This window comes from Microcaecilia unicolor, chromosome 4 (assembly GCF_901765095.1).
Source record: "Microcaecilia unicolor chromosome 4, aMicUni1.1, whole genome shotgun sequence".
Classification (NCBI taxonomy): Eukaryota; Metazoa; Chordata; class Amphibia; order Gymnophiona; family Siphonopidae; genus Microcaecilia; species Microcaecilia unicolor.
The window spans coordinates 334,206,200-334,309,335 of NC_044034.1; the positions used below are offsets into that span (position 1 = coordinate 334,206,200).

At 45.3% G+C, this 103,136-nt stretch overlaps 1 protein-coding gene across 5 annotated transcripts; it reads left to right on the forward strand.

Annotated features, from left to right (window-relative positions):
* Window positions 1-9,503: 9,503 nt before the first annotated feature.
* RHOBTB2 (Rho related BTB domain containing 2) lies at window positions 9,504-75,385 on the forward strand. Of its 5 annotated transcripts, XM_030202041.1 has the most exons (11): window positions 9,505-9,604; window positions 29,143-29,216; window positions 50,045-50,246; window positions 60,143-60,246; window positions 62,677-62,862; window positions 64,243-65,228; window positions 66,669-66,787; window positions 68,028-68,178; window positions 68,346-68,434; window positions 69,748-69,853; window positions 74,989-75,385. In XM_030202041.1, exons 2-11 carry the CDS (start codon window positions 29,164-29,166, stop codon window positions 75,171-75,173), a joined length of 2,181 nt encoding a protein of 726 aa, XP_030057901.1. In that variant the 5' UTR covers window positions 9,505-9,604; window positions 29,143-29,163; the 3' UTR covers window positions 75,174-75,385. The 5 variants fall into 5 exon arrangements, with proteins under 5 accessions (XP_030057905.1, XP_030057901.1, XP_030057902.1 ...); XM_030202045.1 differs by lacking the exon at window positions 69,748-69,853 and having other exon boundaries at window positions 9,504-9,604; window positions 74,989-75,131; XM_030202042.1 differs by lacking the exons at window positions 9,505-9,604; window positions 29,143-29,216 and adding an exon at window positions 47,468-47,642.
* Window positions 75,386-103,136: the final 27,751 nt, after the last annotated feature.

Below are 103,136 nucleotides of genomic sequence, written 5' to 3' on the forward strand. Positions count from 1 at the left end.
TGATATATTTACATACACTTTTGATAGTTTGTACCCCTGACGCAGCCTGAGGGCGAAACGTGGCCACGTCGGGTATTGTTCCAATAAATGCATTTGATTCCACTGCTTTGTTGCTTCATTGCTTGCCCTCTAGTCCTAGTATTTTTGGAAAGAGTAAACAATTGGTTCACATCTACCCGTTCCATTCCACTCATTTTATAGACCTCTATCATATCTCCCCTCTGACATCTTTTCTCCAAGCTGAAGAGCCCTAGCCGCTTTAGCCTTTCTTCATAGGAAAGTCGTCCCATCCCCTTTATCATTTTCATCGCCCTTCTCTTGTAGTTCCCTGAAATAGGCTCTTTCAGAGCGCATGTCCAGCTTCCTGTGTCTTATGGGGCTCTTTCTATTGGCTTGCCTTGCTCTCTAAGCATGCTGGGCAAGTAGCCCCTCTTCTTTCTCCACTGGGTCTGTAAAATGTTAGTGTGCAGCATGTTTTCTCTGTAAACTGAAACTGCTTATGCTGTATTTTTGTTGCATGATCCTTTCAAGCTATTGTGATTCCATCAAGTTTTCACCAGTATAGAAGTCAGAGGCATAGCTAGATGGGTCGCCAGGGGAGCAGCCAGGGCCGCCGAGAGCCGGGGCCGGGCACGGGGTCAAGGCCACCCCTGGGCCCCCCCACCCGAGTTCGCCGCCCACCTGAAGTCGCCGGGCCCCCCCCCCCTCCACCCGCTACCGGGCCCGGAACTAACCTTAAGCCTCCTTCTTTCACTTCGTGGAAGCAGCAGCAGCAGGGCAGACCTCTCCTCCTTCCTTCTGTGCCCCGCCCTCGCGGACGTTATGTCATGCGAAGGCGGGACACGGAAGGAAGGAGTGGCCTGCCCTGCTGCTGCTTGCGCGAAGTGAAAGAAGGAGACAAGGTTAATTCCGGAGCGAGGAGAGGAGGAGCGAGGAGAGGAGGCGCGAGGAGGGCAGGCCACACTGTAGCGGCAGCACTGGGCCCCGCCAGAGGCCCGGGCCCGGGGACTTTTGTCCCCCCTGTCCCCCCCTCTCGGCGGCCCTGGGAGCAGCTGCTCCCTCAAATGGACTTCCGATGATGCTGGTGCCTTTTTTGATGCAAATCTGTCATGTTTAAAATACGTGCCGGCGCCAGTCTGCTCTCCGCTCTCCCCCGCACCCTCAACCTGGCTACGCTTCTGATAAAAGTATAAACAACATTGCTGCTCCGCGTGTTGCTGAAACTCTCTTTTGCATGGAGAGAGAGCTGGTTGAGAACAGACTCCTAGTTTGCAAGGCAAAAACTCCTGTCCAGTACACCTGAACTGTAAGTTATTTTTCCTTGTTTAATTACTGCATTAATGAAGATTTTGGTTCAAGGGTTCTGAGTCTTCTCATAGTGATGTTTTATACTCTGGTTTAAACTGACTGTCAAGCCCTAGTACAAGTAATACTTTGCAAGGACAGAACAGCAGAAGATCTGGGCTACCCTGGTAAGGTAAGCAAACATACTCCCAACAAGCCCCCACACTCTTAGCCATGAAGGCTAACCAGGGGCGTAGCCAGACCGAGGTGGGGGGGCACTGGTTAGCCGCCTCTCCCCACCGCCCACCGCCACCTTGGACCCCCTGCCGCCGCAACCGCAAACCCCCTGCCACCGCCGCCCGCCCCGCCGCCGTGTCAGGTACCTTGTTTGCTGGCAGGGGTCCCCAACCCCCGCCAGCTGAAGAGTCTTCTTCAGTGCCGGTCAACTCCGGTGCCTTCGTTGTGTGATAATCTATTTCTGACGCCTTACGTCCTGCATGGGGCTACATGCACGATGCAGGATGTAAGATGTCAGAAACAGATTATCACACAACGAAGGCGCCGGAGTCGACCAGTGCTGAAGAAGACTCTTCGGCTGGCGGGGTTTGGGGACCCCCCCCCCGACCAGCAAACAAGGTACCTGATGCGGTGGCGGGCGGGCGGCGGTGGGGGGGTCGGCAGCTGGGGAGGGGTCAAATGTAGAGGGGGCCAGGGCTCAATCTGTGTGGGCCCATGGCCCCACGTAGCTACACCCCTGAGGCTAACACACAAGCCTGTGCAAACTAGCCAGGTGATCCTTACCATCAGCTGCCACTATGCAGCTCACCCATAATAGTAGCCAACAGCTCCACATCAGTGGGAGAGAAGGACAAACAATAATGTTTTCAGATTTAAAAGTTACATTTATTTGTACATTGTTGTCACATATGTCAGCATTTGACAGTTCACAATAGATAAAGACATCATAGTAACATAGTAACATAGTAGATGACGGCAGAAAAAGACCTGCACGGTCCATCCAGTCTGCCCAAGAAGATAAATTCATATATGCTACTTTTTTTTATTTGTACTGGCCTCTTCAGTGCACAGACCGTATAAGTCTGGCCAGCCCTATCCCCGCCTCCCAACCACCAACCCCGCCTCCCAACCACCAGCTCTGGCACAGACCGTATAAGTCTGCCCAGCACTATCCCTGCCACCCACCACCGGCTCTGGCACAGACCGTATAAGTCTGCCCAGCACTATCCCCGCCTCCCAACCACCAACCCCGCCTCCCAACCACCAGCTCTGGCACAGACCGTATAAGTCTGCCCAGCACTATCTCCGCCGCCCAACCACCAGCCCCGGCACAGACCGTATATGTCTGCCCACACTAGCCCCGCCTCCCAACCACCATCGTATGTTATAATGTAACAATATGAAAATACATGTTATTTAACATTTTTCAATAACACATTGTGGAAGTTCCCTCATTTCTATCCCAGAGTACCTAGAATGAACCCCAGCAGCCAGGCCACAGGATACCTGCACACATGCTGTAGGTGCACCCTCATCAGGCAGCCACACATACGAAACTCGTGGATTTTTGCACAAGCATTGTGCATTTAAAAAATCGTTCAGGCTCCTCCAACAGCATTAAGTTTCTGATGACATCACTAGTAGCCAGGGCAGTGTTTATTTGGCTGATCCCAAAAGAACCTGCCTATTATATAGGGGAAATGGGAGTGTCCTAAATTCCACTGGTAAGGCCTCCAAAATAGGAGTACACTTTAGGAAGGAAATTCAGAAAATATAAAAGGAAGAGCCCAGTTTTAAAATTAAGGTCTGTTGGCTTTAGCCAAGTTCCAAGCCCTGTCCACATTAAGCTAGGGAGAGCATTCCAACCGTAGGTCCAGATGAAATAATTACTACATAGTCATTTAGGTAGCAGTACGTGCTAGACCAGCAGCACAGACAAGCTACAGAAGAAATCTGAGAGCTGTACAGCAAGCAGAAGTGTCACCCAGACCTCTGCTCTTAACTTCTGCCCCTGTGGAAATCAGAAGTTGCATCAGAGGAGGGGAGACAGGTCAGAGGGAAGGCTCCAGTATAGGCCATAGGCAGTGTATGTCAATTGCTGCTGTTGCCAGCAACATCTAAAAGACAAAGAGAGACAAATTTGAAGGTAGATGGGGGGTTGAGGAGGGGGAGATGCTGAACTATGCAAGAGGGGGAGAAGCAGAGAGAGAGAGATACCTTGGACGGAAGAGAATAGCAGCAGTGGCTAAGAAATCCAGGGGAAATGCCCCCTCTTTCCCCCTTCCTATGCCTATGGGGGCCCCTAGGAGGGCAGGGCCCTGGGCAACCATCCCTGCTTAAAGCAAGCCAGCCCTGGGTGCGGGATGTGATGAAATACCAGGAACATCTGTTTGGTGTGACAGGATAACAGCTCAGTGCTTACACCAAACCTAAGGCATGGGGTGGGATCTGCCACTGCCTGAATGCCATTTTTCACAACAGGTCCGCAAAGGACCTTAAGCATAAGTGGCAGGAATGCCACAGAAATGTGAAAGCAAAGGCTGGTGGCAGCTCCGAATCCAGCAGTGAAGCACTGAGTTTCCTAGAACAATGGGTCCTTTGGACCCTGGATAGGGAGAAAGTGTGGAACATTGGGGACCTGGATACTTCACGGCAGCCAAGGGCTAGCAGCAAGTGTCAGGTAACATACCCTGCTGCACAGGCATCCAGATATGTGTTGCTTCAGCTCTGTCCATAACAGAACCGAAGGTATCATGCAAATGGAAACATTTCTGTGCATCCCAGGAATTCTGTGGGAAGGGGACGATGATGTGGGCTGACGGTATTATCCAAAAGGTAGAAGTGCCACCATCAACCTATAGAGTTTGTGGCAGTGCCCTCATGCCAACACCCAATGTACTCTCCCAACGCCCCTTCACCAACATCCAGTGTGCTCCCCACCACCAAACCCAAGAATGTGACAATGTGACACAGCAGACATCACACACAAAAGGACAGAGACACCACCTCACTTGCCCACACACGCACAGACTTCACGTGTAGCTAGGGAGTGAGAGGCAACTGGCCAGACACTGACAGAGAAGGGCTCAGATGGGGTGGGGTAAGAAAGGGGTGTGGAGGTGTCTCACAGGTGGGTATGGGACACTGTGGGGGGGGGGGGGGTTGTGGGGGCAGGCAAAGCAGCAAGGTGTTAGCTGGGCAGCGGAGAGCAGGTGGTACATGTGGAAAGGGAAGATTTGGAGATGACAGATCTGGGTGAACAGAGATGGCAATCAGGCTCACAGATTCTCTCTCAGCTCTCCAGCAGTCAGCAGCAACACGAACAGGGACAGGCTGCAGTGACACTTATTATCCTTTATAGGTGGTCTTAAGTCCCAATATCCATCTTGCATTGCCTGTGTGTCAATATGCTATCTGGAATCAGGTTAAATGTTTAGGACTCTGCACCACCTATGACACATCCCCATACTGCCCTCGACACACCTTTGGCCATTCTAAACGTTTTCACAGCTTAAACGTTTTCTCTGCCTTTTCTAAAAAGCCACGTTAGATGTTTTGGAGGCTTAAAATGTCAATGTGCTGGGATATCCATTTTTAAAAAACATAAATAGTGCTTCTAAAATGACTGCCAGCCTGATTAAAAAGACTTACCAAGCATATCCAGATATGTTGTCTTTTGCATATTTCACCTTAAGGACTCCAATAGGAGGCTCTCTTTGGAACAACGCAAGTGTTAAGACAACCATTAGCAGCAAATCCGAGAGAGATTCCCTCCTTAGCATAGGAGCAAGGTTAATTTCTGCCATAGTATGTACACAATTAACCCATTTGGAGACACTACCCAACAGAGTTCAGGAAAGATTTGACAAATTAGAAAATGTCAGCCAGAGTTACTCAAGTGCATTACAGCTTTAGCACATAATTAACACTGTAAACTCATATTCTTAATAATTAGGACCCATTGCATAAAATGGGGCCTGTGGTAAAATAATGTGCATTAATGATGATAGAGCATGCTAGATGTTTACCATTAAAATCTGGGTTTCTTTCTCATTCTTCTCAATTCAGCAAGGGTTGCTACCTTTGCTAAAGAAATATTTAATCATAGTAAATGTGTAAATGGCTTTTAATTAATGAACACACATCAAACAGTGTCTGATTACAGGATAGCAGCAGAAAATTATCTACTTTTCAAAAATTTCTGGATTTGAGTTTGACTGAGTATGAGTCCAAGTGTATTTATCAGAAGAACGAGTATCCCTCAACAGCTTTGGCTAGCTTCTAAGATACATGTGTAACTCCCCTTTGCCAGGGCGTTTCTGGGTCTGGGGTTCGAGTGAGCTGGAGCCCCAGTGAAGGGCAGGCTCTGTCGGACCATCACTCACTCACTTGGTGTGTGGTGCCTCCACCTGGGGAAAGAAGTGTTAGCGGGTGGGTTGACTCTCTTCTCCCCCAGGAAACTCAAAATCAAGTCGAATTTTCTGTGGGAAAACATGGCTGGCAGTTAAGATAGGCTGCCTGTGAGGAGACAGCTGTACACCTTTTAATCCAAATGACCACTCTACAGTCAACACTTTACAACTCAAAGTTTATTCTTCAACTTCAAACTACAGGAACATCCAACTATTTGAACTCTTCATCAAATAGTACAATCCTTAATTAAATCTTCCTTCAGTGTTCCCCCCAGTGGAACTCCTGTACTCTCCTCCTGATGGGATATACGTTACAAGACACTCTTGAACAGGGTCATTTACACTTTGTATAGCTCCGGTCCGTGCCCTATCCCCAAAGGTAGTGTTCCAAAGGCTGTGCTTCTCTCTTCATTTTAGGTTCAGACCCTCCTATCCCACGCTTTTGGGCTGGGTCTCTCTACAGCCCACCCAGAGCTCTCCTTCACAGTTACTATTTTTCCTAGCAGCAACTCTCCTTTCTTTTAGCAAATGGATTCGCTTCTTTTATATGGGATCCCCCTTCTCCTTCTTCAGGTCACTCGGCAGGGGCTTGCAGGCAACCAAAGACCCACAACTATAAGCAGAACTCACATTCACATATTTTCTCCCCTTCTGTCCCTAGTATTACCCCCCCCCCCCCCGCATTTTATTCCAAAGCTACTCCCCTTGAGCTGAGCCTCCTCCCACCCAGGAACCTCCCACTTACTCCCCCCAGTGACTCTCTACAAGGATTTACTCTTCTAGTAATCCCAATCTAATAGGGGATTACACATGTGAAAGTCTTTGTATAATATTTGCTTAAAGCTGTGCTACACAAACAAAATTCCTTTGACAGATTCAACCAGCAGGAAAACAGAACATATTCAACCAGCAATGCCTTTCTCTCTCTTTAGCACCCCCATCTGTCCAGACTGGCTAATAGGCCAGAGATGGTTTCTCTCATTATGTGGATAGGTGTGTTGGTTGGTCATAGGCACACAAAAAAAAAACCAAGAGAATATTTCCTAAAAATTAAAAAATCTGGAGAGCAAATCTGAAGAAGTCCAAAAGGAGGACATATCCTCTTAAAAGAGGACATATAGTAACCCTAAACTGGTGTAATGTGTGTGTGTAAGCACTGTTGATGCAGAGGAGCGGCCTAGTGGTTACAGCACCCATCTTGACATCCAGAGGTGGCTGGTTCAAATCCCACTGCTGCTCAATAGTGATCTTGGGCAAGTCACTTAACCCTCCATTGCCTCAGATTATGAACCTCCAGGGACACAGAAATACCCAGTGTACTTGAATGTAATTTTGTTGCATTTATACCCCAGGCCGCACTTTCCCACTCATGGCAGGCTCAATGCGGCAATGGAGGGTTAAGTGACTTGCCCAGAGTCACAAGGAGTTGCCTGTGCCTGAAGTGGGAATTGAACTCAGCTCCTCAGTTCCCCAGGACCAAAATCCACCACCCTAACCACTAGGCCACTCCTCCCTCCACTGGTGCTACTATTTGAGATTCTACATGGAATGTTGCTATTCCACTAGCAACATTCCATGTAGAAGTCGGCCCTTGCAGATCACCAATGTGGCCGCGCAGGCTTCTGTGAGTCTGACGTCCTGCACGTACATGCAGGACGTCAGACTCACAGAAACAGAAGCCTGCGCAGCCTTCTACATGGAATGTTGCTAGTGGAATAGCAACATTCCATGTAGAATCTCCAATAGTATCTATTTTATTTTTGTTAAATTTGTACCCCGCACTTTCCCACTCATGGCAGGCTCAATGCGGCTTACATGGGGCAATGGAGGGTTAAGTGACTTGCCCAGAGTCACAAGGAGCTGCCTGTGCCTGAATTGAGAATCGAACTCAGTTCCCCAGGACCACAGTCCACCACCCTAACCGTAACTCACCGCGAGCTACTACAAAAAAGGTGTGAGCAAATCTAAATAAAATAAATATAAATTAGAGTATTCTATAAGTTATATGTATAAATGTTCACCCCTCCCAGAGTCCACCCATGTGCATGGTCACCTGTAAAATATGCTCTGTTGCAGATATATGTATATTTACAAAATAAAACAAAAAGGAGGAGGAAACCCTCACATGCAACAAAGGAAATAGAACAAAAAAGTGAGGACAGCACTCAAAAAAGATATAGCAGAATTGGAAAAGGTGCAGCGAAGGGCGACGAAAATGATAGCAGGGGTGGGACGACTTCCCTATGAAGAAAGACTAAGGAGGCTAGGGCTTTTCAGCTTGGAGAAGAGACGGCTGAGGGGGGAAATGATAGAGGTATATAAAATAATGAGTGGAGTGGAGCAGGTGGATGTGAAGCGCCTGTTCACGCTTTCCAAAAATACTAGGACTAGGGGGCATGCGATAAAACTACAGTGTAGTAAATTTAAAACAAATCGGAGAAAATATTTCTTCACCCAACACTTAATTAAACTCTGGAATTCATTGCCGGAGAACGTAGTGAAGGCGGTTAGCTTGGCAGAGTTTAAAAAGGGGTTAGACGGTTTCCTAAAGGACAAGTCCATAAACTACTACCAAATGGACTTGGGAAAAATCCACAATTCCGGGAATAACGTATAGAATGTTTGTACGTTTGGGAAGCTTGCCAGGTGCCCTTGGCCTGGATTGGCCGCTGTCGTGGACAGGATGCTGGGCTCGATGGACCCTTGGTCTTTTCCCAGTGTGGCATTACTTATGTACTTACAGCTGAAGGAGGAAGTAAAAAAGTCTTTAATATAACCGCTAAAAAAAAAACGGTCGTTTTTTTAGCTGTTATATTGAAGACTTTTTTACTTTCTCCTTCAGGTGTCCTCACGTTTTTGTTCTATTTACAAAATAACACATATGCACAAATGTGCTAGTATTCGGAACACTAACATGTGTAACTGCCACATAAATACTAGCACTACTGTAAAGAAATACCCCCCATATGTCATATGCTCTTCTGCTGTTATTATTATTATTAGCATTTGTATAGCGCTACCAGACGCAGGCAGCGCTGAACACCTGACACAAAGAGACAGTCCCTGCTCAAAAGAGCTTACAATCTAAAATAATACAGACAGACAAGACAGTTACGGGTGAGGGAAGTACTGGGTGAGAAGGAAGGAGCATGGGGAGGGCAAATGAGTAGAGGCTAGGAGCCAAAAACAGCAGTGAAAAGGTGGGTTGTCAACATGGATTTGAAAACAGGTAGAGATGGAGCTAGACGTATAGGTCCAGGAAGACGATTCCAGGCATAAGGTGCCACGAGAGAAAAGGAACGAAGCCTGGAAGTTAGCAGTGGAGGAGAATGCTGTTCATTGATGCAGAATGAAAGGCCTCTTCTATGCCCATCCAAAGTGCTATTGAATTGACGTCATAGCACACTGGCCCCTTCAAAAAAGATTTTTCCCTGTGAAACATTATCAATGTTTCAGCAGCTGCTTCCAGGCTGCAGATGAACAATGAATTCCTGCTGGCATCTGGCTGGGCTGTGGTCTTCTTTTCCCATCTCATGACAGGAGCTTGCACACAGAGATGTAATCACAGCAGCTAGGCCCGTGACTGGGGTCTCACTTTCTATCCTGCTAGCTCATGCAGTTCAGATTAGGATAGAGCAGGTTTTCTTCTGAAAGAGAGAGAGACAAAGAGAGAGAGAGAGTGTGTGTGTATTGCTACAAAAACTTGCCTCTCGGGCTTCCGCTTGCATAACCAGTAGGTGTATAAAAATGCTGCATACCTGCTCCTTCCAGTCACTACTTAAAGAAGTCACAGGTTGAATAACCTGCTGTGCATTGGAGAAAGAGAAACAGGGAGAGAGAGAGAGAGAGAGAAGAAAGAGAGAAGGCCAGCTAGTTAACTTCCCATACAGGTGAGTTCACCGTACAAGGTAACTCGCATTCTTCGTATTTTTATAATGTTTTATACCTTGCTACATATGTTTAGTCATACAGGAGTTTTAGTTATGTAACCTCCAAACAGTCCTGGGAGGAGCCTAGGCTTGGGGGGGGGGGGGGGGATCGAGCACCTGGACAGGGATGCACAAAACACAATTGTCTCTGCTGAGCTGGTCAGAGGGCTGGATTAAATCCCTGTAGGCTGTGGGGTTTCAAGCCACTTTTTGGTTATCTCTGTATCTTAGTCCCAGAGCAAAAGAATAACACTCTCACTCCAGTGGTGGTTTTTTTTTTTTCAGTTGATTTTTACTGGAAAACTGCAAACGACAAACAACAACTTGTAGTGAACTATTTACAATGTCCATTCAGTCCTTTAGCCTCCTTCACCCATCCCATCCAGCAAGGCAATCTGAGGCTGTGGCATATCTGCTCACTTTCCAGGCAAGTGTCCCGCTGGGCTTTTCCCCAGCCACTGGACCACCTCGAGACCAAACCTCACTGTCTGTCTTTCTCCTCTCAAAAGTGCACTTCCAATTAGCCACCTCTGATTCCGAACAGGCCTTCCCCTGTTCCACTCCTGGGGGGGAACTCTCTCTCTTCCGCTCCCAAAGCTCACCTCTCAGTCGCTGCTTTGATAGCAGTGACTTTCAATCATTGTTAGCCTCGGGTTATCAGGCCAACACAGGATACCCCCCTCTCCTCACGGGTCCTGGTGGGGCTGCGGGCGACCAAAGACCATGTGCTCAGCTAAGCAACAATTTTTTATTACATCTTAACTCCACCCCTCCATATGACATCCCCTTTCATAATCTTTCCCACAGCATATTTCCCGCATATCGCGCTCCCCCTTGACTGGGTTATCCACCCCCACCAGACAGTAACCACTCTCCCCAGTTTCTCTGAGTAAGAACTACATGGATTTTAGTAATCCCCTGGAGGAACCCACTCAATCTCGGTCTGCACAGATTCTCCAAGGGATTACAGTTAATTAATCTGACATTATTTTTGTTGTAAATATTTATTTTCATGGCAGGTCTGTGGGGGGGCGAAGTAGAAAAGGAAATGGGCCACCATCTAAAGTGATATGAATCTTGGCCGTGCACTACTGTGAAAGAGGCACAATTCTTGCTTCCAAGACTAAAATGAGAAATACTGAGGACCCAGCTGAGTGCTGCTGGGTGTAGCAAGAATGTGAAATATTCACTCGAATCATGTGACCTAGAAGAATATTTCCAAGGGGAGGAGAGCTGGTCTGGCTCTTGTAGAAAAGGTCATCATAGATTCCTCCATTCTGGCTATATAATGAAACGATACCACCTTGCTTAACATCAGCCTAGTTTACCTGTGTTAAACTCCTTTTCTTCTGCACCACCCATACCAACAGGTTGCTGCCTGGTACACCTGCCTACTTCTTACATAAGCCATGCATGTACAGGCTGCACTTGAATTTATGAGGGCAGGGAAGACTGCAGCCCTTCTGATGCCAGCATCTACAGTAAACTGCTGTTTCAAGGACTCTTACAAGAGATTCGGGTAACTGATAGAAGAGAAACGTGATTTATTTTCTGCAATTGCAGCATGGTTCAATGGCACCTAATTAATTTCCAGACCCTGGCCATGTAGAAAAGGTTGGAAAATGAACAAAGGACTGGAAATCGGCAGCCCTCTAGGCAGCTGTGCACTGACAGTGATCTGGGCCCATGAGCATAATGGTCATGATGAGCCCCTAACCACCTATCAAAAATGATTAAACTAGATGGAAGCTAGGGAAGAGAGGGCCCCCTACTGTCCTAATGGTCACTCCACCTCTGCCACTAGGTTTCCTCAGTGTGGATGACACACAAGATAGAACCCATGTGACCCTCAAAGACCTCAGATCTCTAGATAGATTTTCCCCTTCAGAGGCCAGAGGAAGTAGTCTGGTGATTTGCACCAAGCTGCAAACCACGATAAGCCGGGATTGAAATCCTACTTCTGCTGCTGATACACCTTCTAACCTTGGGCAAGTCACTTTATCGGCTACTGCTTCAGGTGCCCACTTACACAGTAAGCTCTTTAGGACAGGGACATGTTGTAGCTGGATACTTGTCAGCATTGCATCTATCCAGTAGCACTATAAACATGATAAACCAATGGGCCATCTAGCCCAGTATCCTGATTCCAACAGCAGCCAATTCAGGTTGCAAGTACCTGACAGTAGAGGAGTGTGGTAGCCGTGTTAGTCCACTCTTAAGGTTATCAATATTCATCAAACAAAATAAAACATGGAAAAGAAAATAAGATGATACCTTTTTTTATTGGACATAACTTTATACATTTCTTCATTTTGCTTATTTCCGATCTGAGGAAGAAGGGCAACCTTCGAAAGCTAATCAACAAATGTATTAAGTTATGTCCAATAAAAAGGTATCATCTTATTTTCTTTTCCATGTTTTATTTTGTTTGATTTCTATTGAAGTACCTGACAGAAACCCCAAATCCCCCCAGTGTCTAAATGCACTTAAACACAATTTACCATATTGAAATAATTTTACATTTTTCAATATTTATTAAATATGTGCTCATATATAGGGGAGACCATCATGGATCAAAGTAATGACCCCATTGGAAAATCCCTCTTCTGCCACTTTTGGTTCTTTGTGAAATGATGTTAAAAGATTGCTGCAATGAGAATCTGAATCTGACACAATATGCCTTGATTCAATCTTGGGTTTCCTGACGCAGCCCTAGGCAAAACATGGTCCATGTTGGAACCCGGCATCTGTGTGGTCTTTCAGGCAATTTTTCAGAAAAGTGTTTTATGTGATTCATGAATTTTTCAAAGTTATTATATTTGTATATGTGCTCTGATTACAACTGAGAAGAGGGATTTTTCAATGGGGTCATTACTTTGATCCATGATGGTCTCCCCTATTTATGAGCACATATTCAATAAATATTTTAAATATTTTAAAATGTAAAAATATTTCAATATGGTGAATTTTGTTTAAGTGCATTTAGACACTGGGGGATTTTGTGGGGACATTTCAGCAATTTCCTCCAGTGCCTTTTGAATTGTGTACCCCATTTTCAATTTCTGGAGAATCCCAAATAGTAGCAAGATTCATGCTACCGATCCCAGAGACAAGCAGTGGGTTTCCCCACTGATACCACATTCTCTGGCAACAAGTTTCAGAGCTTAACTATTTGTTGAGTGAAACAATATTCCTCCTGTTCATTGTATAAGTAGCACCATGTAACTTCCTTGAGTGTCCCCTAGTCTTTGTACTTTTTGAAAGAGTAAAAAAGCTCGATTTACATTTACCCGTTTCTACACCACTCAGTATTTTGTAGACCTCTATCATATCCCCCCTCAGCCATCTCTTTTCCAAGCTGAAGAGCCCTAATCTCTTAAGCCTTTCCTCATATGAAAGGAGTTCTATTCCTTTAATGAATCATTTTCTTCATCCTTCTTTGAACCTTTTTTAATTCTGCTATATCTTTTTTTAAGATATGGTGACCAGAACTGCACACAATACTCAAGTTGTGGTCACACCATGAAGCGATACAGAGGCATTATAATATTCTTCTTATTTTTTATCCCTTCCCTTGTTTGCTTTTTTGGCAACTGCCACACACTATGTATAAGATTTCAGCATATTGTCCATGATGACACCTAGATCTTTCTCTTGGGTGTTGATTACAAGGGTGGAACCTAGCATAAAATAACTATCCCAAGTTTATCTAAGGCTTCTACCTCACCCATCAAACGCAATATCTGGGCGGCTTACATCTTAATACTAATAGAAAGAGAGAGAGGATAAGGAGCACAAATCTAATAGAGGAAACAGGTGGTGAGAGGAAGGAGGACTACAATAATTGACGGGAAAACACACCGGACAGGGAATGTGCAGTTCAGGCTAGCCATCGGCAGGACAGGAATCAGCTATATACGTCAGAAAAAAAAAGGAGGTTTTGCGTTCAGCTTTGAAACTGCTGAAGGAAGGGGCATCCAACAGAATACGAAATCAAAGTATATATCCTTATCACTGGTAATATCCAATACTGCTATTATAAGAACCAGGACTTAAGCTACTAAAAAGACATATAGTACAAATATTTTATTGTGTCCACGTTTGCAAGTATATATTTTTTAAATATTTTTTTGAGTACCCTCGGATATATAACCCACTGTAAGTGCAGACAATAAAGCCGCCAATCAGTGGTATAGCACTTCTTTCATCGGGTTACTCATATAACTTTTTTGGGGGAGGGTATATTAAAAAATATATACTTGCAAACGTGGACACAATAAAATATTTGTACTATATGTCTTTTTAGAAGGAAGGGGCATAGCATGAGGTACTGGGGCAGTTTGTTCCAAAGTCCAGGGCCTTGGACCAAAAAATGGAGCACCGTGTGGCGTCATGAGTGTACAGTGGGAGGGAATGACAAGTAGATTTTGTTGTGATGATCTGCATGATCTGGGAGGACAAGTAGGAATCAGATGACAAGAGAGGGATAGAAGTTCTCCAGAGTTACGGATCTTGTAACATAGTAACATAGTAGATGATGGCAGAGAAAGACCTGTACGGTCCATTCAGTGTGCCCAACAATATAAACTCATATGTGCTACTTTATGTGTATACCTGACTTTGATTGGTATCTGCCATTTTCAGGGCACAGACCGAAGAGGTCTGCCCAGCACTTGCCCCGCCTCCCAACCACTAGCCCCACCTCCCACCACCAGCTCTGCCACCCACTCTCCGCTAAGCTTCTGAGGATCCATTTCTTCTGAACAGGATTCCTTTATGTTTATCCCACGCATTTCTGAATTCCGTTACTGTTTTCATCTCCACCACCTCCCACTGGAGGGAATTCCAAGTATCTACCACTTTCTCCGTGAAAAAATACTTCCTGACATTTTTCTTGAGTCTGTCCCCCTTCAATCTCATTTCATGTCCTCTAGTTCTACCCCCTTCCCATCTACGGAAAAGGTTCGTTTGCGGATTAATACCTTTCAAATATTTGAACGTCTGTTTTATATCACCACTGTTTCTCCTTTTCTCCAGGGTATACATGTTCAGGTCAGCAAGTCTCTCCTCATACGTCTTGTAACGCAAATCCCATACCATTCTCATAGCTTTTCTTTGCACCGCTTCAATTCTTTTTACATCCTTAGCAAGATACGGCCTCCAAAACTGAACACAATACTCCAGGTGGGGCCTCACCAACGACTTATACAGGGGCATCAGCATCTCCTTTCTTCTGCTGGTCACACCTCTCTCTATACAGCCTAGCAACCTTCTAGCTATGGCCACCGCCTTGTAAACCAGAAGCAGCATTTTTAAAATGATGCAATGTGTCAATGGCAGCCAGTGTGCAAATTTAAGAAACAGGGTGATGTGAACATACTTCTGATGGCCAGTAACAAGTTTAATGGCTGCGTTTTGTATGGCCTGCAGATGGTGAAGGTCTTGAACTCTGAGACCTTTATAAACAGCATTACAATAATCCAGACGATTAATGACTAACGAATGGATAAGGGTAGCAGAGGAACTGGGGTGGAAAATAGCGGGATAGGCATTGGCAAGAGTTGATCCATATGATTGGTGAGAGAAGGGATTTTGACGTACCAAGGTAGTTACTGGTAATTACTGGTAAATACTGGTAATTTATGATGTGGATTATTCTTCCCAATGTGCATCATTTTGCACTTGTCCGCATTATATCTCATCAGCCATTTGGATGCCCAGTCTTCCGACTTTCTAAGGTCTTCCTGCAATTTTTCACAATCCACATGCATTTTAACAACTTGGAATAGTTTTGTGTCTACAAATGTAATCACCTCACTTGTTCCCATTTGCAGATCATTAATAAATATGTTAAATAGCAGTGGTCCCAGTACAGATCTCTGAGATACTCCACTATTCACCCTCCTCCACTGAGCCCTGAAGATTAAAACTCTGGCACTGTCAGATTCTAGTCCAATCTCCCTTTCTGCTACAGAACTGAGAAGTTTGACTTCCCTGGGACTAGGCTGCAACCATGCAAGCTCCTGATTTACTTTTTAGAGCAAGAAAAGCAAAAAGCTTTTGACATCTGCAAAGCTTACACTGTTCTAGTTGCTTCTCCATCGTCTACCATTGGTTGTCCTCCTTCCACCAGGTCTCTGAGATACCTATTATATCTATCTCTTCATTTAGTGCTATATCTTATTTTTTTGGCTTCTAGCACTTGTATACAGACACTTCAACGTGTGTTTTTTCTACAAGCTGCTTAGAAGTTGACAGGGATAATTTGCAACCTTTCTTATGTTCTATCCTTAAACACTCCTGGCTTTCTTTCACCTTTGTTGAAACCTCTGTATTGGGATTCCTTAAATGTCCTGTTATAATAGTATCCTTCAAGGACACTTCACTCCGAACCATGCACTCCTGAGTGACTTTCATCTCCTCCCTCTCCGCTCTAATTTAAAAAGTGCCAGGGAGTGACCTGATGCAGTGAGCTAGGAAGCTGTGTTTTTCTCGAGCTCCGACCCTCCCTGATGAAGATAGCCTCTCTGATCTATTTTAGTTTATTTAGCACTTACTGAGTAGTGAAAGTGTTTATGGACAAGTTTGTTTGCAAAACTGGTGGAGACAAGGCTGTTAATCCTCAAAAAGGAGAAACAAAAGCTGAAGGCCTTAGTGAATTTGGATCCCAAGATGGCCAATCTGCCGCTAGAAGATCGTATGCTGAAAGAGGACTCTATCAAAAGCTCACTGATGCGGTGATGGCTGTGGACCGTAAATTGGAATCTATCCATGAGAATCTCCAATTGCTATCTCATTCAATGACAGTTTTCACTGGGAATGTAACAGAATTAGAATGTAGAGAGAGAGAGAGAGAGAGATACTTGTGACTCTGTGAATACAGCCTGAGAGGAGCTACAACAACTACGCAAACTTACCACTGATTATGAAAATAAGATTGACTTAGAAAACAGATTGCATTGAAATAATCTCAGACTGCTTGGATTTCATGGATCGGTAAAGGAGGCCAAGTTAAGAGGCTTGGTTTACATCTGAATTATTAACCAGGGCCGCATAAGGCCAAGTGAGGCTAGAGTGAGAACACTGGATAGGTTGTCTGGAAGAGGGAACTGTGAAGCCTCAGGCAATAATGGTTAAAATCCTGAACTATGCCCATAAAAAATGAATTTTGAAGGCTTACTAGAAAAAGCAGGAGCTTCACTATAAAAACCATAACGTACTGCTGTACCAGGACTATTCAGCGAGAGTATCTTCTCTTTGGCTCAGTTATGTTGAAGCCTGCAAAATACTGATTGTGCATAATATTATTTTATTATGTAATACCCAGCTTGACTAAGAGTAACTTATGAAGAAAAACCTTATGTCTAATACCACTGAGGAAGCCCGTTTACAGATTACAAAATGGCTTTCAACACAAAGGCCCACACCTAAAGAGTCTGAAGTGGCCTCTTGAAGGGAGCGGAAAGTCGCCTGTGTTTCCATCGCAGTTTTGCTGCGTAAGCTGTAAATGGGTTTTGTCTGCATTGCCACTCTAGGAATCGCTAGCGTGGTTTGGTAAAAGAGGCCCTTGGTCTAATTTACAGACTGGACACAGCTTGGATCATCTGTTATTATCTTTGATTGGAGACTTGGCCAAGTATGAAGAGTGCTTTGCCTTGCAATGATTAAAACTATCACATTACCCTTCCTGTATACTTGGTTGAGTGCCTGTCTCAGAACTCTACTGTTTGTTTTGGAGTTTCTTTTTGTCATGGAAATCACAAGATCGGCCATTCGTCTTCAGGCTCTTTTCATCTCTTTCTAGATATTAGAGAATTCAGACTATTTAACAGTGCTTGACCTTGCAGATCCTCTGTATTATGGCTGTGCATATGGGTGTATCGACCCTTGGGGAGGGGGGAGTTTGTTTCTTTATACCTCTATTGTTTCTACTAGGTTTCTATTATTCTGTTAGTTATATCTTCTTCATCTTATTGCATGTTGCATTATTAAGGTATGCCTTGATTGAGGTGGTCTGTCAGGGAGGGCTGACTTGCATCAATCATTTCCAAGAAGGGGTTTCAGTGCAATGGGTTTTTGAGGGTTACAAGAGAGAGCTAGGAAGGTGGGAGGGGAGGGATTTATTGGGAAAAGTGTGCAACCTGGGAGTTTGGTTCATAGTTGTTGAAACTGGTGGGTAGATATTAGTTATTTTTGGCCCGGAGGATGAGGATGGGGCATCTGTGGCTATTTCTTTACTGTGATGTTCTTTGAGTTATTATCTTCTCTTAATGTTATATGATGAATAGATATCTCAGAATAATGTCCTGGAATGTCGCAGGGATTGGCTCTCCAATTAAGCGCACAAAACTTCTCCAAGCACTTTGTAGACAAAAAGCAGAGATGGCATGCCTGGAAGAGGCCAAGCTCTGATTCTTAACATGAAAAGGTTAAGAAACAATAGGTAGGACAATGCTATTATGCCTCCTCAGGCCATGGCAAGGCTGAAACAGCTATTCTGATTCATTAAAATGTTTCCTTCAAATTGTCTAGCCTTAACGCAGACTTGATGGGTCAGTTTGTCATTCTAAGGGTCCGTTTGCCTTCCACTGAAATAATTATAGTCTCTGTTTACACTCTGAACACAAACCAGAGATCTTTTATCAGAGATTTATTGACTGCTGTAACTCCTTATTTAACTATGTATATCCCTATGGTCGTGCTGGAAGATTTTAATTCCATTCTGAATTCTACACTAGATACATCAGCCACTCTCTTGCATGACATAAGATGCTTGGACCATAGCTTACAGTCCTGTATAACTTCCTTACAACTCGCAGGTAGCTGGAGAATTTTGCATTAGCTAGAAAGGGACTCAAATGTAAAAATATGAAAATGTATTTTCATACGGTTCAGAGTTCTGAAATTGGTCCTCTGGAAATCTCTGACCATACTATAATTTGACTAGAACAAAATCTGAGAACAAATCATAAAGAAACTCCAAACTGCTCAAAACACAGCAACCAGGCTTATATTCGGAAAAACAAGATTCGAAAGCACCAAACCCCTACAAGAAAAACTACACTGGCTTCCAATCAAAGAACGCATTGTGTTCAAAATCTGCACCCTGGTTCATAAAATCATCTACGGCAATGCCCTGGGATAAATGACAGACCTCATAGACCTACCAACCAGAAACACAACAAGATCAACACGGACATATCTAAATCTCCACTACCCTAGCTGCAAAGGACTCAAATACAAATCAACCTATGCATCCAGCTTCTCTTATATAAGTACGCAACTATGGAATGCACTACCAATCGCCGTGAAAACAACATACAACCACCTAAAGTTCCGGAGACTCCTAAAGTCTAACCTGTTCGAAAAGGCATACCCTAACAATCCAACCTAAATGCCTTAACTCCAAAACATAACAATACAGTGGTGGAAATAAGTATTTGATCCCTTGCTGATTTTGTAAGTTTGCCCACTGACAAAGACATGAGCAGCCCATAATTGAAGGGTAGGTTATTGGTAACAGTGAGAGATAGCACATCACAAATTAAATCCGGAAAATCACATTGTGGAAAGTATATGAATTTATTTGCATTCTGCAGAGGGAAATAAGTATTTGATCCCCCACCAACCAGTAAGAGATCTGGCCCCTACAGACCAGGTAGATGCTCCAAATCAACTCGTTACCTGCATGACAGACAGCTGTCGGCAATGGTCACCTGTATGAAAGACACCTGTCCACAGACTCAGTGAATCAGTCAGACTCTAACCTCTACAAAATGGCCAAGAGCAAGGAGCTGTCTAAGGATGTCAGGGACAAGATCATACACCTGCACAAGGCTGGAATGGGCTACAAAACCATCAGTAAGACGCTGGGCGAGAAGGAGACAACTGTTGGTGCCATAGTAAGAAAATGGAAGAAGTACAAAATGACTGTCAATCGACAAAGATCTGGGGCTCCACGCAAAATCTCACCTCGTGGGGTATCCTTGATCATGAGGAAGGTTAGAAATCAGCCTACAACTACAAGGGGGGAACTTGTCAATGATCTCAAGGCAGCTGGGACCACTGTCACCACGAAAACCATTGGTAACACATTACGACATAACGGATTGCAATCCTGCAGTGCCCGCAAGGTCCCCCTGCTCCGGAAGGCACATGTGACGGCCCGTCTGAAGTTTGCCAGTGAACACCTGGATGATGCCGAGAGTGATTGGGAGAAGGTGCTGTGGTCAGATGAGACAAAATTGAGCTCTTTGGCATGAACTCAACTCGCCGTGTTTGGAGGAAGAGAAATGCTGCCTATGACCCAAAGAACACCGTCCCCACTGTCAAGCATGGAGGTGGAAATGTTATGTTTTGGGGGTGTTTCTCTGCTAAGGGCACAGGACTACTTCACCGCATCAATGGGAGAATGGATGGGGCCATGTACCGTACAATTCTGAGTGACAACCTCCTTCCCTCCGCCAGGGCCTTAAAAATGGGTCGTGGCTGGGTCTTCCAGCACGACAATGACCCAAAACATACAGCCAAGGCAACAAAGGAGTGGCTCAGGAAGAAGCACATTAGGGTCATGGAGTGGCCTAGCCAGTCACCAGACCTTAATCCCATTGAAAACTTATGGAGGGAGCTGAAGCTGCGAGTTGCCAAGCGACAGCCCAGAACTCTTAATGATTTAGAGATGATCTGCAAAGAGGAGTGGACCAAAATTCCTCCTGACATGTGTGCAAACCTCATCATCAACTACAGAAGACGTCTGACCGCTGTGCTTGCCAACAAGGGTTTTGCCACCAAGTATTAGGTCTTGTTTGCCAGAGGGATTAAATACTTATTTCCCTCTGCAGAATGCAAATAAATTCATATACTTTCCACAATGTGATTTTCCGGATTTAATTTGTGATGTGCTATCTCTCACTGTTACCAATAACCTACCCTTCAATTATGGGCTGCTCATGTCTTTGTCAGTGGGCAAACTTACAAAATCAGCAAGGGATCAAATACTTATTTCCACCACTGTATATAAGATCGTACTGGACATAACCCAACTCTCCCTCCTCATGACCCCTAATGCAACAATCACACTGATCATTACACTGTCATAACCTCACTTTGTATTTGTTCATACCGGTATTGGCGATCACCTTTACTGTACTATCCAGCTTATTTTCGAAAGAGAAAGACGCCCACATTTTGACCCAAATCGGGAGATGGGCGTCTTTCTCCCAGTGGCGCCCAAATCAGTATAATCGAAAGCCGATTTTGGGCGTCTCCAACTGCAATCTGTCGCGGGAACGGACGAAGTTGATGGGGGCATGTCGGAGGCGTGGTGAAGGCGGGACTGGGGCATGTTTATCGGCTGAGAGATGGGTGCCCTCGGCCGATAATCGAAAAAAGAAGGGCGCCAGAAGCGAGAATTTGGGTCACTTTTTCTGGACCCTTTTTTCTCACGAACAAGTCCCCAAAACGTGCCCCAACTGGCCAGATGACCACCGGAGGGAATCGGGGATGACCTCCCCTGAATCCCCCAGTGGTCACTAACCCCCTCCCACCCAAAAAAAAGAACTTTTAAAAACGTTTTTTTTCCAGCCTGTATGCCAGCCTCAAATGTCTTACCCAGCTCCAACACAGCAGTATGCAGGTCCCTGGAGCAGTTGTTAGTGGGTGCAGTGCACTTCAGCCAGGCGGACCCAGGCCCATCCCCCCTCCCCCCCTACACTTGGGTAAATGGGAGCCCTCCAAACCGCCCCCAAAACCCACTGTACCCACATCTAGGTGCCCCCCTTCAGCCATAAGTGCTATGGTAATGGTGTAGAGTTGTGGGCAGTGGGTTTTGGGGGGGATTTGGGGGGCTCAGCACCCAAGGTAAGGGAGCTATGGACTTGAGAGGTATTTTAATGTTTTTTTTTACTTGTTACAAGTGCCCCCTAGGGTGCCCGGTTGGTGTCCTGGCATATGAGGGGGACCAGTGCACTACGAATCCTGGCCCCTCCCATGACCAAATGCCTTGGATTTGTTCGTTTTTGAGCTGGGCGCCTTCTGTTTCCATTATCGCTGAAAAACGAAACCGCCCAGCTCAAATCCACCTAAATCCGATGCATTTGCCCGGCACAAACCGTATTATCGAAAAAAGCCCATTTTTTTCAAAAATACGGTCTGGCCCGCCCCTTCACATACCCGTCCTCTGAGATAGACGTCCATGGAGATGGGCGTTCGCGTTCGATTATGCCTCTCACTGTATCCTCAATCATACCACTCCATCTCTTTGCTTAATGTTGATCTAAAAAACTTTGCAAAAATCATGGTGGACAGGTTAGTAAAATTTTATGCCTTAGTTGATTGGCAAAGAATAGATTGGTTTTGTCCAAGGTAGGCAAGCAGTGGTAAATATTAGGAAGTTAATTTTGGCAATTGAATAATTTAACCTACAAGCCACACCTGCCCTAGTGATCAGCTTTGATTCAGAAAGAGCTATTGACCGGGTTGAGTAGTCCTATCAGTTCAAATTGTTGGGCCATGTGGGTATCACTGTTTTTTTCTACAAAGCCCTGCAAGTGCTGTATGAAAACCCAACCGCTAGAATTTTATTGAATGGGCATCCATCTGCTAGTTTTGACCTAAGGTGAAGAACCTATCAGGGTTGCCTACTTTCTCTCTTCCTGTATATTCTTTTTCTGGAACCATTGCAGCACACTTTGAACCAACATGAGATTATTCCAGTCTGGTAAAGAGTATGTAAAATGCATTGCATTTATGGATGATATCATGATGATAGTGGTTGACCCCCAGAAGGAAGTCCCACAAATAGTGCAAATATATTTCACACATTTGGGACGTTCTCTGGGCTCAAATTCAATACTACTAAATCTGAGGCCCAACTATTAAATTCTGAGACACAAAAATTTTAGGAGGTTTTCCCATTGAAGGAGGTGAAAGGAGAGGTCAGATACCTAAGGACTAATATTCCAGATAATTTGAGCAGACTGTATGAGATTAATGTGCACCCTAAGATTAAAAAAAAAGTGCAATTGATAGATTATGTATGTGGGAAAAATTACTTGTCACCCTTACTGGGAAAGTATTTCTATATAATATGCTGATTATCCCAAGATGGCTATATCTTTTCCAAGCATTGCCTATCTCCCTGAAGCACAGAGATATTCAATATATTTATAAACATTTGAGGAAATTCCTTTTGGGAGGAGGAAGGGCCCACGTATCACTTCAAGTTCTCATGTTACCCCAAAGTAAAGTTGGATGGGGACTTCCGGATTTAGCACGCTATCATTTGGCATGTAGTATGCAGCACATTAGAGACTGGATAAGACTAACTGATATCTTTACACCCATAGAGATAGAAATTACTACTACTACTTATCATTTCTATAGCGCTACTAGACATACGCAGCGCTGTACACTTGAACGTGAAGAGACAGTCCCTGCTCAACAGAGCTTACAATCTAATTAGGACAGACAAACAGGACAAATAAGAGATAAGAGAATAGTAAGGTGAGGATGATAAAATATGGGTACTGAACCAGTGAATAAGGGTTAGGAGTTATAAGCAGCATCAAAAAGGTGGGCTTTTAGCTTAGATTTGAAGATGGCCAGAGATGGAGTTTGACGTACATTGTTATCCCCAGTGTCAGGAGCTTATTTACTACATACCCCAGGTGCACAATTAGATGCTGTTCATAGGCGACATATAGAGTGGAAATATGTGAAGTGGTCATGGAGGCAGTTACACAATCGCATCGGAGGGGACTCTCTTGTTTCATCCCTACTTCCTATAGTGGGAAACCCTTCTACCTGGTATGGGGAGTTCTATTTTCTCCAGGTTGAAAGCGGCAGGTTTGGTATATATTAGAGATGTTTTAGATGTCCATTCTTGGGTATACAGTATTGCAGGCCTCCCATAATGTGCATACTACAGATCATTTTGCCCACATCCAACTATTTATAGCTTGCTGAAACTCCCCCTATCTCTAACTAGAAGAGCCCAGCCTCTGAATCAATTTTGCAGATCAAGAAGTAACACTAGACTTAAACATTTCTAAGCTTATTTTGAGGGAGTCACTCCCAGAGCTCTCCTATGACAATTTAGCTTTTGCTTGGGGCCAAGATCTTGGTTGTGACCTTGATGCTGCCATTATTAAAGCGACGGTGGCCAACGCTTTCTGTTTCGGAGTCAATTTTTGTCACCTATGCATCAGGTTGGTGCTGAACTGTTCCTAGCTAAGGCAATGTTATTGGCAAAACAAGCTATCTTGTATAGATGGAGAGATAACTATGCACCTACACTTCAACAATGGTATGATTTGATGTTCACGTTATTGCTTTATGAGCACTGCAGGACATCAGGACTCCATTAGGCGGACGTTATTCCAATCTATTTGGGAGCCATACTGGAGCACTTTTACACACCAGCAGTGTAATTTAGCATTGAATAAATAATTGATTGGTTGCATTGGGATCTGGTAGGGAGGGGGTGTAGGGTAGGAAGGGGTGAAAAATGAATAGTGTGAGTCTTTTTATTTGGACAGAAAATGTAATTCTGGCAATGATTCCTGAGGGGTGTCACATATTTTTACTGTGTTTTGAAGACCTGTTGTTACTTTGTTTGCTCTTTGTATTGAAAATGTTCATTTTTGTGTACTCACAATAAAAACGATTAAAAAAAAATTAGTGCCAGCAGCCTGGTTCCATCCCAGTTCCATCCCAGTTAAGATGGAGTCCATCCTTTCATAATAGGCTCCCCCTTCCCCCAGAATGTTGCCCAGTTCCTAACAAATCTAAATCCCTTCTCCCTCCACCTTCATCTCATCCATGCATTGATAAGGAGTGGGGGAATGGTCTAATGGTTATAGCAGTGGGATAAGAATCAGGGAAGCCAGCTCAAATCCCACTGTGGCTCCTTGTGATCTTGGGCAAGTGATTTAACCTCCCCCCCCCCCCCCCCCCCCCCCATTGCCTCAGGTAAAGCCTTAGATTGTGAGCCCTCCAGGAACAAAGAAATACCCACTACACCTCACTGTAACTTGCCTTGAGCTACAACTGAAAAGGTATGTGTTAATTTCATTAACTTTCCAACTCTGCTCCTGCTACTGTTTTAGACTATGATGACAAAGAAGTTTCATTAATCTTGTCTACCCAGTTCCACTTCTGGTGCAATACCATAGACTCCAGTTGATCTATGGCTGTCCCTTGACCTCTTGCCACTCAGAATCCTCTATACATTCCTGGGCTTTTGTCTCCTCCGCCTGCACTGAGAGCCCATTCCATAAGTTCATCACCCATTTGATGAAGAAAAATTTTCTGACACTGCTCCTGAGTTGTCTCTTTTTTTTTTTTTAATTATTTATCTATAATTTCACAAATAATTACAAGATACACTTGTTAAAGAAAATTCGGAAATAAGAAATCTAGCAAAGGGAATTACAATAATATTTCTCATATCGGAAGAAACAATATTTCCCTATCTTAGACCACCAACACTTTAAGGGGGAGTCAAAGAAATTGAGGAGAACAAAAACAAATTATTTATCTCATTAGGCAATAGGACCTAGACCGCCCCACAGGTAGTTAATACTACACTATTTCCCTGAGTTGTCTCTTTTTTTTTTTTAAGGTTGAAAGTTAACTCACATTCTGGGACAAGTGGCAGTCTATTGTGCTGTGCCAGCATGGTTCTTGACACTTGGGTTCCCAGGTGCAGTGATATACTTCAGATGCAGGATATCCAAGGCCAGGACACCCATACCCAAGAACTACAGGTCTGGGACCATGCTGGCACAGCCTGAGAAATCTGAGTTAACGTTACTCTATCTCTGACTCTGGAATTAAGTTTCCAGTGAAGAAAAAATCTCATCTAAGCCTTCAGGGCCTTAACACCCATTCCTGCACTGGGGAGTAATAACTAATCCCTTCATTTAAATGGGATTTCCATGGAGGTGTGCTAATTTTAGTGCACATTTTTATTCACATTTTAACACACCTTTTTTGTGAACTGAAAACCTGATTAAATTGTGAGGAAAGTTTAACTCCATGAAGAGTGTATTAAGCTTAATGCACCTTATTACATCAGCTTCTCCACTAGCTAATTGCCAATTTGTTTCCCCTCTGCTTACCTCTCTCCAATCTGTCCCCAAGTGGCTTCAGGATCACCATCTAATTCTCAATATTACTAATTGTGAGTCTATTTGCTTTCCTGGGCCCAGTTCTTGTGTCTTCTCCCTCCCCCCCCCCATCCCCCATCTTACTGCCCCACTGTGATTATACCAGGAGGACATTTGGTGTTACAATTGATTCTTTTCTCACCTTGAAACCTCAGCTAGATGTGATTGTGAAATCATCCTTCTTTGTTCTCTGTAGAATCTTTTCTATCAGGTCTTAGGGCACAATGCTCAAAGCAAACCGCCAGTCTAAATGAAATGGGGTTTTTTTGCTGCTAATGCACAGAGGCTTTCGGCCACTGCTATATCATGCATGGAATCAGTGATTGAAAGTCTTATGCTAATGAACTCACCAGTATTAAAATGAGCTCATTAGTAATTCCTTGCAATGTTCAGAACAACGGCATACGGAAACTCCCTGCCCTAACAACTAAAACCTACTGACAGCTCCGGAGCTGTCGGTAGATTTTAGTTGTTAGGGAAGGGTGACTTTAAAGCCGCGCTTGCCTCCTAACTTCTCCTCTGGTGACAGCAGCAGCTTTTTCTCTCCCCCACACACTTACTACATCGCTTCTTACTTCAGCCACCACTGAAAAGTTTTCTTGCTCCCCCCTCTTCACTGGATACAAGCACAAGAGCTGTGACTACCACACAGTTCTTGTGAGCATGTGCCAGGAAGTTCCGAGCCCTTTACCAAAGCAGTACAATTTTATGGTTTATAATGGGCTGGAAAACCCACATCTTTGTTAAGTCCTGTCTGGTGGGTGTCAAAATATTTAATCATTCTGACTTCAAAGGTTTTACGTTCCTGTATTGTTTTAAAGTTCCCTTTCAGGATTCTTAGCATGAAATCACTGGTACAGTGTTCTGGTTTCTGTAAAGTGCTGCCCCACAGAGGTGACATCCTGATTGGTACTAGCATTTTTCATATGGTGTCTATGTAAATTAAATCTCTTCTTTAGCATCTGACTTGTTTCTCCAATGTAGCAGCCTTCGTTGCATTTTTTACACTGAATAATATATACCACATTGGAAGATGAGCACGTGAAAGATTCCTTAAAGTTGAATATTTTTCCTTTGTGAGTGACCTTGGGGTCCTGTGAAATGGGCAGCACTTTACAAAACTAGAACACTGTACCAGTGATTTCATGGTAAGAATCCCGAAAGGGAACTTTAAAGCAATACAGGAATAAGACCATTGAAGTCAGAATGATTAAATATTTTGACACCCACCAGACAGGACTTAACAAAGATCTGGGTTTTCTAGCCCATTATAAACCATAAAATTGTACTGCTTTGTCACCCTCCTGTCTCCATGCATCCTGTCCCTCATCCACCCGATTCTTCCTGTCTCTCACCTATCCACCCCCATCCTGTTAGACTGTCACTGAAATGCTTTGATGTTTCACTTATATATACTGTCATCTACCAACATTTGCTTATTTCCGATCTGATGAAGAAGGGCAACCTTCGAAAGCTAATCAAGAAATGTATTGTTATGTCCAATAAAAAAGGTATCATCTTATTTTCTTTTCCACGTTTTATTTTGTTTTATTTCTATTGATTACCTTGAATTTGACTGAATGTTTGGTGTCTTCTATGGTAATGCAGCTTCAAGATTGTAATTCAAATGTATGATTGAGCAGTTTTGAGAACTGCATGCTAGCGGTTTTTCCTAATATGTTTAGACTGATCCCTACCAGGGAGTTTTTGGACCTTTAAAGCAAGGGTTCTTACACCGGGGAAAATGTCTTGCAATCTATAGTGGGATTAATGACCTTTTTTGTGATCCTAAACTGCTAGCAGAATCTGTATTAGAGAGAATTCTCTCTATCAGTTGTGATTGCTTAAATTCTATAAGTATCCTTAACCAACTGTCATTGAAACTCCGCAGCTTCTTTTTTTAATTTTATTTCCCTCCTTGGTTCCCAAAATATGGTGGGCAAAAGTTTATTGGTGATATTTCCTTGTAGATATTGGTATTTCCTGTAAGCTTTGTTTTATTTTGGTTTCATCCAAAGTTGTTTCTTCAGATGTTAATTTAAAATTGTTATAAATTAAAAATGAAAACAAAATTGCCTCACTCCAAGTTTAATATAACTTCTTACACTAAGGGCTCCTTTTTACCAAGCGATGGCTATGACACGTGGTGGGGGTCGGACCTACCACCGGGCACCCCTGGGTGCCTGCCGGTAGAGCTGAATTGTCTTAACACAGTAAAAACAAAAGTCTGTATCCCTTGTTTATTTATTTATATACTCATTTTTAGCCTGCCTATTACTGAGACGGGTTACAATAAAATCATACATAATAATACAGTTTAAAAAACCTGTATGGTAGGTTTAGTCATTCATCCTCTGTAGCAGGCTTGGGTCTTTCTCCTTAGAACAGAACTGGCAAAATAAATATTCAATCTATCCTGTCTTCACTCTGCCCCACGGCTGGGCATTTAGCCACACATTTGCCATCCATCATCAGGAGATTCTCAGCATTGTGCCCAGGAAGCTCCTTTGCTTCTCTCACTGCCTGCTCATGGGCAGGAGCACATGTCTGTTCTTCCCCAGTCAGCAGTTCTAGCTGGGAACTACTACTACATCTGTGGTCAGTGCAGCACTTGCAGCTCTGATGCTGCAACACTTAACTTTGTGCTTTCAATCCAGTTCAAGGGACCAAAGCAGAAGCAGTGCTACTGGCATCTCTTGTTGTATTTCTACCAATCTGTGAATGCTTCTGCACACCTTGTTACGAATTTGTGCCAAGGACCCAAGGGAAGAGAGAGAGGGAGGCACTGTCTCTGCTATATCATATTCAGTTCTACTCATAGGTCTGAGATTAGGACTGGGAAAGCAGAGCTTTCACACCTAAGGGGCCAGAGGTGTGAGATGTGGATCTGATACATACTTCTCACATCTATACAGTGTGAGACTGGGGGAGGGGGAAGAGTCCCCCTTCCCCCACAGCCCAAAAGAATTTAAATTTCAAGGTATGGAGCAGTTAAGCTATAGTTCAAGGCCAGACAATAGAGGAGGGAAGAAAGCAAAAAACCTAGAAGCACATTAGGGTCTTAGAGTGTCCTTATGTTAGACATCCCCCTTCTTAAAATGAGTGTGGGACACTGAGAAGGTCCCAAAGGAGGAGAGGTCTATTTAAAAATGTGTTTCCAGAGTTCAGCATGTCTCCATTTCTCAGAATGACACATCCCTTCACATCTGGAGATGTTCCTTCAGCCAGGCAGCTGTCCATTCATTTGAGTGATGACCTTTGTTCTGAATACACTTTATGCCACCTCCTTCCATCTTACTCATCTCTTCCCATGATTTTTTTTTTTCTTAGAATAAATTGGAAAAGGAAGAGATGGAACCAGAAGAGCATTCTACCATGGAAATCACCACTATGGATTATGATGAGTGAGTAACCTTCATCCCCCTGGCTTCTTTTTCTCCCTGCCCTGTTTCCATCTCCCTGGTACTTGCTAGCCCATGCATTTCATTAAAGGTAGTCATGGAGAAGTGGAAACGTTTCTGAGAGGGTGGGGGCACCATTCCCAGAACTCTGATCCCTGTGGAATGTAGAACAGCTGGTCTGAGAAACAGCTTATGTGTAACTACAAGAAACATGTCCCTGGTTAGGCAAGCAAGCCAGGGAGGGCGGATGGAAGAAGAGGCAGGGTGGAAGAAAGACCAGGGTGGATCTGAAAGAGGGAAGGCAAGAAAAGTTCACAGGAAAGTGCCAAATTACAAGTGAGAAAGTGCGACAGCTGATCCAGACGAAAGAGTGAAAGGGAGAGGGAGAGAGAGAGAGGAAGCAAAGGAGATAGAGAAGGGCAGAGATTTTAATACTTTAACTATTTTTCAGCTTGATTTTATAACAGGATGCCTATATCGAACATCAAAAAGGTGCCTTCTAGAGGGTAATTTTATAACAGGGTGCCTGGTTTAAAAGGGCAAGTAAGTGCCTACTTAGATGATATTTTATAAAGAAACATTGGTGCCCTTTTACTAAAGGGTGCTAAGCCCTAACAAGCCTTTAACTAACATATTTTTTAAAGGGGGCATGTCATGGATAGAGAATGGGTGTGGAAATGTTAAAATCAGCTAGCGTGTTCACATTAGCATGTGCTATCTGGCTAATGTTGAGTTTACATGGGAGCACTTAGCCCCTCCTAAATAAGAGACACTAAGGACCCTGTTTACTAAGCTGCGCTGAAGGCGCACTAGCGTGTTTAGTGCACACTAACACTAGCGCAACCTTAGTAAACAGGGTCCTAAGTGCTCTCTTGTTAATATTTTTTCAAGTCCTACTCGGTAATGGAAAAATTAGTAGGACCTGCAAAATAAGACAAATTTTAAAAGCCCTAAATACTGCCATGTTGAATCTGGGCTTAACGCATAGAAAAGTCCCTCATTAAGACACGCTAAGCCCATATTCTAACACCCTTTAAAAAAAAATGGCCCCATAGGTGCCTGTGAGTCTTTATGAAATACTAGTGTAAGCAGCAGAAATGGTGCCTTCCTTGCAGGCACAAACACTTATGCCTGTCTTCGAGAAGGTGTAAAAGGTATAAATGCTCGTGCCTGGATTGTGCAAGTACATGCGTAGGCTATCATATTTTATAATGAACACATATACTTGCAAGCTCTGCCCATGCTACACCCCTGTGCATGCCTACCAGCAAAGTATACATCATCATGTCATGGTGCGCATTTTTATGCCAGATGGTATTTTATATAACAACTAGTAAAAAAGGCCTGTTTCAAAACGCAATGAAACGGGCACTAGCAAGGTAAATTCCCACCCATCCTCACTCCCTCCCTCCCTCCCTTCCTTCTTTCCAAGTTGCAGACCCCCTTCCCTCCCTCCCTCCCTCCATCCCGAGTTCCAGACCCTCCTCCCTCCCTCCCTGCAGACCCCCCTTCCTCTCTTCCTCCCTTGTGAGTTCCAGAGCACCCTCCCGAGTTGCAGACACCCTCCCTCCCAGTTCAAGGCCCCCTTCATGCCCCTCCCATCGAGTGGCATACTCCCCCCTCCCTCCGATTTAAACACCCCCCTTCACGTTACTGCCCCCTGCCCCCCCCCCCTGTGGCGCGACCCTGTGGACACCACCCTTTTCGCCGGAAAACCTCCCCTGAAGCCTCTGCGAACCTCTGCTGACGGAGCCGAACTTCTGTTCTCGGCTGCGGGGCGTTCCTTGTTGAATGAGCATCTGTTGAAGTTTCTGTGCATGCTTCTGATGTCAGACGCACGCACAGAGAGTTGGACAGATACTCCTTCATCAAGCCACGCCCCGCTGGCGAGAAGAGAAGTTCGGCTCCATCAACAGAGATAGGCGACGGCTTCGGGGGAGGTTTTTTGGAGGAAAGGGTGGTGTCCATAGGGTCGCGGCAGGGAGGTCCAGGGGGCAGTAACGCAGAGGAGGGGGTGTTCCAATCGGAGGGAGGGGGGAGTGTGGAACTCTGTGGGAGGGGCGTGAGGGGCCTTGAAGTGGGAGGGATGGAGGAAGGGAGTGACATGTGTGTACTCCTCCTCCTGCCTGTGTCACTATGTGCTTGGGGTGGTGCAGGGTGGTAGTGGTGGCTACCTGGGGTGGATGTAGGGGTGAGTAGCGGCGGCTTTGGGGGGGGCGTTGCGAAGGGCGGATACTACGTCTCCTACCTTCCAATGGGACGTCATCTCTCTGTAGAAAAGGCACCTCCAATGTGTCAAATAGGGTGAGCGATGCGATTGGGTGTCATTGCTCCGCTCTCGACGTCATCACGTTGTGATGTGTGGGCGGGGCAGACACTCATGTAGCAAAATCGATCTTAGCCACTTCACCTCTCATTACGCAAAATCGATCTTAGCCACTTCACTTTTAGAACGTTGGGAGAGTGAGGCTTCATTAGAATGTTGGAGATGCGTTTTATATAGAGAGATATATAAAAAAAAGGGGGAGTCAAACAACTTATAATCAATATATAAATCAAAATGCGGGTTTGAACCTATTGTGCTGCGAGTTGAATTTCCCACTCCGTCCCACAAATTTCAAACTGAAACTAGTGCAGTACTTCTTAGCAAACAGAACCTCAAACTTCCTAGTAGGGAAAGTACCAAAGGCACCAAGAAATCCACTACTCTTCAAGGGGAGCAAGGTAATATCATAGGTTCTAGTTAGATATGGAAAAGAGGAAAAAAGAAACACCCGTAAAAACTCCACATAAGGGAAAAATCCGGGTGATTAAAAAAAAAAAAAACCAATTCCACTTAGTAATTTCCTACCTGTCCCCCTTTTTTACTAAGTGGAATTTTTACTAAGTGGAATTTTTTTTTTTTTTTTTAAACCACCCGGTTTTCTCCCTTATGTGGAGTTTTTACGGGTGTTTCTTTTTTCCTCTTTTCCATATCTAACTAGAACCTATGATATTACCTTGCTCCCCTTGAACAGTAGTGGGTTTCTTGGTGCCTTTCGTACTTTCCCTACTGGGAAGTTTGAGGTTCTGTTTGCTTAGGAGTACTGCACTAGTTTCAGTTTGAAATTTGTGGGACGGAGTGGGAAAATCAACTCAGAGCACAAAAAGTTCAAACTCGCATTTTGGTTTTATATAACAATCCATTTATATGTGTAAATTAGTGTCTTACACACAAAAATGTTTTATAAAATTACCCTCCACATCAGTGGCGTAGCTACGTGGGGCCTGAGGGGGCCTGGGCCCCCGTAGATTTGGCCCTGGCCCCCCTGCCGACGATCCCCTTGAACCCCCCTCTCGCCACCAACTCTCCTCTGCCATCGCCGCCTGCCCTGCCGCCACATCAGGTACCTTTTTTGCTGGCGGGGGTCCCCGAACCCCGCCAGCCGAAGAGAGTCTTCTTCAGCGCCGGAGTAGCGCCTTCGTTCAACGAAGTTCCTGCGATCAGCTGTTTCAATGCCTTACGTCCTGCACCGTGCATGTAGCCCCGTATGCTACATTTCTTATATGCTACCTGCAAACCCAAAAGCTATCACAGTGGTGTACATTCAGATACAATAGGTATTTTTCTGTTCCTAGAGGGGTGGGGAATTTGGGTTTTTCAGTTTTGTCTAAAATTCCTGAAAAATAAGCTGCCTCTCAGAGCTCTGATGACATCATCACTCTGGTACCCTTGTGCTTCTCAAGAGAAAGGAGGTTAGAATAAGAACAGGAGACAGCATGAGCCTATCTAGCCCATTATGGGGGCTGAAGCCAGGAAGGCAGAGCTTGCTGTTGTTTTAGTTCACCCAAAAACAATGGCAAACACTATTAAAAACAATAGCAAAAGCTTATTAAAAAATAACGGCCTGCCTATGCGTGGTCCCTCTGTAAAAAGTCTAAAGCTGTTCCAGTTGGATAGACAGTGTCTTAAAAAGTGGAAGATAAGGGAGGTTATTTATTTTTTTTATTTGAAAGCTTCCCATATCTAAATATAAATATCATGAAATAAAATTGAATATCACTAAAACTGATTAAAAAATTATTGTAGCTGGTACAAACAGCAGTCATAAACTCTGTATTTTGTGCTCATTTTTCTACATTGTTCTACGGAATAGAGTAAAACATGGCCAAAGCTCAGTGAGGATATCCTGTTTCCTGATGGGTTCATGTTAACTGTTGTTGCAATCTGCCTTGGGAATCCTGGAATGGAATATATTGAAATTAAATGGAAGTATTGAATCCCGAGACCATCACACAGGAACAGGATGCAGGGCAAGGGCAGCGCTCCGGGCAGGAAAGAGTGGGTTCTTTCCTGCCCCGAAGAGGTCACTAGACCACCAGGGCAATAGATAGTAAGTAAGGGGAGGGGAGGTGATGGGGGAGGGGAGGGGAATATGTGACCCAGGGGAGGGGAGGTGACGGGGGGGCAGGGGAGGGGAATTGGTGACAGGGGGCGGGGAGAGAGCGAGAAAGGGCGGGGTGAGGATGTAAAAGGGGTGTGGTGTGGTCGGGGCAGGGGGGCACGACATGTGGCCTCTTTTTCAGAGGGCAAAATATGGTAACCCTAATTATAAGCCCCTAATGCAGTCCATTGGTTTTCTTTTATTTTGTTCTTGTAATGACTTATACTGTGCCAAAACTGGAAATTCTTCTCTCTTCTCTCTTTTAAAAGCTCACTGTGAACACTATACACCCTAAAAGGTTGTTTTGTGGCTGTACATGAGGAATTGTGATGTTGCATATATGTGTTTGTGTTTTTGTTCCTAGTCATGCATCCAAATTTTATACAATCCTTTCAAGAAAGCCAGTTAATCGTTTAACTTATTAGTGGAACATAACCACAAAGGGCATGGTATGGTCACATTTTTAATACCAGAGCCCAGCTAAGGAATAAGTTATTTTGAGTTAGTCTTCACTGGACCAAACTTGTTTTCCTTGTGCCATCACCATCCTGTTGGATAGGCAGTGGAAGGTAAAGTTTTGTTTTTTTTTGCATTTATATCCCACATTATCCCAAACAAACTTGGGTTCAATGTGGCTTACACTTGAAACTACAGTGAGACAGAATAATAGAATTCAATAACAACATGGAGGTTTAACAAGGATGAGATTACCATATATACCCAACTGAGCATTTAAAAGTCTGTCCTTTAATGATGTCACATGTTTAGAAATTATAGCTATAAGTATAGACAGTTATTCAAACATTATCATATGCACACACCAGAACAGGCATCCATACACACACTGCAAAAGTAAACAACAGCTTCTACATAGCAACACAGTTTATTCCAAATTGTTAAACCACCCTTAGGTTTTGCATTTGGGTTTAACAAGCAATACCATGTGCATGTAAGGTCTGGATAAATAAATTAAAACAATCAAAGTTTAAAGCAAATGCCCATAATATGCAATACTTGGTAACAATAATGAAACAGTAATGGAATATTCACATAGCAGGCAGCCAACAGATTTATTTTCCACTGAGCAAAATTAACTTTGTATGAACTTGGCAGCTAATAGTGTGCTGCTGGCTACTGTATTCTGGTGGTGTACAAGAATACACAGCTGGGAGACAAAAGATTTTTTTAAAAACCCTTTTACAATCACACAGATTTGAAGAAGAAATAAATATATACAACGGAACTGGACAATGTTGGCACATGTAGGGCCCTGTTTACCAAGGTGTGCTAGCATTTTTAGCACGTGCTAATGCTTAGCGCATGCTAAAAACGCTAACACACTTCTAGCGCAGCTTAGTAAGCAAGGCCCTTAGACTGACTCTGGACAGAGCTTCTGCATGAAGGAAGCTTTTCCCTCATTATTCAATACCTTTCTGTGACATACTAGTAATAAAAACATAAAATTAAATGCATTTTTATAATATACCACTGCATTCCACAAAACAACCAGCTTTTTCTTTTGATGTATGCACAGAAAAAAAATAAAGATGTTAAATGATCCCAGGTTTCAACCTAATTAAAACTTAAAAACACCTTTGTATTTATAAATAGAAACTCTGAATGTTGAGCACCTGATTTTCATAACATCATGTTTATTTTGGTGGCTCTTTACTAGGTGAAAAAAACATACCTGCACGAATACAGAGAGTCCCTATAACTGGCCCTTCCAAATGACACACTGATTACAATTTAGAACAAATTAGTACTCTAACCGATGAAACCAATACTTCCTGTGTGTACATCCGAATGCACAAGCCGGTATGTTTGAAAATATAAGTGAGGTCAAATAAAAATGCTACCAACAATAAGGAACAACAACGTGGATGCAGCAGCTCATAGGTTTGTTTGCTTATTTGAGCCGGCTCACACGTCTCTTCTCACCATTGCTAATCTCTTTATTTAGTTTAAAAAAAAAAAAACCTAGCCGCCTGTTCTTTTTCTTGAAGTTCGGCCAATTGCCCTTTTAACTCTCTGGCTCTGGGCTGCAGGGGAAAAAGAAGCAGACTGAAGCATTGTGGCTGCTGGTTTTAAATTACCAAATAGAGATCAGCAGTGGCGAGAAGAGGAAAGAGGGCAACTCAAGGGAGTAGGAAGAGAACTGCTGCTGCCTGTAATAGTGAGTCCGGGTCAGGTGAGCTCACTGTAGCCTGGGAAGGAAGGATGAATGGCTCAAGGAGAAACAGAGGACAGAATGGATAGGAGAGAGTGCCAGACTGCAAGAGAATAAATACAGTCTATCCTATCTGAGATTATATCCATGCACCTTTCTTTACATTAGTCCCCTTATTTTCTTACTCCTATTACTCCATCTTATATATCTATACTAGTAAAAAAGGCCCGTTTCTGACACAAATGAAACGGGCGCTAGCAAGGTTTTCCTTGGAGTGTGTATGTTTGAGGGAGTGTATGTGAGAGTGACTGTGTGTGTGTGAGAGAGTGAGTCTGGGTGCGAGTGTGTCTGTGAGAGAGAGAGAGAGTGTGTGTGTGAAAATGAGAGTGTGTGCAAGTGCGTACGTGAGACACAGTGTGAGAGAGAGTGTGTTTCACACAGATACAGTGTGTGCGAGAGAGAGAGTGTGTGTGACACAGACTCTCTGTGAGACTGATTGTATGAGACCAAGAGAGTGTGTGAGTGACTGTGTGACATAGAGAGTGAATGTGATACAGTATGAGACATAGAACATGTGAGAGACAGTGTGTGAGAGTGAGAGGGAGAAAGACATTGACTGTGAGAGAGAGAGAGAGAGAGAGTGTGTGACAGAGATACCTCCTCCCCCCTCTGGTGTCAGGCCCCCCCCCTCTCTCTCTCTCTGGTGTCTGAGAGTTACTGTGCAGGATGCTGAGCTCTGGCTGTGCTTCAAGGAACTGACCAATCCTATTTGATAGAATGTACCTCCAACATTCTGAAGCCGAGAAACCTCGTGTGGTTGGTCACTTCTGCTTGTGACGAACCCGGAAGTACGTGATGTCAATTCAGGAGATGGATACAGAGAGCAGGAATGCCTCAGCCATGCAGTCAGCTTCAGAATGTTGTAGGTGCGTTTTATTATATAGGATGTTCCATCTTTGCTTACACTCTATGCTGTCAATTAAAATATTTTATTTTAATTAACAGCATAGGATATGTTGACATTGTAATGTAGCATACCATGCCATACCTTGTATTGTTATTTGAACATTTATACTGCTGTAATTGTCTATTGCCTATGTTTGACTTATTTTTGCTGTACACTACCTTGAGTACATTCCTTCAAAAAGGTGGCAACTAAATCCTAATAAATGAATAAATAAATAGAAATAAAACAGAAAATAAGGGAAAATAAGGTGATACTCAAGTACATTTTTGACAAGCTTTTGAAGCTTCTTACTCAGGCCAGGTTCCACCTTCAAAGGTTTGTCAAAAATGATATTGTTAGTCCAATAGAAAAGGTATCACCTCATTTTCCTGTTTTGTTTTATGTATATTTATTATCTTAGTACAGCAAACATACTGCATTATCCTAGACTTGCAAGAGAGGCTGGAAGGGGTGTGAGACAGAAGAAATGCTGGCTGGGAAAAGGCAGAGAGCAAGGAGAGTGACTGAATGTGAGAGCCAGAACAGGCAGAGACTGGAAGAGAGGAGTGAGAAAAGAAAGACTAAAGGGAAAGAGCAAGAGAGGACAGACTGGGAAAGGGAGCTGAATCCACCCAAAAAGTTCTCTAAAATGTCATATTGCAATGCAAAACACCCGTTAATATCACACTCCAAAAAAATGAATTGCCTGAAAATTAAACACAATTGAAATGCATAAACCCCCAGGATCAGAAGCCCTATATGTAAAAAAAGAACACATATATCACTCTACCCAAAATACACAGCCAGGAATGCCACTGCATGGTGCACATATAAATGCATACAACTTTACATACTTATATACATATATGTGGCCACACATCTCTACAAAAGACCTTCTTCATTGTGTAAAACAGGCTTTACAAGTGGAAAACATTTTATGAACTCCCCCCCCCCCCAAACATGTATTATTTCAGCAACACAGGGGTACGTTTATAAAGCTTTTTTCTACTTCTAAAGCCTGTTTCACACGTGGGAAAGGGATTTTGTAAAACTGTGTGGCAGCATACACATGTAGAAAGACTGCACCTACTGTTACACAATCTGTGCAAAGGCGTCGTCAGAAGTGGAGCTGTGATGTACATGAATAGTTTATAAGATATCTGTTTTATCAAGCTGGCAAATCTTATTTGTTCAAAAATAGGAAAAAGCTCTCATAATAACAGTGGCACAGAAAAAAGTACTTGAATCTATCCCACTAAAGATTCTGTGGAGTGTATCTGTTCTAATTTTGAAAATACAACAAGGGACAAGCCTCAGAATTCCCCAAGCGTGCGTGTGTGTGTGTGTCTATATATATATATATATATATATATATATATATATATATATATATATATAAAGGCTTCACATTGAGAGCCGTAGTGCTCATCACAGACAGCAAAATCCCTTGTGTTTCAAAAGGTAAAGGATACTAAAAGAACCCACAGAATCCAAAAAGGGGGTGGGGTTCCATATGAAAAGAACTAATAATAACAAGTTGAACTTAACTTTTAAGCATGCAGGTATAGCTAAAGAAGTGTCATGGGTTCCAAACACACCGACTCAGGCCTCAGTTTCGCAAAACATCGCTGTATCAAGGCATGTATTTACCACAAATTTAGGCACAGGTCTGTTTCCTGCTTGTTAGGGCAGACTTGCTTGCTGGGCAGACTTATACGGTCTGTGCCAGAGCCGGTGGTGGGAGGCGGGGCTGGTGGTTGGGGGGCGGGGATAGTGCTGGGCAGACTTATATGGTCTGTGCCAGAGCCGGTGGTGGGAGGCAGGGCTGGTGGTTGGGAGGCGGGGATAGTGCTGGGCAGACTTACACGGTCTGTGCCCTCAAAAAGACGGTACAAATCATACACAAAAAGTGGCACATGGGCAGACTGGATGGACCATGCAGGTCTTTTTCTGCCGTCATCTACTATGTTACTATGTAAAGAAAGAAAGAAAGAACCATAAACCTTACCAAATAGTTTGAGCATCAACTCACTGGTGCAATAATTATTTCTTCCCAGTCAAGATGGCGCCCACATCTTTCAACCCTGAATTTAAAACTCCCGCTATCTGACATCATTTCCTGAACTCCGCCCCTCAGATCCCGGACAATACTAATGTCATTCATTCAACCTCTAAATTTACTCCTGTGGGCACAACAGATTGTAATTGACAGATCCACCTCTGTTCCCTATCATTTAGAATCCACTCCACTGAGCCACCCTTCATGATCCACTTCTGTTCCCTATAATTTAGAATCCACTCCACTGAGCCACCCTTCATTAGCCTGATCTATAACTCTCTCTTCAACATATATCTGACATGGCATGATCAATGAAGAGGTGGGTGCTATAAATCTTGCAGGTGAAAACTATATACCGACAAGTTGCACTGCTGAGATTGGCAGTTAAATTACTATCAGGCTTATTTTCAAAAGAGATAGACGTCCAAAAGTGACATAAGTCAGCATACCAAAATTAAAGTACGTAATGGACATAACACAACTCTTCCGCTTTACAATCTCCTAAGGTGACCGTTCCACACGAACCTTATCCTACCACATCATCACTTTGTATTTGTTCACCGGAGTCTGCGAACGCCTCTCCAGTATTATGTAAGCCACATTGAGCCTCCAAATAGGTGGGAAAATGTGGGATACAAATGTAACAAATAAATAAAAGTTTGGACATTTATCTCATAGAAACGTTCAAATCAGTATTATTGAAACCTCTTTTTGGACGTCTTTCTCTGAAGTCCTTCAGAAGGACGTCCAAATCTCAAGGGGGCGTGTACAAGACGGGACTTGGGTGTTCCTAAGACATAAGTACATAAGTAGTGCCATACTGGGAAAGACCAAAGGTCCATCTAGCCCAGCATCCTGTCACCGACAGTGGCCAATCCAGGTCAAGGGCACCTGGCACGCTCCCCAAACGTAAAAACATTCCAGACAAGTTATACCTAAAAATGCGGAATTTTTCCAAGTCCATTTAATAGCGGTCTATGGACTTGTCCTTTAGGAATCTATCTAACCCCTTTTTAAACGCCGTCAAGCTAACTGCCCGTACCACGTTCTCTGGCAACGAATTCCAGAGTCTAATTACACGTTGGGTGAAGAAAAATTTTCTCCGATTCGTTTTAAATTTACCACACTGTAGCTTCAACTCATGCCCTCTAGTCCTAGACGTCTTTCAGCAATAATGGAACAAAACAAAGACATCCAAGACGTTTTGAGCTAGACCTGTTTTTATAGCGAATAGCTGCAGTGGGAATTGAACCCACTTCCCCAGGATTAAAGTCTGCTGCACTAACCTACTCCTCTACTCCACACAAGAGGTGCCCCAAATGACCACTGGAGGGACTCGGGGATCACCTCCCCTTACTCCCCCAGTGGTCACCCTCCCACCCCCAAAAAATGTGATTAAAAATATTACTTGCCAGCCTCAGATGTTATACTCAGGTCAATTAGAATAGCATGGTCCCTGGAGTAGTCTAGTAGTGGTGCAGTGCACTGCAGACAGCTGGACCCAGGCTTCTACCCCCCCCCCCCCCCCCACTTGTTAAACTTGTGGAGGAAACTGTGAGCCCTCCAAAACCCACCCGAAACCCACTGTACCCACATATTGGCGCTCCCTTCACCTGTAAGGACTATGGTAGTGATGTACAGTTGGGGGTAGTGGGTTATGGGGGGGCTCAGCAGACAAGGTAAGGGAGCAATGGTGAGATGTGTACCTGGGAGCATTTTATAAAGTCCACTGCAGTGCCCTCAAGGATGACCTATTGCTTTCCTGGGATGTCACTTTTCCACTATTCTACCTGGTGCCAAACTTTCTATTTTTTATAACATCTGAGCCTTGTGTCTATTGTTTATCATTAGATTTGGGCTTTGAATTCAGATCTATAGATGAAAAGGAGGTCTCATTACATATATCTAAAGACCAGAGTGCTATTTTTCCATACTTCATAGCAAGAGTGTACATTCCCTAATTACCTGTCCCAATGCAACTGAAGCTTTTACCTCCTCAGTGCATGTAAATGGTTTCATCCCTATGTGGATTCAATGATGCCATGTGAGGCTTTCTTTCCAACCAAAGCTTTTACCACACTCAAGACATGTAAATGGTTTCACTCCTGTGTGTATTCTCTGGTGCATTGTGAGGTTTACCTTCTAACCAAAGCTTTTACCGGACGCTATACATGCAAATGGTTTCTCTCCCGTGTGAACTTTCTGATGCACTTTGAAATTTACATTACAACTAAAGTCTTTACCACACTTAGAACATGTGACTGGTTTCACTTTATTGCGGATTTTCTTGTGCATTTTGTAGGTTTTGCATTAGGATGCATTTGTTTGAAAATGTACCAAAAAATAAAACATCCAAATCACAAAACATTTTTCCAAACAGCATTTTCAAAAGGAAAAGAGATACTTTTTTTGTAGAAAATTACCTTTCCTGTTCTGATTTTGGACGTTTTACAAAAAAAATGTCCAAATTCAGACTTAGACGTCATATCCAAAAATGCCCCCTGTGCATTTAACTTGCTCAAAGTCACAAGGAGCAGCAGTGGGAATTGAACCCATGTTGCCAGGATCAAAGCCTGCTGCACTAACCATTAAGCCACACCTACTCTGTTTTGGACATCTTTTGTTCGAAAATGGACCAAAAAAAAAAAAGGACGTCCATATCACAGGACGTCCATAGTATTTTCGAACACAAAAAATAGACGTCCATCTTTTTCAGAAATAACCTTCTTTCCTGTGCGGAATTTGGACGTCTTTGTAAAACATCCAAATTCTGATTTAGACGTTTCTTTCGAAAATGCCCTTCTAAGTCACTGTGGTATACTGTGTAGTTTATAAGATACACAGGGATACACGAAGAGCACAAGCTCACATGTCCACCTTTTTCAGAGCAGGTGTAAATTTGTACATGGGCATATGCAGGCTGCTGGGGCTGGTTCTGAAAGCCTATTTTATAAAGTCAGATAGGTGCCTATACTGTCTTTATAAAATAATTTGAAAGTAGGCACCGTTTGGGGTTTCTCATACAGATGACTTTATAAAATGAACCTCTCCTCCATGTACAAATTGTCAGGCCACGTGGAGGGGCATTTTCGAAAGGGACGTCCATGTTTCGATTTGGACATCCTCGCAAAATGTCCCGATCCAGGGGCGGGGAAACCCATATTTTCGAAACAAGATGGACGTCCATCTTTCGTTTCGATAATATGGTCAGGGACATTCAAATCCTGAAATTTGGTCATCCTTACAGATGGTCGTCCCTAGACATAGACATTTCTGATTTTCAGCGATTTTCGAAACCAAGGACGTCCATCTCAGAAAGTGCAAGCCATTTGGTCATGGGAGGAGCCAACATTTGTAGTGCACTGGTCCCCCTTACATGCCAGGACACCAACTGGGCACCTTAGGGGGCACTGCACTGGACTTCATAAATTGCTCATAAGTACATAAGTACATAAGTAATGCCATACTGGGAAAAGACCAAGGGTCCATCGAGCCCAGCATCCAGCTCCCTTACCTTGTGTGCTGAGCCCCCCAAACCCTCCCAAAAACCCACTACCAGGGGGGCACCTAGATGTGGGTACAGTGGGTTTCTGGTGGGATTTGGAGGGCTTGCTGTTTCCTCCACAAATGTAACAGGTGGGAGGGATGGGCCTGGGTCCGCCTGTCTGAAGTGCACTGCACTCACTAAAACTGCTCCAGGGACCTGCATACTGTTGTCATGGATCTGAGTATGACATCTGAGGCTGGCAATCAATATTTTGAAAAATATTTTTTGAGGGTGGGAGGGGGTTAGTGACCACTGGGAGAGTAACAGGAGGTCATCCCCGATTCTCTCTGGTGGTCATCTGGAGGGGCATAATCCAACGGCGCCGGCCAAATAGAAGGCCGGCCATCTATTTGGCCGGTGCCGCAAAAGAGCAGTACCGAACCGTATTATCAAAAAAGATGGCCAGCCATCTTTCGTTTCGATAATACAGTTGGGCCTGGTCAAATGTCAGAGATGGCTAGGTTTGAGATGGCCAGCATTGGTTTTCGCCGATAATGGAAACTAATGCCGGCGAACTCAAACCCGGCCAAATCCAAGGCATATGGTCGTGGGAGGAGCCAGCATTTGTAGTGCACTGGTCCCCCTGACATGCCAGGACACCAACCGGGCACCCTAGGGGGCACTGCAGTGGACTTCAAAAATAGTTCCCAGGTGCATAGCTCCCTTACCTTGGGTGCTGAGCCCCCCAAAACCCACTCCCACAACTGTGCACCACTACCATAGCCCTTAGGGATGAAGGGGGGCACCTACATGTGGGTACAGTGGATTTTGGGGGATTTTGGAGGGCTTAACATTTACCACCACAAGTGTAACAGGTAGGGGGGGATGGGTCTGGGTCCACCTGCCTGAAGTGCACTGCACCCACTAAATACTGCTCCAGGGACCTGCATACTGCTGTCAGGGAGCTGGGTATGACATTTGAGGCTTGCATAGAGGCTGGAAAAAATATTTTTTTTTGGGGGGGTGGGAGGGGGTTGGTGACCACTGGGGAAGTAAGGGGAGGTCATCCCCGATTCCCTCCGGTGGTCATTTGGTCAGTTGGGGCACCTTTTTGAAGCTTGGTCCTGAAAAAAAAGGGACCAACTGAAGCCGGCAAAATGCTCGTCAAGGCCAGCTTTCTTTTTTCCAATATCGGGCGAAGCCAGCCATCTCGTACCACACCCCCGTCCCGCCTTTGCTACCCTACCGACACGCCCCCTTGAAGTTTGGCTGGCTCTGTGACGGAAAGCAGTTGGCGCAGGCCAAAATCGGCTTTCGATTATACCGATTTGGTCGGGTTCAGGAGATCGCTGGCCATCTCCCAATTTGTGTCGGAAGATGGCCGGCGATCTCCTTCGAAAATAAGCTGGCTGGTCATTTTGGGCACCTTTTTGTGCCTTGGTCGTAAACGAAACACTACCAGGTAAAGTCGTCCAAGTGTTCGTCAGAGACGTTCTTGTTTCTTTCAATTATGGGTCAAGGACGTCCAAGTGTTAGGAACGCCCAAGTCCCGCCTTCACTACGCCTCCAACACGCCTCCTTGAACTTTGGCTGTCCCTGCGACGGAAAGCAGTTCGGGAAGTCCGAAATCGGATTTTGATTATACCGATTTGGATGACCCTGGGAGAATGACGTCCATCTTCCAATTTATATCAAAAGATGGGTGTCCTTCTCTTTCAAAAATGAGCCCACAAGTGTCACAGCCAAAGCATCCCTTTGATAATTAGCCACTGTGTAGCAGTCACACAGAAGAGGCAAGATTGCTGCTAGACTTTCATGCCACAAAACTACCCGTTTCCAAGAATTTTTTTACTATATGTTTTTGCCTCCAACGTAATCTTTTTTCAAGGTCCCTCTTTGCCTTCCTTATCAGCGCTTTGCATTTGACTTGCCATTCCTTATGCTGTTTATTATTATTTTCAGTCGAATCCTTCTTCCATTTTCTGAAGGATTTTCTTTTAGCTCTAATAGCTTCCTTCACCTTATTTTTTAACCATGCCGGCTGTCGTTTGGTCTTCGTTCCTCCTTTCTTAATACACGGAATATATTTGGCCAGTGCTTTTTTTGTAGAAAAAAAGGGGCAGGTGCTCATTATGGGCGGGGTCACCACATATGGCTCCACCCCTTTTATGGCCACACCCACATTAGCCACACCCCTTATACCAGCCATGGCGCATATAAACAGACATCCTTGAAAATATTATACTAGTATAGGAGAAAAAATAATGTGATTTTTTTTCATTATAAATAATTTCTGTAAGCTCCAGTATAGCCAGTGCAAAATAAGGCAGCAGATGTAAATTCTCAAATTGGACATATTCCAAACACTAAAATGAAAATAAAATGATTTTTTTCTACCTTTGTTGTCTTGTTATTTTGTTTTTCTATCCATATTGGTCCCAGTCTCTGATTCTGCTGCTCTCTATCTGTTCTCTTAACACCGTTTCCAGGGCTTCCTTTCCATTTATTTCTTTACTTTCCTCCTTTCTTCTTCATTTCTTGCCCTACATCCATAAGTAAAAGCTGGGACCTCCTCCGTGGAATTGACTGGAGGAGGTATAACGTGGATCCAGCTTTTGCCTATTTTCTCCATCCATGTGCAGTTTTTCTCCTCTCTTCCCTTTCCCTCATCTTCATCCATGTGCATCTTCTTCTTTTTTTTTTCTTGCCCTCCATCTATGTCCAGCATTTCTCCTCTGTCTTCCCTTCCCTGTATCCATTTAAAGCAAAAATTCTCTCTCCCCTCTCCTCCATCCATTTCCAGCGATTCTCCTCTCTCCCCTGCCCTCCCCTCCCATCCATGTCCAGCAATTCTCTTTTCCCTTCCCTCCCCTCCATGTGCAGCATGTCTCCTCTCTACCCTGCTCTCCCCTTCCATCCATGCCCAGTGATTCTCCTCTCTCCCCTGCCCTCCCCTGTCCATGTCCAGCAATTCTCTCTTCCCTGCCCTCTTCTCTCCTCCCCTCCATGTCCAGCATGTGTCCTCTCTCCCCTGTCCTCCCCTCCATGTCCAGCATGTCTCCTCTCTCCCCTGCCCTCCCCTCATTCATGCCCAGCAATTCTCCTCTCATCCAAGTCGCGGCGAAATGGAAGTGAAGGCAGCAGTGCTCTCTGAGCCAGGCATGCAGGCAGGTTTGTCTCCTCTCGCGTCGCTTCCCTTTCAGTGCGTCCCGCCATCGAAGGCGGGAAGCACTGAGAGGGAAGCAACGTGAGAGGAGACGAACCTGCCTGCCTCAGTGAGCACTGCTGCCTTCACTTCCGGTTCACCACAACTTGGAGAGGGGAGGGCAGGGGAGAGAGGCGACATGCTGGACATGGAGGGGAGGACAGGGGAGGGGAGAGAGAATTGCTGGATATGGAGGGGAGGGCAGGGGAGAGAGGAGAATTGCGACCGGGTAATCAAAAGATTTTGGAGCGCGGGAGCAGGAACGGAAGGGAGCGGACAAGTCAGCCGGACCTCAGGAAAAAGATGCCGGTACGCCGTACTGGCTGCGTACCGGCACAAAAAAAGGACTGTATTTGGCCTAGGCTTCCAGGATTGTATTTTTGAACAACATCCACCACTGATGTAAATGTTTGACCTTTGCAGCTACACCTCTAAGTTTTTTTTTCCACCGTTCTTCTCATTTTATCATAGCATTTAACTTTCAAATAGGAGACTAACGTATTGGATTTCCTGTGTGTATAGCCAGTATCAAATCTGATCATGTTATGATCATTGTTATCAAACGGCCCCATCACCATTACCTCCTGCACCAGATCATTCGCTCCACTAAGGAGGTCTAGAATTTTTCCTCCTCTTGTTGGCTCCTATACCAGCTGCTCCATAAAGCAGTTCTTGGTTTAGTCAATGAATTTTACCTCCCTAGCATGACCTGACGTTATATTCACCCAGCCAATATTGGGGTAATTGAAATCACCCATTATTATTGTGTTCTCCAGTTTGTTAGCCTCCCTAATTTCTGATAACATTTCTACATCCATCTGTTCATCTTGGCCAGGTGGATGGTAGTACACTCCTATCACTATCCTTTTCCCCTTTACACATGGAATTTCAATCCATAGTGATTCCAAGATGTGTTTTGTTTCCTGAAGAATTTTCAATCTATTTGATTCAAGGCCCTTCTTAACATACAATGCTACCCCTCCACCAATTCGATCCATCCTATCACAACGCTGTAATTAGTACCCTGGTCTGACGTCTAAATAAGTAAATAAGATCATAAATAATGTCATACATAAGTAAATAAATAGACATTCTAAATGTCCAGCATCTGATTCTCATAACATGATGTCTGTTTTAGTGGCTCTCGAGGAGAAAAAAAATATCTGCATGAATAGGGGGTCCCTATAACCAACCCCTCCAAATGACACACTGACTACAAGTTATAAAAAATTACAACTCTACCTATGAAAAACTATTCTGTTATACTTCTTCTATGTACACCTGTTTGCTGCACAAGCTGGCATGTTTGAAAATATAAGTGAGATTAAATAAAAATGCTACCAACAATAAAGAACGACAACGTGGATGAAGCAGCTTTGTTTTGAGTGTACTTGAATGACGGCTGCGCGGGCAAAGGGGAAACACAGACATACCTAAGTGGCTTCAACATTTTGACGTCATGACGTTCAATCCAACCTCCTTGCAGCACGGTAGTAACGGCTTCAAGGAAGTCATGCGGTTGTATTTGGAAACGATCATAGTTGAAAATATGGTTGTGTGGGAAACAGATTATATTATGTAACAAAAAAGTTAATCTAAATAAACGATTCCAACAAAACTGCCCCGGTTTGGCTGGCGGAGGCCCCAACCCCCGCCAGCTGAAGCGTTTCTCCAGTGCTACTCTCCTTCTATTGCTTGCCCTGCTTCGCTCTCGACACTTCCGCATGCTCAATTTAATTAAAATCGAGCATGCGCAACCAGAGGAGAACAGCGCTGGAGAAACGCTTCAGCTGGCAGGGGTTGGGGACCCCCCGCCAGCCAGGGTATGTGGCGAGGAGGCGGGCCCCTCACTTCGGGCTCTGGGACCCACCCCCACTTCGAGATCTGGCTACGCCCCTGCGTCGGAGCTTTAAACAAATCAGCAACTAACCGGCTTTTGCGCTGCTTGCAAATGCGCAGAGCGCCACCGCCACACATCAATTTTAAACATCACTATACGCCTACGTTGTATTCCTGCGCGTGCTTAACGGAAATAGTCCCAGAGATGATGCACAGGGCAGGGGCGGGGCGCCTCCATTTTGAAGCGGGCGGGCCGAGAGGCAGGAGGGAGTAGGCGTTCCTCCTGCCTCCAACGAAAGGTATGTTGTGGAGGAGGGGGTGGCTGGTGGATACTGCTAGACCACCAGGGTCAGCTGGGGGTGGGGGGAGTTGTCCTTGGCTCAGCGGACCACTAGGTCATTTTTTTTGAGGGGGTGAGTGTTTTTTTTTATTTTTAAGGTATTGAGGAGATCGGGTGTCTGCTGGACCACTGGGGATTTTTTTTTTAGATTGGTTAGGGAGGCTTGGGTTTGGAAAGCTTTTTTCCGGTGGAGGGGGTTGAGATTTGGGCTAAAGTACAAATTGTTGTAAATTAATCTGAATGCACCATCTCTGTCATGCCGGGTCTAGCCATAGATCAGCATCCTATCTCCGTCTAGAAGAGCCTAATAGGGAGTAGACTCCCCCTGGCCCCTCTTGGAGAAGTTTGCATGGAGCTAATGCGCTGCAGCCTGGCCGAGGCAGGTATCAGTGATTCTGGCTGTTCTTTAGCACCCTCACGCTGTTATCCCCCCCCCCCCCCCGGTACTATTTGAGGACGGCCCGTTGCTTGTTTTCCTCGGATTTCGTTTGCTTTATTGGCAAAGATTCCAACGATACTTGCTATTTCATAATTTCAGTTGCTAGGAAACAGTGGAAGGCTCCAGGGAATAGATTCTGTTTCCATGGTAACCAGAGCTGGTGAGCTCTTTAAATTCCCAGAAGGGGAACACATGGGAGAGTGTGGATAAAGGCGATGGCAAAAGGGCAGGCTCAAGGTATGCCCGGTAAGACCCTAGGTATGATGGGGTTGGGGGGGGGGGCAGAACTGATGGGGAGGGTAGCGGGAGGCGTATATGCGTGTGTATACTATCAATAGGGATGGACTAATTCCATCTCCAGCTCTCCCCTCGTTTCTTTGATTCATTTTCCGTGTTTGCTGTTGGTGAGCTTTGTTATGCCTGCTCCCCCACCCCCCAACACACACACACAATCTGCTATTTTTCTGTGAGCTGCATAGCTGTAGCTTCTATTAATGTGTGATTTATAATTCATTACAAATTGCTTCCAAGGTTATGGTCAGGGCTTCCAAAGATGCAGTATTTGGAAACTTTTGTACTGGCCAAAATAGCAGTAATGATAGGAGTCATTGACAGTGTAAACCCTCTGTCAAAAGCTCAGTTTTGGATGGGATTCTCACCCCCCCCTCCCTGTTTCCTTTGCAGAAGGGAGCTTGGGGGAAGAGAGGTGTGGTATTTGCTGCATTATTTTCTATAGTTGTGTCCTGTCCCATGCTCCTGGCAGTGTCCCACAGAGGCACTAGAACAATCTCTAGCCCTTTCCCCAAGCTTTCTATTTGCTGATGCTGTATTAAGCAAAATATTGGTCTGGCGATAGTAGCCCTAGTGGACCACCCTTTCCACTGTGTATGATTTCCCAAGTTTTTGTATCAGTGTCATCAGAGTAGCTGATAGCCCAAATTCATGTTCTCTAGGAAACAATCCAGCCATTCCCTGGATTCATATATTCTATCCAGCTCCCCTTTGTGTGAATACAACAAAAAACTGCTGAGCTCAGCTTATAAAAACATGCACAAGACTTGCTGTAAGAGCCAAGTGAGGCTCTCCTGATGTGAACTTCTGACAGCAGTGCCCTTGCTGTGTCAGCTAAGGTTTTCAGAAATGTACTGTTCCTTAATGTCTTGCTGAAGGTGTGCATGGGTCATGTGAGAGCAAGGACTTTGTTCCGGTTATGTTTGCATAATCCTGAAGTTGGAAAGTGTTGCTGCTGTTCTGATCTTCAGAATCTGGAGGGCTTGGTCTCTACCTGGTGAATAGAAAACTGCTAGTGGGAAAAAAAGATTTGTGTTCAGTCACAAACAGATCTGAGGTTCAGGCAAGAAGCAGAGGGTCAGAAAGCAGTGGAGGATGGGATAGAAAGTGACTTTGAAAAAGAATATCTGCCATCAAACATACAGTTTACAGATTTATAAAATGCAAAAATGAACACAAAGAAATGCAAATTAACAAGTCCTGAGAGAGGAATGCAGGAGACGGGGCTAGTACTGAGGAGATAGGACTGGTGCAAAGAGGCAGGAGGAGAAGGGAGAGCAAAGATGGGGATGACATTTAGACAGGGCTGGAACAAAGGATGGAGAGGAGGGAAGTTAAATGACTAGGTTTCCAAACTTTGGTTGTTTCTGTAGCATGTATCCAGGTTTCCTCATTTCTTTTCATAAGTACCACAGTGCATAGGGTTTGGGTGATAATGCATTGGAGTCTCTCTGGGATCTGCAGGGGAATGTTTAATTAAAGATATGCAATGTATACAAAGTGGGGGAGGGGTTAATCTCTGAGATCAGTCTCTCCTGTCACCACTGGCAGGCCAGATTGAAGGGTCTGAAGCAGCAAATTGTATTTCTCTGAGTCAAATGTGCTGAAGCTGTTTTACTTTGTCTCCTTAGATCCCAATTAATGGACTCCGACATGGATTATGAAAGGCCAAATGTAGAAACCATCAAATGTGTTGTGGTTGGAGATAATGCAGTTGGCAAGACCCGTCTCATTTGTGCTCGTGCCTGTAATGCCACACTGACACAATATCAGCTTCTTGCAACCCATGTACCCACAGTGTGGGCTATTGACCAATACCGTGTCTGTCAGGAGGTAAGTGAAACAAGTGTGAATATGGGAAGGGGGAGCGCATGAATGTTTGCATGGCAGCAGAGCTTTTACCAGAGGGAGATTGTGGCAAACAAATGTCATTGCTTTCTTTGACTGGGTGAGTGGAAACCTAGATAGTGAGCTCTGGATGTGTAATCAGTTTTCAGTAAAGCTTTTGACACTTCCATATAGGAGGCGATAACTACCCCCCCCCCCCCAACACACACACACACACTGTTTACTAAGCCACGCTAGCAGCTGCTGTGCGCTAATGCGGACACAGCCCATTCACTTTGAATGGGCTGTGTTGGCAGTGCCATGCGACTTAGTAAACAGAGGGGGTAAATTAGTAACCTGGGAGTGGGCCCTAAGATGGTAAACTGAATTAGAAACTGGTTGTCACAGGCAAAACAGGGTACTGGTAAATGCAATTTACTGTAAGGAACAGAGGACTGTCAACAGTGTAGTTACGTTCAATATGTTCATAATATATGATATTGATATGGGAATTGATAGTATCAGGTGCACTAAGACAAATGTTTCTTGAGTTGGCAACAGGTGAGCACTCCAGATGCAAGAAGTTACCCACATCTCTGCCAATTAGGTTAGTATTGTATAAATGAAATAGATGTCTACATCCCTTTATAGAATAGTTGCCACATAAGTGCCCTCCAGATACCTAAGTATAGATGCACTGTTATAGAATTAACCCCCAAATGGCTCAGGTGCAGGTGCTGCTAAAGTCACAAGTGGAGGACCAGCAGCACAGGCCATGTTGACTCGGGGCACACGTCCCTGTAACTAGAGAATGATGCAGGGACAGATCCTACATGGCCAGGGATGGGGACAGCCCCTGGGGGCAGGGACAAACTTTGTCCCTGTGTCATTTTCTGCTTTGAAGCCTGTAAATGAACTGGACTGTTATTTATCTTTGAGTGTTGCAGATGACAATATTTTTATTTTATTTTTTTTAAAAACAAACATGCTGGCCACAGCTAGCAAAATTTGCACATGGAATCCTGTACATCCTGCTACCAGCACATCTTCTAAGAAGATATCTTCTATTGCAGGAAGAACTATGGAGCTAGACTTAATCCTGAGATTGTTGATGACTTATTCATCCACAGATTGAAAAATCATAACAGTGCTTGATAGAGCATATTTCTCCCCTCTACGGCATATAGAACGGGTAGATTGTAAACTCTTTGAGCAGGGACTGTCTTTCTTCTATGTTTGTGCAGCGCTGCGTACGCCTTGTAGCGCTATAGAAATGCTAACTAGTAGTAGTAGTAGTTGTATTTTGTACCCCTAGATATTTTAACAGGGTGGATTAGGATTCCTTGGGGTAGTAGAAGTCAGCTATTGTTGGGATTGGAAGGGTAAAGGGTGGTGGTGATGGGAGGGTTTTATATAGCTGCTTGTTGTTGTTGTTTTCTATTTGTAATTTATACACAACAGTTGCACAGCATATTGTTCCCTTTTATACTTTAATAAAAAGATTTCAATATAAAATCATAATTGATCAAGGCTTCTGCAGAGCCTGTGGGGATGGGGCGGGGACAGGGATGGAGACAGAACCTGCAGGGGTGGGGACGGAGACAAACTTTGTGCCTGTGTCATTCTGTACCTGTAGCCCCTCCTCTTCCTGGTGTTGCTTTTCAATTTCCCTCTGTGCAGCTTCATGTCATGTCTTCTGGTTCTATAGTCTTCCTGTTTTTGGAATAGGGTTTTTTTTTTTTCTTTCTTTCTTTCTTATAGCCCACATTATTCAAAAACAAATTTCAGTTCAATGTGGCATACAGTGAAACAGTATTATAACAGCTTACATGTAATAAATAGAAAACTTCAGTTTAACAATTAGAGAAACATTTTTTGAACAGATACGTCTTCAAAGCTTTTCAGAATGTAAGATAGGAACTTATACTTCTGATTTCTTTTGGAATGTGATTCCACCATTTAGAACCTTAGGAGAGTCTTTTAATAAGCCATGGTAATGTTTGTAGCTTGTGGTAGAAATCAGCTGGCAGTAAACGCTGAGGCGTCCATAGGAATGTAATGGGTGTCTCTGCATTTACCGCCAGCTGATTTCTACCGCGAGCTAAAAACGCTACAGTGGCTTAGTAGAAGACCCCCTTAGTAATCAAATCCAGCAGAATAAACAGACTTGTAAGGTACATTTGTACGGTTAGATAAATGCAAAAGTAGATATTCTCATGATGTTTTGCTTTTCTAGCCGACAGTACAACTTGGTCCATCATATAGTCCGGTGCCATACCAAACAGAATTTTGAAAATTAACATACAGGTTTTAAACATAATTCATGCTCTGATCAGTAACCAGTGTAGGGCAGTAAGTAAACGCCTTATTAAACATTGGTACATCTTTGAGTGCACTGCTGTATTTTGTGCAGTTTGAAGCATCTTTTAAATTACAGTAATCCAATTGTGAAAGAGTCAGTGTTTGAACAAGTAATCTAAATGAGTTCTTAATAAAGTAAGTTTTTTTGTTTTGTTTTGTTTTTTTTTTACTTTTTAATTTCCACATTGTTTTGACTAGCTTTGCACGTCCAGCATGGACTTGGTTTTTGAAGGAGAGATGTTTGTCTAAGATTACTCTTAAGATTTTTAATTGCAGATCGTTTGGATAGACAGTTTGATGTATTGTGAAGGTAGATTGTGGTGTGACAATGTGGGCTTGATAACACATATCTTCCCTGTCCTTTCTCTCCTACAGGGTATTTATACTCAAGTCTTCAAGTTTCTTCTAATGTATCTTCTGGCACAGACCCCATACCATTTTGGTTGCTTTCCTCTTAGAGTTTATATGTCTTTGACAAGATATGATCACCAAAACTGAACAAAGTACTCCATGTGCAGTCAGACCAATGACTTTTACAGGTGCATTAACACTGCATTCCTTCTGGCTTTGGCCACCACATTATTACATTGTTTTGCCACCTTGATGTCCTCAACACTGCCCCCTTGAGGTTTCTTTCCTGGTCAGAGCACCTCAGCCTTTTACATACAGCTCCTGCTGGTTTCTGTACCCCCAAATGTAACACTCTACATTTCTTCAGATTAAAACTAAACTGTCAAGCATTAGACTAAGCTTCTAATTTTTGTATATCACTTCTCGTGCTTTCCACTCCCTCCAAGGTTTCCACTCTGTTGCTGATCTTCATGTTATCCACAAAAAAAAGCATACTTCCTTGTCATCAGCAGCAGATGAATCCATTAACTGATGGGTTGTATCTGCCTACCAGCATGTGAACACTGAAAAACCATAGTGCCTCTTGGATGGCTAGCCCCAACTGCCTTCAGTATTTCTCTATCTCCCAGCAGGTGTGGACGTAGCTTGATCAGCTCCTAGATTTCAGACTGCCTGGGATGGCTCCTGTGCTTTGCCAGTTGAGCAGGGGTGTTGTGGCTGGTGGTGCCCACTTTAAAGGCATATATGTTCGCCCTTTCCCTGCCTTACCCATTCCCCCTGCCTCCCGGAGTCCCTCTGTTGCTGCCTGCCTCCAACTTTCCTCACAGCGTTAAAAAAAGAAAAAAAAAGAGCGTGCTTTTACTTTGTGGCTGTTCTGAGGCTTTTTCCAGTGATTCTGGTTCTGTGCAGCTTGACCGGAGCTCGTTGACTCTGTCCTCTGAGGAGAGAGTGGTGCCCAGCTCCTCCAGGGAGGTCCCACCGACGCCGTTTCCGATCGGGGTAAGTTTTGGCGTGAAGCCGCCATTGTATTGCTATATTCCCGTCCTGTCGGACGATGGCTGCTGAAGGAGTAATTGCTGCTCCCGCTGTAAACGCAGATCAGCAGCGGGGCTGTGTAAAATGTGCTCCTTAGACGCTCACGCTAGTATGAGCATGGCAAACAATGTTTCTTCCCGCTCGATGGAGCTGGCAGCGGGCGCCATTTTGGAAGTGCCGCATGCCTCAACCCTCGCGGTTGCGGAGGAGTCTGAGTGCAGGGGGACGCCTCGTTTAGAGGCTGCCAGAGGAGCTCCTACATCCGTTTCTCCTAATTCGGAGGCGGAGGGTCAGGGTGAGTTTTTCTCCCCTGAGTTTGTGCTTTTAATGCATAAGGCTTTCATGCTGAAAAGGAGCTCTGCTGCAGGTGTCTGACACTGCGTTGCATCCTGGCTTCCCTCCGGGTGTTGATGCCCCGGGGATGGCTTCAGAGGTTATTTCCTTCCCCGAGAGTTGGAAACACGCTAAACATAGACGGGTAAATTCACCGTGGGCGGGCTGTGGGGAGTCTGGCGGATCTGGCAGGCCCTCAGAGACGGATGATCCAGAGGAGGGTGCCTGTTTGCCACTGGATTTGGATGATCCCAATGCGGTCCGGATCTTCCACCGCGACGAGCTGCCAGCTCTCATTACTGACGCCTTGTAGGCCCTCTCGATTGATGATCCTGCTGAAGGCGAGGCCTCCTCTGTTAATCTTAGGATGGCGAGTACTAAGAAGCCTACTCGGGCCTTTCTGGTGCATGACTCCATCCAAGAGCTTATTTCTGCTTGATGGTCTGACCCCGATGGGCCTTTGAAAGTGGCCAGGGCTATGGGTCAGCTTTACCCTCTTCGTGAGGAGCACTTGGCCCCTTTGGGGATGCCTAAAGTGGATGTATTGGTCACGGTGGTGACAAAAAAGATCACTCTCCCAGTAGAGGGAGGGGTCACTTTGAAAGATATGCAGGACCGGCGGCTGGAGTCTGCGCTGAAGCGGTCCTTTGAAATTGTGGGCCTTGCCTTGAGGGCGTCTATTTGCAGTTCCTATGCAGCCCAGGCATGTCTTTCCTGGCTACAGCAGGTGGTGGAACAGCCCGCCGATGGTGCAGGCCCCCTTTCTGAGGTTGCCCCGCGGCTGCGGCATTGGGCGGCTGACATGGCTTCTAAGCAAAGGCTGGTGAGGCTACCCTTTCAGGGCCTCCTGTTATTTGGAGAGGAATTGGAGAAGATTGTGAAAGACCTGGGGGAATCTAAACCCCAGCGGTTACCTGAGGATAGGTCGAGGCCTTCTTCCAAGGGTTCTGTGTTTCCCTTCTCTTCCAGACCTCGCTTCCGTGAAGCTCGCAGGTATCGCCCAGGGCGCTCTGCTGGGTTTTCTCAACGTGCCCGTTTTCAGCAGAGGAACTGCTTTCGATTGGACAAACGTTCCGCAGGGGCCGGTTCAAGGCCAGGAGTTCAGGGGCGTCCTCCACAATGATGGGACGCCGGTCCACTCCTCTTTGCCTGCAATAGGAGGACGTCTTTCCCTCTTTCTAGAGGAGTGGACCAAGATTACCTCAGATCAGTGGGTCCTGGACCTGATCAGAGAAGGTTACCGACTGGAATTAGGTGCCCCGGTGAGAAACGTGTTTGTGGAGCCCCGATGCGGCACTGCCGTAAAACGGGCGGCAGTAGAGGAGACCTTACAAGTCTTGCTGCACCTTGGAGCGGTGATCCCGGTGCCTCCCACCGAACGCGGCTGCGGCCGCTATTCCATTTATTTTGTCGTGCCTTGAAAAGGTGGGTCTTTCAGACCGATCCTTGACTTACGAAGAGTCAACAAAGCTCTCAGAGTACGACATTTTCGTATGGAGACCCTGTGCTCCGTCATAGCGGTGGTACAGCCAGGAGAGTTTCTCATATCTCTGGCCCTAAAAGAAGCTTATTTGCACATTCCTATCTGGCCTCCACACCAGCGGTTCCTCTGCTTTGCGGTATTTGGAAAGCATTTCCAGTTTCAGGCCTTGCCTTTCGGCCTAGCCACAGCTCCCCGTACCTTTTCCAAGGTAATGGTGGTCGTAGCTGCCTGTCTCAGGTGAGAGGGTATCAGAGTTCACCCTTATCTCGACGACTGACTCATCAGAGCGGATTCGGCAACCGAGAGTCATCTTGCCACAGCCAGAGTGGTGGCGGTCCTGCAGGCGCTAGGCTGGCTGGTCAATATACCCAAAAGTCACCTGACCCCCCTCTCAGTCTCTCGAGTATTTGGGGGGTCCGGTTCGACACGGCATCGGAGTTTGTCTTTCTCCCCGACCAAAGGCAGTGCAAGCTTCAGAATCAGGTCCGTCTGCTCCTGCGGATGCCTCGCCCACGAGCTTGGGACTTTGTCCAGCTGCTGGGGTTGATGACGGCCAACTTGGAGGTGGTGCCTTGGGCGAGAGCGCATATGAGGCCTCTGCAGATTGCCCTGCTTCAACAATGGTCTCCGATGTCCCAGGAATATCAACGCAGACTAAAGTTGCTCCCTGCGGCCCGGCTCAGTAAGCGCCTTCTTGCCTTAGTGTTTGTTGGTCTTTTTCCATAGTCAGCGGTCTGTTTTTTGGAGGCTTCTGGTCTTAGCAGAGCGTTCTTGCATTTCACGGTTCCTGATGTTTTTCATCATTCGTTTGGTCCTATTGGGCTGTTTGGTAAACAGCAGGGGGGGTGGGGGGTCTCAAGTTGCCCAAGGCTTTCTTTGCCCAGTGGGTGAAGGTGGCTGTGGTCTCAGCCTGTATCCTGGGAGGCACTTCTCAGGTTGAAGGCTCTCTCTCCTGGATGTATGGCTACGTCTTGGGCGGAGGCTTCAATGTCTTCTCTGATAGTTATCTGTAGGTCAGCGACGTACTCTTTGCTGCATACCTTCAGTAAGTATGGTAGAATGGCTGGTGCCGCTCAGGCAGCAGCTACATTTGGGGCGTTGGTTCTGCGTATGGCAGATTCGGCTTCCCACCCTCGTAGGGATAGCTTTTGAACATCCCACTTGTCCTGGAATAGTGGGAATGAATGTAATGGAAGGAGAAATTAGGTCTTACCTGATAATTTTCTTTCCATTAGTTCTTCACACTATTCCAGGAGCCCTCCCGTGGTGCGATGCCTTTGTTGGTGGCTCTATGTACTGTCTTTGTATCCTGTTTTCCAGGGGCCTTATCTTTGAATGGTTCTTGGGTCTGGATATGTTGATTGCTGACCATGCTCCTGATTGGGTATGGTTTCTTCCTTGCTTGAGAACGGATACTGAGGAGCTGAGCTGCTAGCAGGGAGCTATGTAATGGTGCTCAGTTCTGTATTCTCCACCTGCTGGTCTATGGACATAACTACCCACTTGTCCTGGAATAGTGTGAAGAACTAATGGAAAGAAAATTATCAGGTAAGACCTAATTTCTCCTTTAGAGAGGACCTGCTAATATCTGTCTGAGCTCCCGCAGTATCCTGGGATGTGCAAGGTGAAGCAAAAAAAAAAAAGTAACCCACTACACGATTTTTTTTCCAGCTTTCTCAGCAATTACCCCCCTATTTTGAAAGCCACACTAGCAGCTGCTGGTGCGCTAAAGCCAACAAAGCCCATTCACTTTGAATGGGCTGTGTTGGTATTGCGGCTTGGCTTTGTAAACAGGGGTTAATCATCATAGTAATTACTATTAAATAATATTTAATTATGTTAAGCTATGTTGATGTTACTGATATTTTAGCATTACTACCTACCTAGCAATGTTTGTGCAATAAAAATGTTTGAGTTAAAAGCACAGTAAAATAACATCATTCAAAAGACCTTGAGTTCCATCGCAGAGTCTGTTTGATTGAGGCCAGCAAATTTTCTTCACAGTGCTGAGCTTCCAGTTCTTGAGATGATACGCAGAAACTATCGCCTTTGCTCTGAGACCTTGTTTACGCAGTGTCTGGATTCTCATTTTGTCAACTACTAACACCTTGCCATGATTGTCGTTCAGTCCAAAATGTTTGTAAAGAAGTTATCTGTAAATTATCATATTAAATACAAATTATTCAACTTCAGGTTATCGTTTACAAAGTCTGTCACTATGACATTATTATCAGTAAGCTGGTATGCTTTTATTTTTCCGAATATTGGTAGTTTTACAGTGCAAACGCGCTCAAATCGCTGGGTGGTTACACAAGTCTAACTTCACCATGTTTAAAGATAATCTCATTCCACTCAGAGCATAAACGTAGATGGTAACAACCAGGGCTTTTTTTGAGGGGGTACTTGGAGGTACTGAGTACCGGCACCTTTTCCACTGTTTGCTAAAATTGACCCATGGACCCCAAGTTTTATTGATAGAGCTCAGGCTCTACACACCAATTCCGTCTTGTCATAGATTCTATGACTGGTTGCAGGGGGCCTGGCTATTATGGGGTGGGTCCCTCAGTGATCACCCCACTCCTGAAGGATGGCCTAGCATTTGAGTACCGGCACCTTTTTTGCTAGAGAAAACACACTGGTAACAAGCCGTAAACTTTCTTATTGAAATTCCAACGGTTGTTGAAAAAACAGCAAAAAACCTGTAGGAATTTACTTTTTTTTTTTTTTTTTTTTTGCCTCACCCTGTATATCTTCAGGTCCTTTGGTGGTGGTGTCCACTTTCAGTTTTGCAATCTCTTCAGAAATAATATATCTTCTGTCAGTGATGTGGTACCTGTATTCTCTCCGTATATATCTTTCTCAATTATCTGCGGACCTCCAAATGTTTCTCCCTAGAACACCGAACAGATGTATTTGTTGAGATTTCCACTTTTCCCTTGTCAATTGTAGGGGGATTCCTGAGTGGTGGATTTTGTATACTAGTGAGAGAATGTAGTAGAATATCCGGTGGTGAATTGGCAACCAGTGTTCAGCATGCATCTGTTTGTACTGTAGAGGTGCTATTTCTATGTGCTACTTTTTGTGTATACCTGACCTTGATTTTGTATCTGCCATTTTCAGGGCACAGACCGTAGAAGTCTGCCCTGCCTCCCACCACTGGCTCTGCCACCCAATCTCTGCTAAGCTTCTGAGGATCCATTCCTTCTGAACAGGATTCTTTTGTTTATCCCATGCATTTTTGAATTCCGTTACCGTTTTCATCTCCACCACCTCCCGCGGGAGGGCATTCCAAGTATCCACCACTCTCTCCCTGAAAAAATACTTCCTGACATTTTTCTTGAGTCTGCCCCCCTTCAATCTCATTTTATGTCCTCTAGTTCTACCACCTTCCCATCTACAGAAAAGGTTCGTTTGCGGATTAATACCTTTCAAATATTTGAACGGCTGTATCATATCACCCCTGTTTTTCCTTTCCTTCAGCGTATACGTGTTCAGGTCAGCAAGTCTCTCCTCATACATCTTGTAACGCAAATCCCATACCATTCTCGTAGCTTTTCTTTGCACCGCTTCAATTCTTTTTACATCCTTAGCAAGATACGGCCTCCAAAACTGAACACAATACTCCAGGTGGGGCCTCATCAACGACTTATATAGGGGCATCAACACCTCCTTTCTTCTGCTAGTCACACCTTTCTCTATACAGCCTAGCAACCTTCTAGCTATGGCCACCGCCTTGTCACACTGTTTTGTCGCCTTCAGATCCTCAGATACTATCACCCCAAGATCCCTCTCCCCATTCGTACATATCAGACTCACCTGGAGGAAATCCATAGAAAACTAGGAAAGGTGGGCAAAGTGGAGTAAAAGTATACAAAAGACAGTGGAATAATATGCGAAAATAATCTACATTCCTGCAGAGAAAAAGCAGCTTTATAAGAAGATTCTAACTTCAGTACTGACACATAAGGGATTCTTTCTTCAGCAGTCTGGTAGCAGAATCCGTAAGGATACGGGAGCATTCTGAACCCTGTGTACTAACCAGGTCATTTGTTCCCAGGTAGATAACATCAGTTTTATAATCCTTACTTTCTAATTTCTTTCACAGTTTGGTTTGTGTTTTGTTGGCTGAGGATCCCAGGAGGCATTTAACCTTTTTCTGTCCCTTGAACTGTGATTTCAAGGTGATTCCTCTAATAATGAATTCTCCCAGGAGTAGCAATTTTCTGTTTTAGGCTCTTTGACGTTAGTGAGGGATTTATGGTTCATTGGGTGCCTCTGTCCTTTAATGAGATCACTTCAGTCATCTTATCTTTTAACAATACGGTTCCCTATTCCTCAGGTGTTGGAACGTTCACGAGATGTGGTGGATGATGTCAGTGTGTCCCTACGACTGTGGGATACATTCGGGGACCATCACAAAGATCGACGTTTTGCTTATGGAAGGTAAGTAATTCAGTCTCACAGGATTTTTTTTATTTTAAACAGGAATACAGAGGAAGTGTTGGTGATTATCTTCTGAAGTGCTGCTTCTTTCCAGAGTATATGGATTGCAGGAAAGCCAGTGTCCCCTATTTGCTAAAGTGCACTTTGCAGTTATCTTGTAGTGAAAGATAAAATTAATGCATTGTATCTGCAAAAGCCCTGTTAACTGTTAGAACTGTTTGCAGCACTTTGGGGAAGGCAGCTGTGCAGTTAACTCAAAGAAAACGTTGCTACCATGGCTGATAACATTCAATGCATTTAGCAGCAATCTCTTGAGGTAGCATTAAATGCTCTGCATTATCTGATACATTACTGGTTAATGTGCAGTAATGACATTCGTGTTAACTGTAAGATGCAGTCCATTTCCATGTAAATATGGCAGTTAGTATGGTGTTAATTCCTACGGGGAATATGCTGATTTTTGCTTGAATCTTCACAAATTGGAGGCATTACCTTCATCTGATTGTATAAAAGAATAATGTGACCAGTTTCCCTTCAAATGGGCAACTAAATAATTTAAATATTTTGCTGTTCAGTTAGCAATGGATGTCACCAATTTTCTATTCTGTTAATGTACCGCTCATAATTGAAGATGCACATAGATTATTGGACAGTTGGAGGGACCTACTGATTACATTGATGGGGAGAGTTAGCTTGATCTATATGGTAGTATTCCCTAAGTGGCGATGCTGCTGCTTCATTGGTTACAGAGAGATTTGAGGCGTCTCTATGGCTTATTCAATAAGTACAAAGTAGTAAATGTTAAAACGAATCGGAGAAAATTTTCTTTACTCAACGTGTAATTAAACTCTGGAATTTGTTGCCAGAGAATTTAGTAAAAGCAGTTAGCTTAGTGGGGTTTAAAAAGGTTTGGATGGCTTCCTAAAGGTCCATAGACCATTATTAAAATGGACTTGGGGAAAATCCACTGCTTATTTCTAGGATAAGCAGCATAAAATGTACTGTTGTGGGATCTTGCCAGGTACTTGTAACCTGGATTGTCCACTGTTGGGAACAGGATGCAGGGCTTGATGGACTCGGTCTGTCTCGGTCTGGCAATACTTATATAGTTATGAGTGTTGCACAGAGCTTACTTTTCTCACGCACAGATATTCAAAAATAAGCAGAGCGCAGTCACCACTTTGCCTTAAATACAAAAGCACGGATAACACGTTAGTACATTCCTTTTGGAGCTATCCATATATACAGTGGCTTTGGGTATCTGTGGTGCATTACATGGTCTCCGGTCTTGATGGGGTCATTGTAGACTCGGTGGAGCAAGGGGTGTTTTGAGATAGTGGTATTTTGTACACTAAATATCGCCGCAGGAAAGCTTGTGCTGGTGGGGCTTGAAGACCCCCCACCAGCCAAACCAGAAGACTTTCCTGTGGTGATACTTGGCGCCTTGCTGTCTGCCTTGGTTCTCCCTCCCTCGCATGCATGCTCAGTTTAAAACTTGAGTATGCGCACTGGGGCAGGAAAACAGAACAGGCAGCATGATGCCAATTATCACCACAGGATAGCTTCTGCTGGCAGGGCATGGGGACCCCCGCCATCCCAGGTATGTGGGGTTGCAGTGGGGGCAGAGAGCAGTGGGGAGGAGGGGCAAAACCCACGTGGGGGGCCCAGGCCCCTCTCCCCATACCTACGCTACTGTAGCAAACTATGCCTAGTTGCCCAGAAATGCACATTTCATCACTGGACATCTCCTGAATCACTGACATATTGATATTGAAGAAACCAGCTTCATCAACTTGAAAAGAGGGGATCATTGAAAAGGAAACTTTTTTTTTTTTACTGGTGTAGGATGCTTATTTGAATGCTTTGAGTCTGAGAGGGCATAGTCTACTATTAAATCACCTGTAAGCCATGACCATTAGTAAATATTGTTGAATGGCATGCCTAGAGTGGGGGGGAGTGGTATGACATTTTCTTTGCAAGGACCTTGGGGGTCACAAGAGTAAGAACCCTTGGGTAGCTGTTAGTGTTTTAGTGTACATTGAAGGGAAGGCTAGAGTACTGGGATAAATAGTGATACCTTTTAATATGTAGTATCATTGAAGTTCTGTTCACTACTTGTTTATATATGTGTGTGGATCATAGCATGCTGTGTATTTTATTTGATTGGTAGGGGGGGGGGCAAGATAGGTATGGGTAGAGGTTAGTTTGAGAGGGAAATGTTTTTATGTAAAATTCAATACACCATTGTATTGTTTATTGACTTTCCTAATAAAAAGATTTAACATAAGCAGCTACACAGCTTAGTAAATAGGTCCTGTTTAGTATTAGAAGTAAAAAACAAAACAGTATCACTGGGTCTAGCTGGGACAGATACATAGGATCATAATTGCATATTCAGAATGGCATTAAAGCTAGTCTTCTCTCTCCTAGGTCTGATGTGGTAGTTCTCTGTTTTTCTATCGCTAACCCAAATTCCCTCTATCATGTGAAGACCATGTGGTACCCTGAGATCAAGCACTTCTGCCCACGAGCACCTGTCATCCTCGTAGGCTGCCAGCTCGACCTTCGCTATGCAGATCTGGAAGCAGTGAACCGAGCACGGCGCCCCCTAGCCAGGTAATGTAACCTCCCGAAAAAGCACAGACACATTCTGGCTCAGAATCTCCCAAGATGGACATAGACTACGATCTAACCACCTAACTGCAAAATTTTGGAAGTTTTGAAAATGTATGGCTGTTAATTAGCTATGCAGATACTGAAAAAAAAATTCCAGGAGTATTAGTTGGGTTGCTTATAGACTTAATTGGCTAGCAGCTAAAACATACCCGGCCAAGGTGCCTTTCAGCAGTGTTTTGAACATGCGCTCCCTATACCTTCTAGAAGCTTGCAAGTGTCGAGCACAGGCCATCCTGGTCACCTTTGTGCACTGGTGGGAGCTGGAGATTGGCAGCATGACAAAAAACTGGCCTCAAGAGCAGCTGCTGTAAAGCATGGCTCCATTGCCACTTGTTGGAAGGAGCCATGTTAATATGCCTTACTATAAGTAGCCAACTTTTTGCATTGCACTGGAGCACAGACCTGAGGCAGGGATAGGAGAGCATTAGAGAGTTGCACAAGGACAGAAATTTCACCAATCCCTTCCTGTTCCCACTGGAATCTATCTCATACCCATCCGTACCTGCTAAGATTTAGATTTTTAGATTTGGGGTTTTAGATTTATTACTCAATTTCATCCCCTCCCATCCCCACAATTAATCTCCTCCATCCTCACTCGTATCCACAGGTACTTTCATCAATACTTCACCCAAACGTTCCTCTACCCCATTGCCTCCCAACCCCAGCAGCCTCTCTCCTCCTTCCTGGAAATGACTTCTGCGGGTTTTTTTGGACGGTATTCACTGTTCATCCAGCGAGTACTCCAAGCCTCAGCTTGATATTCCAGCTGCCTCTCGAGGCATTCCAAGCCTTATTCTGATGCTCTAGTAACCTCTCTGTGTGCGCCAAGCTGTATCCTGGTGTTGCCAGAGATTTTCACTACACTCCAGCAGGAAACCCGCAGCGACTTCTTCCAACCCCGTAGGAGTCCTGCAAACCTGGAAGTCAGACCTGTGGGTTCTGTGGGATTCCTGCAATCTCCATTCTCATGCAGCTCTCTAAAAAGAGTGTCAATTATTTTTCCTCTGTCATTTCAATCAGGGAAATATCTTTCTGTCCCTTTTTTTTTTAACAAGTCTTTCTGTTTAATTTACCAGCACTTTATTATGACATTTGAACAATTTTGAATTACATATCCTACATTCCTACAAGATTTGCTTCCCACATATATTAGGATTGTAAGATTTATGTATAATTCATACTGTGGCTACACACACACTAAAGAACCACAATCTCTAGTGATATAACAAATATTGGCATAAAAAAGGGCATTTTTTTAACATTTTGAAGTTAAGTTGCTTTTTTTGGCTAAGTTGTGATGTTCTGAATTTCCTGTTTTAGGCCAATCAAACCCAATGAGATACTTCCACCAGAGAAAGGACGAGAAGTTGCCAAGGAGCTTGGAATTCCCTATTATGAAACCAGTGTGGTTGCCCAGTTTGGTATCAAGGATGTCTTTGACAATGCTATCAGAGCTGCTCTAATTTCCAGAAGACACCTCCAATTCTGGAAGTCTCACTTGCGAAATGTCCAAAGGCCACTACTCCAGGCTCCCTTCCTTCCTCCCAAACCACCTCCACCCATCATAATGGTACCAGATCCTCCTTCTAACAATGAAGACCACCCTGCTCACTTGCTGGAGGACCACTTGTGTGCTGATATTATCCTGGTGCTTCAGGAGCGGATTAAAATCTATGCACACAAGATCTACCTCTCCACTTCCTCCTCCAAATTCTATGACTTATTCCTGATGGACCTGAGTGAAGATCTGCAAGGGGGTTCTGCAAATAATGAGCGGACGTTTCACAAGGAGGAGAGACAGGGTAGGGACTTTCTTATGAGAGCTGCCAGCTTTGATATCTGTGAGAGCACTGAGGACATTAGCTGTGGCCAGCAGTGCCTTCGAACTTCTACTAGTGATGGAATCTTGAGGTCAAGCACCTTTCAGAATGGAGAACTGAGAATGAGGCGAGGGAGGATTCTCTCTTCCTGGAGCCGGGCATTTGTGAGCATCCAGGAAGAGATGGCAGAAGAGCCTATTACTTATAAACCCCGCTTAATGATGATGGTAAAGATGGACCCTTCCATCCAGCCAGGTCCTTTCCGTGCAGTGCTTAAGTACCTCTATACAGGAGAGCTGGATGAGAATGAGCGTGACCTCATGCAAATCGCCCACATTGCAGAACTGCTAGAAGTATTTGACCTTAGAATGATGGTGGCCAATGTTCTGAATAATGAGGCCTTCATGAACCAGGAGATCACCAAAGCCTTCCATGTCAGGAGAAGCAATCGTGTGAAGGAGTGCCTGGCCAAGGGCACCTTTTCTGGTATTTTCTTTGGCATTGCTATTAGCAATGGTTCTAAAAACCCTATGCAGGCCATTTGTCTAAGCTGGGGGGACTGGGGGACATAAGTAGCCACTAGAGGTGATCACATTACTCTCTTCCCTTATGTACTCAGTCTGACATTTAGCACATTCTAGAGTTTAGTTGCAGTGTCCTGTCGACCACAAGCATCTTTCTATCTGACGTGATACATAAAGTGAAGCAATTTGCACAATGGGGGCATTGGGACATAATTGTTGTTTTGCATCAGTTTTCAAAGTGAAAATACATACATAAACTTTGAAACTTGCTGCTGACACAAAGTACACAAGGTCACTTGTATGTTGTTTTCCCAGCAAAAATCCACCTGCAGAAAAATGTGTGCAGATTTCAAAATGCCCAGATCTACACTGTCTGCTCCCCCCCCCCCTTTTGTAGGAAGCTTATTGTTACTGTGTTAAAAGTCCCATACATCTGAAGTGCACAGACTTTCAGCTGCAATCTGGGAGGGCAATTTTCAGACTACAGATTAAACTGGGTAACAGCCAATTCACCTGTAGAAATTATTTCTAAGCTGTAATTTCTTCCCATATCACTTTAATTTCCCTGTGCTGAAACCTTAATCGCTTCTCAGCCTGCTGCTTCATCAAAATCATGTCCCTCTCTCAGGCTCAGGTGTAGTCAACCTCCTCTATTTGGCAACCTAGCAGAATTTGTTTTCTAACATTATTTTTCCAAATTTTTTTAGAGTACATGTTCTTCTATCTCCCTCACCCTCTTCATTTCCCAATCCTCCCCATCCCCATGTACAGTATATCCCTGCTGCATTTGATTAAATGTACTAACCTATTCTCGGGATTATTTCAGTGAAAGTTACATAAGATTGAACCTAGAGCGTTAAGTTACTTTTCCATAACAGCGTCCTATTGATGTTCTGTATGTCCCTAGAGCAGGACTGGGCACATCCAGCCAGTTGGATTTTCAGGTTCTCCACAATAAACATGCATGAGATAAATTTGCACGTACTGCTTACATTCTGTGTAAACCTATGTCATGCATATTTTTTGTTGGTATCCTGAAAACCTGGCTGAGCACGCCCATCCTTATCCCATTGTTTATTTTTCTTTAGAAATCTGTGAAAGGCCTGGACAGTGCACATGACACATCTTATGTTTTCCTGGTTCATTCTGTAAAGTTGGATGATGTGCTGCCCCACATCTTCCAGCATCTTATCTTGTATTCTCAGTCTTCAGTATTGAGAAAAAAAACTTTTTTTTAAACTTTAAATTTTTATTGAAAGATTCACATACAATGAAAATAACATTCCTCAACAAGGAATAGTTGCTCCCATGCAAACAATTAATACTGAAGCTATCATCCTTTCTACTACAGAACTTTTGAGAAGAACTCTTAACACTTCTTCTCTGCCTGTTTTATTTGCAGATGTGACCTTTGTCCTAGACGATGGAACTATCAGTGCCCACAAGCCTTTGCTCATTTCCAGCTGTGACTGGATGGCTGCCATGTTTGGGGGTCCTTTTGTAGAGAGTAGTACTAAAGAAGTGAGTATTGAGGGTGGTTGTTTGGCTCTGTTATATATTACTAGTAAAACAGGCCCGTTTCTGACACAAGTGAAATGGGTGCTAGCAAGGTTTTCCTCGGAGTGTGTATGTTTGAGAGAGAGTGTGTGTGTGAGTGAGAAAGAGAATGAGAGACAGTGTGTGTGTGTGTGTGTGTCAGAGAGAGAGAGAGTGTGTGTGTGTGGGGCTCTGAGTTTCAGGCCCCCCTTCCATCTGAGGTGCAAGCCCCCCTCCCTCACTCTCTCCCTCCCTCTCCTCTCCCCTCTGAGTTCTTGACCCCCCCTTCCCTCCGAGTTCCATGCCCCTTCCCTCTCCTCCCCAGCGTGTTCCATGCCCCCCTTTCCTCGGAATGTGTGTGTGTGAGAGACAGAGAGTGAGTGTGTGTGTGTGAGAGAGAAAATGAAGCCTTGATAAGGCTCCATCTCCTCAATTGACGACACGTAGTTCCAGAACGTTGCAGGAATGCTTCAAGGCATGACATAGGAGCCGACTCTGTGGGTGCTTGAGCACCCCCAATATTGAGAAAATTCCTTGTATTTGTCCAGGGAGAGGTTATTTCCACTGGGCTTAGCACCCCCAATAATTTTGAAAAGTTGGCTCCTATGTCATGAAGGCTTCACTTTCTCGGCTTCAGAATGTTGGGAGGTGCGTTTTATTATATAGGATGGATCTATTATACATTAGGATAACTGCCAAGTGCTAGATGAATTTTAGGGTGGTAGGACTTACATGAGACCACAAGCTTCTTACCACAGCTTTCCAAAAGCATCTGCTCATGTTTATAATGCTTCAAACCATTCAACATAATCATTCTAGAACATGATGTAAGAAAAATCTGTAATTTAAAGAAATCCGAGTTCTAGCAATGCTAACTGCAGCCGATAAAAAGACTATAAGAGCTGCCATATGGAGTCAGACCAAAAGTCCATCAAACCCAGTATCCTGTTTCCAACATTGACCAGTCCAGGTCACAAGTATCTAGCAGGATCCCCAAGCGTAGCAAGATTCCATGCTACTGACCCCCCCCCCCCCCCCTCCAGGATTAGTAGTGGCTTTTCCCCAAGTCTGCTTTCATGGTTTATGGACTCCACCATAACATTTGTCATTTTGCTGCTGTAAATTCCCTTCTTTGATTGTTTAAGGCCTGTACTTCCTGGAGAGTGTCTGCTAGAAGAATTCACAGCCTGTAGTAAAAACCATCCTTTCTTGTGTCTTTCTTGAGGTGGCTATTCCGTACACCACGAAGAGTAGCATGCGAGCTGTGCTGGAGTACCTCTACACTGGCCAGTTCACAGCTAGCCCAGACCTCGATGCCATAGACCTCATCATCTTGGCCAATCGACTTTGTTTGCCACATTTGGTTGCTCTCACAGGTAACTCTCTACAGATGTGTTTAGAGAGCACTGCATTGAGAGACCCTCTAACTCAGTGGGTGCATGTGCAGTCTGGCAGCTTCCAACCTCAGTGTGTATATGTGTGTGTTACACTGATCTGTATGTAACACCTCCTAACCTCAATATATATGTGTTTTGTGTTACAGAGCAGTACACAGTAACAGCACTCATGGAAGCAGCTCAGATGCACGTGGACATTGATGGAGATGTACTCGTGTTACTGGAACTAGCTCAGGTGATATTGGCTTGCTGTAGTAAAGTGATACTGTGGCTGAGTCTGGATGGAGAGATGGGAAAACAGAGTTGAAGGAAATAACCTGGCTGATGTTTTGCAGAGAGTGATAGACATTACAGGAACAGTGAGGATAAGGAAGAGCTAAAGCTAAGAGCAAGAGAAGGGACAGGACTCCCAGTGCACACCACTCTGTTTTTGGCCCTGTTGTGCATTCCACACTTTGGGCACAAGATGAAGCTCCTTTGGGAAAGTTTAGGGGCCAGCACAGATCATCGTTGAGTTTAAAACTCGGAGCAGTTTTCTAGAGTGATGTACATCACCTGATATTCACAGCAGCTCTTTGTGTGAATCACAGATGCTTTAGAAAGGGGAAGCTCAAGTGATCTGATTGTAATGAAGGCCCCATGATGCTACACACAACTACAGACCTCAATCTACCAGGCCTGGAGTAGCAGAGAGCAGCTGTAAATATTTCCTAGGTAGGGGCTTCTGCGGCCTGCAGTGAGCTGCTTCTCCCCTGCCACTTGTGCTGAGATGCCAAGTTACCCAGTTTAAGGCTTTGGATTTTGGGATAGCCCTGAATATCTGACCACCCCATCCTGGTGCATTATGGGACATGTAATACTGATTTCAATGGGCAGGATCAGACTTTACAAATCCCACTCTGCTTTGGGATGTAAGTTCAAAACCAGGACTGTCCCAAAATTTCTAGCCTGGAACTAGGTAATGTGGCATCTCTGCTTGTGCAATGGTCATAGGAATTAATAAGTGTCCATGCCTAGCAGGAGTCAGGATCAGTCAGGTGTAGGCTCAGCTTAGGACTCTGGCCTCCCACAGCTAGAAAGATTGCACCCTGCTGGGAGAATTTTGGAGCCTTGGCTACAGCAGGATTCACTGAGGACTGAGGGACTCAGAGGAATTGAAAAAGGGTACACTGGGAAGCCAAAACCAGCAAACCATTCCCTTTCCTCTTTTTTTATTTATTTATTTATTTAATATCTTGTCCTCCCAATTTAGCCGTCACAATGATGGTCCTTGACTAGGAGCCATAAACTGCAGTTCCTTCTGGGAGTCAGCTAATACAGACTGTCTGACTTCTAGAAGTCACCATTGAGCAGTGGCAAATTCCCTTGCCCCAATGTAACTGCAGTATCTCCAGCCTTGGTGGCTCAGAGAAGAGAGGGCTTAACCCAGGAATTGAATTCAGATACTCCACCGAGCCACCTCATCAGCCTCCTGGAAACAGACCTGTTCTTAGTCAAATGAAGCACTAATGACTGACCCTTCAAGCCAAATGTTCCCATCTCTTACAGTTCCACTGTGCCCACCAGCTGGCCGACTGGTGTTTGCACCACATCTGTACCAACTACAACAACGTCTGTCGCAAGTTTCCCCGGGACATGAAGTGCATGTCCCTCGGTGAGTGCAGTTTTACACCTGTGAACCCTCTCCCTTCTCTCTACTCACCAATTATGTCTTCTCAATGCTGCACTGCAAACTTTGATCACAGACCCTGTCTCTCACTATCATTATACAAAGAAGCCACTTCTCCGTGCTGTACATGGTAGAGGTAGTTAAACATTGGAACATATTACTGTGAAATGTCTTTTGGGAGAACATTACACAAATGCCAATCTAGAATGGTTCTTTACCATGGGTTCTGACTGGAAGTTGAACTGGACTGTTGAATTCCTTTGGAGTCCTCTCTTTCAGCCTGGCATGTGCTATCTTCCCCCTCGCTCTCTCCTCCTGCTCTGAGCTTGCAGAATTGCTTTGCACGTCCACTGGCATCTCTAGACATAAATATTTGGAGGGGTGGTGGGACAGCAAGCTAGGTAGAGCAAAGAAACATGACATTTCCATTTTTCACACCCATGACCACAGCATAACCCCCCTATCTCTAAACTGGCTATAAAAACTACAAGGGCAATAATTAGGGGGAGGTGAGAGAGATGGTTGCCCAGGATGCAAAGGGTCTTGGGTATAGTAAAATGAGTGCAATGCAAGTGTAGTCTGGCAGCAGATGAAAATCCAGAGCGTGCTGCTCACCTCTTACCATCCAGGCTGAAGGGGAAAGGAAAGAGAGGGAAAAAGGACTGGAGGTCAGCATGGAAGGGGTGAAGGGAGAAAGGAGTGGGAATTGGGATAGGGCACAAATGCACTTCCTCCCTTAGACATTGAAGTGCCTCATTAGATGTGGGAGAGAAGTCTTGGTTCTATACAAGATGCAATACAATCTCAATATAAACACTATGGGAGGAATTCTATATATAGTGCTCAAAAATGGGTGCCGGAAAAGTTTGGCAATAAGTGCTGTATTGTAAAGGGTGGAGGCCCTAGCACTGGTTTCTGCACCCAGCTGTGGGCACCAGATTTACTCCTGTGAAACCTGGTGTAAATTCCGGCACCCAGGTTGAGTGCGGAGACCCATTATTCTATAACACTGCATGCAACTTTTTGGAACGACCATGACCCGCCCATCCCATGGCCATGTCCCGTTTATGGTTGCACGCTATGGTACTTAACCACCCAGCGTTATAGAATAGAGTGCAGCCAGATGTATGTGCAGATTCTAATTGGTTCCAATTAGCATCAATATTTGGACATTGGCATCCAATTATTGGTGGTTAACAGCTTGTTATCCACGTTGTGCATGCATCTAGGCAGCACACCCAAATCTGAGTACCATATATAGAATCAGGGCCTATAAAGGCAATTCCATAAATCAGGCGCTAACATAGACACGCTCATTTGTGTAAATGTTTCTAATACTACCATATATGCCTGTAGGTGCCCACTTAAAATACATAGTTACCAGTTTGCTACCTAAGTGTTATTATATAAATAAGCGACTGATTGCATAGCATGTATTTGCAAGGGGGTGTACACACGGGCAAGACATAGGCAGGGCTCCTTAAGTACGTATGTTACATATGTCCATGCCGCACTTATGCCAGATCTCTGTGTGGGCACCTAAATTTTAGGTGCTCTGATACTGGGTTACGCTTTTATTCAATAACAGAACCTAGACTCCTACCACATGGCCTGGGGGTGTCCAATTCTAGATTGACCCCCTATGAGCAAGTAAATAAAGGAGTGCCTATTTTTAGGCTTATTTGGAGCATATTCTATAAAGAAAAGTATGCAGAGGGTGGTAAATCAAACACTAATAAACCTGAATAGTAACCTAACAGGTCAAATGGAGACCTATATTTTAGGTTCAACCACTTATAGCAGCCATAAAGCTGATGCAAATGATCACCCCTAGATTGCTTAAAGACGCATGTAAATTATAGTATTCTGTCATCTACGTGTATACTGTGCACTCTGCTCAGACTCCACCCTCAAGTACGAGCCCTCGCATTTAAGTACCATTGTAGAGAATAGCGACTAGCTAGATTGTTGCCATTTTTGTGTGTATATGCTGGTATTCAGGTCATTTGTGCACATTTTTGGTGCCTAAACGTTAGCAAGAAAGAGCTGCACGGGGATATCGGGAACCCCATGAGAATCCCCCCAGACCCACGGGACTACTGTGGGAATCCCCACCAGGTCTGCAGGAATCCCACAGGGATGGATGCAGCTCCCTTGGGGTTCCCACAGTGTTACCTTGATTCTGGTCTGTGTCCGACTCCAATTCCGCCTTGTGCAACAGTCGCCAGGGTGGAGAGAATGATAGGCCATTTGATGTTTGTAAGAGCTGCAACCCTGGCCAGGCAACAAGTTAAGGGGCCAGGTGGCGCTGGAGCGTCAAGTACAGGCTGCTTTTCTGGTTCCTATGGTATTTAATAATACCATGGTTCCATAACTTCCGGTTCTGTCAAGCTTCATTCTGGGGCTCTATCCAATAGCATTTTTTTCTCCTTGATTGTACAACTCAGGGCATGGCTCCAATTTATGCACACAACTGTGCACCCTGCCAAACATCACCAAGGTTTACATCCACCTTCCAGCTACATGCTATTCCACTTAGGTGTTTGTTTATAGAATAGTGCTTAGGCAGAATTTTGGCATTTATGCGCAATGTGCATATTTAGCATGTAAATGTGAGTACCTTCTTGGTAGAATTCCCCCACCATCCCCCATATGCTGGCAGAATCTCTCACTTCAGTCTGACACATGGAACACAAATTAACCCTCAAATTAGGGACAGAAAAATGCAGACACCAAGAAGCCAGACTCTGTGAGCAGTGCAACAATGAAGAAAGGGAAACAAAACTGATAAAATGCAAAGATTTAAAAAAAGCACATAATCCAGCCTCTGAGACAGAATATAAAACGGTCGATATTCAAAGCAATTTAACTGGACAGGAGAGGCTCCAGGCCGGTTCAATTGCCTGTGCGGGGCTATCTGCTTAGTGCCACTGAATATCTGCACTAACCACTAAAGTCAAAACTGGCGATTTGGGGGTGGTCTGAGGAAAGAGTCAGCACTTAAGTGCTGATATTCAGTATTTAACCACCTAAGTTAACTGGACAGATCAGATCACATAAAACTCAGTCCTAGCTTTATCTAATTTGACTTAGCAAATTAAGTGCTGAATATCTCATTTAACCAGATGAGGTATATCTGGCCGCACAAACCTGAATATTCAGTTAGTGCTGGAATATGGACTGGCATTGAATATTGGAGCATAAAGCCGCCAATGGCTAAAAACACTTCACTGCTGCCGTCTTGAAGTTTTACCCCAAAGAGGAAAATTTTAGAAAGGCTTTCTATGTGTAAAATCCAATTTTACATTTAGAAGGTGTTCTGGAAAGTTTTACCCCCATATACATATATAAAAAATATATATGAGGAGCAAGCCTATATATACATTCCCAGGGGACAATTTGAGTGGAGTTTGTAGTTTACACCTAGATTTTGCTAATTGCAAGTATATACACTTGCTGTGGAGCAGCACTGATACGCACATGCATCTGTTCGCAGTAATTTTAGAAAGGGAACGATGTACGCATGTACTTTTTCGTATCTAAAATTGCCACTTTTGAATGCAGACTGGCCACATCCACTTATGTCTGATTCTAAAATTAACTCCAAAATGTTTTTTTTTCTGCCTTTGTTGCTTTATTTTTCTAGTTGAATTGGTCCTGCTCTCTCGTTTTGGTATTATCCTAAGTTATTTTCCAGGGTCTCCTTTCCACTTCTAGTTTCTTCCCTTCCTTTCTTCCATTCCTTTCTCTGAATTCTCATTCCCGTAATATCACATCTCTCATACCTTTACTCACAGAAAGATATATACCATATGTCCTCATGCCTTTTTATCGCCCTCCAAGCTCCCAGTGTTTCCTTCCAAAGTTTCAATGTTTATGTTCCATTGTTACATTCCCTAACGATACTTCAATTGTTTCGCATAACTCTGCACAATGTAATTCATAACCAACCTGTAATAAAATGTATTTCTAGCATTTAACTCATATTGTAAGCCACACTGAACCTGCAAAAAGGTGGGAAAAATGTGGGATACAAATGCAATAAATAAATATGTGGCTCTGACATTAATCTCTTGTCTTTTTTCTGCATTTCTTCTCTACCTCTCTCACTCCTACTCATGCCTAGATATCTTTCCTCCTCCCTCCCTCTTACCTTCATCCTCAGTCTCCTACTTTTCACCACTCACCTGTTTCCCAGACAATTTGCACACTCTTCAGAGACATGTTCCTTGTTTTTTTTTTCTCTCATGCCCTTCACAGTCCTGTCCCTTTACTCTGTCTCTCAACTCCTTCAGGTCCTTCATACCATCTGTCAGCCCCTCCCATTCTCTTTCTAGAGACTTCCCCCTTGTGACCACATCCTTTCTAACCTCCCTCCTGATGTTTTTCCCTCTTTTAAAACACCTTCCTCCACTCTTCCCCTTCTCACCCACCCCTTCCTTAAAAGACCTTTCCCTCTTCGTTTTAGTTTTTCCTGGGGCTGAGCACAGCTGGCCCCAGAATTCTCGTGGATATAGTTTAATTTCCTTTCAAATCCTCCTTCCCAACGCCAGGTTGGCAGCAGGAACAGTACCAAATCATCTTCTGTTACTATGAAGCCTGTCTCGCAGAACAAGCCACACAGTCCATGCAGCTTATACCAGAGTCTGGCCCCATGGTAACAGATGATAACTTGGATTTAACACTAATGGCTGTGTCTGTTGCTGGCAAAGTGGCTGGATAGAGTGAAGAGAGAAGAAAGAGGATCACTCAAGATTTTGTATTGAGGGTGGCAAAGAGGTGGGCTTCATTAGGGTATTTGAAATGAGGGTGGCAAAGAGGTGACAAGCTGTTTATTTTCAGTAGCAGATGAGCAGGGGAGTACTTGACCCCATAGTCGTATCTAGGGGCAAACCTGTATTCTTGACAGTTAGCTGTAGACCAGGGATGTTTCTGCTGAATGGGCTTCACTGAGTGCTCTCACTCCTCAGAAGTCTCACCAAGGGCTTTCTATCCACAAAAAGGCAGTTAATGTCTTAGGGAGGGGTCTAAGATGGGCTTTTGATTTTCAAGGTGCATCTCTTTTTATTTATGATCTTGGATTACTTTGTCAACATGTTCTGAATTTCTGCTTGTTTTAGCGAACCAGGAGTATTTTGAAAAGCACCGGTGGCCCCCTGTCTGGTACTTGAAGGAGGAAGATCACTACCAGCGGGCAAGGAAAGAGCGTGAAAAGGAAGACTACCTTCATCAGAAACGGCAGCCTAAACGGAGGTGGCTCTTCTGGAACTCTCCGTCCTCTTCCCCTGCCCCAGCTGTGGTTTGAAAGACCACCTCCAGGAAAGGCTGTGGAAGTATCAGTACCCTGCTTCTAAATGGCTGGAGAGGTAGCTAAATCCATCATAGGAAAAAAGGAACAGACTTTGGCAACTGTACTGCAGGAAGCCTGGCGAGGCGCCTGTGCTAGGCACAGCGCCTTACTTACAACCACCAGTTCCTTGGGACTCGACTATCAGCAAAATTACAATGTTTACATAAGTGTGATATTTTTTTTTAAGTAAAATAAAATATATATATATATATGTAGTTGCACTTTTGTTTTGGCTATAGGAGTTTCAGATATTCCTGGTTGTCCTGTAATATGCAAGTGTGTTAGATATACTCCTCTGCAAATGAGCTGGAACATGGAAATGGGAGAGATTTGTAAGTATTTGCTATAGGCGATTGCAGAAAGTACACAAGAACAGCTGCAAAGCTCTTGCCACTCCTCTATTCTAAAGGCTTTTATTGTTAATTTTGAAAGATATTTCATTTCTTCAAGTATAGCATGTACCAATATAAAAACTGACATTCCTTATCGTCTTCTCCAGACCATTCCCTATGAGTGGTTAATATGCAGACCTACCAGCAGAGGGAAACAGAGAATTATTGAATAGCACTCCTGTATAAGGGACTGTGAAACCCTGACCTGCTCAGTATTTCTCAGTCTCCCAGCAGAGATAGGTGCTGTGCAACCCTGCTCCATGTTTTTGGTGAGTGTGCCTGTGTTGGCCCCTTGGTTTTAGTTAGGTTACAGGTTCCCCTTAGGGATCTTGCTTAGTGGTTTAGTAAAAGAAAAAGAAACCTCCTTGGGAGAGAAACAGCTGCATTGGTCTCAGGATCTTGGCCCCTGCGCCAGGGGCGTATCTGCGTGGGGCCACAGGGGCCTGGGCCCCCGCAGATTTCGCCCTGGCCCCCCTCCCCGCCGTCAACCCTCCCCCGCTGCTTACTTTTGCTGGCGCCGAGGTCCACCCGCAATCTCCGTTTTTCGTCTTCCTCCGTGGCCATGCTTCCAGGAAGTAACGCTGCAGTGCTGATTCGTTGAATCCAGTTCGACGTCAGACGTCGAACTGGAGTCAACGAATCAGCACTGCAGCGTTACTTCCTGGAAGCATGGCCACGGAGGAAGACGAAAAACGGAGATTGCGGGTCGGGACCTCGGCGCCAGCAAAAGTAAGCAGCGGGGGAGGGTTGACGGCGGGGAGGGGGTGGAGAGAGGCGGTGGGGGGGGGGGGGGGGGAGGGAGGCAAAAATGTGCCCCCCCTCTCTGGCTCTGGCCCCCCCTACCGCCGGATTCCAGATACGCCCCTGCCCTGCGCCTGTTTTGGGGGATGTAAACAACGGGTTCCGGGTCCCTCCCACACTCCCCTCTGCCCTTAGCAGTGTGCCTCTGCCTTCTCCACCCCCCCCCCCCCTTCTTTGGAAGAAGTTCCTTCAGGCAAGGGCCCTGGTAGGAACAGAGCACCATTCTTTTGGGTAACCATAGAGGAGGTTGCGCCAGAGGCGCCAGCAGTGCCAGAACCTCCCAATGAAGGTGCAGGGGCACAATCTCTGGATCTGGCCGTGGGAGGCAGGCTTCAGATGTTTTATCAGAGCTGGGTCCGTGTAACTTCAGACCAGTGGGTCTTAAATATAGTCAGGTATGGCTGGAGTTTTGCCATCCACTTCCAGATGCCTTTCTTGTTTCTCCTTGCAAGTCACTGCTCAAGGCCAGGGCCGTGCGTCAGACTCTTGATCATCTTCTGGCTCTGCGAGCCATGGTTCCCGTTCCCCTAGGCGAGAGAGGTTCTGGCAGATATTCCATTTAGTTTGTTGTGCCCAAGAAGGAGGGCTCCTGCCGTCCGGATCTGGACCTAGAAAGGGTGAATTGGGCTTTGTGGGTGTTGCCCTTCCTCATGGAGACTCTCAAGTTGGTTATCGTGGCAGTTCAGATGGGGGAGTTTCTCTCATCCTTGGATCTTATGGAGGCATACCATCACATTTCTATTCTTCCGGACCATCAGACGTTTCTTCGCTTTGCAGTCTTGGGAGATCACTTCCAGTTTCGAGCAATGCCCTTCGGGCTTGATACAGCGCCATGGACCTTCTCCAAGGTAGTGGTGGTAATAGCTCAGTTGTGTTGGGAGGGGATCTTGGTGCATCCCTACCTGGACGAGTGGTTAATCAGGGCAAAGTCGGCAGAGGAAAGCTGGAAAGCCTCAGGTTGAGTGGTTCTCCAGCAGTTGGATGGATTGTTAATGCATCCAAGAGCTCGCTGGTTCCCTCTCAGTCCTTGGAATTCCTGGGAGTGCATTTCAGTACATGTGATGCCTGTAGGTATTCTGAGGTACTTAGCTGACAGACCACTATTTTGGACTCGTGTCTAGGGGAAGCATACCTCTTTGGCCCAATGGCTAGCTAGCTGTGCTGGAAAAAGGAACAATGTCACAGATGGAATATATATTGGCCTGTATCTATGAGCCTCCCTGAGGCACCCTCGGGCCACAGACCAGGAAGCCAAGTGGGACCTATCCTTCGGAGGCCGAGCCCCTTTAGACTCGCCCAGTCTTTTGACAAGTTTTTCCAACTCGTCACCAAAAAGAAGCTTACCCTGGAAAGGAAGTTGACTCAGACATACTTTGGATGTTACATCCGCCGCCCAGTGACGGAGCCACAATAAGCGATGTTCCAACACTACCAGTGACAGATCCTCACAGAGGCCGAATCAAGTCATACATGGCATCCACAAGAAAAGTGGTGTCCGTCTCCAGATTAATGACATCGGCCTCCGAATGAGAAGAGGAGTTTGCCAGAACATCGGGGAAACAGCCTAATGAAAACAGGCCCGAGCCACATAGCCCCTTGTCAGGTTTTCAAGGCAGGAACTAGGTTTGTGAGCCCTTGGGCCACTGCCGAGGAGCGGCAGCGGCAGGCACAACCACCCCACACAGGAATAAGACAGAACTCTGACAGGGACGGCTAGTCTTCACCTGCACTTGACCACTGTTCCTCAAGAGTTGAGCCCCTGGGTGCAGGTGGCCGGCAGGACTTACTGGACAGGGCAGGAACTGGATACCCACCAGGCAGGAAGTGGACAGGCAAAAGGGTCGGGAACTGAAAGCTGCAGAGCAGCCACTAAACCAGGGAACAAATACTGACGGACAAAAGACAAGACTGAAAGCTGCAAGGGCAGCCACTAAAAGAGGGAACAAATACTGACAGACAAGAGACAAGACTGAAAGCTGCCAGGCAGGCACTAAACAAGAGACACAGACAACCAAGAACTAGACAGAGAAATACAAACAAGAAACAAGACTGGGAACAAGCAATACAGTAGAAGATAAACTACATAAAGACTATACTAGAAACAGACAAGAATCACAGACAATAAACTGGACTAGGCAGAAGTGCACAGCGCACACCAGCATACCAGGGACCTTAGGTGATGCAAAGGCAAACACAGAAGTTTCTAGGTGATTAATAAAGCCCATCAGCACCTGAGGCTCAGCTGCAGCAATCTCAAGGCAACTACGAGTGCTGTTCAGGCTCAAACAAGAAAGACAAGTCTGGTAGCCTGGAAGATCCGGACCGAACTGGGCTGAAGCCTGGAACGGGTAGGGACAGCAAGACAGTCTATGGCAGCCACCGGCTCTGGTCACCAGAGGGCGAGGGGAGCACAAACCAAGAAGTAGGCAGAAAGCATACTGAAGCATAGAGAGGCTCAACATACACAGGTGCAGTACAGTGGAACAATTAGAGCCACGCTGGAAACAGCCAGCACACAGAGACAGAACTAACTCAGAAAGAACAGACAGAAGCCAGCTCAGAAGCTGACCCCCCAGAAATAAGGTAAGCCTGAGAGGGGTCACGACCAAAGACGTGACACCCCTGCAGATGGCCGCCTGCAATGCCAAGTAAAATACAAAATAACTTGCTATAAAAATATATCACCAAAATCTAGATAATGATATATGATTATCCTAATGGACTAACTAAATGAATGATTACACAACCAATTACAATACTGATATCCTAATGATTATTATGAGAACCTTGTGAGTTTGTTACAAGGTATGCAGTTCACTGGTGTTTAGGAAATCAGTCTCTTGCTCTTTCTGAGCCTTCTATCCTCATGCCAGTCTTCCGGTCCGCTCTTCCTCTTCTTCAGTCCAACTTTTTGGCATCCATGGGTCAGATGATACCTGTGGAGCAATCACAGACGGTGTAATAATGTCCAGCCAGCTTCATGGTCATGAAGAGAGCCTTTGTTGTAGCCAAGAAACTGTTATTGATTGCATGCAAACCTCCCTGTCTGATCCCATACTCCTGGAGCCATGTGTGTCTCCCCCAATCTTCCAGGAGATAACTGGGCTAGTTTGCGACAAAGATTATGTCCTTAAATTAAGTCATCATGGTATGCTCAGCAATAAGTTTCCTTTGTAACAAAGCTGGTTACTGATGCATACAGGCCACAGGCTGTAAAATCCATATTGTTATAACAGAATGGCTGTATAGGCCAAGACCAGCAAAGGTGAGATCTCAAGTAACTACTCTTACAGGCCTTAGTGCACATCCTGAAGATCCAGTCCCAGGTGTGTCGGTTGCTGGCGATCCAGGTTCCATCAGCGTGGAGTATTTTGCTGGTGCTGGGGTCTATGGCGGTGTCCATTGAGGTGGTGGCGTGGACACGGGCACATATGAGGCCTCTTCAGGTGGCCCTCCTGGTTCGGTGGTTCCCTCAGGTGGACTCTCTCATGCAGATTTTATCTCAGTCATCCAGTGTGGCTCAGCCTTCAGTGGTGGCTGGATTGTCATCATCTGAGCCGGGGCATGCCTCTCGACACTCCGGACTGGGTGTTAGTAACAATGGATGCCAGACTGACTGGATGGGGAGACCATTGGTGTGGACAAGTTGCTCAGGGCTCCTGGTCGGCGGTAGAATCTCGCTGGTCCATCAATCGTCTGGAAACCAGGGCAATTTGTCTTGCTTTATTTAATTTTCATCCGATTCTCCTATTTCGTGATGTCGAGTTCTCTCTGACAATGTGACAGCAATCGCTTACATCAGTCATCAGGGGGGGGACCAAAAGCTCTCTCTTAGCGCAGGAGGCGGCGTTGATCATGAGCTGGGCAGAACAGAATGTCCGCCTTCTCTCAGCAGCACATGTTACGGGAACATCCAACCTATGGGTGGATTATCTAAGTCGGCATCATCTGCATCCAGGGGAGCAGTCGTTAGCCCCATTCACCTTTCAGCTCATTGTCGATCAGTGGGGCACCCCAGTAATGGATCTGATAGCCATGGCAGAGAATGCCAAGGCTCCGCGGTTTTTCAGCCGCAGAAGGGAGCCGTTGGAGGGTCTCGATGTGTTGGGCACAGCCCTGGCCTCATCAAGTCCTCTTGTTTGTGTTTCCTCCGTGGCCACTCATTGGTCAGGTTTTTCAGTGTATCCAGGGCCACGCCAGTCGTGGGATTTTAGTGGCTCCCGATTGGCTGTGTCGACCATGGAATGCGGATCTCGTGCGATTGCAGGTGGACGCTTCACTTCCTCTTCCCTCAGAGAAGGGTCTGTTGGTTCAGGGACCCATCCGGATGCACGATGTGGCTCAATTCTCGCTTACAGCTTGGCTCTTGCACAGGCACGACTGTTGAAGAAGGGTTACTCGGTTGCGGTGGTGCGTAGCCTTCTGAGTTCCAGGAAGCAGTCCACTTCCTAGGCTTATGTTTGGGTTTGGCATGTTTTTGAGGCTTGGTGCAAAGAGCAGGAGGTGCAGCCAGTGAGGGCCTCCATTGGTCATCTACTAGAATATTTACAGGGAGGTCTGGGAAAAGAATTGTCCTTGTCCTCCCTTCGGGTTCAGTTTGCGGCGCTCGCCTGTTTTCAGTGTCCGCTTCAGGGGAAATCGCTAGCCCTTCATCCGAATGTGTGTTGTTTTTTCCATGGGGTTAAGCAATTGCAGCCTCCTGTGCGTCCAGTGGTCCCTCCCTGGGACTTGAATTTGCTGCTGTCAGCTTTGCTCCAAGCCCCATTTGAACCCTTAGGGCAGGCTACGCTTAAGGATCTTATGCTTAAGGTGGTCTTTTAGGTGGCCTCACTTCGGCGCGGCGTATTTCTGAGTTTTAGGCTCTGTCCCGTCGTGAGCCTTACCAAGGACCAGTTCTGGTCCTTACCAAGGAGAAGGTGTTGTTACAGACGGGTCCGTCCTCTCTTTCTTCCTAAAGTGATTTCTCCGTTTCATGGCGACTAGTCTATTTCCTTGCCTTCCTGGGGGATGAGTCCTCTCGGTTGTATAAGTTGGATGTTTGTCAGTCGTTGCGGTGCTATTTGCGTGGGACAGCAGACTTTCGGAAGTCCAACCACATCTGGGTCTTGTTCAGGGGACCTTGAAAAGGGGAGGTGGCTTCCAAGGCTTCCATCACGCATTGGATCAAGGAGGCAATTTCTTCAGCGTACCTGCTGTTGGGGAAACGGGTGCCCGCGGTTCTTTGGGCGCATTCTACGTGTACGCATGCATCTTCCTATGCAGAACGCTTTCTCATTCTGCCACAGGACATTTGTAAGGCGGCGACTTGGTCCTCACTGCATTCCTTTGTCAAGCATTACAGGTTGGACGTGCAGGCACGAAGGGATGCTTCCTTTGGGGCATCCGATTTGCTCCGGGGGCTTTCCCACCCTAGGTGAGTATTGCTTTGGTACTTCTCACTTGTAGGGAATGGTCTGGAGAAGACGATAAGGAAAGAGAAATTAGGTCTTACCTGCTAATTTGCTTTCCTTGAGTCTCTCCAGACCATTCCTGAGCCCACCCAGGAACAGTGGGATTGTTAAGATTTCTTCCATCTGAGATTGCAACTGCATCTGTGGTTTTTTTTTATTAAAGTTTGTTCCAGTTATTCTTTTTGGTGCTCTTTTCCTTCTGGGAGCTCAATTTCTGGTGGTGTTTTAAGGGTTCACTTCCTCTTCAAAGTTTTTTTAGGTGTTGCTTGGCTATTTGAATTACTGAGCAGATCAGGGTTGCATAGTCCCTTATACAGGAGCGCTGTTCAATAATTCTCAGTCTCCCTTTGCTGGTAGGCGTGCATATTACCCACTCTTAGGGAATGGTCTGGAGAGACTCAAGGAAAGCAAATTATCAGGTAAGACAGACTTTCTCCTTTTTCAATCACTACCTGTAGCAAATAGTCTAAGCAAACAATATCTATAGCATTTTTTAACAGCTATGTTTTCCTTGAGCATTTTTCTTCATTTCATATGAATAAGGAGAGATGAAGAACTGATTAATTAAAAAAAAAAAAGCATTGAGCTCCTTTTACTAAGCCGATCTAACAAGTGGCTGGTGTTGCTGTAATTGCATGGATTTACCACGTGCTGTGGCCACTTTCAGCACGACAGTAAAATGGCCACATTTGCTATATCCTCCATTAATGATGACATGCTAATTTACCAAGTAACACATGGCCATTACTGCAGGAGCCCTTACTGTCACCTATTTATTTGGTGGTAAGGACTCCCACACTATTACTGTGGTAATCAGGCACTGTGCCTGCGCTACTTGATTAGCGCAGGGCATGCTTACTCTCCACCCAGGGCACGTGGTAAAGTAAAAAGTGCTACGATAGCTTAGTAAAAGGGCTCCTAAAAGAGAGAGAAAAAAAATACACCTATTCTGGCAGTTTGTGGCCAGGGTCTACTGTACACACAGGTCTGATTTGGTCCATATTATGTACATGAAACACATGTCACAGTTTAACAAACCTCTAGCTCTTTACTCACAGACAGGCCAGTTCTCCAAACCTACTGCCAGTATTAAGCCCAGTTAGCATGGGAATAGTGCACATTTTAATTGTGCAGAATGCTCAGAGGGCTTTACTATAGGAAAAAACATTTGCTCCAGCGATGGCTGCAAATTTTATTTAAATGTACTATCATCATTTGCAATGCCTTCTCTGAGAACAGTGCACAAACAAACCCTACTTGTAGCATTGCAAAAATAACACCAGCTTGGCGAGTTTTTATTTTTTTTTTTTGGGGGGGGGGGGGAGGGGGTTGAGAGGATTTCTTTTGATTTCCAGTTTAAAATCTGCTGCTGTTGATTGATTTTGGAAGTGGAAGAAAACCTGTGAAAGTCTTAAGTATCGGTACTGAGGAAGAATTGTGCATGAGTCCAAACAAACTGTCAAGGAATGCCTTAGCGCTATAGAAATGATAAGTAGTCCCAGCACACATGTGGAGGATCTAACTCGGCAGTGCTAAGGTGCATCTGTGCCTATGCTGCCATATCCTCCACCTGCCTGCCAGGTCCTGCTTGCCTCTGAGCCAGCGGCATAGCCACAGGTGGGACTGGGCCCACCCAGCAGCAGTGCACCCCTGCACCCTGATGGCACTGACATTTGGGGGGACAGCTCTCTCCTAAGGGTCTGTGATTGCGATTCCCACACCCTACCTGCCACTAATCCAGAAGCCTCCCATGTCCCACCCCCATCCTAATTTCCTGTTTGTGTAGGTGGGGGCTGCAGGCAGTGTGTGGGAACCGATGCTGTGGACCCATATAGAGAGGGAGAAATGCAGGTAGTGGATGAAGAGAGAGGGAGTTGGTGGACAAGAGGGTAGATGGGAGAAAGGGAGAGATGAAGCAAAGGGGTACAGCGGAGCAAGAAAGGTAGAAATCTTGAATATGGTGGTGGGGTAGAGGGGAGGGAGAGATGTTGGACATAACAGTGGCAAGAAGGAAGGGAGATATATTGGACCTGGGGCACAAGAGAGGGGTGAGAGAGAGATGGTGCATAGTGGGAGAGAGGAAGAAATGTTGGACATGGTGGAGGAAGTGAGAGAATGCTGCATGGGAGGGAGAGGGAAGAGAGATGTTGGATCTGGGGTACAAGGGAGGGGGGAGAGAGGGGAAGTTGTAAGACATGGGGTTGTTGAAAGGCAAGGAGAGATGCACAGGAGGTAGAGGCAGAAGTGGGATCCAGGAGCAGATGGAGAGATACTGGACCAGGGCAGGAGGGAAGAGAGAAAGGACAGGGTATGAAGATGGGGAGGGAAGAAAGAGGGAGCAGATGCTTGGCTAGAAGGGTGGAGGGAGGAAGACACGGGGGGGGGGGGGGGGGGCCCAGATTATCAAAAGCAAACACAGGTGCTAGAGGCCGTCAGCACCCGACTAGCAACCGCATTTGCTTGTGTCTCAGGATCAGAACCAGCAAGCGTATGTAACAACGCACTCACCGGCTCTGAATGCTAATAGCATGCTAAACAGGGACATTATTATTCCTCCCCAATGCTCAGCTGGTGTTAGGGTTTACAGAGCATTGGGGAGGAATTAGGAGCCCTATCCAGCATGCATCTGCATGCTACCAGGCCCCCCCCCCCCCATCCCCTCCAACAGATGCAACCCCATGCCCTCTCTCCAGCCAGCAACATGAGGTCATGGGGGTGCTGGAGGTCCAGTGAATCTCCAGACCCCTAGCCCCCCCAACACCCAAAAAAAGAATCCCTAGTGACCCAAGTGGGTTGCCACCCCAACCCCCATCCTCACTGGTGGTCTAGTGGAGCTCTCCCCCCTCACCTCTGATGGAGGAAGGAGTAGCACACTCCCTCCTCATCCAATGCTGCCTTCAAACTGTGCATCCTGGGATGTGCTGGGTGGCGCTTCCCTACCATATAAGGGAAAAACTCACTTTTATGGTAGAGATGCCTCACCCAGCGCATCACCATTTTGAAGGCAGCGCTGGATTTGGAGGAAGTGTGCTACTACCTCCTCCATCAGAGAGGGTCAGGGAGAAGACTCTGCTAGACCACTAGGGAGGATGGGATGGTAGCCCACTTGGGCCACCAGGGATTCTTTTTTGGGGGGGTTAGGGGGGCTGGAGATCCATTGGACCTCCAGCCCCATGACTGGGGGGATGGGCTTGGGGTGGCACTAGGTCATGCGTGGCGGAAGCCTCATTTGACAGGTCCAGGCTTTTGACAGCTTGCACCTGGGAGGATAGTGCTTGAGCACATGCTCAGGCACAAGGCCCAATCCTCCCACACTTTTCCCCTCTGATCAGCGCTCATAGCATGCCTATATTTGCATGCTGTTAACTCTGATCATAGGAGCAGTATAGCCCTGTGCTGTACTGGTGCTATTTTTAGAGCACTGTTTCAAACAGTGCGGGGCTTCTGATCATCTGGCTGAAGGGTGGAATCATGTGGGGGAGGAGGCGGGTGGCAAGGAAATGGATGAGAGGATAGTAATTTACAGAGGGTAGAAATATAGTAATGGGGAGTAGATTAAAGATTTAAAAAAAATGGAAGGCTGCGGAAGGAATGAGATGACGTATGGGAGAGATAGTGGGTGAGAGAAGAAGATGGACTTCTGAAAGGTAGCTGAAAAGTAAAAATTAAGAGGGTGAAATTTGAGTTGACAGAAGCAGCAAAGAAAAAAAAAGAGGAAAGAGCTTAAAAGGAATCATCAATATGTAGTGAAGGGAATGGTGGAGAGGAGAAAAGAAATGGACAGCAGCTGCTTGAAAGAGAATTAATAGATGACAGGAAATTGGAACCAACATAATGGAAAAATAAAATGTTCAGTCAACAAAGGTAAAAAAGCATTTTATTTTGAATGTTTTAAATGGAATATGTTAGCTTTGGGAAATGTGCAGCAAATGTCTTTGCATTATGTTCAGTAGAAAAGGAAATGCATTTCTATTTTTATTTCTCTGATGTTGTAGTACATGTTAAGTTTAAAGCTTATTAAAAATGTACTATCCCACCCAACAGGACAATCATCTAGGTGGCATACAGTCTAAAAACAGAAAGGGAAAAATGCTAACAAAAACAAACATGATACAGAAGGACGAAGGTAGAACTACAATGTAAAAATAGGAAAAGAAAAAAATGCCAAGCAAGGGAAACAGGTTTGGCAGGTAGATGTTGCCTCATCCTGAGCAGCTAAGAATACACATACGACTTCCCTATGAGGAAAGGTTAAAGCGGATGGGGCTCTTCAGCTTGGAGAAGAGACAGCTGAGGGGAGATATGATAGAGGTCTATAAAATAATGAGTAGACATGAATTGATTGTTTACTCTTTCCAAAAATACTACCTTCCTAAAAGAAAAGTCCATAAGCTACCATTAAAAAGGAGAAAATCCACTGCTTATTTCTAGGATAAGCAGCATAAAATGTACTGTTTTGGGATCTTGCCAGGTGCTTTTGACCTGGATTGGCCACTGTTGGAAACAGGATGCTGAGCTTGATGGACCTTCAGTCTGTCCCGGTATACATCTTGAAAAAGACAAGTTTTTAAGTTTGGTTTTGAAAAGTGGCAAAGGACAGTAGGGAATTCCATAGTTTTGGACCTTGAAATGAGAACATGCTGTGTCTACTATGTTTGTGAAAAACTTCATGATGAGTGGGAATGGTGAGGAGATTAAGTTAAGTAGATCCGAGAGAGTGAGTTTGAGAATAGGGAGCGAGGGAGCGAGGTATCGTGAGAGGCAAAGAGGTTCCGAGGAGATGAGGGTTCCCAATTAATTTTTGTGTAAATATTTTAATTTCTAATTTGTGATCCCTTGTTCTGTATTTGGTCAGGGTCTGTCAGTGTGCTAGTAGAGGAGAGGATGCCCTTCTTTATTTTTTTGACCTGGACCATATCATGTCAAACGCTGGCCCTGGCCCTTGCTATATAGGCGACAGCATCCTTGAGCCACCAAGTAAGTATGCTTGGGGTGCCAGCGTTGGTCATCTAGGGACGTTGCAGCTGCCTGCCAAGCTAGGTAAAAGGGAGTTCTGGCCACCTTCAGAGGAAGTCTTCAGCTGACTAAACACAAGGATCCTCAGTAACTAAAGTATTTATATTTTGAGGTGAAGGTAGGGTGGGCCAAAGAAAAATTTTGTGCCTACCCACATTGGGCTCTGGTCCACCCAAAATTGGCTGTCTAGCTACACCATGGCTCTGGGTGACTCTCCCACCCCCAAGTTATTTCCCTGGTGGTTTCTAGGGACACTAGGACCACAATCCTATGGGTCTCACAGTTCACAGAAAACCACTCACAGACCGAGAACACAAACTGCCAGGGTTCTTAGTCAGTCCAGGACAACTGAACTAACAAACTGATAGGTTTATTATCAAAAAAGTAACTTTAAACATTTTAAACAGTAACAGATAAAATAACAAGGATCTAGCTGAACACCTTTTTACTACCTAAATAGTACCTGGTGAGATCAGGAAAAGAAACTGCTCACAGAAATGAACAGGGTCTCGGTGCAGAGGTCTACTCCCTCCATACTCCCAACTCTGAGACTGAGTTCTAGCACGTTCTGGGCTAGGTCTTTGGCTTCAGGACCAATCAGGGCACAAAGCATTAGTACTAAAGGTGTTTAGCCAAAGGCAGTGCAGGTTACTTTCCCCCTCAGTTTTCCTCTGTGCATTTGGGGAAGGTAAGCTAAAGAAGAAAACAGACCTCTGCTACAGTTATAATGTAGAGATTAAACACCACCTGCTGGCCAATCAAAGGAAATGTACTGAAAGGAAGAAAGGTGTCATAGGGCAACATTACAAATTACAAACATTAAAGTCCCCTGTTTTACCACACAAACTCTGAACGTGGAAGAACACATTGGCACCTGTTTTCTGTGTAAATATGCCTTCCAAGTAGAAATTTTAAAAAATTGAAAAGCTTATATTTAAAGTACAGAAGAGCGGCACCAACATATGCTTCACAGTCGGGTTTGCCTGGCGCATGCACACAAGAGTTGCGCTTACTGCAAAACTTCTGCACATGCGCCAAGCACATTCCTCCTCCTTGATATTTAAACTGTATATGCACTGTAAGAGCAAAAGCATTTCCTTCGAGCACTGGAGAGCAAGTTTTCTCGCTGTTCTGGTAGTATGGTGTGTGTGCTGTTGGCTTTACCCATGGGAGTTCTAAGAACTGGCCTACAAACTGCGGCCAGTCTCTTCCTCTATGGACTGTCTACGACAAAGAGTAGCCGGTGACTTAACCCTCCCTTTCCAGCTGCACTCACACCTTGCTTCATTAAAACTGCAAAAAAGGACAAGGAATTTAAATCTTCGCATATTGAATTTTCCACAGACTAAGTACGTTTCTCCTAGAGATATGTTTACTAAATTCCTAAAACAGAAATTTAAGTACCCAGAACAATTTATTCCACTCAGTGGTGTACCAAGGGGGGGGGGGGCAGTCCACCCCGGGTGCATGCCGGGGGGGGTGCCACGCGCGCCTGTCCTTCGCATGGAACGAACGGACAGGCGCGCGCGGCACCCCCCCCCCCAGCAGCGTGCACCCAGGGGGGGGGGTTCTTCCACAGGGAGGTGGCGCTGCATCCGGGGGGGGGCACTGCACCCGGGGGCGGGGCTAATTGGCGATCCACCCCGGGTGTCAGCCTCCCTAGGAACGCCACTGCTTCCACCTTTACAGAAATTATACTATTTAGAAGATTTAAAAAAAAAACTTCAGGAAACTAATGTACAAAAAGTTCCAATGCAGCAGGACATTTCAACAGACATATTGGATATTACAGATTTTCTGGAACAATCTAAAGAGGAAATTAAAATTTGAGCAACCCTAAATATTACTTTTGCATTTCTACAAGATAAAGAGGCCCTATTAAGGCTGTACTATAAAAAATATTCATCCTGAATTTATGGGAAGCAAAGTTTCAATTTTCCCAGATATTTCCGGATGGACACAACAAAGGAGGAAGAAATTTTTGGAAATGAAACAGGAATCCATGGAGATAAATGCTTGTTTCCAATTGAGATTTCGATGCAAGTGTTTACTACTACTACTACTACTATTTAGCATTTCTATAGCGCTACAAGGCATACGCAGCGCTGCACAAACATCCTTAAAGATAACAGATATGTTTTCTATGAACCTGAACAATTGCGTAATTTTCTAAATATGCAAGGTAACAAGAAAGACTGACTGATAGATATGAAGCGGGTTAATTGAATTAAAGGGGTAACCTCCTGCTCTTTTTCTTTGTTTTAAAACGATTCTCCTACGAACAACTTCCTTTGGTATAAATTGGACTCTCCCCGATGTAGTGGACTGTTAAAGCCAATATTTTAAGATTGCTTAATATTATATTTCTTTTGTGATGTAGATGTTATTCAAACATTGGTGTATCTTTCAAAGATTGTTGTCTTTGTATAAAGTGAAATTAATAAAGAATATAAATTTAAAAAAAAACTGCAAAAAGGAGGAGATGGAGCAAAACACAGATACCGTGTTTCCCCAAAAATAAGACAGTGTCTTATATTAATTTTTGCTCCCAAAGATGCGCTAGGTCTTATTTTCAGGGGATGTCTTATTCAGGAGTAGTAGGGGGACTGTGGCGGTCGGGAACAGTATTGAAGTGGGGGGCGGTATCCTGCAGAAGTAGGCCGTGGCTCGCCTATCTGCCCACAGTGACCACAGGACTCGAGTGGAGCAGAGCTGCCCTGGCCGGGCTGGGAATGGAGGAGGGGTATGAACTAGGGAAGGTAATGGAATGTGGGGCTGGGCTGCTCTGGCTGGGGGTCTCAGGAGGTTGTGAGAGGGCTTAGGGCGCAGGATCATCCCTACCGTATTACAAACGTTAAAAAAAAAAATTCTACGGTAGCTCCGTTCCCCGTTGGTGGCGCTTTATGCGCTCCTCCTGTACATTCGCAACACTTTCAATCCTTCTAGTCTGACTTAGCCCTTGGGCGATGGAGCAGTGCCGAAAGGGCTCGGTTATTCATTTTCTTTTCTTTTATTATTTCTGCAAGGGGGATGTTTCTTTTCTTTCAGGGCTCACTTACCGGTAGTTGATCTTCACAAAAGCGTGAAGGAGGATGGTAGGAGTCCGCTGGACGATAGATTTTCCACCTCAGTCTTGTTTCTTGCATTTCTTTTATGTTATTTCGTCTTTGGGTTGCAGCGAAAAAAATTAAGGTTTCCGTGTCCATGTCCCATTGGGGCCAAACAAAAACTTTGCTAAGTCTTACTTTCGGGGGAGGCCTTATATTTAGCAATACAGCAAAACCTCTACTAGGTCTTATTTTCGGGGAAACAGGGTACTGCTCACAAGTCAGGCCTACTCTGTGTCATGAAACCTGGCACTAGTTTTTTGTTTGTTTTTTTTAACATGCATCTCAAACACAACACTTTTTCTCAATCACAACAAGAGGGGATGCTGCTACCTCAGTTATCGACTCAGGGTTAATCTTGTGGACACCTGAAGGTTCTGCCAAGCACTGCCTAGACCCCACCTGCACCAGTGCACGTGTCCCTACACCATCCACCCACTGGGCTCCTGCTTGCCTCGGGCAAGTACCGCACCCTGCATGCTGTTCCATAGTGGTTTATAGGGACATTGAGACCCTATATAAAACACCTCTGAACCTAATACATAAATTAATAATACCGAATAGCATATTTTACTAGGCCAAATACCAATAATGGGCATTGAGCTTTAACATCTACTATAATAAAACTCACCCTCAACGTTCTGAGAACACTGACGTCAGTGAAGCCCAAGCCCTGACTTCCTTCAAAAAGGTTCGAAGGTTCGTGGTGGTGAAGCCACCAAAATCGCTCCGGGCCCCGCCCTCGAGGGCGGAGCTATGGCAGAACAACGAAGGGGTTGGCAGGGAGGGAGGCGGGGGTGGGAAATCGCTCCGGGCCCCGCCCTCGCGTCAAACATCATGACGTTGGGGGCCGAGCAATGGCAGAACAACGAAGGGGTTGGCCAGGGCGGGAGGGAGGGAGGGTGTTGGCGACGAAAACCTTGCTAGCGCCCGTTTCATTTGCTCAGAAACGGGCCTCTTTTACTAGTAACAAATAAGAGAAGCAACATTGAAATCAGAGATTCAAGTGTTTATTTCAGTAAGATTTAGCACTGTGGAGGCCTTCATATTCAAATTTAAAATCACTATTTGGACTGAATACAAATAATGTATTCGAGGCCAAATCAAATACAAATATTTGGTAGAGACCTAAACAATAACATAAGAATAGACCAATGGTCTATCTAGCCCAGTATCCTGCTTCCAGCAGTGTACCTGGCAGAAGCCCAAACAGTAGCAAGATTCATGCTACCAATCCCAGGACAAGCAGTGGCTTTCCCCATGTCTAGTAACACTTATTTTGTAGCAGTATACAGGACTCTACAGTGGAGAATGCAGAGCACTGATCAATCACATTCAGAGCTAATAAACTACAAAAGTTTATTAAGAAGTAGTTGGAAAAAAGAAATAAGATGTAATTCTGAAAAAAAAAAAAAAAAACAACAAAAACCAATAGATAAAAACAAGAATTAATACGCATATCCTTGTTTGAACAAGGGTCACTGTTTTTAGTGCCTGGGGAGGTTCAGAATAGGATGTATATTGCTGGGACAGAGCCTGGGAATAGGTCACTATCCTCTCTAGTGTCCGGATTGGAAGGTTCTATTGAATTATGAGCTAGCCCCCTCTAGAGCAGCCACAGTACAACCAATGATAACCTAGGGCACTAGCTTTCTGGCCAACTGCAATTCAGAATGTTAAACCTTAAAGCTCCTACTGGGAGACATGCTCTCCAAACCTCACTCTTGCCCAGTTGTTCTCAAACCTGTCCTGGTGGACGACTAGCTGGTCAGGGTTTTATGATATTCATAATGAATAAATGAGAGACATTTACATAGAGTAAGACTGCTACCTGTCTACCAGTCATAAACAAAATATCACTACACATAAATCCCAATTCACTGCAAGCCTCCTGACATATAAACCTCATTATATAAAATGATAAGGAAAGAGAAATCACAACAGAGTGGATCAAATGTGTGTGTAGGGGGGGCGTGGGGTTGCACTATATGTTAAAGAAGGAATTGCGTCAAATAAAATAAACATTCCTTATGAAACAGATAGCAGCGTGGAATCATTATGGATAGAAAGTCCATGTGTGAAGGGAAGGAGTATTCTTGTAGGGCTGTAGTACCAGCCATTGGGGCAGAACTAACAGATGAAGAAATGTTTACAGAGATTAGGATAGCTGGCATATTGGGCAACACTATAATAATGGGTGACTTCTTATAGTGGAAAATAGCCTTTAGATAATTCAAGTCAATTTTTTAGGTGGCTCAGATAAGAGCACCTCTGAGATGTATGTTAAACATTGCCATAATTCAGAAACAAACACAAGGTTTCACAAAACTTGAACCCAACCCCAGGGCTGCTGATTTAGCCATAGTGTGTACATGCACCTTTTCAACAGTTATAAAGAAAAATTATGTTTCTTGCCTGATAATTTTCTTTCCTTTAGTCCCAATAGATCATCTAGCGACAAGTGGGTTATGCCCCTCTACCAGCAGGTGGAGATAGAACACCAGAGCTCTGCCATAAAGGATACAGTGCAGCAGCCTCACTTTCGGAATGTTCTATACCAAAGCAGTAATAAGCCCCATGAAGAAAACTCCTGCCTCAGCCACAAAAAAAAGAGATGAACCAGCAGCAACTGTGGCCAATCAACCGCAATCATTCACCCTGCATCATCCGTCATTAGAAAGAGACTCCTGCAATACTTCGAAAGGACAACACACACAACAGCATGTCAAACTAAGGGCAGGTCTCTGGATTGATCTATTGGGAGTAAAGAAAAAAAAAAAATGATCAGGTAAGAAACATATTTTTTCCTTCCGATATGTCCCACAGATCAATCCAGAGATGAGTAGGATGTACCAATGCAGTCCCCAAGTAGGGTGGGACCACAGAAGTGCTGCAGGATGAACCAGCAAAATGGGAGAAAGCTTGAAATGCAAAGCCGGAGTGCGACTTGAGACCCAGAGACACCCTAGGGATCTAGAACCAAAGAGAGAGCAACGTTCGACACCGAGAGACAGAACAAGGCATAAACGCTAGAGAGGAAGCGAACATGCCATCCCAAGACGTAACATGGGTTGCAATGCAGGGATGGAGGAAGCTACGCCATCCAGACATGGAGTAAGACCAGAGCTCTAGGTAAGGAGCAAAGCGTGACGACCAGATGAAGCCAGACCACCCTCTAGAGATGGGGAAAGCCTGGAACTTCAGAGATAAAACAAAGGATGATGACAGATGGCCAGCATCTAGTGCCAGAGCAAGTTTGTCCACTCACATGGTCTGCACCAACCAGCAACAGAGCAAAACCCAGAGCCAGAGTGAGGCTCGACGCCCAGAGTCGTAGCAAGGGCCAATGCCCAGAAACAGAGCAAGGCCCAATGTCCTGAAAGGAGCCAGGCTGGATAGCCAGAGAGGGAACAAGGCCCCAATGATCAGAACAAATCAAGGCCGTCAGCCAGAGACTGACAGGGATGAAATCCAGAGGTGGAAGAAATGTGGACATGCAGAGATTGGCGGTCAAGGCTTGCTCTGAGTCAGGGCCAGGCAACCACATCCAGAGCACACGGGTCAACATTGTGGGGTGGAGTGATGTTCACCCAGTCCCGGAAAGATCAAGGCCTAACAACCACCCTGGTCAACATCTGCGATGGGGCGACGCCTGACATCCAAGGAGAGGGAAAGGCAGAGGTAGGGCAATACTATACCTGCAAGGAAAGAAATAAACACAACCATTTCAAGTAGAAGCATCACGGCCCCCGACGAAACGGGAACCCAATCCTCCCTTGTAGCAATAGAAACATGCACGCCGAGATATTGGAACAAAGAGCTCCATCCAAAGGTGGAACCTGCATCCAAGGCCGCCACTCAATGAAAGGTCAGATTGTGCTTGATCCACAAAGATGGAATTGCATTCAACCACCAGACAAGAAGCAGAGCTGTCCTGACAGAGGAGGCCAACCTCCCCTCCTGCCAAGGAGACACCATGCACCCTCCAACAGAAAGGCACACAGTCCCACCAGACTGAGAACCACAAGGAGACCAAAAGCCTCACTCTGCACAAAGAGCTGGGCCCCCATGTACAGGTAGTAGTGCCACCACCCAGGGGAAGAGGTGTCCTGAACAGGGCATCCAAGCAGCTGCCAAGAAGCAACCGGCCAAGGGGCAGCGTAGACAGACACCGAACAAGACGACAGCCCGGATGAGCAGGCAGGGTGAAAGCAAAAAAACAGGAGTAAGAACCCCTAACCTTCCTGGTATGCCCAAGAATCCTACAGCTAAGACGTGCATCAAAAGGAAGTGTGGCCGAAGCCGAAGGCAGCCCAAAACCACAGGAAAAACCCTAGCACAAAAAACAAGTAAGAAGCGCCGTGACCGATCAAAGAGAGAAACGGAAGCCCATCTAAGCAAGCAGCCAGAAGTCTCAGCAAAATACAGGCAAAGGGCCACCAGCATGGGAAGACTCTCGAGAACAACCAACTCGAAGAGAAGGAACCAAGAAGAACCACAGGGGGAAGCCCCATAAGGCACCATGGAAAGAAAGCTCACTATAGAAGAGAGTGATCCCCGAAAGGCATCATAGGTGATACGGGGCTACGAGGAGCCCCACAGGGAGCCAAGAACACCTGCAAGCCTCCCAGGAATTCCAAAAGACCACCAAAAGCACCAAGGCATGACCTTACAATGGGACAGAGTGCAACCAGAAACACCTCCAGGGTGCCATGAAACGCTAACTCCCCCACATGCCCAAGGGCTACCGAGGATCTAGAGTCGGGACTGTCCGAAGGAAGCAAGGCTGCCGAGCTCCAGCAATGAGGCATGCACCAAAAAGCCTCAGAAGGGGCAAATGCTGGACACCAGCAACCCAACCGTACCCCAGGAGCACTGCGGCAGGCTGCATTACCACCCTGGATACTGGAAAAAGGCTCCAAGCCCAGCGCTGGAAACTCCTGAGAAAACAAAGCCCGGAAAAGAAGGGTGGGGTTTTTTTCAGTATGGCCTGAGCCGCGCACAATCCTGAAAAACCGGGCCACAACCCGCAGCCACAGTAAAAACTAGGCAATCAAAACAGAAAAGACAGCACCCCAAGACACGCTCTTCAGCCCACCAGAAAAAGACCCAGTAGGCTAGCCCGCAGGGCTGGTCTTAGGCCGAGGCGGCCGCATAGGGCCCCGCGCTTGGGGGGGGCCCTGCGCGGCGCGCCTCAGTCAGCCTCCTCCCAGGGCTGGTCCAACACAGTAAGCAACAAGCAAGGCAAGCATGGCAGGGGGCGCTGCCGCGCCATGCTTACCGCCACTTATCTGCCTGCCCTGGCGCCCTCTTCTCCCCCCAAGGATCATTTTTATTTTCTTTTAAATTTACCTAACCTCTGTCGCCGGAATCTGACTGCATGGACAGCAGCGTCACTGAAAGCGCTCCTCCCCTCCCGAGTCCCCCCGAGGTCTCTAACAGAAGCTTCCTGATTCGTTCATTCTCAGTGACCTGCTCTCGAGGGTGGCACACTGAGAATGAATGAATCAGGAAGCTTCTGCTAGAGACGTCGGGACTCAGGAGGGGAGGAGCGCTTTCAGTAACGCTGCTGTCCATGCGGACTCGGAGGTCAGGTAAATTTAAAATAAAAAGGATCCTTGGTTGGGGGGAGAAGAGGGCGCCAGGGTGGGCAGGCAGTTGGACATGGGAGCGGGAGGGCAAGGGAGAGAGGACCTGGACATGGATGGCAGGGCTCAGGGAGAGAGGGGAATTGCTGGATAGGGATGAATGGAGGGAGCAGGGGACAGATGGGCATGGATGGATATGGATTGCAGGGCAGGGCTCAGGGAGAGGGAAATTGCTGGATAGGGATGAATGGAGGGGACAGAGGAGCATGGATGGGAGGGCAGGGCTCAGGGGAGCATGGATGGGAGGGCAAGGCTCAGGGAGAGAGGGGAATTGCTTTATAGGGATGAATGGAGGGGGCAGGGGACAGAGGAGCATGGATGGGAGGGCAGGGCTCAGGGAGAGGAATTGCTGGACATGGAGGGGAGGGAGGAGAATTGCTGGATATGGATGGATGGCGGAGGGAAGGGGAGAGAGGAGCATCAATGGACATGGATGGGAGGGTACGGCCCAGGGAGAGAAGAGAAATTGTTGGACATGGAGGGCAGAGGAGAGAGGAGAAATGTTGGGAATGGAGGGAAGGAAAGACAAAGAAAGGAGATGCACATGGATGGAGGGGAAGGGATAGAGGAGAAATGCTGGACATGGATGTAGGGGAGGGGAGGAAAGTAGATGCACATGGAAGGAGGGGAGTGAGGAGAAATGCTGGATATGCATGGAGGGAAAATTGCTGAATTTAAGGGCTGGATCGGAACACTTTGAAGGCAGATGCTGAAACTGGAGAAAGGATAGGGACAGGGCTACAGCTGGTAGACAGGACACATAAGGACAAAGGAGGATGGTGGACATGGTGAGAGAAAAAATATCAAATGGAAATAAGACACTGCATAAAACAGAAGACACTGGGACCAAAGCGAATAGAAAAACCAAATGATCAGACAACAAAGGTAGAAAAAAGTATTTTATTCAGAATTTATTAATTGGAATATGTCAGCTTTTGGAAATGTGCATCTGTGATATTTTGCATGTAAGTTTCAATTTTTCTAGTATTGCTGCATGCCGAGTCTGACTTCTTGAGGTAACTTTCCATTCAGTATTTTGCCTTCATATCTGTTGTGTCATGTGTGATCAAGGTGCAATATGCTGCTAGCGTGTAGCATTTGCAGCCCTTTTTGTTTTATTTTTTTTCACAAGGCAGTGTACTGGTGTTTTAGAGCCTGGTGTAATTACAGTTCTGCCTTTCCACGCATAAGGTTGTGCTACTTGTAGTGGACTTAAACTGAATAATTTCTGGGGAGGGGGGGGGGGTTTCATGATAGCATTGTGCTTATTATTTCTTTTTTTTTTTTTTATCTTTTTATTAGAGTTAACAGTTTTCAGAGCATACATTAACGCATATTGACAATAGATGCCATACATTATGCAGTACAAAAAAAAAAAAAACCCTGAACTCCCCCCTCCCACCCCTCTCAGGAACACATCATCAAAGGAATACACATTGTTTTGCCACAAGAATCACCGCATATACACCTCATCCTGTAAGCCCTCGCCACTCTACGTAAGTGGACCAGGTTTTAAGAAATCTCACCATTCCCCCTCTTCGCATGGCAGTTAATTTATCCAGCAGTAGTCCACCTTGGTAAGTACTTGGTCTACAGTGGGTAGTGTTTGTTGTTTCCAATACTTTGCAATTAAGGTCCTGGCTGCTGTAACAATGTATCGTAAAAGTGCAGAGCAGGAGCCTTTGCTCTCTTTTACAACTAAATTCAACAGACATAAGTCAGCATCAAACTTTATCACCAGCCCCATCCCGCTCTGCAATCTGGACTGTAAGTTCTGCCAGAACTGCTGTATCATTGGACACTCCCACCAGATATGCCAAAATGTACCTTCTGCCCCGCACCTACGCCAGCAGACTGCCGATCCATTTTTAAAAATGCGGAAAAGTCGGCTCGGGGTCATATACCATTGATACAACATCTTATACCCATTTTCCAATAAAGGAGTAGCTACTGAAAATGCCAGTAAACGTTTAAATATTCTTTTCCAAACCAGTGGATCATATGTGGCACCCAGTGTCGTCTCCCATTTCTTAATGTATTTGCCCAGTGGTTGGGTCTTATGCAACATAGCTCTGTAAATGCGGGATATCCCCCCTTTACCTTCCCCTGATCTCATGGCTAACTCGAGCTCTGTGTCTGCAAGGGATAAGTCCTCTCTCGCTTTTCTCTGTATAAAGTCTCTAATCTGCATGTAATAGAAGTAATCTTTGTCCCCTAACCCAAATTCCTCCTGAAGTGTGTGAAATGAATGGCACTTCCCATCTTCCCATACTTGGCCCAGCAAGCGCAGCGAGGCTGCAGACCAATGTCTATATACCCCATCTGTCCGACCTGGAGTGAAGTCGGTTGCAAAGATGATAGGGGTCATCACATGATATTTACGCCCAGGGAACCAAGCCGCTCTACATCTAACCCATTCCCCCAGGATCACCCCCATCGGGCCCCGTATTCCCGAGATAAGGTCTCGTATGAGCGGCAAGGGGAGCCACGCTACTGCCCATATTGGCACCCCTTTTAAGCCCCATTGCGCATCATAGGTCCACAACTTATTCGGGCCTCTCTGTACCGAGGATAGCATCTGAAATAGGGCAGCTTTATAATATAGGCTAAAGTTAGGCACTCCCATACCCCCATCTTTCCGTAATTGAAAGAGGACACTACGAGCCACTCGAGGTGGTCTTCTACGCCAGATAAAGGCGAACATTTTCTTATGAAGAGTGTGAAAAAATGTATATGGTATATGAACTGTCACTGCCATAAACAGATACAGAAGTTTGGGGAGTATTGTCATCTTAACCGCTGCTATTCTACCCATCCATGACATATGCAACCCTCCCCATCTGTCCAATTCTTGCAAAAGTTCGCGTAGTTTAGGTAAAAAGTTCTCCCGAAATAGGTCCCCAGTGTCTGGCGTTAATTTAACCCCCAAATATCTAATATATTGAGGCGACCAGAGGAAATGAAAGGAGGTTTGTAGCTGCTCCTGTAGCTCATTCGAGCACTGTATGGGCATGATCTCAGACTTTTGCATATTAATTTTGAGACCAGCTACCTGGCCGTATCCCTGAATTATCTGCATTACAGCTTGCAACGATATCTCAGGCTGCGACAGTGTCAGCAGTATATCATCTGCATAAAGTAGCTTAGTTTCATGCCTCCCAATTCTAATGCCTTGTACTGTAACTTCTGCTCGGATCAAAGTTGCTAGTGGTTCCATGGCTAGTGCGAACAGTAATGGGGAGAGGGCACAACCCTGTCTTGCACCTCTAAACAATTCAAAAGGCTCTGTTGTCGTGTCATTAATTCGCAGCTGACTCATCGGCTGTTGGTAGAGCGCCGTGACCCAGCTTAAGTATTGCCCGCCAATTCCAACTTTCCGTAGCAGTTCAAACAGAAAGGGCCACAGCACTCTATCAAACGCCTTTTCGGCGTCCAGTGACACAAACACTGCCGGATGTCCCAATTGTTTAATTCTATCCAATAGGTATTGCGCTCGCCTAGTGTTGTCAAAGGTCTGTCTATTTGCTATGAACCCGGCTTGGTCCTCGTGAACCAGATATGGGAGTACTTTCTGCAGTCGGGCAGCCAAGATGGTGGTCAATATTTTATAGTCAGTCCCCAGCAGGGAAATAGGCCGATATGAGCCACAACTTTGCGGATCTTTATGTGGTTTTAATAATAAAACCACCTCAGCTAGGCGCCAAGATCTTGGGAGCCCGGTGTCAGCCCGTATAGTATTGAATACTCTAAGTAGAATTGGTGCCAATAACGAGTTAAAACATTTATAAAATCGGTTATTATACCCATCTGCTCCTGGAGCTTTCCCACTAGGCAGACCCTTGATTGCTGATGTCACTTCTTCTAGCTCTATGGGGGCAGATAGCATCTCATAATCATTCCCCCTGAGAGTTGGCATATCTATGTTACTCAAATAGGTCCGAAGGGCCTCCTCCTCCATCCCCTCATCTGGACTATAGAGTCTCTGGTAGTATTCCACAAAGAGTCTCTTAATATCTGCCGGTTGATCCCAAATCCGCCCATCCTCTGTTCTCACTCTGCTAATGACATTCCTTTGCCTTAACTGTCGTAATTTATATGCTAGTATTTTACTGGCTTTGTTATTGAATTCATAAAATTCCTGTTGTGTCTTCTGCATCTGCTCTTTAATAATTTTGAGGTCCAAGTCCAGCAATTGCACCCTAGCTTTATGCAGTTCCACTTGCTGGCTCGGGGAGGCCTGATTTTGTTTGGCCAGTGGATCTAACCGTTGTATTGTTTGTCTCAGAACTGTTTCTTTTTCCTTATGGTCTTTCTGTATAAAGGCTTGTATTGAGATCAAGGACCCCCTAATCACTACCTTCAGGCTTTCCCATAGAATCTCTGGTGCTATGCCCGGGACATCATTGAATTGCAGAAACTCCCTGATCTCTCCTGCGATTTTCTGAACAGTTTTTGGATCGTCTAATACTCTATCAGGGAGCTGCCACCTCAACTGTCTATCTTTTACTGGGAATCCCCGGAGGGTTACAGAGAGAGGGGCGTGATCCGACCATGTTCTTGTATGTATTTCTGAAGATTCCACCTGCATAGTCACACCCGTGCTTCCCATCCACATATCTATTCTTGAATAGGAACCATGAGGAGCAGAGAAGCACGTATAGTCCCGCTCTCCCCCATGTAACACCCTCCAAATATCCACCAGGCCCCACTGATTTAAGAACTGAAACAAATTATCCCGGTCTGATTGTGCATAGTTCGCTGTCCCACTAGAGTTGTCTAAAGAGGGGTCCATCGTCAAATTAAAGTCCCCTCCCAGCAAAAGCTCCCCTTGCACACTGCGTGACAGCTGGGCGCCCAGTGTCTCAAAAAAGGCTCCTTGCGCGTGATTCGGGGCATAAATGTTAACTAAGGTGTAGGTATGACCCCCGAGACTCCCCACCACAATCACAAACCTGCCCCCCACATCTCTCTTGACCATTTGAATTTCCCATTGGTGCCCTTGTTTAAATAATATCCCCACACCCGCTGTCTTTGCTGGATGCCTATTAGATGCCAGGAATTGGAGTGGGTATCTAGAGTGCTGTAGCAAGTGTTCGTGTCGGGGTAACAAGTGTGTTTCCTGTATAAAGAGAACTTCAGCCTTCACCCTTAGTGCCTCTCGGAAAAGTCTCCTACGTTTTAGAGGAGAGTTAAGACCTCGTACATTAAGTGATAAGCATGTAAACCCAATCATGGTGGGACCTTATCTGTAATTCTATCAGCCTTCCTCCTGATCCGTTGCAACTTATCTAAGCAATGTGTAGAGTTATCAGTTTCCTGAGAGATCCCCAGATCCCACCCCCCTCCCTTCCCCTATTCCCATCGGTTAAAGAAGGATAGGGGAAGGGAGGGGGGTGGGATCTGGGGATCTCTCAGGAAACTGATAAAGTAAGGGAGATAAGAATGTAGTTATAGACAAGGATATGGGATAGTTGGACATCTACTGGCGAGTGGTTGGTCACCGTTCTCACAACTTTGGAGGTGGGATACAGGTTTCCCATCGGTTAAAGAAGGAACCTGTATCCCACCTCCAAAGTTGTGAGAACGGTGACCAACCACTCGCCAGTAGATGTCCAACTATCCCATATCCTTGTCTATAACTACATTCTTATCTCCCTTACTTTCCCCATACATATCAACTCGTGAGCACATACATCACATCAACCAAACCTTGAGCCTCAATGTTCATAATGCAACAGTCAAGTTATATTAGATCGTGCTGATGTCAGCTGCTTATCAGATTGTTGTCTAGTGAGGCGCCCCTTGCCTCTCGCCACTCGCGTCCAACGTTGTCTTATCGGGCGTGCATCCCCCTCCACTCTGGTCTGTTCCTCCGGGGGCCTCCGGGGTGCCTCTACTTCTGGCCATTTTTCCCGAGCTTCCTCCGCAGTAGTAACCCTGTGCCATTTTCCATCTTGGTTATATGTCAAAGCAAAAGGGTGCTGCCATCTGTAGGGTATTCCTTTATCTCGCAGGTATCTGGTATAGTTCCGCAGCTCCGCCCGTCGTTTTAATGTGGAAGGGGCAAGGTCTTGATAGATTTCAATAGGGAAGGATTCCCAATGCACCACTTCCAATTTCCGTGCCTTACGGAGGATTGCTTCCTTTGTTTTGTATTCCGTGAAACATGCAATAATGTCCCGGGGCACGTTAGCTTTCGTGCGTGCCAGCACTCTATGCGCTCTGTCAATTTTGATCATGGAGGGCATCACTTCTTGCCCCTCTTCAGATAGCAACATATTCGCAATTTGCTGTATGGCCTGTTCGCAATTCACATATTCAGCTTGCTCCGGTATGCCTCTAAAACGTAAATTAGATCTCCTCCCTCGATTTTCTAGGTCTTCCACCTTCTCACTCAGGGACCTGCACATGGCCTGTTGCGCCTCCAGCGTAAGTTCGACGGAGCTCAGGGCTTCCTGCTGGCTCTCCATTTGTTCATCCAACTCCTCCACGCGGTGTCCCATCTCGGAGACCTCGCCCCGGAGCTCAGCCGCTAGGGTCGCAAAATCTTCGCGAACCCCTTTAATGTCCGCTCGAATCACCTCCAGCAGTGCCCAGAAATCTTTTGCAGAGAGTTCCCCCTCCACCGCAATGTCTTCTGGAGATCTATCGCGTCGGGCCGTGTCAGCTTTCCCGCGTTCTTCTGCGGGCGCCATCTTGTCCGCCATCTGCAGCGGCCGGTAAGAGAAGTCTTTTAAAGATTTGCGGGGTCCGGACGCCTCCTTGCCTGCCATCCCCGTGCTCCGCTGCTCCTCTAGTGCTCACTAAGTCCGATCGTGTGCTCCGATTTCGCCACCTGTAGTTATATATTATCGATCTTCGTTACTGGCGTGTGGAGCTGTTCTCTCACACAGCCATCGCTCAGCGTGACGTCACCACTCCCTCTGTGCTTATTATTTCAATCAGTTTTTCTGTACAAGTTTAGCTTCATTTGTCTTTATTTGAAATTTCATAAATAAAAAATTTTCTAAAAATTGAATATCAATGGGGTGGAGCTGGGGTGGGGGCAGGGCTAGGATGGGGCCCCACCAAATTGGTCTGCACAGGGCCCCGCACTTGCTAAGACCAGCCCTGCTAGCCCGGGCCGCCGATAGAGCCCCAGAACCCAGCCATCTGGAAAAGGCAGGGTGCCTTGAATGAATATGCTTCTAAAACGCCATGAAGAAAGAAGGCCCAGCTGCCAGATACAATCACCAACTGTCCGCAAAGTCAGTTCAAGCTTTTCTACAACTGTAACAAGTTATAAAGCATGTGGGAAGTTCTTTATTATACATCAGTTCTTGCTCATGGTGGCATCTCTTTTTATATATGCTATCCTCACATTTGACAGCAGTCAGAACACCACATCCTTATTTCATAGCTTGTAAAATGAAGCAATAAATTACATTTAACAACAGTAAAATAAATACATATCACACACAGACATTCACATTTGCTTCTGGAACAACAGTTCCAAGGTGCAAAA

Coding starts and splice junctions, on each gene's coding strand:
- RHOBTB2 (XM_030202041.1), top strand. CDS start 29,164: ATGGAACCAGAAGAGCATTCTACCATGGAAATCACCACTATGGATTAT. Junction 50,247..60,142: donor AATACCGTGTCTGTCAGGAG/GTAAGTGAAACA, acceptor CCTATTCCTCAG/GTGTTGGAACGTTCACGAGA. Junction 62,863..64,242: donor GCACGGCGCCCCCTAGCCAG/GTAATGTAACCT, acceptor TTCCTGTTTTAG/GCCAATCAAACCCAATGAGA.